Genomic DNA, 144,179 nt, shown 5'->3' with positions numbered 1-144,179 from the left:
CGACCAATACCTCAACCCTGTCACTCCTGTCAGTGGATTTGTCATTTCTGCGCAAATGAGCTTTGTCCAAACCCACAGAACTATATTTTAAATTCAAGCTGCGATCCCAAGGTTTCCACGGCTACCAAACATGGCCTACTGCATTACAGGGAAATGTGTATAAAATGATGCACAAAACATCTAGATCTGTTCTATTTGTGATGCTGCAGCCATAAAACACCGGCATGTGGGGTTGGAATATTTCACTCGTAAGTGGGATGGAGCTTCAGTGAAGCTGCAACCAGCAGATACACATTATGGATGTGACACTGTGGTACAATATGGAAAAATGTTTTTCCCTACCTTTGAATGTACTTACGGGGAAATTGTAGGGGAAAATTGCTGCAAGCTAAATTTATCAGGTGAGACAATACAAATATAAATATAAATTTGAATCTGAGATGCAGTGAAAAAAAAAAAAAAAATCAATGCCAAATTACTTCCTGCTCCTCGTTGTGTCTCTTCCATCTAATCCTCACAGGGAAACAAATTTCTCTCAGTTTTCATAAACAAAGCATGTTATTTGAATTGTAAATATCTGAACATGTTTTGTCATATGCCATACAGTTCATTCATGCTAATGATCTGTAAAGCGCTTTTATCAACAACATCATCATCTGGTTGCACAGTGTGTCTAATGTGTCAGGGACACAACTGGTCCTGGACTAAAGATACTTCAGGAACATCTGGGGCTCAGGATTTCTCCTCTGCAAACAACCGAGTTTCTTAAATACAGGCCAGATTAAAAATGGGTCATGGGATTACCTTTAGTGGGCTCCCACATGATAAGATAAAAAATGTTATTTTGTTTAGCCTGAGACTATCAGCCCTAGGAGGATAAAGTACAAAAAACCCCAGGAGGAGATGATTTAAAAACTAAAGAGACACTCTAAGCGAGATACCTTAAAGCAGCAAAACACTGCTATTTAAAATTGTCCTGGTGCTTGGTAGTTAAACAGTGACATTTGCAGAGAAAACCACATCAGATTTGAACTGAGGGTGTTTTATAGTGTGCGCCAATGCTGCCACACAGTGGTGTTAGTGGACACTCTCAGCACAGCAGGCCAGCAATGCTGCACGGCCCATTCTTTACATTTTTATATACAAAAACATTTTTGGCCATCTGGGGCTTCATATTCAATCTTCATTGCAACGATTAATGCAATAACTCCAAGTGCAATCCAATACGAGAATGGGGATGCTGCCATAGCCACACACAGCTGATGGCCATAATGAAAACGGTTTGGTCAAGTATGTCTTGTTCACCCTAAGCACCAATTTGATTTTAAAGTAACTCAGTTTGACATCATGACTACCATCTGGAGTGAAAAAAATAAAAAATAAAATAAACAGCTAAAAGTTAAACCATCTGAACGTTTGACATCAGTTCACTGATAATCAGCATCGTGCAGTTGCTGCAAAGACATCACAAACCTCAATCCAAAAACAACTGGTAAAAAGTCACGACTGAGCAAACACACAGATGAGGTTGAACTGATAGAAGCTGGAGAGTAATGAGTAGATTTAGAGACAAATGAAGCATGAGGGTCACTTGGTCTCTCCTCTGTTGCTGCACCTGCTACATTAAACGCACATGGAGTGAGATATTCACGGCCGGATCCACCATTTGAACCAGAGAGACTGAGAGTTAAACACAACTCTCACTCTCTCTGGGTCAGTGGATGGATTTGTTATTGCTGCGTGGTTCAGTTTTGTTCAAACCCACAGAACTTTATTTTAAATTCTGGTGGAGATCCCAGGGTTTCCAAAGAGACCAAACATGTCCTGCTGAATTACCGGGAAATGCGTATAAAAGACATGCAAACAAGCAAAAGACATGGCGATATTTCCTATTTGATGTAATGCTGCAACCTTCAAACAATGACATCTTGGCTTTGGGTATTAAGTGTTGCAACCAACAGATACACAATATGGATGTGACACTGTTGTACAAAATGGAAAAAAAAAAAAAAAGTTTTTCTCTTCTCTAACTTCATGTGACTTCAGGGGAAATGTAAGGCGCCAGGTTTATTAGATGCAAAGCAAAAGACGTGTGTGTCCCTGCTGCATAAATGCTGATCAAGTCTTCCGGTGAGAATGGCTTTGCAAAAGGTCACAAACTACTTACTGTCCTGTATAGGTAAATAAAAAAAAGAGAAAAATATTAAATTAAGTGAAAACAGTTAGAAAGAAAGGCGTTAAAAGTCATTTTAAGAAATTAAGAGCAAGCTACTATATTTTTGAATTTCACTTTTAAAAAGAAAAGACACTGATTTGCCTCGTCTGGGATGCCTCTTGAACATGGAGTGTTTCTGGAACTGATACAGTATTTGGCCATGTGGTACAGGCCTTAAAGATTTGCTTGAGAAAATGGCAAAATTATCATATTAATGAGAGTTTGCTAAGTCCGGGTGACTTCTCGATCCCAGATCTGGCGTGCTCATCAGCGAGTTCACAGCGATCTGCAGGTGATGGATTGATGACAGCGCCTCACCACGGCTATAAACGTCCCCATAAATTAAAATTGCTCTGTGTCTGAACCTCGAGACTCTTTGCATATCAATCGCTGGGTAAAAACATCCCTATAAACTTAACTACTGCAGTAACTCTTTATGGTGTTGAACCTGAGGAAGCGTGTTTGGATTCAAAAGCAGCGGAGATATAAAATGACGAAGGAGATTTCGCTCCACGCAGAATTGAAAAAGTGCTCAAAAATAAATTACAAATTTAAAAAAAAAAAAAAGAGAGAATTTTCACAGATCGCTTTTTTGCACCTCTCAGTTTGGCACAGAGGAAACTCTACATCATCGTTTACAGAATTGGCTCTCTCCTTTCTCTAATGGTGCACATGGGAAATCTTTCCCACTTTGTGTTATGACTTTATCCTCCACACCAGTGACCTTCTTTTTATACCTGCATTCTGACTGTCCACTTGATCTCCTATAGTCTGTAAAACCTGCGTCCCCCTGCCTCCGGGAGCTGCTAACCCACATAAAGGAGTTTCATTAGCCAGGGTGTCAAGACAGCTTTAGTGTCCCATGATGGCCTAAAGACAGTTTCAGAAGCTTTCCCGCCATGACAAGAATAAAACACTGATGGAAACACTGAATCCTTGGAATTTTTCGGGGCATAAAAATGGTTGAATTTATCAGATACTGACACAAAGTCTCAGCTATTGGCAGCCGCCATTTGGAAATATCAGTGTCTGTCTGAGCCGTCAGCTTCATGAGGTCACCACGGAGACTCTGTGGAAGCTCCTGGTGATGGCGGAGGGGCTGTGGCTGTGCGACAGACTGGCCATCAGTAATTTAGTCCCGGGTGAAGTGGCCATGATGGAAACCGTCTTCTGTATGGTCTGGCCCGGCTGCAGTAGGACCAGCCTGTCGGAGGAGAGACGGACATTTGGATTTCTAGGCACATGTAAGTGCATTCGTGCAGGCACACACACTCACGCACAGAGCTAAATAAATAAATACAGTTAAAACATGTATGCTGTACAGTTGTCCCTCGCTATAACGCGGTTCACCTTTCGCCGCCTCGCAGTTTCGCGGATTTTTTTTAGTGCAATTTTGCATGCTTTTTTTTTTTTTTTTTTTTTTTTAAACAGCGCATTGTGTTCTGCGTCCTGATTGGCTAAGGGACTGTAGACCGTTGTCAATCAGTCTCCTTCATGCCGTGTCTCCTGTACAGTACAGAATGCGTTCATTCTATAACACTGGACTTCTTTTTCTATGAGGGTTTGAACTTTGAGAGTTTAAACAAGAGAGAAAAGTGAGAAAATGTTAATGCCTGTCTGAGAAAAGTGTATAAAGTGTGTAGTGAGGGGTTTTACAGCCTTAAAACATCTAGAATAATTGTAAAAAATAAAGTTGACTACTTTGCGGATTTCGCCTATTGCGGATTATTTTTAGAACCTAACTCCCGCGATAAACGAGGGACCACTGTATATGAAATTAAAAACATTTTGCATGACTTTGTGAGTCACCATATAAAAGAATACTATGTAAAATGATATTGAAGTGAGGACCCTTTAGACTCAAGTGATAAAAAAAACATGAAATCAGCACTAAATTTGACGGTTGAGTCAACTTGGTTTTCATGATCAGACCAATGACGAGAAACTTTTAGACTCAACTAACAAAACAATGTGGAGAAAGCACAGACTTTGATGGTTGAGATGAACATGGTTCCCATCAATGGCCTGAATCACTGCTTGTTCCATATTTTTTGTCAGCTGAGACACACTGGGTTGTTCATGGCACCAGTTCCATTCATTTTAACACAACGCTTTAATTTTTTTGTGACGCTAATGGCTGCAGTTGCAAAATATTTCAGGGAAAGTGAGGACTGTGTGGACGTGAGTGGGCGTGGTGTAAATTTGCCACTGTAAGCAGGTTAACCCACATGCACACGTAACTGCTACATTACTTCATACACACAGTTTTGAAGACACAGAGTCTGCAGACATTGGCTGTTGGCCAGGCAGCATAGCTCGCATGGAGGAATTGCTACTTAGAAACATCATGAGTATAAGATAATTCACCTGGTAGACCCGCATTTTCTGCATTTTTATCTCTGCTTTTAACCGTTGAGCTGTCACACAGGCAGGGGAATGAATGAATGGTGGTTATGAGCTTGTCCTTGCGTCACATGCAGCACAATGACACATCCGGCTTGTCTGACGCTTGAAAGGTCCTTCCTTGAGTTAACCCTTAGTTGTGCATAATGTGCTTTTACAAATGTAAAATATAATTAAAACAGATTAAACAGGATATGCTATGTGTGTGCAGGAATTATTAGCATGTCCTGCCCTTTACTGGACTAAAGTGGACAAAATACCAGTTCATGAGTGAGGACACTGTCTGCACAGACCAGCGACATGTTAACAAAGAGCATCTCTACTCTTGCTGTGTCTCTGCATGAGCTGCATTCTGTCTTGGCGAAGAATGCAAGCATTGTAACGTCTGTGTGATGACAGCGCTGAAAGGGACGACAAAGAGCGGAACAGTGAGGAGGCTGGTGAAAGAAAGATGGAGAGAGACAGAAGGAAAGGCGGGCAGAAATAAAGACAGAGTTGCAAGAAGCCGTAACTGGCAACTTGAAGCTTTGCCATTGGGCCGCTTTCATCCAAGCGCTCACACATGCAGCGTAGGCAGCGCTGGTGCGAGCTGAACCCCTTGACCCTGACAGTTTTAGCACTTTGCTCTGCCCACGAACTAAAATACTAACCCACTCAGAGGAGCTGCAACACTCCAGCAACACCAGTAGTTGTAAAAACATGCCCGACGACATTCCCGAGCAAGATTCCTTAAATACTTTGAGAACAATTCGGCGCTCAAACGGACAGCGGAGCGGCGTCTGGAATGTGACCAGGGGGCCTCGCTCACTCGCTCCTCATGTCATCATACAGCATTGTGGTCTGCCAGAGCAAAACTCATCCAGGACACCCACAGGGGACACAATTTACTTTTCCATACCTGGAAGCTCTGAAATTTTACCACAGTGTGATAAAAGTAATGACTGTATTATAAAATTTACCTTTAATCTTAACGGCTATGACCCCCTTCACATGCAAATGTGTTTTTATGATGTTGCACGACAGGAAAGCATGCCTTCCTTTATTAACTGTCATTCACTGCTGCAATGCAGTGACGTCTACAGTGGTGCATATACAGCTACGCATTGTTATGACCATAAGGTAACGCATAAAGCACATTTATGCAGAAGCAGTGCAGGGGCTGTATTCTCAATAGAAGGAAATGAATATGTGTGATCAGCTGTGGAGCCGGAGAGCTGACATCTCATTCCAATAAACTGATAAGCGATTAGGTCTGGATGTGAGCAAACTCTGGGCTTGTTTAACCTTGTCAGAGGTCAATTATGTTGTTCATGATCTGTGTCAGATTAAGTCATACCCACGCGACTCTATCAGCACAGCGCCTGCATACTAAAGCAAGTTACTCTTACTGCGCCGCCCCTCTCTGGTTCATATTGCGTTGGGCCTGTTTGTATTCATCTGGCTTTGTTGTATTATGTTGTCCTTGTTGCTGACATTTAATATCTGTTGTCCACTTCAGCTCCTCATTATGTTGTTATTACAATACAATGCTATCATCTGGCAGCCTACTGCTTGCAGTGGCTGTGCAAGCGGGCGTACCTGCTCTGCTGTTTGCCCTGTAACAAGCCGGATCCCTCCACAGTGAGCACGGCTCCACTCAGGACCTTGCTGAAGGTGTTGGTGAACGACACCTGGACTGTGGACTCCTTCCTCATCTGGATGCTGTCCCCTCCCAGGACCTGCGGGACGACCGCAGTCAGTGAGAACACCAGGCTTTTGTCCCGTTTAGATGATTTGTTAATACACGCAACATACAGAAGAGATAAAATGTCAGTTTAGCCGCTAAGCAATAAGAACGGAGACACCAAAGTCATCCATGTGGGACCGGTAGATCATCTGCTCTGGTGCTCCATGCTAACTCTTTAGCATACATTACTATAAAGCCTATTTTCTAAAGGCCCATTTCAAAAAAGCCTGTTTCAAAAAGAGGAATACCTCATCTGAGCCCACAAGCCCTCAAAATCTCCTCCTTTGACAAGATCTATATGAGGAGTTACCTCCCATTGAAGTGCATTGCATTGCATTTTAATGTACAGAATGTGCTATGTAAATAAAATCTGATTGACTGATTGATAATGTCGAGAGTTTTGCCCTGCTTGCCTGGTGTATACTGGACAGGCATGGACCTGATTAGGAAGGAATGATTCAATCAGTCAATCAACCAATCAGTCAATCAATCCATCAGTCAGTCAGATTTGATTTGTATAGCACTTTCAGTGTTTCAATGTAACACAAAATGTTTAACAAATTAAAACAGAACTACAATTAAACAGAGGAAATGCAATTACACAAAATAAACACGACACCATAAAAAGCAAAAGACAGTAAACCTTAAAAAAATGGATAGAAGATAGCACTAACAGGATGAGGTATAAAAAAGCTGGAAATAGTAGATAACAAGTAAATAAAAAGCCACAGGTAAATAGAAGCTACAGGTGGCATTATCGAATAAAACACGAAAACGGTAATAGGAGGAGAGGTAAACACAAAAGTAAGAAAGCGCAGTATGTAAGAATGATGTATAAAAGAGAATAAAACTGAAATATAAGAGGAAAGATCAGGGTGTAAAGCAATGAGAATAAACAATAAATGAAATTAAAATAAACAAAATAAAATAAGTTTGAGAATGAAGTTGCCAAACCGAGTCGCCCAGGTCACAGAACTGCTGCTCAGTGCTTCCATGATGTGAAGTTTGCTCTTTGCTCTCCATTACAATGATGAAAAATTCAAAAAATTCAGTGTGGATTCACATTGGTTTTTCAGCATGTGCGTCCCATGCAGTGTACCTCTATGGTAATCTGAGGCGCGGTGATGTTGAACTCCGCAGTGGACAGGACTCTCTCCTTGGTCCTCACATCCTTCATCACCACCCCGATGTTCACGATGTCCTCGCCGGCCAGGACACACTCGTACTCCGAGGCAGAGATGGCATGGTGGAGCGTCAAAACTGCAGGAGAGACGTGGAACGGACACAGAAACAAACTCAGTCAAACAGAACAGTGGTTCTCAACTGGGGCATACCCCTAGGGGTACGCTGGAGTACTGCAGGGGGTACATGAGATTTTTTTTTAAATGTCAGTTAAACAGATATCAGTCATGCATGATTCCTAAATGTGTGGGTTTGTGGTTTAAATCTGCCGCCATTTTTGGCAAAAAAAGGACATTTGGTGTTCACTGTGACTGGGAGAGGGGTAGATGATTTGGAAAAAGTTTGGGAACAGTGAAGTAGAGTTTGCAAATAATCCCTGGCATTTGCTTGGATCTGCTTTTTAGCACCACGTTGGTGGCGTTAGGCCTGTATGACAGGACAGTTCAGATCGTATCAGAGCTGCACAGGCTCAGCAGTCAAACAAAACATTTCTCTGGAATAGATGATAGATCTTGATATATCTCACTACTTTCACTTTTGATATGCTACTTTGTTTTTATGCTACCTCGCCCACATCCTTGCATACAAGCATATGTGGGCTACCTGTTTTTCATTTCATTTTTTCATTTTATTATTTTATTATTGTATAATTTTGAGCTGTTTTATGTTCAGTGTGACCTACACAAACACACCACCAGACTGAATTGTACAGTTTAGCTGGCTGTTATACACTAACATCAGGCAATATGTAAGCTCACTAATTTCAAATATAAACATATAAATTCTGTCACAACACAGTTTATATACTCTAAAGAATATTTTATTCTTCTCATTTTGACATGAGAGAAGTGTTACTAATGACATTAATGAAGGTCCTGTTCCATTTCAGTGCAGCCTGTTTCCAGTGACCCGACATGAGCCGCAGCAGGAGCCTGGCTCTGCTGGACTGAAATGTGATCAGTAACACCTCATGTCATTCATTCATGCCAAAACGGCCACTGCGAAAATGGTCTACAGTGAGCTTTGTTGCAAATCTACAGTGTTTTCTTGGCTAAAAGTAACAGTTTTGTCAGCTGTCAGGCTAAAACTGACACTTGGTTATTTGACTTAGCAGTGATAAAACACTGCGTCACACTATTTATTTTTTGTCGCTTGTTCGTGATGCAAAATTGCACGGAGACACAGTCACACAATGCAAAGTGGAAGGTCTTCCCTCTGGAGTAGAGCGCAACAGATACCTGTGGTGTAAAAACTGGCACTCAGGCCTTGAATCCCGAAAGTGACGCTGTCCCAAAGAGGAAAGACTCTGCCTGTCTGTCTGCCACTGCTGAGCTGTAGGAATCAAATATTTAAGACTGCAGGGCATTAACTAAATCAATAATTTAAAAAAATGTAAGGAATGGTATGCAGAGGCTGTCTAGTGTGGTAGATCCTCGCTCTGTTCAGCAAGCAGGTTTTGTTTTCAGATCACTGTGTAATCTAAAACCACACTGTGAAAACCACAGACTGAAACAGCTGTAAGTGAAAAAGAAGTATATGTCTCCTAAATGCACTGGACTATTAATACAAATTTTGTAAGCCACTGCAGTGTGAAATTGCTTAAAAACATTTTTTTTTTTTTTTTTTTTTTTTTTTTTTGGTCCGACCTGCTTTTACACATCAAATACACAGTTAAAATCATCAGCGCCCTCACAATAAGCACTGGCCGCAGCCTCTGTTCCCGAGCTGAAAGGGGAGCCCCGGCTCACCTTGGCCCGCCTGGATGTGCAGCTCTTTGTGGGCGGCCCAGAACGGCTCCTGCGGGCTGCAGCAGTACTGCTTGAGCTGAGCGCTGACGTGCTCCACCAGGACCCTGTGGCGGCTCGCCCGGTTTTTGACGGTCACGCACACACAGATGCTCTCTCCCACCGACGGCACCCTCTCTATCTGTAGGGACACCTCCAAAGTGTGTGACCTTCCTGAAGAGAGGGCAGCGACAAAGAGATGAGCCACACCGGGACAGAGACAGAGAGCCACAGAGTATCGCAGAGCACGACCCAGCGACTGAAGAGGTCGTCATAAAAATTCATGGCGAGAACAGACATGAATAAATATCCTCCAGTCAGAGCTACCTAATAGATACCAGATAAAGAAAATTTATCACTTATTTTAGGTGAAGTGAGTCATGGAATTGCTATTGGTGCAAATTTTCTACATTTTTGCGACAAGATTAATGTTGAACCGCAAAACAAAGAAACAAACATCAAAACTAATGATAAACCATGAACAGGACTCCCCGTGCACAGCTAATATTTGCAATCAGATGCTGGTTGGTGGCAGGAACATCTCAGCGAAGACAAAAATAAACCACCACATCCTGAAATGACTTTACTGTCTGTCACAGTGAACTCATTTCACCGTGTGGTGGTTTATTTTTGTCTTTAATGATAAACAATCTTGTATTCCAGGAAATGTTTTTCATATATAACACGCACACATATCAAATAAAAAAACTGCTTCTTTTTTCATCTTCAGCCATGGTTACTCTGGATTGCATTACAGTGATTATTCTGATGATTTCAGTGCTCCTGTAAACCTGAGAAATGCAACCACACAACTCTCTCTGAACAACAATGCAGCCTGGAACTAATTGCCCCGGTATGTGAACCGATTAACATTTTTTGGTGTCTGATCTCTGTCATTGTTATCTGTTAAAAACCCATAATAATTAAGCATGCTCTTGTCTGTGCTCTCATCGTATCCTCCGCTCATGCCTGCAATCCTTTACACTGCTGTGTTGAGGTATGTGAGGTATGACTTGAGGTGTGGAGGCATTTCTCAAACAATCCGTTTTTCTGGGGATTAAAGCTACAGTCACATGTTAGAGTGAGATTCAGCCAAAACACAACCTCTGCTTTTATTCCTCCCGCCCCTGTCTGATAGACTCCTCAGCAGCAGGATACCTGTTATCCCCCACTAGCCTCTATAACTCAGAGACCGCCTCCTTCAAACGATGTCGTCTGTGAAGGTCTAGGCTAACGGTTGCTTATTGGGACAGTCTGCTGAGGAGTAGCCTCATGAGTTTTCACTTTCATTTGCTGCCACTGTCCCAAATGACAACTGCACAAAATGGATCGTGGCAAACACCTGATGTGTCCTCCGAATTCTGCTTATGTGGGCTGCATTTGGAGGACAGTCTTGCCAAGTGAGTGAGGTGTGTGAGGTCTGGAAATGTGACCTCTGGAGGAGGCAGTCCCTGAACTGGGACACAGCACACCTCCACTGGTTGGCACAGCACACAGATTTTGTCCTGCTCCTTGAAATCAATCCACCATTTTACAAAGTATTATTTTACCAGTTTTTTAAGCAAACAAGCTCTTAGCAATGTTGGCTATGGAAATACTTTCCAAATAACCATAAGCATCAATTAGGTATGGCAAGGTATGGCTGCTGCCATGCCTTGGGAATCAGGTTTATGCACACAACATGCACTCATTCAGGTTTATTTGTCTATGAGAACAAAATAGACCTCTGATAGGTCCTGACTGCCCATCAGTGGATCCAAGTGTTTTTTCTGACTACAGATGATGTCTGTGACTGTAGGTGTTTTTTTTCCTGGTAATTAATTCTTAAGACTGAAATCAGCCTGCGTTGCCAGCCTTAGTTCTTTGACACTACAATAAACTCGCCTGTTTTTGTGCCAAATTTGCCTTTTGTTTTGCTTTGTTTTCAACACCCCTTGGTTACCTGCCAGAAAGTAGCCTCTAATTCAATGCATTTCTTTATTTTCTGTAAAGTTTAAACCAGTGACTAATGATAATTAGGCTCTCTGTCCATGCTGCTGAAACATGCACCAGTTTGGATGAAAGCCACTTCACTGCTCCCTCTTAGTCGTGCATTGACTGCAAACATAAGGCACTGTGAATGTGAGAGAGATCTCTATGTCTGTTATAACATATTGCAATAATAGCTCCTTCTGTTCTGGCTGCTCAAAGCCTGAATCATGCAATCAAAACCTGAAAAACTTCAATTAATGGGACAGGCTTCTACAAGAGACCTGCCTTTTATTCCTTTGGTGCAAAACTCTTGCTCAGCAAAGATGGGAAATATGATCAAATTGGCCCCTGCTAAAATATTTGAAGTATTGAAGTATTTGAAAGTAATTTTCGGGACTTTGGGCATCCCTATATTCACAAATATGACAGTTAATCCTACCTGTTTCACTTCCCAACATGGTGGATGAGATGTCAGGAGGTGAGCAAGCTGCCATCGCTGTGATGGAAATGAGAGTGATTTTGTCATTAAAAATGAAATGCCACAACGCTCAAAAGTCAGCGGAGAAGCTAAATGTTTGTTTTCCACTGATAACAAAAATTCCATTAGTAACTTCTATCAGAATGTCAGCACAGTATGTTTCACCTTTCTGTCTGACCTGTTCTCTTTGTTTCTCTTTATCTCTCTACCTCCGCCTTCCTGTCTCCGCACACATTACATTGCAAAATACATTTCATTTGAAACTCGGCACACGTTTATGTCTGGAAAAGATGAAGTGTACGGCAAACACGCGCACTTACCTAGAGGCTGAGCTCTGCACTTTTGCATGACATGTGCATTGGCTGCAACTGCTGCACGGCCTTCTGAAAAAAGACAAGACAAGGAAAAGCACTTCAGGTATTTAGAAAGTACATTATAAAGTAAATAGTCAGTAAACAGTCCCACTGTCTGTATGTAACATTTTACATTTATCCACAACAATATACAATCAGAGCAGCAGTAGATTACAATGGATCTCTCTAGGATCTCTCTTGATGATGTTTTCTCAGTTTTGAATTAAGTTCTACTGGGATGATACATATATTCTATAAATTGCCAGACCAAGTGACAATACCTCAGTATTAAAATAAAAAGAGCTATATTCATACAGTATTAATGCTCATTTCCTTTTAGTTAAAAAAAAAAAATGCAGATTAAATGACACTAACTGGCAAGTGTAACAAAGTGCAGGAGCCTCCTCTTACTTTGATGGCTCTTATAAGCCCGTGTCAGGTTCTCCGGTCTGTCTGACTCGATGCTCTTGGTGTAAATGAGCTGTCCCACCCACTGGGTGTCCACGGTCCTGTCCACCACCAGCCCGTCACGCACAATCATCCGGACCACGTCTGCGTCGACGGAGGCGTATATGAACGAGGTGTCGTACGGGACGTTGAGGCAGCCTCTCTGGATGGCAACCACCGGGCAGGGGCCACAACAGTACACTCCTGCACAGACAGAGACACAGCCGTTTATTGCTCTGGACTGGTTGTTCATCATATCCCTGAAATCGCAGGTTGGGAATTTTATGGATTCCTCCGGATCTGCATGCGCTGCCACATATCTTGGCTGTGCACACAATAACTGGAATGCATCAGGTGAAACTTTCCTTAGTTGTGATGTTGCAAATGGTGCTGTTATGATGCAAGAAAAATGTCAGACTTCTGAGATTTGAGATGATCTGACAATAAAGTATGGTTGTTATCGTATTCATGCACGCACTGTACAGGCTCTACTCGAACTACTATGTTTGTGGAGACTTTTTTTTTACTGTTGCATCATCTTTCTGTTCCTTTGCACGGTATGAAATATTATGAAAGCTGGATCTGATCACAGAGGTTGCACTGTAAAACGTGGACGCAACTCCAGTGTGGCCTGTTGTGATTTGATTGTTTCCATTAAGATTACGGAAGTTGCATGAAAGAACTTGCACTCAAATAAACTTGTAAATGGTAGCATGAATTTTCTGCTCAAGTAAAGGATAGATCCTTCGTGTTTCCAGTGCAATGCAAAATTGAATGGAGTCCAAAATATTAGGCTTTAAATTATGGCCAGTGCTAATATTAACACGGGTTGCTTTTGCCTTCTAGTTCATCTCAGTGTTAACTAAGCTGGAACAGTTAGTGAACAGTTTCACAAGTCACTTGCTGACTTGGAGCGCTGTTTTCTTTTCTAACATCGTGCAACACTGTAGACTTACAACCACCCTAAATGTTATTTAAACCTATATTACTTAATAGATTTTAAAAAGGAGGACGTTAGGCTTACAAGGATCCAAACACCCAATTTGTACTTAAGTCCTACAAAGAGCCATGAGTTGACAAACAACACTTTACAGATCTATTCAGCAGTCAGGACCTGAATGTTCATGGTGAAAAACCAAACCTCTACAGGACAGCAGACTTGTGTTTTCTACAGTCTGAAGGAAGAGGCCATCACTTCAGGAGCTGTTTGGATCCGTCACATCTTGCCATACATGGGTTGTGATCAGAGTTACAGATGCATGTACAAACAAATGCCAGCCTGTGCTCTATTTCCCCCCCGGGGGTTAATACAGTATTTCTGATTCTGAGTCTGAGTCTGAGCTGACCGTAAGCTTAGAAACCCACCTGCACTCTTCTCCTGGGGAGTCGGGTCCACGACCTGCCAGCCATCAAACTCTGGCCCGAGGTCCGGCCTCCGCATCCAGCACTCCACCCACACATGGAAGTTCCTGTGAGAGGACACACAGGCAAGGACACACACACACACAGTGCAATGTGTGTGTCAGAACACATGTGCATGAACACCAGAATGCAAACACAAGAGCACACACAAACACACTTCTGTGTTAGCGCAAATATGTGCAAATACACTGACACAAAGAAAAACACTCAAAGGGCACAGATACACACTTGCAATTCAAATCCAACACACACATGGGCATACACAAAGACATGTATGCAGACATGAACACACACACACACACAGAAGTAGTTTCATGTAAAATGGAGCCAAAGTTAATATTCCAATAGACAAGAATGCATTTTATTGGAATTCTAAAATAATCAATATGGAACTTGATAATGTGAAATTCTAGTCAAATAAAAGTTGTGAAGACTGTCAAAGATCAGGCCTTATCTTTCTGGTGAGTGAGCGAGGAATGTAAAAGAGGTTAAAAAAGGACACCAACCAAATACTGTCCTTGGACAGGCCGAGTTTCTCACATTTCTGTCCCCTGGTTGAGTAGATCTCTTCAATTTTCAGGTTCCCGTTGGTGTCGTGGGCTGCGTTGAAAACTGTCACCACCCTGGAGGGGATCCCCAGCACTCTCATCACTGAAAAAGGAAAAAAAAAAGATTTTGTCTTCAGTACTAGAATAACCAGGTTTCTGAAACATGTACTACAGCCAAGGTTAGGTCTGCCTACTTCAAATTTAAAGGACACAGCTGAATTTGTTATATCCATGTCTGGAAAAGAGATGAAAAAGGGACAAAAGAGCACAAATGATAGCAAACAGAAATGAAAACCAGCCTAAAAGTTGAAGACCATGATTGTTGGCCTCCTTTTGAAGCTAATGTCGATGGACAGTGTTGCTATCTGCAGGGATGGGCCGCTGGTGACAGGAAAACAACAACAGATAATGGAATGCACTAAGAGGATCAAAAGCTATACTTTTGATCCTTTTAGTGTAAAGCAGTAAAAGGTACTGTTTTCCAGCTTGTTCACCACTCAGCAAAAAACAGCTACACCATCCTATCCTTTAGACACTACCAAGGAAATGTACAATCACACAGAACCTCCTTTTTACCTTATTAAATATGATATAAAGACTTGAGTCCATTTTTACAAAAACTGGATTATATTATAGTTATAAGTTACATCAGCTAAGATCTTAGCGCTTAACACTATTTGCTTCCAAAACATCCAAACTGCCTTATATTGACCTTGAGCCAAAGGGGCAGCATGAATGAAAGAACTTGTTTGACAAAGGAGAGGAAATGAATGGACTTCCTAATGAACTAATGAATGGACTTTCTAATGAACTAATGAATGGACTTTCTAATGAAGTACAGGCTAGTGGACAAATACCAAGCATTTTGAATATAAAAAAGGACATTTATGTGTTTTGCATTGCCACTTTGGGGGAAGGCTCAGTTTCCCCATACAGTTCAACTGGAGCTTGAATTTTGGCAGTAAGTTTCTCGAAACTAATGCAATCAGTAAAAGTGTTGTATTTACCATCAGACACCGTGGCAGACAAATCAGAAATACAGACTGGACTTCAAAAATACCAAAGGTAAGAAGCACCTTATGCTTTAGGCTCATGCCAAAATAAAACATCTCATGAATTCTGGTCAAGTGTCTCATGTTAATGCCTCAGATTTCTTCTGTTTTCTGCTGGAGCCGCTCCCAGTAGCCACCCATGATTTTGGGGTGTCACATTAACATTCTTGCTCACATGATGATCTCCTGTTTCACTCTGAATATGTTTTTCTTCAGCAAAGTCATGACTGTACCGGTGCAGAGGACGGAGGCAAAGACCCAGCACTGGCCGTAGCGCACGGGGCTGCAGTTGGACGAAGCCCAGCGGTGAAGGATGTCCGCGCTGCTGCTCCACTCTGTGGGACTGACGCCGCCTCTGTAGCTGCCATCCCACCGCCCCTCCAGCAGCCCCAGGTCATCATTACAGTTCACCTTGAACAAGAAGAACGACCCATTTATCACTCGTTAACATTCACTTTTAATGTGTTTATCCATTGTCCTTGACCTCCTGTTCTGTGCTTTTGTTTTCCAGATTTATAGCTTTGAATTACTGCCATTGTTTTTTTTCTTGGTTAACCTTTTGTTCTTATTTGCTCCTTTATTCATAAACACTTGGTGACTTCTCTGCAAAATGTCATTCAGGATGATTAGGGGTAGCTTTTTTAGTATTAGTGTCAGCATCGTTATTTGCATGAAAGAGTAAAAGGAAGAGGATCAAGATAAGGAACTAAATGCAGAATTCCGCTTCAGTGTATTCATGTATCTTGCATTTTTATTTGTGTACACTTGTGTGCATGTGTGTGTACATGCATATATACACATTTGCATGCGTGCATGTATGAGTGAGTGTGCTCTCTCACCATAGCGCAGATCACCCTGCTGAGGTAGATGGGGTCAGCTCGTCGAACGTAGTCTCTGTGTTTATCTTTGAGATGTTGCGGGCTGACCTGCAGGAGCTTCAGACACGCCTCCAAGACCCCCGGCTCATACTGCGTACACACACACACACACACACACACACACACACACACAGGAAAATGAATGTAGAGAGCACAGAGATGGTAAAAAACAGATCTGACCTTCATGTAGTAATGTTATGATTGTGCATTATCCATTCACATAGTTTCATCCGCACAGCCTAACCTACCTGACCAAATGACCAGGGCCGTTTGGAGATGTTTACATGAGTGCCCGTGTACACCAACCCAAAATCACTCTTGACGTACTCCTGTAGTTGGACTTCCAGGGGCATGTACACTGGATCATCTGAAACGTATTGGTAGGGTGATAACAGCACGATAGTAATCTAATTATCAAGCTTTGGTGATTGTAACATAAAAATTTAAAAATTAGATTCTAAAATTACATCATGTAACGTAATGCACTGTAAAAAAATGAATTTCTTGTCGGGATAACGAGAAATAAAATGACAAAATGACCCAAACGATGACAAGAAATCCATTGGTTGACATAACTGATTATTATTGTCCTCTACCAGCTTTTGTTTGGTCTATTTACTTCATTTTGAGTCAAATTTTGATTCTGCAGATCTATTCGGCGTGGACCGATACAGTATATTAGCTGGCCAATATTATCAGCCAATAATGGCTCATCACAGATAGAATCAGTGAACATCTATGCAAAGACAGTACATACAACAGTAAAAAGTACTTGAGATGATTTAAAAAGTCTTCTCTTTACATAGCTTGTTGAGCAGACTCCATTGTTTACAAGTTAATACAGTTATTGTTAAACTTTAAATAGCCATCCTCTAGTATTTGTCTTTATTACAGCAATCTGAATACCAAATTAGATTTTTCTTTGCACATATGTTTTAATGTACACAAAAGCCATCATATCGTTGGATGGTTTCCATTTCCAAATATCGAGATCAGTATCAGCCACAGAGTATCCAGTGTTAGGCTCCAGTTCTTATCATTATACATCATTATACATGCCATAATTCACACTTGTAGATCCATATACCCAATATATACAGTACATATATACGCTTCAAAATATCCCATCCCAGGTTGGAATATTACCACATGGACACACCTTTCAGCCAAGGGTTGCAGAGCAGCACAAAGCTGCCCACTGCGTAGCTCCGTGTGTCCCATGTGGTCTGTATGTGGACCAGGAGGTCGTACATAGCCACTGAGGACAGGACGGGGGAGCAGAGGTAGACGGTAGCCGACTGATGATGTATATTCCCTGAGTAGATTTGGGCTGACCAATTCAGAGGGTCAGACCTCTCCGCAAAGACTTGGACTGGGATCCTTTCTGACAGACCACCTGTAAAGTCAGAGACAGTGTTTGGGGGTTCATATAACTGTAAGGTGAGGAGAAGCATTTGTAAACACAGCAGTTCAGCAGCCTGGTCTGAGATTTCTTGCATTGATGTCCCACACAACTGAAGATCAAGAAGGGACTTTGGATCGCTCTATCTGTCGGACGTGCAATTTCCGAGCTTCTGCCTGCCTGGTATGGACAAAACCTAGGTGAATGATGGATATAGACACAGGGGTCTAGCATTTTGAATATGAACCTGACTGGTCCACCACTGCACCACTACCAGGCTAAGGACCCTAAGCTTCACGCTCAATTTCTCAACAACACTGGGTCAAATTTCACGAAGCTTTGGGGAAGATGCATTTTTTATATTGATATCTAGTAACATAAAATGAAACTGAGAGCCCACCACAGCACCAACAAAAGTCCAAAATGTCCAGAAGCTTCAAGCTGTTAAGCCCAAATTTACTTGCACCACGGGGAACATTATGGTCTCTGCTGGAATGTTTTCCCTGATAAAGCTTTCCTCTGACCGCACTGGGAATCTAAGGCTGGTGTTGCCGTGTAGGTTAGGCTGTGTCAATTAGGTGAGACCTGCCATGCCTTTTCATCATATTATTGTGTGCTTCATTCATTCGTTTAGTTTCCTTGTGTTGTATTTTGTTGAATATTCCTGCATCATTTGGTTCTGTCAGTGACTGTTGATGCCCTGTGATGAACTGGCGACCTGTCATGGGTCACCTGTTCATCACAAATAAACCTGATGTGAGCTTATCTCAGACAATATTTTCTGTTTTTTTAACTGTATCACTGTCCAATAAAAAAATGAAATCAATAAAATTCTAGTGGAGACACAGAGTCAGATTTCCAGTTATCCCGTCCTTCAGTACAAAACTCTGTGGAAGGTTAATTGTGAATTAGCATTCCAGTGTGTTCAGGTTCAGGTTCTTGAATAGTGGATTCGGTACCTAGGCAAACCTCCAGGACCAGGTTCTCTGTGTGAGGGTTCCACAAGCGGCTGCGAAACAGCAGCGTGAGCTTGAACGGTTTCCCACGTCGCACCACCAGGTGCTGGCTGCTGAGCCCCAGTGTCTCGTGGGAAACGTGGTTTTCATGGACCTCAAAGTTGACATACTTAAGTCGGCAACGGTCATTGTTCGGGCCTGGAAAAAGCACAGATGGGGTGTGACGGAAACGACTGTGAGTTTTTCTATATTCAAACACACAACCAACCGTGATCTGTCAGAAACAAGAGAGGCAAGGAGCTTAAATAAAAGAAGAGCAAAAGAGAAGAGAGGAGGAAGTTTCAGAGAGAGTCCAGAAACACTGAAGCTTTTATTTTGACCCCTGTAGCTACATGCACTGACTGAATAGCAGGATTGCCCGCTGCAGTTGTGGAATACAGAATGGATGTTCAGGATAAGAAACACAGGTGTGTGTTGGGTGGCAGACAGGTTCACTGGCTGTACTGACCGTCTTCCAGAGGAGAGGCCAAAGGTTTGTGTCCTTTAGTACGACACCACACCTGTTCTCAAAGTCCTGATCTGTTGGCAGCTCAGGCGAATAAGGAGCTTTTACACATTTCACTACAACAAGATGTGATGATAGCAGTATTGTTACCCTCGATAATGGTTATATACATAATCAAATGTACATTTTAGACAACTAAAACAGCATGCATTCATTTATTTTTTTTGTCATCTATCTTTTGATTCTGTCTTACTTCAATGAAAATTTGGGTAAAATGAGGAGAACACTAGATTAAGCAATAAATTAAAATTAAAAATTAAATTGGTGTGAAAGAAATAGAGCAGAACAGCACAGAATAGAATAGAGCAGACCACAGGCCACAGATACACTCAAAACGTGGAATGCATGTAATAATTATTATATGCATTAAAATATTCTGCATACACTATGTGGGCAGATTTAAAAAAAAATATCTAACCTTCATAAGTTATGGATTGAAAGTCTCATATCCACATTACATGTTTAACAACTCTGCTGCCTCTGGCCTCTCTGCCTCATACCTACACAGCAGCATTGTCACATTCTTTCATAACCGTAGCGACACACTTTACAAACACAGTCACAATTTACAGTCACAATTCTGCAGCCTTTCTTTGCATTGATTAGGAGATTCTCACTCATATGGCGACTCATTTTCTCAAAGGGCATGGAAGAAAAATGGCACAAATCATTACATAAAGGTAAAAACGTCCATTTGAAATTCAAAACTAAAACATAAATGGGATTTCCACTCAGCTTATCAATATGAGAAAATGTGTGAGCATGAGTAAGTCTGAAAAATCTGAAAAAAAAATTGAAAACCAGAGGACTAAGTGTAGAGCTGCTCACTAGAGAATAACTTAGTTAAGACTGTAGGTGTGCCAGGTGTGCAGAGGTGACATCACTACCAAGAAAACCTCAAGCAATCTGGGGGTCTCTGAAATCAGTCTTCCACTCGTTTGTTTGTGGAGCAGCTAAAAAAAACAACCATGTTTGAAGTCACACACCTTTGCATTTCTTGTCTGTGGAAGAAGAAAACCCTGTTCTGTGAGGCAGGAGTGAACTCACCAGCAGTGTTGTTTCTTGTGTGCTGCATGCAGTCCATGGTCTGACAGCAAGTGCTGTAAGTAGCTGAAGGAATGACAAAGAGACTCCACCTATCCACTGATAGAGATCTCACTGTCTTTCTCTCCCTCTCCTCTGGGCATCCAACACCACATTCTCATTTTTTTTTTTTATCCACTGCAACAGGAATGCAGGTTTCACAAACTAATGGGTCTTTTTTTTTTTTTTTTAATATAAAGATGATTCAATGCCTCTAAAATGTAATGAATTGGTCACAAAATGAAACAGGAAAAATTCAGTGTTACTGGGTTGAGATCTGACTGGGAAAGCAGCACTCAAAGAAAACTTTTTTTTAAACTGCTGAAACAATAGACAGACAGATAGACAGATAGATACATAGATAGAAAAAAACATTTTCATCACAAAAGAAATTCCAGTGCAGCAGCAGTAAACAAACAAACAAACCATGCAAACAAAGCATGAACATCAGAATACAGTACAAGCATTGCAGACCAATCAGCAACTAACAAGACATACAGTATAAAAATATTGTATAAATAATGTCTCCTGTATGTCTTGTTAATCCGCCCTTGTTGTGTTTTCTGTATCAGCATCCAGCTACCGTAATTACATAAACATGCACGCAAACACTCCTAAACTCATGCACACACACTGCATTCCACCCCTACATACCTCCAGGAGTACCTCATAAAATTGTTTTTGTCCTTTTTCTCTTTTCGTGCAACCTGTAACTTTGATTTTATTGAGTGTTTGAGGCATTCGCTCACAGGCAAAAAGATAAGTCATAAATCATCTACTCAAACTGAAAGTGGACACACTGTACGTCTACCACCAGAGACTCATCTAAGTAATCCAGAACATCAAATCCCACAATACAGTCTAGTCTATTCAGCCACCTACTGTAATAAATATGTCTTTCCAAGGTGTCAAAGAATTCACTTTACTGACAATCACTTGATATTAGACTCAGAGGGAAGATATGTAATAACTGATGCCTCAGTCAACAACAAACCATTTACAATTGTGAACCTATATGGCCCCAGCAACGGTGACCCTTCACTCTTTCACACATTTTTGTTGAAATAAACATCCACATCTTTAACGGTAACCATAATTGGAGGTGATTTCAACACTGCACTCAGTCCATCAGTAGACTGATCACCGCAGTCAGGCAATTCAAGAATTTCTCAGTCCTCAGCAGTAATAGAAGAATATATGGATGGCTTCGGTCTTGGCTACAGATGTAACTGCAAGAGACTATTCCTACTTGTCCCCCCATTAATCATTTTCACAATTGACTCCAGCAATTCTATCACTCCAAGTACCTGAGACACCAAAATCAGCCCAATCGTAATTAGGGATCATGCACCTGTATCACTCTGAAGACAGACTCATCCATTACATCCTGCCCTACATGGTGTTGTAATACTTCACTACTACTTCACTACAGTTTTAATGCTGCACTAACACTTTCTGAACTGCACAACGCTCTCACACAAATGTCTAATAATAAAGCGGCCGGGCCAGATGGATTCCCTGCTGAATTCTTTCAACACTTCAAGCAGACACTGAACCCTCTCTTCCTTAAGGGCACATTCATCGTCTGTAAGTACAGGGTGCAGACACTGTGTGGACGGACCGGGGACGGATAATCCGCAGTCATTTGGCCTTTCACAGTCCAGTAGTGCCAACACGTGCCCAAGGCCCAGATTTCCCACAATCTTTGCACATCATTTTCCTTTTCTGTCGGAGGTTACAGACTGGTTACAGCAGAGGTTACAACAACATGTCGTCGTCCACAGATGAGGAGGAAGAGCTGCTTTGTGTCCAGGCTATGATGAAAAGAAAAAACTCGCGGAGGTTTAATGTTCAACCACTAAATGAAGGGAGGAACAGAGAAGGGGAGTTCAGCATCTTGGTGAGGGATGGTTTTCATATCTAGTTGCCACACCATATTGTTAGTGAGCACAGACATTAAAATAATCTCCAAGGAACTTGCATCCTGGTTTGACACAATACTTCCATCCTTAATCCCATAATGGCCAAATCAGCCTCATCAAGGGACGACATTCCACTAACAGCATCAGAAGACATTTAATCAGCATTTCACAATGCAACCAAGCAAACAAATGTGTAGTTTCCTGCTCTGGTGCTGGCCCGGGGCCTGGTGCTGTTCTCCAGAAACAGAACATATAAAAACCATATAAAAACGAAAACATAATGGGGAAACCACATACCCACCAATGTAAAAGTGATTATACACTGTTAATAACTTCAGTCACTTACCAAACGATGTAGTTACTTTAAGTTTTTTTTTTAATTTTTCTCCTTTCTCTCCTCAGTTTTTGTCCGTTTTGTTTTTCTTGCTTGTCTTTATATAACCTCTTAACTATTTGTGTCCCTGTACTTGTCTTAAAAATCATAATAATTTAGAGGTGACATCTTATAATGCTCTTTTGAGCAGCAAAGTTGGATCAGTCTGAAGCTGAAGCTGCCTTTCTGGTTCACCCAGGAGCCGTGCAGGTAGGACTGACTGTCCATGAGTACCAGTGGTTTCCGAAGGATCCTTGGTTTCCTGGTTGGTTTGTTAACTCTTCAGGAGATCCCAAGGTTTCCAAAGATACCAAACATGTCCTACCGAATTACAGGGAAATATCTCGTGAATCATTTTATCCATGTAGATATTTTCTATTTGATGTGATGCTGCAGCCATAGAACAATGACATCTTGTGGTTTGAATGTTTCCCTCAGTGTAAGTGCATTGAGTGACACATGTCACATACACTATGACATACAAGCATGATGTACCTCCATTCATACTGGTTTACTTATGATCACCAGGTATAATAGTTTATTCCCCTTTTTATTCACTGCTCCATTGCTGCTGATTAGTTTAAATGGTGGCTTTTTTCCCTCCCACCATCACTTAAATTAGAGATCCAATACTCCTTACATAGATTTCTAACATGCATTTCTGCTCTGTGCTTCCTGGGGTGTGAGCTCCCCCTAGCAGCACATACAGCATAAGAGTTTATCTCTATGTGGCTGAGCAGATAACTCCCAGAAAAATAAACTGTTACCTTCTACTGATTTCTGTTTCATTAGTAGGGGTTAATTCATTACAGTCACCTTTTAATCAGATATGGGAAACTGATGCAAATGGGAAAATGGAATGTTTTTCATTTAGCTATAAATTCATTATCAGTTTGTCAATATTAATCACCTTTGCACTGGAGCAAGAAAACAAGGTATGGAACTAATGGATCAAATCAAAATAGTTACTTTTTTTATTTCTGTCAAAGGAAAAGTTGATACAAAAGGGCATACTGGGGTCCATTAATAATTCCACAAATACAAACTCTGCACATTTACCCAGTATGCAGCGACAAAAATAAAGTGTGTAATAATTTTGAAGAAAAGGAAAGCATTTTAAGGTTATGCGATTGATTGTTAAGTTGCTGGATAAGCCCTAGTTTCCCTTAAAAGCACTTTGAAGAGCATCCAAAACAGGGTTGGTGTCAATTCACTTTCCAGTTGGGATAATCACAGGACAAGCAGACAATAATTTGCTGGCATTTGTCAACAGACTGGCCTTGTAGGCGTCTTCTGTGCCAAAAGAAGGATTTTATGCCATAAGCATCTACAATGCTACTGAAAAACAGAGAGCTGGGTAAAAAAAACTGAACAGATTTTTAAACTCAAGCAATGTTTCATTATCTGTTCAGTTACAATTCAGTATGGATGAAGGTGCCAATTTTCAAACGGCGGTATCTGTTGCAGTCGTATTAACTGAAAGTGATTTGATTCCAACCATGCTGTGAATATCATTTTGGAGTCTGTCAAAAACACACATTAGAGCAACTAGGTCAACTGCTCTGAGTTAAACAAACCTTTTCAAACTGAACACCTCAAAAAGCCACACCAAACACCCTGGAACACTTCACACACACTCGCCGTGAACAAAAATCCTGATTTGAATATCAATACAAACGTTTCTCCTGCTCAATAAGGCACTGCATTTGGCCGGCAGAAAACAAAAACAGTCGTGACAATTCATGATCGTGACAAAATATTATGAACATCTCATATTCAGCGAAGCAATGTCAGTTAATTCAGCTGCCATCGAAAAAGTCAAACCAAAGGCCAAGACAGACAAGAAAAATAGAATCTGCAATGCATTATCAGGGTTATATGAGTTATAAACTAAGCCTAACATTCATGTGCCACCTAACTAGGCATGGGACGATATTAAAATTTCATGTCACAATTATCCTGGCCAAAGTTGTGATTTGTAATATTATCCCGATAATCATCGAAATATGCTTAAAACTCTTAAAATGGCACTAAAACATACATAAAACTTTTTTAGTGAACATCCTCTCTAGTGAAAAACAAACAAAGACAGTCTCAGATTCTTGCCAACACTACAGACAGCTTTTTCAAATCACTCACGTAAGGATATTCACAATTATTCCGATAATGGAAATCCAGTGATCAACTTTGTTTTTCTGTAATCATGATCTAATCCTAGAGATAAAATCCTATATCGTCCCATCCCTTCGCCTGTCACTGCTGTCAGCTGAAAGCCTTGTATCTCTTCGTGTTTTCGAAATTACATCTTTTGCTTTGAGTTTTCCCATTGACCAGTGTCTTGAGCATACAAGATTATGCAAACTTGATTTAAGTATGAAACAAAAATATGAAGCTACAAGGCTTTCACATCAGCAGCGGCAGGCTGCGGCACTGCAAGGCTTCACCACCTTACATGTGCAACCTTCCATGAGCGATGTTGCCCGTAACACGGATGAGCTTCAGCAAATCAACTGGGCAGAACTGAGATCACACACAAGACCGAGACAAAACACAATTTGAGGAAATTCAGTTTTGCAAAAAAGTGCATTAAAACCAAAAATGGAATATATTATCTCATCTTGTTGGCAAAATCACCCTTTTCAAAGGTTGCACATGTATGATGGTCAATAATAAAAGAGGGAGATACATTTTCCATAATGTACAAAAGAGCAAAGAAAAATTAAAAACTCTACAAATTACAGATGAGGGAGACAAAAGAAATACTTCTGGTTAACCTTACACCACATGACATCACACATTTATCATTGCATGATTTATTTGGACCTATGACTAGTATAGGAATGGGCCATTTTTATATATTCCCTCCCTGCCAGGATATGGCTGAAAAAATCATCGTGTACCTTTTTTTCTACACCCTTTTAAATAAATATTAAGTTCAAACAATACAACCTGTTTTTCTCACACACACACACACTCACTCACACAATAAAACCCAATACCTGGGGGATTCAAAAACAAGTTAGCTTACATTAACTTAGGACGACAAGAAGGAAAAAAATTACAATGCAGACATTTCAAACTGCTCAAAGGGGATGAGGCGGTACGTTGCAAGACCGTTTTTTTTTTTTTGTTATCTCAAGCTAAATTCATGATGAAAAAAACAAACGTTATTGCTGCTTATTTTAATTGACAACTAAATGTAGTTTACTTTAAAAAAACAAAAACAAAAAAAAAACAATAAAAACATGTGGTGACGTGACAAGCATCTCTGGTGTGACCACTGCACAGAAAATGAGAAAATGAAACAAGGAATTGATCATCCAGGGCCAAGATAAGATATTCAAGGTAAAAAAAGATTCAGCTAGTAGAAGTCATTGATTTAAGGCATGAACATTAACTTTCGGCACTGATTTCAAGTGCACACAATGAACAATAACAGGATATCCCAGCTGCGGAAACTTCAAGGGTCCGTGACCCCCGCTTGATCGTTCCTGAAGCATCACTGCTCTGTACTACACTGGTAAAAACAATGATGTGGCTGTGCGATTATTTACCAATCATGGTACAAAAGCACCAGTAAATACCTTAAGAGTGTGAGCAACGAAGGGTATCTCATATATTAGGGTGACTTATCCTTCTGAAACTATGGGTCAAGGCCCAAAAACCTGTTGAGGGATTGCCTTCATGTTCATCCATGACAAGAACAGTCTTATAGGTTTCAGGAGCCTTTGTCTGTCATACCACTCACTTGGTCCCCTGGCTGAAATGGCTGAAAAAATCACTGTCCTCAAGTGTTTTCTGAACCTGCAAAAATCTACCGTCAACCCACACGCATGACACCACAAAACGCATCTATGGCGGTTACACTCACACCTGTCAAAGTACGTCTGCATGAACAACATTGATTCAAGACTTCGCTCTGCTCCGTACACCTGAGACTATGGCTAAACGCCTAGCTAAACTAACAAACAAATTCAGTTTCTGTTTTTACACGCTGGTCTAACTCCAGCCTTCTACGGATCCCTGGTTTCCTCAACACCAATAAAAGGACACCTTGACCTTTGAAATGTGAAATGTCTCTTTCAACACCACACGCTTGCCACACGATGAAAGTTTCCAAATCTGTCCTTGCGGTTCCCTAAAATGGCTTGTGCATTGCTTACCCAAAGCAAAGAAGCCTTCTCTGAGCACCTAAAGCACAATGGCAGATTTTTTTCTTTGTGTCATATTGTGCAAGTGTATTGTAAAGAAAAAGAACCCATATTCAACATATCACGGCTTCCCACTGAATAATAGTTTAGGTGAGTAGACATCAAAGTCCAGTCATCCAAAAGCATCTTGGCTGTTACCTCGTGTTGACTTTGCCAGCAAATATTTCTGATTCCAGAGGTCATTTGTATTGATGCTGTAAAGTCAATGCAGCTCATTTTTCACCAATTATTATCAGACAGCAACAAAACGTTAAGATCTGGCATTTCATTTTTGTTACCAATTTAACTCCTCTTAATCTTGGTTGAATATACTGGATAGAGTGATGGATTTGGTGACAATGACTGAACAAAAACAACGCCCAGTCTCCTTTCTTGGGATAATAGTACTTTCAGCATTAAGACCCAAGCTTCCCTGTTTTACTTTGATATTATATACAAACCCCCATTCCAATGAAGTTGGGACGTTGTGTAAAACGTAAATGAAAACAGAATACAATGATTTGTAAATCCTTTTCAACCTATATTCAATTGAATACACTTCAAAGACAAGATATTTGATGTTTAAACTGATAAACTTTGTTTTGCAAATATTCACTCATTTTGAATTTGATGCCCGCAACTTGTTCCCAAAAGCTGGGACAGGGGCATGTTCACCGCTGTTACATCACCTTTCCTTTTAACAACACCCAATAAGCATTTGGGAACTGAGGACGCTAATGGTTGAAGCTTTGCAGGTGGAATTTCCCCATTCTTGCTTGATGTACGACTTCAGTTGCTCAACAGTCCGGGGTCTCCGTTGTCATATTTTGTGCTTCATAATGCACCACACATTTTCAATGGGAGACAGGTCTGGACTGCAGGCAGGCCAGTCTAGTACCCACACTCTTTTTCTACAAAGCCATGCTGTTGTAACACGTGCAGAATGGGACTTGGCATTGTCTTGCTGAAATAATCAGGGACGTCCCTGAAAAAGATGTCGCTTCGATGGCAGCATATGTTGCTCCAAAACCTGTATGTACCTTTCGGCATTAATGGTGCCTTGACAGATGTGCAAGTTACCCATGCCATGGGCACTAACACACCCTCATACCATCACAGATGCTGGCTTTTGAACTTTGCGCTGACAACAATCTGGATGGTCCTTTTCCACAGCACACTTTTCCACTTTGCATCAGTAGATCTCAGCGGAGCTTTAGGGATCGAAGGTCACAGGCATTCAATGTTGGTTTTCGGCCTTGCCGCTTACATGCAGAGAGTTCTCTGCGTTCTCTGAATCTTTTGATTATATTATGGACTGCAGATGATGAAATCCCTAAATTCCTTGCAATTGTACGTTGAGAAACATGGTTCTTAAACTGTTGGACTATTTGCTCATGCAGTTGTTCACAAAGTGGTGGGTGACCCTCGCCCCATCCTTGCTTGTGAACCACTGAGCCTTTTGGGGATGGTCCTTTTATACCCAATCATGACACTCACCTGTTTCTAATTCACCTGTGGAATGTTCCAAACAGGTGTTTTTTGAGCATTCCTCAACTTTCCCTGTCCTTTGTTGCCCCTGTCCCAGCTTTTTTGGAACGTGTTGCAGGCATCAAATTCAAAATGAGTGAATATTTGCCCCCCAAAAAAACCAATAAAGTTTATCAGTTTGAACATTAAATATCTTATCTTTGAAGTGTATTCAATTGAATATAGGTTGAAAAGGATTTGCAAGTCATTGTATTGCGCGATACATTAAATTTCATGGATATCAATTACAGAGAAGCTTAAGGTTACACATACATACTCTAGCACATACCTCCCTAACTTTACTGTACTCCAGGAATAAAAAAGTTCCCAAACTTTTCCCCAGGTTTTTGGACAAACAAGTACTGACGGTGGAATAATTTCAGTTTTGGTGATCCCAATCACTGATCTGGTCGTTTCTATCATTGTAGGGAGAGGGGGAAAAATAGGTTTGAAAGTGCACCATAGCTCCAAGATGCTTTTGGGAAGCCCATCCCTGAATCTCTTCAACCCTAAAGCGCTGGTTTCATACTTTTCCTCTATGGAGAAAATAGTTTAATCTGATCGATGAAACCAGCCCAAAGAGTTGACAACTAAGGCTGATCTGTGTTAAAGAAACCAGTCCTATGAATCTAAGTCCACACCCCACTCACAGACACTAACCTGCATTACCCACTTGGACAAAACAAAATCTTGCTTGGTACAAAATATCAAAAAACATTCTTATAAATAAATTAAATAGCTATACTAAAGCTGAACTCTAAAACGATTTAAATGGCCAAAGAGAAGTGCTAGTATTGTGCTGTACAATTTAAGACTGGAATTGGGGAAAATTGGGGGAAATTATTATTAGTCCTTAAAACATTTTCCCACACCCCACAATTTGAAACATAAAGTTGGGGTCCATGACCAAGTCTGGTTTTGTAAATACAAATTTCCAGCTCTACTTCAGAAGAACCAGAGGAAAGGAGAAATTTCCCCAACTTCAGCCCTCGAGGATGCAAGGCAAAAGGATTCACCAACACCATCCTTTCTTCCTCTTCACCTAACTGTCCTCCAACACCTTCGACAGGTCGCCAAAGTCACAGTCAAACAGTTCGCTGATGCCCTCGTGGTCCTCAAGTCCAAAGTGGTAGTCGTGACTGTGGGGCGGGGACAAGTTGATGAAACCATCCAACGGGAGGGGGAGGGATTCTAAGTTCAGGAAGTCAGAGGTGGAAAGGGGTGACAGGTTGAAGTCAGGAATCTCTCCGAGGCCGGAGAAAGGATCACCTCCTAAAAACGATTCTGTTACAAAGAGAGATCAAAGCATCAATGAGCACTTTCGCCATGACAGATGAAAACACAAGAAATGCTGCGTGATGGAACGCATCCGATCATTTTCCGTTATTACAAGCCCCCTGATTTGGGGATTCTCACGGTCAAAAGCTGCTGACAACTTAAATGTATTGACTTTTTATTGTAAAATATGATTTAGCTTTTTCCCAGAATTTTTTTCAGGTTAAAAAAGCCTCTACACTCATCATGGGGCCCCAAAACCCTCCAAAGAACAAAATGATTCACAATCATCCTAAAACATGTGGGCTCCACACATGAATATCTCATGGGTAGTTCACAGTACTTCAGTGCACTATTGTGATCATTTGGCTTGTACACAATAAAACTCCAATTATGGATAGCTGCTATAGTTATAACACAAGTCAGTGAGGCTGTTAAGTGTGTCACATTTACTGGAGAACTGTGGAGATAGTTTGCACAATGGCTGCAGCCTAAAAGCAGAAATTACTACAAATACTGTGAAGTGACATCAGTGCCAAATTTAACGCATTTTCACAAATTTTCCTTTTCAATTAGCTCGATCTACAATTTCTATTACTTAACACCTGCAAACTACCAAAACTAGCTGTAAGCTTCATCTAACATAGTTTTTATTTGATATAACCTCTTAAATACTACAAGTGTCATGGCCATGCCTAACATTACTGGAGAGGAAAAGTATTTAACTTTATACAGCTGAGAGACAAATGTTGAAAGGGAAGATTAACTCAACTAAAAACAATAACCAACTATAACCACTTCTACTCACCTGTGCAAGAATGTCAAAACCTTTGATCTAACACACTTAAAAAAAGACAGTAGCAACTTGTTAAAGACGCTGCCATGTAGCTGCATAAGTAACACCTTAATTACACGTGTCTTTCACCTTACCTTGATGATTCAACGGCAATGACTACATTTACATGCACACCAAATTCTGATTTGGGTCAATATTCCGGTTAAGGTAACTGCGCTGCGGCAACTGGAATATTCCATTTACATGTTACTTGGCATATTCCCGTGTTTCGGCGTATTCCACTCTCTTACGTAATGCGACACTCAGCCGCGGGGGGCAGCAGTACGCGTATAGACGTCTGGTCTGCCGGAAATACAGAAGAAGTCGTCTTCTTCTTCTTCTGTCGCTATTTCTGTGTTTTCTCCCATCGGTATACTCCATGATATTTAAGTCTTTCATCAGCTGAAGGCAGACTGCAGTCTCCTCCTCACTCCAAACATGCTGGCTCTTGCTGCTGTTCGCCATGTCGTTCTCCCCGCTTGCAATAACCATAGGAACAAAGATGCCCCAGGATTCATTGTTAATCAAGCATGCGCAGACGTAACTGAATATTCCAGTATGGGGCATTTTCCGACTAAGGTGTTTACATGGCACAATATTCTGGTTGGAACACGCATATGCCAGGGGTCTTATTCGGAATTTTCTCCAACTGTGCGCAACCGGAATATTGCGGATATTCCGAATAATACAGGAATATGGTGTGCATGTAAACGCGCTCATTGATACACATAAGGGGAAAAAAGGCCATTGCTCATTTCTCTGCTTCATTCAGGTTCTGTGGTGGAGCCTGATCAAAATGTCAGTATCAGTTTAAGCTAATGCGTTCCCATAGACAAACTCTGTGTTATCCAACAATATGTGTGTTCAAATATAAATGAGCACACTAGTATATTAGCATTTAACCCACGTTCTTATGCAGAGTGACATAAAACACCAGAAGAGGGTTTATTTCCTGATTTCAAGCTCAGCGACACGCACACACAACCACATATCTGCAAAGGTCAGAGCCACAGTGTCTGGACAATATTTCTGCGACCAAAAACACCGTCCAAGAGCAAGGTGCTGGGAAATGAAACTGTTTATGTGCTAGAGACGGGGGCATTTCTGCTGACATCCTTTTCTTTTTTGCTTGTTCATATTTTAAATAGATTCTGGCATGAACTAAAACCTGCCTTCATGCCAATAATGGTCATACTTCACATGATAAGGAGAGTAAAGTGTAGTCTGATAACCTCCTTGAGGAGTCTATGGACACTTGTGGTTTGAGATATGATCAGAAATCAGTGTCATCACTGTCTGATGACACGGCAGCTTTTAAAGGTAATGTTTTTAAAATGTTAATTGACCGCTGTGTTAAAAGGTAAGTAAGTTTTGGCACAACACCATGCAATGATGATTACATGGTGTTGTGTCAAAGCAGTAAATGCTTCACACTCAAGAGAGCAAAAAATGAATAAGAACAGGAGAATGCACCAAATGCAATTACTTAACTCATAGCATGAGGACCTTGACTGGCACTGTTAGACGAGGTCTTGTGATGTTTTTACTCTTAGCTGGGCTCCTTATGTATTTAACTGACGCAATTTATTTGTGCTTTGTATTCTGATTTTTGTCTGGTGACCCTTGGTATACGTATCTGAGCGTTCTGGGCGCCTTTTATGTGCGAATGTCATGAACCTCCAAAGTCAAATCTACTACTTGAGGACAATAAGGTTCTTCTGTGTTCTATTTCATCACTTTCTAATGAAGTTAACTGAATGTTTTAGAAACTTACTGTTACTAATGTGCACTCGCTCATCTGAAACCTGAAAGCTTACCTGTCTCGCTGCCTAGCGCCAGAGAGGCTGGGTCCTGCTGGGAGGCTGCTGTTACTGTGGACGATGTGGATGCTGGTGACGATAACCTTACTTCTGATGTGGCCGTGGAGGTTCTGGGATGTGATTGGTCGGTGGGCTGTGGGGCTGGTGGAGCAAGGGTGGGGTCAGCATTGGGTTTAGCAGGACTACTTCCTGTTACGGGGCTGCACACGCCAGAGTTATCCTCGGGGCAGAGGAAGACATCAATGGGACCCCGCGTGCTCTTCAGCGACACCTGGTAACTCTGAAACACACAGACAAACGCACACATTTGAGGAAACAACTCTTTGTGACTTTCATATTTTAACTTATATGCTACACGATGGGTTGTAAAGGAGTAAAAATAGAAGAAAATTAGAAGCCCTTTCAAAACCCAAAAACTAGAAAAGGTATAGTTGTTAAACTTTAAAATAAGGCGGGTCAGTTCATATATATTTGACATCATGGGAACTTTTCACCCTATAGCAGTGACAGACGCACATTCAGACAACCGGCAACATACACAAGAAAAACAGAGGAAATATTAAAAGACACACTATGTGAGCAATTGTACATTGATACATTAAAAGTATAGTCCAACATAGCAAAAAGACGTTTTTATTGTTTTTAACATTTTCTTGCTGTCCCATGTCCTCTTAGTATTAATTTCCACTTCCTCTATTTGCAACTGTTATTCAAATACGAGCGGGGAAGACTGGATAAGAGTGTCACTAATCCAATTCCTATATAGGAAATATATAAAGTTAAATTATGGTTACCTCTACAAGGGAGGTACAAGAAATCATCAATCTTAATCTACTGAGCCAAAAATATTGTGCAGACTGTACAAAATATTCAGGAGTACTGTAATTTCAACACTATTTTGAAGACACCTTGGATAAGAGCCTTATGAGTAAAATGCCAAAAAATGATACCAGATAAGTGAATACAGAATTTAAATTACAATTCCTAAAAAGTAAATTAAAACAGAAAGAGAAATCCTGTACCTCTGTAGGTTCAGAGACCTGCATCTGGGTCTCTGGCGGGGCTCTGATCACCATCACCAGCTGGTCTGGGGAGTCAAACGACTTCCTCAGGTCCTGGCAGCGCACATAGCCCAACGTGATGCACCAGGAATTAAGGACTAAAACAAAACTGTTTTGGCTGTCATTGTGATGCCGACAATCTGTAGCACTATACAGAAAACATCCACTTTCATGCCTACCATCCCCTGTTAGCAAAATTAAACAACAATCTGTGCTTTTTTGGCCTAAGTTGCTTGAGCCAATAGTGCAAAAATTTTGTGTTACAAGGAAGGAAATGTATGCAAATGTAATTATGTTCCTTATCCTGTAGAAGCAATATGGTGCCAGACCCCTCTGGTCTATCTGATGGTCTTCTCTGGCCTTTGCGTGTACAGCACAGCCAGCAGAGATTACAACCACTCTGAATTTTATTTCTCCTTGCAAAATACATCATTTTGACTGAGTCTCGATTTGAAAGACCTCGTCTACAAAATAAACATACACATATTACAAAACCAGTGCTGTCAAAAAGTCATGTAGTCTCACTTTACGCTTGTTTAAGCACAGACTTGGTCAGACCTAAGTCTCTCACTTCGAACAGCATTTAAAAACGCTACAAATGCTATCTTGGCTTAGAGCCCGACCAGTACATCAGCTAGCTGATGTTACTGGGCTCATCACAGATACATCTGTGTTGGCTTATATGCTCACTGATATGCAAAGCAAAACACAGTGCATAGTGCAGGAAAAAACACTTGAAATCATTTAAAAATGGTGTTTGTCAAGTATACATTTTTTTCTGTACAATATGTTACAGTGCTGCAGTGAGCTGACAGAATAATGCGTCACAGCTGAGCAGATGGTGGTGCGGATTGTGTTAAGAAGCTAAGACGTTTATTGTTCAGCTGTAAATAATCAAGTCTCCAGTACATATCTTTATGACAACTAGTTGATTTTCAAATTCAGTGATTCCTTGCTACAAATGTGTTGCTATATATATATATATATAAAAAAATGCTGGCCAATGCATGGTGAGCCCGGTGAAAAGGATATTTCTTGTTCTGGGGGTCCTCTGTGAGCAGCCTGAGTTGGAGGTTACATTTGGAAATGAGCTCGTCCAGCTGCTCCTCGGCCTCCGTCAGGTCACACACTTCCTTCTGCAATTCCTTATGTCGAGCGAGCGATGCCCCGTCGATTCGATTACCACTACAAGGTAAACGAAATATGGGCAAGACATTTTAGTCTCAGTGGCTGAAAGGCTATATACACACACACTTGTCATTTTTTTTTTTTTTTTTTTTTTAGAAAAGAGAGGAAACTCCAAGCAACTGTCCTTTAACTGCCCATAGACAGAAGCTGGCTGAGAACAACTTAACCAACCTATGCCAAAATCAACCACGATGCGGCAAGTTGCTGATCGCGCGTTTCCACTGGAACATAATATCACACTTTTCTCTCTGCTGTTGCTTTGCACGTGCACAGAATGCAGTGGTTCATTTTTTTTGTCGCATCCTTTTCATTCATACAGCTTCATACAACTGATATTAATGTCACTCCTGCACTCATTGCAAATTGCTGCAGATAGAAGTATCAGCTGAATTCAGAGCTGTAAGACATTAAAATCAATCATATTCATTGACTGATAAACATTTTCTATCCTATTTAATTGTTTGCACTCACAGCCATTGGATGTTGTTCTTGGACTTCTTGGAGATGAGCTGGATTCCTTCTAGGACGTTGGTGATGTCGTAGATCCGTCTCTTTTGGACATCAAGGACCTGCGAGGCCCAGTTTAAGTCCACGACACCATCTGGCGACTGGGACAGGAGGTGCAGGAAGCGCTTGGTGGTAAGGTTCAGGGACGTGTCGTAGCGGGACTTTTCTGTTGAGCCTCGGGGGACTGGAAGGAGGACATGGGAAGGGGGTTAGGATTTAAAGTTTCGCTGTGAGGCTGCAGGAGACAAGATTCTTTTGTCAAAGTACACCCTTTATCAGCTGTGCTCACACACTGGGGCTGCACAAGAGCAGACCTCTATGTTCTCCCTGTTTGCCCAAATGAAATTCTGGGGTATGATATAATCACTGAAAGTGACCAAATAATACTCAAAGACGAAATCCAGAAGTCTTGAATGAGAGGTCCACCCAAACACTCACCAACATTAAAATATTTTCCTCTCTGGTCCCTTTGGTTTCATTCACAGGCCTATGACATTTTATTCTAAAAACACCTAACTTTGTTTATGGCTATTAGAGTTTTAAATTAAAAAAAAAAATTAAAACATGCCTCGAACTAATATATCAAAGCTATATTATATATCCTATTTAAAATATGTCATATTACATTAGAAGATGCTGTAAAAATGTTTTATCATGACTTTAAATAAAGTCCTATTCAAACTGCAATAGTTGTAGCAGGCAGGTCATGTAATTTTTTCTTGCTTGTAGCTTAGATCAATGGCCAATGGAATTAGCTTTTAGATATAAAATAGAGGATTGAGGTTGCAGGTACAAGAAAGTATTTATTGGCCAACTCAGTTCAAGGACTGCTGATTGCTTCTGTTCTCTTTGTTGTCTTATTCTTCTTCTTGATGCACGATTTCTCTCTTCCTCTGCTTGTGAAAAATGGAAGTAGTTGCATTTTCAGTGCAAACAAACAGCATTTGCTTTGCTAACTTGGTAAGTAACAAAATGTAAAATATTGACCTTGGACAATTTATTCAGGGAACTAATGCTTTCAACAAAAATCATTATCCTGTGCAGCGGCACAATATGCAGAGGTTATATTTACTGGACCTTTAAGAATTCTGCTTTCATGCGGCAGACATGTAGGACAACGTGGTCAGACTCAGGGACATGCTGAAGCGAGTCTTCACCAACAATGCTCTGCACAAAGAAAATGTTCCCTTCCAAGTGTTTCCTCTACCACAGGCAGTCGGGGGCCGGCTAAATCTGGACACTTTGTGCAGAGTATCATAAAATTACTTTAAATTACCGGTACTGCTATAAAATGTATATCATGCAAATCTTTTTCAAACTGTTTCAAATGGTTTCAAACTGTCTCTCTAACACACACACACACACACACACAGACACACACACGTGCGCGTGCGCGCGCAGGAGCAGAATGAGGCAGGCAGATCTCATAGAAACCAGAAGCAAAGACCAAGTTTTTTTGTTGGAAATTAGGAACATGCACGTGCTTTGCCTAAAATAAAGTCAAAGATAAGACTTTGTAGATGTTTCCTTTACAAAAAGGCTCTCCCCGTCAACAGCACTTTACCACCCATGACTAAAAAAATTTCCAGGGGAAACACTGCTTCCCATCTCACTTCTGCCATTGTGGTTATTTTTGTCTTTTCTTTTTTGAAGACACCCGTCTTTCATACTTGTGTATTCACTAACTGGTTCAGCCTGAGTGAAGCGCTGCAGCAAGACGTTTGCATGGAAGTTGAACAGAGGTTTGATCTCTGCACTTTGTCCTAAGTTTTCCAACTGGCAGAGAGCAGAGCGATGAGGGAGCTGAATAGAAAAGAGACTGCAGTACAGATCACTTTAATGTCCCACTGACAGTGTTAGGGTTGAGGAGCTGAGTTGGGGTCTGGCATCAAATCTGGGAATGAGTAAGAGATTCAACTAAACTGTTCAAGTTGAGGTTTGTAAGCAACTAAAACTTTTGTGTGTGCATTTTGTCGCTGTGTATTACTACTGTATATAATAAAATAGTTAGCATGTGTGTGCATGCGTTCCTTAATGTCTTGTTCACCTCCTATGTAGTGACACAAATCCCCAGTGACTTATTTTTGAATACTAAAACTATATAAATATATATATATATTTTTTTTTTAAACAGTGGCTGTGGTTATCAATTCAGGCAGTTGTTTCAGGTGAATTTCAATATTCAAGACTTTTCTCTCAAGGTTAGAGGGCTTGGTAAAGGAATTATGCTCTGTAACTGAGGGAACCTGAGGGCAAACACAGAGGCAAAGGTGAGGACATTGAGTTTAATCATCACCGTTTGATAGTGCCTGACCCAGATACTTAGCCACTTTCATTTTCATGTTCATATTGTAGGCGTTCCTATACACATATTCCAGGACTTTCATTTCTCCTCCTATATGTTCATCCTTAACCTTAAGGCCTTTCAGTCTTGTTGCAGTCAAAATCATGTTTCGGCTCTCTTGTAAATTACTCTTATTAAGCATTTTTCATGCATAAACTGTTTTTCAAAATACTGCCAATGACAACACTAGTGCCTGTGCTCCTTGTAAAGATATTATGCTTATCATACTGTTTTGCAAGCGATATTACATACTATGGTGCTGATTAGTAGCTTATTGTGCAGTAAAAGTGGAGAATGACTTGAATGCAGAGAGGAAGTGCCTATCAGAGAGGACCAAGGGTCTTACAGACCTATCTGAGAGTGAAAGGAATAAAGTGTGTGTTTACCTCTGGGAGGGGCCGGTGTGGAGAGTGGTGCTTCGCCAAGAGAAGGAGTCCGGGTGGTGCTGACATACTGGTGGTCACTGTCCAAGTCCAACTTCCTCTTCACCTAAAACAAACACAGAGAGAGACACAAACACAGAAAGAGGCAGGGGATTAGTGGCACAGTTAAAATCATGAACATATCATTTAAGAATAGGAGGATATGCTTACCTCCCGATTCAATATAATCATGATACTTGGGTGCTGATTAGATATGTACTGTGATTCTACAAATACTGCGATTGGATATTACGATTTATTGCGATTTTTTTTTTTTTTTTTTTATTATCCTCTAGTTTGTAGTTTCATGAGGCTGTGATTATCCTAAAGGTCACTATAGGTCATTTTATACAGGTGAATTTCAATATTCAAGTGAAACCATGTGTCAAGTTTCAAAAACGGTTTCACTTCAATGAAATGGCCACAATGGGGCCAACATCATCACACATGAATCAAATGTGGCTCACGGAATCTCAGCTTTTCAATCAAAGCCAATTGATACAACTCCAAGACTGTTTAGGCCCCAGTCAAAGGCCAGAGTTCAAGTGACCCCTTTGAAAAGTTTTCCCTTGCCAAAATTTAGACTAACTATGGAGCAATATTTCGCCTGCTTGCCAGCATTTACTTACTTTAAATCGATTCAAAAACCATAAAAAAAAGAACTGTGATACTTAAGTGAATATTGTTTTCTCCACCCCAATAGCATTTGTCAAGACTGTAAAAAAAAAAAAAAAAAAAAAAAAAAAGAAAGGAAGAAAGGGCTGGCTTGTGGATGAAAAGCCAGATCAAATACCTTACAGCAACAGGTGGTCAGACATGTGTTACTCTATTTGCAGCCATAAGAACATCTATGTGCAAGTGTCAACATATTTGTGCAAAAGGCAACTTTGCAGCTGACCATTTGGCTCCATATAGCCCCCGCCGCCACCACCTTCCCCCCAACATCACCATCTGTCCCCTGCCCTCACCGGAGGTCTTCCCAGAGCCGGTCGCCTCTTGTCCTGGATCCCCACATCATCAGGCCCCTGTGGGGTTGCGAACAGCAGGATCTCCCCTGTGCTGGTGGGGGCCACGGCCGAGGGAAGCCCCACATTACTGGGACTGGAGATGATCACTATCTGGTGGTCCTCGCTCAGGTCGATGCTCCCGGCGTTCAGCAGCGTCTCAAAATCGGCCAACAGATCTTCAGACGTCTGGCCCGTAATCAGAGTCTCTGACATTGCAGTGTCAGGGCAGGGCACCCCTTGACTGGAGTTTGGGGGGCGGGGGGGGTGGGGGTTATGTAATGAGGGAGGTCACAAACTGAGATGCTGTGGTTTGACTGGGTGTCAACACCTGCTTACATGTGATGTGCCCAGTGAATATGAGGAACAATACTGAAACCCCCTGAAAGCCTGGCTGCACGTGTTCATGGCCAAGTTGAACATTCCTAAGTTGTATTTTATAAACAAGCTACAACATTAACACGTCAATAAAGAAAAGAAAGCAGGAAAGAAACAAAGATAGAAATTACTATTAGCAGGCGAGGTGCTAAAACAAAGTCAGGCTAATGTTGAGACAGCAAGAGAGGCCAAACAGGAAATTTGGTACACGATAAAAATACTACACTACCAGCACACTGCCTCCAGCCGAAGCGCTGATATATTATCAGATGGAGAGTAGCATACAGCTCGATATGCTATAATTAACGCGAAAGGTTAGCAGGCTAGCAGGGGAGCTAGCTAATCTTTTGTTTTCATCTTTTCTGTCAGTACAGTAATGCGGCTAGGCCCGGCCACACTGCCCTCAACACAGCCAGCAGCCCTGCTAACTAGCTAGCTAACATACTATCAACACACTCACTCCTGCGGACAGACACCGAGTACAACCAGAGAACTAACTATAACACAACTTATACTGGCTTTATACTGAAGTCACGGCTTAGTGGAGCGGTTATTCAAACTTTATAACAGCTGCCCAACAGTAAGCTAACGTAATAAAAGACCGTCCGCGACGCAAACAGCAGCAGCATCACAAAAACGCATCTTTGCGGGCTCGTGTTTAAAAGCGACAGGTAGCGCAGGTTGAACAGAGAGAGAGTTTAAAAAGAAAATATAGGGCACATTAGCATGCTAGCTGAGTTATTAGCCGCAGTCCCTCAGCCCCCTCGTTTTGTTGGGGCACGCAGGAAGCAGTCCGACAAACCTGTAAATATGAAGCAGATAAACCAGAGAAACTTAAACGCATCCTTTAACAGAGCACGAGCAGTTCCTTTGGTTGCTTGTGTCGGCCGAAATCCGCGAATGAACGCGCCGTCCCGACCCCGTTATCGGCTGGTATTGTTGTTATTGTCCCAGCTGATCTAAGTCTAAACAAGGCTTGGGTGGTTTTCGCGCGAAATCTTTTTTGCCGCGAAACCGACACGTGCACCGTTCCGGAGGTTCTCATTGGTCGAGCGGCAGTTTCTTCCGGACAGCGGGATTAGCTGTCTCTGATTGGCTCCCACAGCTGTCAATCATTTGTCACTGAGCGCAGTTTCTTCGATCCGATGATACATTTACGTCCCGTGGGGAAAACCCGACACAAGGACACTACAGAAAGCCGCGTCCTGCCACTGTAATTTAGGAGCTGTGATCACAAAAAACGAGTTTTATTTAAAGTGAATAAACGATTATGTACAGTTGCATCACATGACTTATTTGCCAATCAGAACTACTGTGGCCAACGCTACAGTATTTGGTTTGCTGTACGAAGCGCAAGTGTGTTATGTGTGAAAAGCTGATCATAAAAAAGCTTAATTAATTTTGTCTTAAGGCTTCAAATGGTAGCCACGAGGTCCGCAACGCGTGGGCAACTCCTTTTTATTTTTGTTTTTTGTTTTTTTCCTATGATAAATAAACGCATCACCATTGCAACACGCAGACGCTGATAATCGAGCGCCTATCCCGCAGCAGAGGAACTACAAGATGGCGCAGGCAATATTTGAAGTGCTTGAAGGTACGGATTATTTTCTGATTACCACGTAACTACAACTAGATTAAACGTAAACGTGAATTCCGAGTAAAGCGAACGTGCCACGCCTGTTTGGCTGTGCAAAAATACCAATGTAAATGCCTGTAAATGATATGTATTTGGCTTCAATTATAAACACACCCAGAGGAGGGAGGGGGTGACTCAGATTGTAAACAAACAAACAAACAGCTGTGCACAGCCTAAAAGGCAGATGCAGGGGGCTGCGCATGATGTTCTGGTCATACCAGCAGGGCATGATGTACTGTTGTTGTTCAGATGGCAGATTTAGTGTGGTGACAGGCCCCAGCAACCACAAATCACTGTCATATTCATGTGAGAAATTAGTAGTGTGTATATGGAGTTCAACAAAAGCTTTAAAATGTTTTTTTTGTATGCCAAACTATCTCTAACATTGTCATAAGGACCAGTGTGGTGTGCAATAGGTAGTTTTTAATCAGATTACCATGCTGCATGCTTTTTAAATCCCATTGGGACATCTCATTATGCTGTGAGATTTGTATGGTGTCTTTCTAATATGCATCACAGGATATATCATCTACTATGTTCAAATTGTGTAAAAGCCCTCAGCAGTAGTGCCTGGTTGTGGATCTGTGCATATTGAGCACAACAGCCCTGAGGCAGCTCTCAAGACATGATTCATGTTCAGCCTGAGTCACCACGCTGCACAGCTCCAATCTCTGAGAGTAACGCTGCTCTGCCTCTGCACCAGGCATGGACAACCAGACAGTGCTGGCTGTCCAGTCTCTGCTGGACGGCCAAGGTGGAGTTCCCGACCCAAACAACCAGACCGTCTCTGGGACGCCCACCATCCAGTCTATGGGTATGTTCACGAAATACAAAACCATAAACTGCAGCCAGGCATGGGACGATATGAACATTTCACGTCACAGGTAACCAGGCCAAAATAATTCCGATTGACAATATCATCCTGATAATCACCGAGATATGCTTGACAATACTTGACAACAAATCAACAGTGCACTGTATCTGTGTGTACCTGGTGTACACAGGGATATGTTTTTACAAATGCTCAATTTCTTATTTCTGAATTTATTGTAATATTTTGTAGGATTAATGTACATATATAGACGTAATGCACATACTTTAGATACAGCTTATACCAAAATGCACATTTTTTTCCAATTCTGTAAGGCAGCTGTTTATGTTTCTTATGTCTTTTTCTGTTTTTTATCGTTTAATTCTTGTCTTGAGAGTTTGACCTAATTTCCCCTCAGGGATCAAAAAATATTTCTGGTTCTGGTCCTGATTCTGATTAATATTCTTAAAATGGCACATACTGGAATCAGTTTACATTATGTTACGAGACAAATATTTTTATCGCATATATAACTCAGAAAGTCAACATAGGACTCTTAGCTTAACAAGTTAGACATCATCGCTTATGAGGATATTCTTAATTATTCCGATTTGTTTGTTTTGTGTTTTTCGATCGCGGTCTGTGATAAAATCCTATCCCGTCCCATCCTCACATGTTGCAGAGGGGAGTTTTTTCAAGGACAGGTCTTCCAAACACTAAGTGGAAATGAAAGAGCCTCCATGAACTAGATAATATTTTGAACCTGTTGTAGCAGTCAGTGACAGAGAGTGGAGCTTTATTTATATGGAAACAGTGTGCTTTACTACAAGGGGTGGTTTCCCAGACAGGGATTATGCCTAGATGCAGACTAAGATACCCTTTTAAACTGGAATACCTCTAATTCACTGTCTGGGTCATGGATTGAAATAGCCCTAGATTAAGATGAATCTAGATTTAAATGATCTTCTAGTGTTTGTAGTAAATGTGAGTAAATGAAGGTTTAAATTAAACTGCCAAAGAAGCAGGTTTAAAGGACAACTTTGCTGTTTTGGAATGGAGGCCCTACAGATTATCTGGCATCATCCTCAGATACAGAGACCGTCATTTCCCCAGTCGCTTCAGTAACAACATTGCTTTCTGAAGCAGCAAGATCGGTGTATACTCTTTGATCCGATCTCAGAATGTTCTCCTGAAAAAGGATTCACAAACCAGGCATTTGTTAACAAGCAGTATTTTTTGAGGACTTGTTTTCTGCCGGCTGGGCAGAGGGTAGCTACACCGCTGAAGTTTATAGTTTGAAAGGAAATGCTTGGTTTGTGAAATAGTTCTGTTTCAAAATTCTTTTTCAAATGGAGCAGTTCTGTTGATTTAATGATTGGTTTGTGAACCTTTTGTCAGAAGAGCATTGTTAAACGCCAAGCTTCCCGTTTTGGAAGAGCAAAAACTGTGGGATCGATATCAGGATCACTACTGAAGCGAAGAGATGGTCACTCGGTTTCAAAAAAGTGAACATATCCTTTCACTTCAGATTAATGTTTTGTTTGAGGACAAACAGCGTCCAAACCCTGTCTCTACTCCTAATTCCACACAATTCAGGGCTTTTCTAGATCCGTTTCCGGTTTTCTGAGCATCATCAGTCCAGACCTGTGTGCACTCACTTTCCCTAGCACACACTAACTTGAATTTTAACTAATAATCCTTATAGACAAACATCAGTTTTGTTACTCTGTGTCACCAGCTGATCATACAATAGTGATTCAATCTGAAACCAGTTCATGAAAGCTTATTCTCTGTTGTTCTCTGTGGGTGGTGACATCACACACCTAGTCTTAAGGCCTGGTCTTGTTTTAAGTTCCGCCTTGTCTGGGAATCTGCCCTTAAACCTTAGCAGCAGCACGGGCAGCCTGTTGTTTCCTCTCTCCATCACACTCTGCTCCACGTTTCAGATGACGAGGACGTCTTCCTGTGCGGCAAGTGTAAGAAACAGTTCAATTCTCTGCCGGTGTTTATGACCCACAAGAGGGAGCAGTGCCAGTCTAGCGCCCCCTCTCTGTCCACGGTGTCCTTGGCCTCCACCAACGCCTACACCCACGTCCCCTCCATCAGCTCCGGACCACAGACTGCCACCAACAGGCAGGTGAGGACAGAAGACAGATTTTTGTTCTCCTCTAACTGTGCTCTGACAACGGCTGCATAATTAAAGCTTAGTGTTATCATTTCATGATTCCAAACTGTTATTATCACTAGCTCTTTTAACCTGTGGGTATATAACACGTACACTCTGCCCTATTTCATTAACCAATAATAATGGTGATTGTGTGTGTGTGTGTGTGTATTATTCCCCACTCATACACCAGGTGTCCACCTACATCACAGTCCCCCCCTCTCCTCTGACACACACTCTGGTCCAAGGCAATGTGCTGGTCAGCGACGATGTCCTCATGTCGGCCATCTCAGCCTTCACCTCCATCGAGCAGCCCATGGCCGCCATGCAGACGCCCATACAGGTACGAGGCAACCGCCTTCGGTAGTCCAGTTGTCAGGGATCATCCCGGTCTTTGAAAACCCGGAAAGTAGCAGTCATGTTGAAATCCACACCTGAAAGAGAGAAATTCATGGAAAGTAGTGTGAGCAACGCAGTTTGAGGAGTTTAGCTTGAGCTGTATCAACTCAGGACCACCACATAGGAACAGGGAGACAGTCAAGGAGAATCTAAATTGGCTTCAACCACAGATTTTCCAAAAAAATAAAAGGTATATCTGGACCGGATTCAGATATTCTTAGTTAATACAAAGTACACAAATCCTATTGCAAGCTGTCAACACACAAGCTTACTGTTTCTGCAGCACTCACATGTTGGTCAGCGTCCTCGAACCTACCTGACGTCATAAACTGCTTATTCACAAGGGGGCAGCACTGAGTTGTTGAGTGGGGCCGGTCAACAGGGGCCAGTTTTTTAAAAACATTATCAGATTGGATAATAATGATCTAAATATCACAGGATCAGGACTTTGGGTTTTGAAAAACTCCAAACAGTATATAATCCCAGTGAAAGGTGGGATTTGATTACGAAATCAAGGTCTAAATCTTAAGGATCAGAGACTTTTTAATCAGTTTGGAAATACCCAGTTTTCAGATTTATCAGATTACTTTAATCATGGAGGATAAGTTTTTAAATACTGGCCCCAGATGTTCACAGCTTATTGGCCACGGTGCCTGTTGTTGGTGTGTTTACAGACCACTGGCTATCACTCAGCAGTATTTACCTTTAGCAGCTCCACCTTAAATACATAACACCACAACATGCGTTAGCAGTGCAGAGCAAAATTTGAACTGTCCTGGGAGAACACATAGTGGGAAGGTTTTTATGTACAGGTGGAAAAACAGACAATTCCTTTAAGTATTGTGATTCTTGCCTTTACACTTTTTACATAGTTTTTTAGATTCCTGAACTGATGTAATTCAGTTCTTCGATACTTAAAAACTTGACATGCTTTGCTTTTGGAAATATGACTCTTTTTTTCCCATGGTCTAGTGGTAAAAAAGCAAACAAAAATTGGCATTAATCGTAATATGAAATCACAATACATATTGAATCAGCCCAAGTATCATGATAGTACTGGCTAATGACATGGGCATATCGTCCCAGCCCTAACAGATACACCTGTCCTTATTTCGTTTGTCTCTCTCAGAGTAACCTGAGCATGCACACAGCTGGTGTATCTTACCTCCAGCATCACCACCACCTCCACCATCACCACCATCATCATCATCACCAACAGCAGCAGCAACAGCAGCAACAGCAGCAGCAACAGCAGCAGCAGCAGCAGCCCCCCCACTCCCTCCCCTCCGGCCAGACTGCGGCCCACCCCCTGCCGAGTGGACAGCAGCCCCAGCAGCCCCTGTCCTCCCAGGTCCCCGCCAGCCATAGCAACTCAGTGGTTCAGGTCTACAGCACGCTGCCCCACATGGCCGGAGGCGGTAGTGCAGAGATCCACACGCTGGGCCTGCAGCCTTTCCAGCCGGTACAGGTGAGCAGAGCTTACTGGCTTGTTGTAAATGTGTTATACACCGCACATTAAATTCTGACATGAGAGGACAGAAGGAAAATTATGATGTATTCAAGTATTGTATGTATTCAATTCAAGCAGATTAGGAACTTTATATCATGTAATATAATGGAATTTTGTCAACCCAATTAAAAAAATAAACAAAAAAAATAAAATTATTCAGCAAAGACAATATTATTCTCTACTGTTTCCACCTCCTGCTGTACACTGAAAATAAGACACTGAATACATGGTATCTATTTTGTCCAAACAGAATAAGACAGATTGTAAACTTGAATTGGAAGTGTGGTTAAAATTTTGGTTAACCCTTTATAGGGCAAGTGACTATTTTTGGTAATTTCAGAAATTTTACATATCAGGCCCATCCCCTGTCTCAGTCAGTTCAATAATCATTTGGTCTTCACCCAGCCAATCAGCAAAGATCGCTCTACATCCCAGGTCACATGATTGTGGCATTTGACCAATCTCAATGGCTTTGATTTTCTATTACAAAATGAAAATTTTCGAAAAATTTTATAGAAGTAATAAAGTCCTGTCATGTTCTCTAATAACAGTCTAGGGTTGTTTTTTTTATTTCAAAGTATTTCAATGAGTGCCCTATAAAGGGTTAAGATAGAATTGTCATGACAAGTTTAAATAGGTTATGGAAATTCAACATTTTAATAATGAAAAGTCATGGAAGAGTCTGGGAATTTTACATTTGACCTGGAGTTGGAGCCCGGTGCTTACATGGCTGTTTTCTGTTCATATCGTCCTGTGGAACATATCATCAGAGGTGCATACCAGCATTTTAATAATTGCGAAATTTCATTGGGAATACACACAGTGTACTCTGTCCAAGGTGGTTCCATGAGGCCTTGTGTTCTGACTGGGCTGTACTCATTAAACTCTGCTTATGAACTGCCAAGAGACTTTCAAGATACAGAATAACACACTCTCCACTGACTGAGTTTGTCTTCCTCAGGTGCCCAGTCAATGTGTGGAGAGCCAGTCGTTCACCACTCCACCTGTCTACAGCCCTGGCAAGCAGGGCACCAAAACCAAGACCTGCAGCATCACGGCCAACCTGTCGGAGCTGGGCGACTTTGAGAAGGTCATCATCCCCAAACGACTGAGGAACAGCAAGAAAGGCCCTGACGGAGTTCCAGGTCTGTGAGCCTTATGATTGAAGGGGTCATGAGTTTTTGTAACTGGGTCTTGTGGGATCCTACCAAAATTTTGAAACAATGGAAAAAGATACTTCATATTTTGTACTTATGTGTCAAATTAAGTTTGACCATTTCATGTCCAAACTCTACAAGTAGTAAGTGTTTCCTCCAGAATTTTATTCTTGGCAAGGCGCAAAAACCCTTGATACAGTACCATATTTAGACTATCATGGGACATTCAAACTCTCCACTGAAGCTGAGACAGCCCACGTCGTATTGATCATTTCTACAACAAATCTGTATGACAGTATGATGACAACTGCTCATGTCTCGTTAGAATTAACATCTATGTTGGATTTCATTCCACAGCAGAGCAGCTGAAAGGAAAAGGTCCAAAGCTGAAGTGCAATTTCTGTGACAAAATCTTCTCCAAAAACTTTGATCTTCAGCAGCACATCAGGAGGTGAGCTGCAGTGCAACATCTCATTTATAGCTTCATTGACTGCAGCCATCTAAAAATATACTTTCATCCTATTCTTTCAATTCCCCTCCAATTTATTTATTTATGGGTTTTTTTGCAGCCACACAGGAGAGAAACCATTCCAGTGCATCGTCTGTGGCCGGGCTTTTGCTCAGAAGTCCAACGTCAAGAAGCACATGCAGACCCACAAGGTGCTGGACAGATTCAGATAATCAATCTATGTTTTAATGATAAAATTCTGGGATAGGCAGCAGTTCATAGAAAATACCAGTTCTCAGATAGTAGACTCTGGCATCATGTAGTTCCAGCTGTTATATCCATGTAAGATGAACACATCATAACAAACACAGCACAATAAAACAGCTCTCCTTCCCTCGAAGGTGTGGCCTCTGGGTGTGGCCAGCACGGTGTCGAGGCTACCAATCACGGTGAAGGTCGTGCCGGTGTTGTCCAATGAGGAAGAGGGGGGCGGGGAGCAGCAGCAGCCAGGTGAACAGGAAGAGGAGGGGCCACAGCAGCAACGCAGCAGCCAATCACAAACAGAAGAAGAGGCTGCGCAAAGAGGTAACGGCAGCACACGCCGAAACATTTACTTGTGACATTAGGGAAGTTACCATGTGACTATTTTGTCAGGTGGAATTGGATTTTGAAAATTATATTGACAGAACAGGTGTTAAAGATTTTAACATAAGATATTGTCACCGTTCATAAGCTGTGCTGCGTAATGACCCAGCAGCCATTTGATGGAGGGGAACATGCAGGATATTTATGTGTCAACTGAAAGAACCACAAAATTTTCACAATGTGCTATCATGGCAGCATAAAAATTCATATTGAAACAGGGTCTAAATACATCATAAAATGCATTTAGACCCTTATTTCACAAAAGGATGCAGGCAGCACCTTTTGTGGCAAGTCATAGCTTGTGAGCATAAGTTGATGTAAGGACAGATCATACAAATAAAATTGAGTAGAATCGACATGGGCCTTTGGTTCTTCTGCAGTTCCATGTATTTCCGGGTGATTCCCTTTAGCAAGGCACCAGTTGTACACATTTATTGATGTCACCATCTCAGTAGAGGAGTTTGGGGGTCATTGTGAAGGCCTGACGCACGGCTAATGGAAGACATGGTCTGCTGTCACAGGACTAGCAAAAATTCAGTGAAGGAACTGATAATATAACTTTGTTGCTCAGGAAACAGGAGCTGGTTTTGATTTTGGAAGTAGATTTATCTGGTAGGTTGGATGATGGCAGCATGTTATTTAACAGATTTGTCAACAATAACGCACCGTATTAGGATTGGCTGACATCATAACTATACTAAATGTGCCGGTTTTCTGTGCTGGCTAATTACTTCCTTACATTGGTAATCCGAGCAACAGCGACATCTTGTGGTCAGTATCAAATAGTTGGTGTCTTAGTTCAAATTACCAGTGCAGATAGAGTATGCTCAAGAAACACCACAAGTTATTTGGTCGGTTCCCCAGATGGCTGCCAGTTGGCCCATTAGCGATTGGAGAATCCCCCATACGATGCCAATTCTGCTCAGTTCCGTTTCTAAAGGACATGCATTAACAGTGATTAAGTCTCTGTATTTCTTATCATAACATGTTTGCCCTGTATTTATCTTTTTATGAAGGCCTTGTGGTTTCAAAGAGACAGTTTCACTCCACAGCACTTAATGAAATTGCCACAATACTTCAGAGGACAGACTCTGGCAGAACTACTAAACTGACCTCTGTCCCCTGCAGTGACAAAAAACTGTAGAGAACTGTGCCTGTTTTATGCTCAGAGTAACTAAGGTCTAATTCAGGTGAAACTGTTTTCATGAACCTCTTCATGATGTGATTAAACTCAAAAACGGAATATGAGGATCCACTGGTCACTGGGTTTCTTAACTAAACTAACTAAGGGTGTTGCGATTCTCCAAATACTAAATCTAAATGTAATGCTCATTTTAATCACTTTTCAATTTGGTATTGAAATCGCAAGCCCCCTACCAGCATCATATTAAGCCCTTATTATACCTACATTGCTTGACTGCAGAAGCTCCAAGGGAGTCGGAGGAGAGGACCACCGAAGGCCGAGGCGATCCGGAGGGCAGCCAGGGGGAAGACATGCAGAACGGACACAACCAGTCCCAGGTCCAGTCCAGCCAGAAGCAGCAGAGCCAAGCACAGACCAAACAGATCGTGGTCATAGACAGTTCCTACCAGTGTCAGTTCTGCGCCAGCAAGTTCAGCACCTACTTTCAGCTCAAGTCCCACCTGACCCAACACAAGGGGGAGCAGGTGAGTCTAATGTGAACTTGAGGGGTGTGTTTATGGGAGGCAGAGGGGCCGACGTTCAAACCCCCAATTCATGAAGCATCCTCCTTGCTGTCCTCTAGCTTGAGTTTCTATCAGCTCCAGGGCTGCTGCTGAATAGCTGACCCTGTATTATGTGTGATACTGTATTATTCCAATTTTTATTTTTTTAACTAAAGCCCATCCCCTGTCACTGTGAATATTATGGACCCAGTCGGAAAACATTAAACCATTGATTTAAGTGTTCAAGATTTTCATTTGGATGGGTCCAATGATATTAAGAGATCATCACAGAATTTGTTATACAATTTATTATCAGTTACTACAACATCCAGATCTTTTGGGACATATATAGCTTTACCACTGTTCCTGGTCTAAATATGTTTTAATTATATTATCTAAACTCAGTGGCTCACCAGGTCTTAAATGTAACATTTTAACCCTCGGAACCTTCAGTTCAGTCATACAGGTCTTAAAAATGTGGTGGTTTTTCTGTGCAATTGGCTTTGTGGTGAGCAAACAGCCCAGTCACATAAACCGGTTCTGTCAGAGGTGTGTTATTTACATTTTAAGCTGAATTGCAAATTTTGTCTTTCGTTTCAGCAAATGTGCGTGCATGTGTGAGTGTGTGCATGTATGTCTGCATGCATGAGTGTGTGTATTTGACAGAGGCATAGAGAGAGTGATAAAAAATATATATATATACCAAAAGCTACTGATAAGCAGTGCTGGGAGGATTTTGTATTTTCTTACATGAGAACATTAATAAGCATGTCTGGCTCTCTGCAGGTGTATAAATGTGTGTTGAAGTCTTGCTCCCAGACCTTCCAGAAGCTGGACCAGTTCCTGGAGCACATCAGGACGCACCAGGAGCAGCTGACCTACCGCTGCCACCTCTGCAGCAAAGTGTTCCCCTCGCTGTTTGAACTGGGAGTCCACCAGTACTCCCACTGCTTCTGCCCACAGCAGAACACACGCAAGGAAACCACCGTCTACAGGTCAGGGCATCCACATGTCTTATCTGCCCATGAAACTGAGACAATTTGAGCAAAAATTACATAGTTCAGGTTATAAAAGAATGTAACAGAGGAGACACTGATGCCTCGTTGTGATCGTGTATTGGGGAGTGAATGGAGAGTTGAAATGAGGTCAACTGGACTTGTTTGTAGAAGTTTCACTTCTCATCCAAGGGGCCTTTTCCCTTCTGATAGACTGGTGGGGAGTCGCAGGTCTTTAATCAGTGTGGGGATGTTATCCAGGTCATTGATACTACTGGCTCATCAGTGCTCCTCCCCGTTGTGACGACCGCCATTTGTGTCGGTGGAGTCACCTGACTCCAGGAGTGAACAATGATCGTCAGGGTGGTTAGTCCAGTGGATAACCTGGAGGACTGGGAGCTTCCACAGACAATGGAGTAGAGAGTTGCAGATTTCAACAGAACATGTTATTATTACCTCCGTGTTCCAGAGATAGAGTGCAGTCACACTTAACCCCAGGCTACCAGATGTCAACATCTGTCTATTGATACCCATAAACCCTTGTGCTGTGAGGTTGAATCTTGTAGTTGGTTTGGATTCCTTCCTCACTCCTCATTAACAATATCCTCATTAGAGGACTGAGACATGTGTCTTGGTGTGGTTATTTGATGCCACTTGATTTCAATTGGCATTATTCTCACTTGGCCAAACAATCCCAACTAAAGAAGTAAACGCTTTTATTGAGTTTGTATAAATCGCGCCAAGCATTCTCGGTTTGAATGTACCTCTGGTTTCCACGTGATTTATAGCTTATATGTTGCTTCGGTCTTCAGGTGTGTGAAATGCCAAAGCAAATATTCTACCCAGGAGGCCCTGGAGCAACACTTGCTGACCGCGTCACACAACTTCCCCTGCCCACACTGTCAGAAGGTACACACACACACACACACACACCTTGGAACTGTCGGATGTCTTGAAATGTTGTGTTTTATGTCTAGCGAAGATAAACATACAAGTTACAGGTGGCTCAAGGGACATAGTAGCACACAGTAATGCATATTGTGAATCCCCCTTCCAAACTGACTGACCCCCACATCTTTGACACAGATTTGATCCCAAGTTGGGGTGTTAGGGGTTTGTCCCACGGCTTCTTCTTAAATTTTACGTCACATTTTAAGAGCTTGTTGCAGTCTCTCCTGATCTATCATCTCCCTGGTCCGTCAGGTTTTCCCATGTGAGAGGTATTTCAGGCGCCACCTCCCCACCCACGGCGTCGGGGGGAGGTTCAAGTGTCAGATCTGCAAGAAGGCCTTCAAGACGGAGCACTACCTCAAACTGCACACTCGCATTCACTCAGGTCTGAAACGCTGCCACGATGCTCTTACCTTGTTAAAGTCACAGAACAGGATAACATTTCTGCTATTGAAGAAAAATTCCACCTGACTTTGCATCATCTAAGCACATTTCATTTTATCTCTAGATTACAATGAAATGCAAAAGTGGAAAGATTGATCATTTTACTTTTTTATTTTTAGTTTTGAAACTGAAGTCCTTGTTTTCAGACACTTATTATTTTAAAATGCTGCAATAAACAGAATGAGCTATACTGCTTCCTCAGCTCCACCCTGCTCAACTGTAAAATATATTATCACACATAAAGATGATGAATTTCAAAAATGCTTCTAAAGGATCTAGGAATAGGTCTTCCCAGACGATCTCGGAACAGCATGCACCCCGTGTCTGCTGACCAGCACAACACAGCCACTCCAGTTAGCCTGCAAGTTCAGTTAACATTGGAAGGTAATAGTTAGATCATTTGGCTGGCTCAGTTTGTGTCAGGGTTAGCTCCGGTTTCTCCTCCGGGAACCAGAGTAACATCTTCAAAGTTGTTGGACATCAAACTGACTCGTTACCTTGTTCGCCATCTCCATCAATCAGAACCGTCCACAGTTTGTGTGTATCTCTGCCCAAAAGTTGAAAACGTCTCAAAGCTCCAGAATGGTATGAAACCATAAGAATTAGTGTCGGAACAGTTCCGTAAAGTCAAAGCCAAGGTGTGAGTTTGATGCCGAAGCCGTGCTGTGTTTTCCAGGTGAAAAGCCGTATAAATGTTCCCTCTGTGAGGCGACGTTCAACAGGAAAGACAAAGTGAAGCGACACATGCTCATCCATGAACCCTTCAAGAAGTACAAGTGTCCCTTCAGGTGAGACTCTCTAAAAACAGCCACTGAATATTTAATTAGAGAGGTGATGATGGCAAACTATGGAGGGATAGTTAGATTTACCATTTACCTATGTACATTTCCCCTTTTTCCACCTTTGTTCCTTCCTTTCGTGATCCACTCGTCCCTTTTTCTTTTTCCTCATGTTCCCTCCTTCCTTCCCTGTCAAATTATATCCTTCCTTTTCTTTCATGTATCTGTTTTCTTCCACGGTGCCTACTTTCAACATAGTTTCCGTGTGTTTTGTCTTCAGGACGCATGTAGGCTGCACTAAAGAATTCAACAGACCGGACAAACTGAAGGCGCACATACTGTCCCATTCTGGTGAGTGAAAAACAGCAATTAATAATTATGCTAATAGTGTTATCAAAGAATTGAATGTCATTTGGACTGGCAAGGTGCTTTTCAAAACAAAGTTACATCAATGCTATGGAGAAAATGTACTTATATTTATAGACTGTGTGGAGCCTTTAGCAGGACCTTCTCACAGGTAGGGGGGAAAATGAAACCAAATCTACTCCTGATAACATCGTTGTCACAGCCATTCATATTTCACATCAGGTATATGTGCAAAAGAGGTTTCCTTTCTTGACACATTTAGTAGACACCCATCACCAAGGGAGAGGAAGGCGCCAGGGAACAGCTGATTAGATTTTGGCAGTGAACCGGATCTGGGATTTCTGCCATTAGATGACTGGTTTTGTTTTTAACCTAATAGAGATAACAACTTGTTTCCAGATCCTATGGGGATGCATTCATGGTCAGGAAATCAGTCTGACTTAAATTTGAAGTGAAAGCAGTGATGTGTTTTGGGTGGAACAGCGAGTTGGAGAAGAGTTCAGTATTTGCTCTCTGCAGGGTTTCTAGCTGTGATTGCAAAGAAAAGCAAACCCAGCAGATGATTTCAACAAAATGGCATTCACGCAGTTACTAATAAGACGTAGTCAGTATGTCGAACAGCGGCCTTTCCTCCAGTTTTTGCTAAATTGCACATGCAGTCCTGTTGTGTCTTCAAGTTCTTACATCTGTTCAGAAATAAGATTATAAGCCTGAACTGAAATGAGAATGGATCCGAATCCTGCTATAATTAGTCAGTCAGTCTTGCTGTCTGCATTTACGTTATCAGCTGTGTTTAGTAGTGATGCCCTTAGACTTTTTTCACAGCAGCCATTTTGACATGAAATAGCAGGGTGAGCGCAGGCATCACTAAGGATATCGATTTCAAATTGCGCTCCATGTCAGTGCACCACATTCTTCCCAGTGAGCCAGCATGAGCAACAGCAGGACCCCGGCTCTGGTTGACCGAAATGGAATGAAACCTTAATTACCGTCATCAGCAACGCCTGTGTTTACCCTGCTATTTCATGTCAAAATGGCTGCTGTCCATGAAGATCCTGACAAGACATTCAGTATCTCAGGAGAAATCAACAGACAGACCTCTGTATGTGCAGAAAAGGTTTCATGATCATTAGCTACACCAAATGATGACTATAATCATTATAATGAAAAATGATATATTTTAGTTTACCGTCGCTTTAAGGTACAAATTAAGTGGGCGACACCGGCCCATTTGTAACAAAAGTGATAAAAGTCATTAGTCTCACAAAGACCTCTCTCCCCTGCAGGGATCAAACCCTACAAGTGTCTGTTTTGCCAGAAGGCGTTCAGCCGCAGGGCCCACATGCTGGAGCACCAGCAGTCCCACACGGACAACTACCGCTTCAGATGCTCCGCCTGCAACAAGGGCTTCACCAGGCAGAGCTACTACCGAGACCACAAGTGCCCCGCGGCTGGGACCGCAGCCGGGAGTGGGACGGGCGCCGCGGGGGCCGAGACAGAGGGAGAGGAGATGGGAGGAGCGGCGATGGCGGAGGAGAAGGACGGAGAAGGCGAGAGGAGGCGGAGCAGGTTGGCGAGGAAGGCGCACAGGCTCAGGAGCGCGGGACACGGCGGCGGGGAAGACGACGGTTCAAAAGGCAGCGACGATCAAGAGGTGGAGGCGGACAGGGACGAGGAAGAGGAAGAGGAGGAGGAGGAGGAGGAGGAGGAGGAAGATGGAGAGGGCAGGAGGACCGGTGAAGACCCTCAGGCTTCCATGTCCATCCCCGCCATGGAGGGGCAGCCTGAGGGCAGAGGGGAAGAGGGGGATGAAGGGGTGGAGGGCGCCGCCGAGACACTGCAGCAGATGCAGAGTGACAGTCAAAACTGCTTGCGGCAGCCATGTTTGTAGTCCAGGCAGTTTTTGCGTCATCGCCTTTGTGAGCAGATTCCTGGACGTGCACCAACTAACAGACTGAGTCACACACTGCCAAGTCAGCACCTGGGAATGAGTTATTTTGATTTGTTTTAAATTAAAACGCTATTTAAACTGTACACGTATTTTTTTACGGTCTCTGTAAATGAATTGCTTTTGGGGACATTTTTCATCAATGTTCTCTATTGCCAGAAAAAAAAAAAACAGCGGGCCTGATGTATAAGGTACTTGTTCTTTTCTATGGTTTTCTGTTAAATGAATGGAAGCTAAAAGTTTAAGTATGTTTTTCTTCTCTGAGGCGCACTCCCATCTTGTTTTAAAGGGATAGTTTACCCATTTTGAAAAATGTGATATTATTTCAGTTCCTGTCAGCCTCCTGCTGTTGAGTTGGACTTCCTGCACTGACTAACATTCTTAAAAATAACCGCCTTAATCCACGCACAGGAGGTTCAGCATCACTTTGCACATACTGCTTTCTGACACTAAAATGCCAGTATGATTACTGAGTGCACACAGTTGATAGTTTTAATCAAATAACTGTTAAAAAAATGTATTTTTCCTGTTAACTTTAATAATCTGAGCGGATTGAGGCTGCTATTTTTGTGAATTTTAGCCAGGAGGACGTCCACCCCAATGGAAGGAAGCAGCCAGCATCCAGAGTCCTGCTGGATCTCTGCATAAGCACATCATATGAACTGTGCTGCTGGGAATAATCACAATATTTAATGCTGTTACAGATTTCGTTGCACCCTCTGCTGCAGAGTGGCACATGGGAACCGGTTCATCCACAGAAATATATTCACACCGAGAGCAAAACCCTCCTCTGATCCTCTTATTTTGTTATACATGGCTAACCTGTGATGTTCAGTTTCCACGAGTTATTCTGTGATGAGCTGTTATAATCAGCTTGACTTTGATCGGAGCACGTCTGAAGCCGTTTCAGGTGGTGTCTCCGCCTCTTCTTCAGTGGATTTGTCTCAGCAGAACATGGCAGGCCTACAAAGAAGCCCTTGCTCTTTGATTCCGAGGAAGTCACTGTTCGCGTTTTAGATCACCGCAGCGTTTTCTGCTGTCAAAGTCCACTTTAGCTGCCGGAAATATCTGGAGATGACATCACATAGTAGACCTTTGGCCCGAAACAAGAAACACACACCACCAAATCAAACAGGGGGATACATGGCTCTCCTACTATAGTGTTACAGTATTAGGGTGGCTTTTTTCCTTTAAAAAACGAATAAAAAAAAAAGTGTTGTGGCCAAAATAAGCTCCGAAATATGAACACAATGCACAGTACCCCTTTGACACCTGCATCACAAGAAGTCGCCAGTCCATGTCCAGACACAACCGGATGATAGAAATCACATTGAAATGACCTCTGTATGTGACTCTGAGCCAATGGGAAAATTGTGCTGCTGCTAAAATGTACACATTTTTTTTAAGTACACTTGTGCAATTTCACTGGGACTACAAAGGAGAGCAACGTCAGCCAGCTGTGTTTCAGTTACGCTCCGTGGTTTGTTAAATAAATGGACTGTCTCCGTCTCTTATTCTTGACATGAAGCAGGCAGCATCCATGGTTTTCATATTGATCTGTGCATTCAGGGCTTTGCAATGCTTTGTTACATCCTAGGGGTTAATTATTTGGCATAAATTATTAAAATTACAACATCTTATTTGTGCTGTAAATTGGGGGTCTTGTAATGTTAAATGACACTGGTTGTGTTGTTTGGTTGCATACAAACTTTACTCACAACCCAGAGGTGGAATTTGCATTTTGAACATATTTTGACATTATCTAACATAATAAACTAAAGCCTCCTTCATACTCAGAGGAAATAGTTGAATGTAAATAATGTGCAAGGCTCGCTCGGATTCAATTGACACCGAGGTGAACTTCCATTTCATCAGCATTGCATTTGGTGGGGAAAAGCAAACACTGCATTCACATTCATAAAACACTGAAAATGTGTGCAGGCTGGTAAACGGCGTTATTAATCAAAGGCACACGCTCAAACCTGTTGATTTAATTTATTAAGGTGAACAATTTCTATTTTACACATCCTTCATGTACATCATAAATCAAACAGGGAAAAGAAAATAGAGTGTTACCATAAACCTCTTATTAATAAAACCTTGCTTTTTCTTTCTTTTTTCTTTTTTTACAAAAGGAAATGAATTTGTTATTGACACCATTTACAAGTTATTATCATATACAGGAGAGTGAGAGCGGTTTAGTTGTAAAAGGATGCTAGAACAAAAAAAAAAAATTAAAAAGGACCAGAGGTTTTATTTTGCAATGCGACATAAATTATGATATTTACACATTTGCTTCTCTACTACATCCCTGGGATTTTAATTCATGATCGACCCCAGAATATGATTTAAAACAACGCTTCCTCTTAAGGGCCTGCTGCATGGGCGACAGTTTGAGGCTGTTTTTCCATTTCTCCTTCTTTATCATGATACGTTCTGTATAATCCACTTTATTACTGCACATTGAGTGGTTATTCTCAGTGGTTATTCCCAATCCCTGCCTTGATATCCTCAAAAATGAGACCCTTGCATTATCACCTTAAGTCTCCTCGCTGGTGCTGAGATGATTCCCCAAAAGAGACAGAGAGGGACTTAGCGGGGCCAGGTCAACATAGCACAGGGTCACAAGTATTCATTCATTTGAGCATTAAGCCCAAAGAAAAAAAAAAAGGAAAAAAAAAATAGTTCCTGGAGGGAGTGAAGAGACGGATACTGAGTAAGGCCTGGCGAGCTCTGGTCATCTTGAGTGGAAATCAGGCTACCTGAAGCCAAAGGACAAAGACAATCTCAAAGACGCATGAGGAAAACCAGATCTCAGATTTGCTAGCACTGTTAAAAAAAAAAAAAAAAAAAAAAAAAAAAATCCCAGAGCTGCGGTTTCTCAAACCCACAACATCTGAATCTGGTGCTCCACTCTCACAAGCCTTCTGTCTTCAGTGCAGTGCAGTGATTCGTTCAATGCTTACTCTATGCAAGTTTCAGAAATTTGCAGTAAGCCAATCGCTCGTGCGAGAACAGACCCGGTCTCGAACCCACTAAACACTTCCTGATCTCCAGCGAAAGAGACGGCTGTGTAACCAATCCAAGTATTTCACAAGGCCACGCCAAAACAGGCAACCAAACCGCCACGTTTTCCCACAAGGGGTTAACCATCTTCTTAAGCTCTGTTATATTAATGCTGGTCAGATATAAAGCCAACCTGCTGCTGCTGATGATGAGTTTATCTGTGGGCACAGCGAGTGCGGTTTCACACTGGTAGAGCTTTTGCTTTTTTTTTTTTTTTTTTGTGCAAACACACCAGCATTTGATAAAACTGGCTGCCCCATAATCAACACTGTATTGAGAATCCTCCCTAAAATCATACCTCAAACACAAAAAAGGAAAATTAGACTCGTATAATTTTGCGTTGGGTCCAAGATGTTTCTTTTAAAGTGTCATCTTTGCAATTATCAATACTGAAATCAGAGGAAAAAAAAGATCCTGAATGGTGGCCGTGACACCAAATCCTAAAAGATGCTACTGCTGGAGGTCGACTGCTGCTGATTTTCTACCAAAGTGAAACATTTATCAAATGTGTGAAGTGAACAATCAAAACACTAGGAGAGACTTCACCACATTTTTGGCATGGATTTATAAATGAATCTTTCCCATCGATACTGTGTTTCATCTAGGGCAAGAACGCACGCAAGGAAGATGAGATTTTCCGTGATTATAAAATATTCGACAGTAGAAACATGGTAAGCGCTCTCTCAGACTCACCTTAAAAATGCTACATATACGGAGCTACATGTAGTTTCTTTTAGACCTCTGCAAAATATGGATCCAAAATTTTATCTCAACTGAAAAAAAAAACAACAACTGTGATTTGATTTGGTTTGACTTGCATTTGGTGATTCTTCCGCTCGCGTTTTTGTTGACACGTTCAATCGAGTACACGTCAAGCACTTAAACCATGAGACACTGTTTCAAAATACTTATTCACCCCTGATGGGTTTCTTCAGGCATCATTTTAACACCGACACCTCCTAAAGGACGAGAGGGAGGCTGTTAAGCGTCTTTAAAGTTGCTCTTGTGAATACAAACATTTTTCACTCTCCCAGAATATTCTGACCTTAGACATCCCATCCTGTACCAATAAGAGTGGCCCTATAAAACTAGGGTCTATTCAAGTTCCATTCATGTCCTCAGACTTTTCCACCGCTATAAATAATGGGGTTTACAAGCAACCCCTCACAATCATTACAAGATTCACAGATCAAATACTATGGAACCAAAAGCACAAGGCTCTCTCTCTCTCTCTCTCTGCATATATATTAGGCATGTCTCCTTGATATCAACTGAAGCACCAAGATTGTCTGCTGTCACGTGAGCATTATGTCCAACTAATTAGGAGCACTCCTCTTCACGATCCACATTAACCAGCTGAAAGCTACCGTCCCTTTGTGTTTATTCCTTTGTTTTAAACAATTGTCTGAAAAGGGGCTGAACCAGAAAAAAATCTCAAAGCAACAAAGTCTGAAAACAAGGGCACTCTTTCAATCTTGCTGTAAAATGTCAAGTTCCAACAGTTTTAGGGACTGAAGCTGTGAGCTCCTCTGACTATGAGATGGTTTAACCACAAGGCCACACTGCCGCCCACCATCATATGATCAGATGTGTGGCTTGGGATTAAAAAAAATAAAAGAAGCTTTTCCACAAAAGGAAAGCTCTGGGGCACAGAGACTGAGCAAATGATGTTGGGAAGGGGGATATAATCTTGCTGTTGTGTCCGATAGATGCAACAAAGGGTGGGTTTCCAGATTTCCATGCATGATGTGGAGCACACTGACAGTTGGAAGTAGCTTCCAGTGGTCTGGTTTTGGTTAAAAAAAATATCATATACCCATCAGGCTTTGACGCCTTCCGCGTCCAATCAGCGTTAAGGTACACAGGGGAGATGCAAGTTCCCAAATCCCAGCTCCTTTTCAACAACATGCAGACAGCAGTTATGCACACACACCCATACATGAACAACACACGCCTTTTGAAAAGACTCCCTGATTTGAACACTGGATATTAAACTCTTTTAGACTCCATCCATCGCTGTGTTTTCTCTTGGGCTTCTCCTCGCTTCTCTCACTCCTGCCCGAAGCCTTCTGTCTCCTCGATGGCGAACATCAGCTTCTCCTTCAGCTGCTCGTAACTTTTGTAGGGGGGTAAGTCCAGTCTGTTGAAGCTGAGAAAAGAAAACAGAGACTTTGCTGCATTTTTGTATTTGGATCTTTTGGGTAGACTTACATTCAGTCTGATGGGTGCAGCCCACACTTGCAGGATTACCCAAAATTCATAGCACAAGGATGTGACAGTATAAAGACGACAACAATCCATAAGAGAGGTCGTCCTATCAAAGTAACTGACAATGGCATTTATTTATTTTTGTTTATTTTTTTTTGTGTGTATTTTTTTTTAATGCTTTTCACTTTACATTTGTTAAAGTATTGATGTGTTGAGGTTTGATATTACACCCATACACAAAATGCCTGATCATTTCTTGTGTTGTGATCTACACTGAGGGAAAAAATATGAGGTCTTAAGTCCTGTCTGATGAACAGTTTTTGTCCCCTTGCAGATCAGCTCCCTTGCAGTCTTAGCGTAATGATGCAAAACGCTGCAGTTAACATCACAGGAAATGAGGCTAAAGTCCATAAAAGGCCGAGTCTTCGAGTGTTGACATTTGGATCCAGTCTGACTTCTCTGATGTTCACGCCAGTTAAGAGCCAGTTAAGAGCTTTGCTTGCCTTTCCAAACATAAAAAGTGCTGCCAATCAGATGGCAACATCTGCCTCCTGATACCCATAAACCCTTACACTTTGGAGTTGTGGATTTCTTGTATTTGGTAGAGATTACATTCTCATCGAGCTCGAGCTCATTTCTCTAGGAAGAGGGATGAGAAACATTTTCAGGTGGTGATCTGACCACACTTGAGTTTGAAAGCTCCCCTGGCCAAACAAACCAAACTAAAGGAGGAAACACTCCACTACTGGCTTGAATGTGCGCTTGTATGTGAACATTTAATATTTTCATTGCCCAAGGTGTGGAGATATATTTTGGTCCTTGGTGAGTTGACCAATGTACTGTCACAGTTGAGGGTTTGATTCCCGCTGCAGCCATGGTAATGTACATGAGATAAAAGCTTATTCCTCACAAGAACAAGAAGTAGTCTCTAAACACACTCACCATGTGTGACTCCTGGGAAGCCAGTTCTCTTTTCCCACCTTCTCAATACAGAACTTCTGGGGCCCGTTGCTCCCTACAAACACAAACACCGGTCAGTAGGAGCAAGAATGCTCTGAGTTTAAAGACCCCATGAAATAGTTTCTTATTTTCTTGATTTTATGCATTTCCTTTTGAAACAGGATGTTTGGGCAGGACATGGTGCAGGGAAGGCTCACTGACAAGTGCAAACCAACAGGATATCAATTTGAGAGCGAAAAACACTTAAAGCTTAAAGTATTTAAAGCAAAATGTGGATGAGAGAGGATGTTTAAAGATTTGTGAAGGTTTTATTGGTTGAAATTTTAATTTACACCCATTAGTGCAGGATGATGTCACTATTTAAGATGCTCTGTTTTCCAGGAAGAAGAAGTCATGAGAGGTCATTTCATGGGGCCTTTAACTAATACACCCTTATAAATGTAACAATGGTAGAAACTGGATTGGACAGGGACTGGCACTACAATCTCTGCACACAGTAACAAACCTTCAACAAGTTTAAATACTCCCATATGGAAAGTGATTTAAACCAGCTACAGAAGTAGCCTGAAGATATTTCTGAGTGTGTATAAAATTAAATATATTATTATTTATCAACTGATAATCTGTATTAAAAAAAGGATGGTCAAATACAACGGAAGGAAATACATTAATTATATATGCAAGAGCATGAATGTGGTTAGGTGTGTTATCTAGACACCATACTGGGAGCACTGATTGTCTGCATGGGGACTGTGATGCCAGGTTCAAATGGGTTTGGTATATTGCTGTTGTTTTACCCATGAGGTCGGCGAAGCCTCCAACAGGCAGCCTGCAGGTACCGGTGACAAACTGCAGCAGCCTCATCCTCTTCTCGTTGTCCATCTCCTTAATCAGCTGCAAGTCAGAGCAACGTGCCATTTTAAACACTCAGAAAGAAAACCTGCCTTACCAGGGATTCAAAAAACCTAGATACATTAACAGAGCAATTATGAGTAACAAACAGAAGTAGACATGAATCCTAAATGAAAACCTGTGAGAAGTGAAAGATGTGTTGGTGAACTCTAGTTAATTCTGAGACAGAGAGCAACTTATCTCAAATATAATGATAATGAAAGTCAAGAACCAAAAGTCTAGTGTCCGAAAAGCCGTACTACTAATACCATGTAATGAGGACTGACTGTCTTAATGTGTTCATGGAAAAATGTGGAAAATATTGTTCATCATTGCTGGCAAATCATGCAGTTTCCAGAGTGCCTACAAATTGCTGAATGAGTTCTGCCGCCCCCCTTAAGGGTGGTGACATGGTAAGTCATTTTTGGTAAGTGACAATGGACAATGCTCCCAGGAACGACTGAGTTTACCACAGGCCAGGGTCAAAAATGTATTCAAATGTTTCCTGGCAACAAGAGCAATAATAGCAACAACGCTGACGCAACTCCATGGGCACTGTTATCCCTGACAGCTGGGGAAAGAAGTGGCTGTGTGGCCCTTACTTTATTTTATATTTTTAAAGAAAAGTTTTGAATCTGCTTTCCCTCACACCAGCATGAACATAACACCTTCTAACAACAGAAACGGGGTCAATAAATAGATAAATGGATGAATAAAAATGCATGAATGTTTGTAAATAAATAAATACATAAATAACAATGACTTAGATGTGAAACGGATCAATAACAACAAAAACAGACAAAACATGTTAAAGAGATGATATTACAAGATTCATGACCCAATAACTATTGTTTCATTAATTTCCTAGTTGAGCAATTAATTTAATTTGGCTAATTTCTCATTTTCCCCAGTCAAAATAATTAAATTATCTGTTTTTCCGCCTCCCCCAGTGTTGCACTATATTACAGTAAAAATCACCATGGGTGCACTGACCTGCCAGAACCAGATGATCTGTTTGCTGCTGCGGGCGTAGTGCCGGTAAATGGTGTTTCTCTGCCAGTCTGCCAGGTCGATCTCTTGCATACCACACAGCATCACCTACATGACACATGGCTCATTTTAATGTATCTGATATCGCTTCACTGTCAGTGGAGTTATTTTGTGTAGCAGAGGAAAAAACAGTTTCAATGAAATCAGCAAAGAAACAGAGATAAATGTATTCCAGTCCGCACTGCAGTCACAACATAACAACTTGAAGGAATTAAATGGAAATGCCACCAGTTCACTGTTCCTCCATACCTCCAGCTCTTTAGCATCAAAATACTGCAGGTACTGCTGAGGGAGGACCTCGTTGAAGCCTTCGAAGAACGCCTGCGTCTGCTCCTCCACTCCTCTGGACAGCCTCCACTCGGCTACTAGCCTGTAGTGGGACACACACACACAAATACACACACAAACACAACTAATAAGACAAAAAAAATCACCGAAAGGCCATGTCTGTGTTACCTTGAGGTAGCTGAAAGACATTTAATGAAAACACCTGTAATAGTGACACAACCCACATAACGTAATGAACCTAGAAATTTGTCCATCCAAATTTTACGTGACTCATGCTGTATCCAAAACCAAAAGACCGAATCGAACGGGGAAATGTGATGAAAATATCCTAAATATTGCTAAAAACTTTTTATAGTTGCTTGCAGCAGAGAAGTTTGTTGTTGATAAAGTCTGAAATAAAATGTGACGGAGAAACATTTGCTGAAACAGTAACGAGACAGCATTTTCAAAACGTCTTTCCACCAAAACCTCCCGGAGATGTCATAGGAGCAATTCTTTTTGTCCCCAGACAGCAAAAAATATATGACCAAAATTACCTGACAACACAAAACAATATCAGCTTGCACAATACTACTCAGTTCTTGAAATATTATTGATCTCTGCTGATGGATGTTTTTTTTTTTTTTTTTCTCAAACACGGCTGTACAAAATTAACATTTTTCCAAAGTTCATGAAATATGAAATGATGAGGTCGCAGTTGGAATGGGACACACGGGAGTGAAACCCACCTGATGTACTCCTCCTTGTTCTCCTCGGTGACCTGGATGTCTCCTCCTCCAGGTTTCAGCTCATGGGTTGTGATTTCCCCCAGGATCTCCTTGTCAACTGAGAAGAACATCTCCAGACCGCATTCCTCGATGTTGTTATCCCTGCAGAGCAACACCGACAATTACAGCTGCATTATTACAACAGCAAGTCCAAATCTAACCGCCTCACAGCTCCTATTAAATGACATCCATTCATAATAGAGCATTCACAAAATGTAAATGTCAGCCTGGTTGTCTAAGTTTGGCAAATGCAGGAGAAAGGCCGGCAGGCATACAGGGTGTTATGTAACAGCAACCAAACATTGCAAAACATGATATTTTTGTTTTGTCGGTGGCTTACATTTCATTTCTACAATTCATTAGGCTACAATCAGGCATGTGTACAGTTAAATCCACAATCTCTCGAGGCTGGTGGCAATTTCCATTCAACTGCACTCATATTACAGAGCCTTTTGTTGTTTACACCAGTTTGCTAGAGGATGTTATTCTTTCCATTTATAAAGTAACCAGGGTGTCCTCAGGTTTCATCATTCTAAGACTTATTAAGATCTTTTTAATGCCAGATTGAAACACAAGACAAATTTGGATGTGTGTAAAACTGAAATAAACATGACAGTAAAAACAACTGCAGATCTATTAGAATATAGGACTGCAGGACAGGGCCGATTTTTCACCGGACAAATTTGACCTGAAGTGTATTACCTTATTACCGTTTTCATTTTCAGGTGCTGCAGACATCCTGCATATGATATTACGTTATATTAAATGTATATGAAGTGGACAGTTTCTTGATTTAACAAGGGGGGTTGTTAGGCAGTTAAGCTTCTTTTCTAATTTTCCCTTAAATTGTCCCTAGAGTAGCTTCAAAATTAGAAAAAAAACATTACACTTATATCGAGTAAAATATCCAAAATCCAAGAAGCTATTGTTTTATGGCTGCAGCATTACATCAAATACAAAGATCAGCATGTCTTGTGCATCATTGTGTACACATTTCCCTGGAATTCAGCAGGACATGTTTGGTATCTTTGGAAACCTTGATCTCCACTAGAATTTGAAATAAAGTTCTGTAGATTTGAACAAAGTTCAGCTGTGCAGAAAGCATTTGTAATGATGAACCCACTGATGGGACTAGCAGAGCCAAAGAGGTTAAATGTACACTTCACAACAGTGCTAGATTTATTTGAACTGTGCTTTAGTGTGGGATGCTACTCCCCTGAAACTGACTCGACTCGTGGCTGTTGCATACTAACTTGATCCAGATGAGAGAGTTGTAGAACTCTGGGTCTATCGACTCCAGGTCTTTGAGGGCCCACGGCTTGTTTAGGATGCGCTTGTAGAACGGCAGGGAGAAACCTGTGTCGATGAACTTGCCGTGGAACAGGGCCTAAGGGACAGAAACACACAATTAGAAATATTCTGGTGCTTCTGGTGTACAGGAGCTGCGGCTCAGAATACTGAGCAAGCGCTAGAAGGAAGTGAATAGATAATGAGACAAGAGATTACACAACTGTACATTACACACACGTAATTATATTACAGTTTAAGTACATGGTACATGAAGGCATGAAGAAACCTCATTCCAGTTCTTACACTAACAATGAACAAAAAAAAATCTCTGTGCAGTAAAAAAAAAAAAAAAAAAAATCTTGGATACATTGCTGCATTGCTCTTTATAGCCATACTAAAGTAACTTCAACTAAAATTACTGACCATGGCGATGAAGCGTCCTATGAACTTGAAGTACTTGAGGTGGTCGGGGTTGATGTAGGATGCAGGGTTGATCTGCAGACAGTAGTTATCTTTCCCAGCGTATTCAAACAGGCAGTACATGGGGTTCAGAACCTCATGGGACAGCAGGAAGAACCACTCCCTGCAGGATGGGACAGAGCAACCATTAGCAAAGGAAAAGCAAAAATTTCCACTGGAACTGAATGGGGACAGCACTTTATTTAACATTAAACTGAACTTTAGTAGAGTGTTGGATTGTACAGTTGCCTTGGCATTATCAGTCCACATGATGGTGAAATATCTTATTTAATCACGACTGTATATAATGTATTTCTATCTCAATACTGTATTTGTATCTCTCCATTCAATTACAATCACCTATGTAGTGCAGCAAAACTTGTCCCAAAATAACACTTTTAGAGCATAAACAAGCATGAACAACGAGATTACACCGATAGAAAAAGTAATATTGATAAATAAATAAGTAAAGATAAGTAAATGTCAATACTGAGATATTGTATTGAGGTACATATATTGTGTTATTTGATTTTGTCCACATTGCCAAGCCCAAGTTAGAATTTGATTAAATGGAGTGGTAAGTGAAATGAGGCAGATGTTCTTAAGTATCTTTTGCTGAGAATTACAGTAATATTGACAAAATTTTAACAGAGTCTCTGGTGAGACATTCTCTTTATGAGAATGAGGTGAAGTGGACGAGTAGTCATAAAGGGGAGAACTTAACAAAATTTAGGTATGATGAAAACAATGCTTTTGAATCCTGGAACAAACAAGGAAAATCTGCCCAATGGCTCGTCTGACTGCCCAATCAGAGCAACTGCGTTCATTCAAATGGTAATTTGCACATTTTTAAGCCTTTTCTGCAAATTCAGACTTAGGATACGGGTGTTTTAATATTTTCCAAGTGTAAACTCCACCTTGCTCAAGTGTTTGGCTATTATAATACCTTCATAACACAAAGACTTCTAGAGCAACTCTGCAGAACAGCTCTCTGCTAGACAGACTAGGCCTTGGTAATTGATACCATGCAGACATCCTCAAACAGACAGTACAAACAGTGGCTCCAGGGACAATAGCAGAAACTACTCTCTGAATAACAGACCCACAGAGAGAAATAATGTTCTAACATAATAAAATTGAAACTAACTGCAGGCAAAGTCACAGTCGCACAAATACTGAAAGGAAATTTCTGCTGCAGAGGAGATGGCAAACACAAGCAACACCAGTGAGGAACACAGGGACGTAGAAGCAACATAAAAATTCATGTACTCAGTAGAGGCTTCCATGACGGGAGATACTTGAGGCTTGGGAGACAGACACACAGACACACTCAAAAAAAATTACGGTTAAGTCACTTAGTCCTTGCCTGGCAACGCCTCCATAGTCAAGTCCTTCTTCTCCCGGGAAAATGATCCATAGTCTTCTGCGCAGATCCTGGGCATTGAAGCTCATGATCTAAAAACAGAGAAATTGTTTAGCTTGGTGGTTAGTGTTACACAAGCATACCTGGTGCATCATTTAAACTCCTCACAAACTGGCAACATTAAAGTATCCACCAAGCCATGGGTGCACTGACTTTCACATGCAGCGAACAGACACCTGTCTTTATTACACGGTGAAATATAAGACCTCAGTGACGATGCCCGTCTTCCCACCAGAGACAGTGACCTCCATGTGACGCTGTTGCTGCTGGAGGTCAACTCACCTGCTGGAAGGAATCCTCAAACAGGGTTTTTCTGGTGACGGTGATCTTGATGTGTTGAGGCATTGACAGTTGCTGGAGAAAAGATAAAATGTCAGAAGTGGTTTAGCAGTGATATGTGCTTTCAGCCGTGACATGAAAACAACCTGGCGTGCCAAAATGAATTCACTTGTACAGGAATCAAACCAAGAGTTTGTTACGGTTTGTTAATAAGATACATAGGAGAGCAAGACAAGACGTCACTGATATGAAACACCATGTGCTTTTTGGGTCAGATTTATATGATTGTTAGCGTGAGATAATTTAAAGTACAGTTAAGAGTTCATGATGATCTTTCTGGATATAAAAGACTACATCACTTGTGAAAATTTGGCTTTTATGTCTGAAATTCATAGTCAAGGTTAAATTTTCCCAACAGATTGATGGGTAGATTGAGTACTTTATTGATCCCCAGAAAGGGAAATCACACTGATGAATAATGCAACTACAATGATAATGTATTAACAATAATACAATGAATAATTACTTTTTCTCATCAAATAGAGCTCAATAAAGAACAGCTGTAGAAAATGATTTTCTCAAGCAGTACACAATATGAAATGTTTCTGAATTCACCTATAAACAACCAATGAGAGGACTGACCATCCAGTCAATTCCTACACTGATATGATACCTACCTGGCACCAGAATCTGAAGTACTGCACTTTGGCTTTGAAGTCTCGAACGTATGTGATCTGCGGTCCGTTTTCACTGTGAGAGAGGGAGGAAGTGAAAGGACAAACATATGGACAGGAAGAGACACAAATTAATATCTCTGTATACTCAGGCAGCACTACCATCAACCTCATCGTTTAAAGCGGACAAGCTTCTCTCAGGGAAAAAAAAAAAAAACACAATGTTGAGATTAGAAACTTGGACAGATGGAAACAGGCGGATTTAGGGAGAGCAACATGTTTTGCTACATTAAAACAGCTACCAACGTGTATCAGACCAAACATGCATATCAACGGCTCAACAATGTTTCGCTACAACCCTAAAACATGTCTGCGTTGCAAACGAGTTTTATGCTTGTTGCTGTTTTCCATGCCCTCATAGCTCCTGCCATAGTAGTCCAGTAATTTTAGGCCAAAATTGGGGTCAACCTAGGACAAATTGCAAGAGAAGCAAACTCAACTGACTTTGTATCCTCAGTTTGTCCTGAGTGAGGGGGAAAAAGTCCCAAGGAATCCCATTGGTGGAAAGTTTTGAAAATCACCTATATGTGACCATATTATGCCAAGAAACACCCTTTTTAACACACAGGGGAAAGGGGTTCAAAATTTTACTTTCAGATATCACTATAAAAATTCACAAGTTGATTACACACACAAAGACAAGAAAAAAAAGTCAATTACAAGTTCTCTGAATTATTCTGTTTACACATGCATATCACACATTATCTTATTTGATATGCACTAATAAGGAATATAAGGAATTAATGCCAGAAGAGACATTTAAACAGTGAATTAAAGGTTACTATACATATAGTAACCTTGAATTAAAAGGTTACTATATAACAGTAACCTTTTAATTCACTGTGTTAAAAACAGTGTTTTTTGGTAATATGTAGTCATAAATAGGTGATTTTCAAAACTTTCCACCAATGGGATATCTTGGGACGTTTTCCCCCTCACTCAGGACAAACTGAGGATACAAAATCAGTTGAGTTTTTTTCTCTTGCAATTTGTCCTAGGTTTTTTCATAAAATGACTGGACTATAGTGGCCAAGGAAAATTTAGATGAGGAAACAACAAAGCTTGATTTTATCCTATTGGTTAAGTTTTCACTTGGTGGTGGCACAACCAAAAAAAAAAAAAAGTTGCACTCCTTTCTATTATGTGCCATCTCTCTCTTCCTCCCAGGTCTCCTTTCATGTGTATAAACGCCTTAAGGTTAGTAGGCCAGTGAGACTGTTACGCAGCTGTCACAGTGCATTTTGTCACATTCCTATCTCTGCTCACCAAACTGGTTTTTCTACCACTGGGAGCACGGCAAAAGCAGTTCAAAACTATTCTCGAGACACGCATGAGTCAACATAGGTGTTGTATCAGTGAAAAAGACAAGGGGAAGAGACTGGAAAACCCATTAATCACAACTAGATGTTCTGGGTTACAAAAACGTCAGCAACATTCATGACTAGCACTAAAAATCTGCTTTCCATTAAATCTGCTGCTTGATAAACAGTTTTCAGTCACTACTCAGTTTTGGACAAAAGCACATTGTAAAGAATTTACAATGATACCGTTTCTACTGGTATCAGCTGGCTTACTTGCCTCCTTTGTGAAACTGTGACTTTGTTTGTGTCCCTCACAGGCAGCTGGATCTGTAACGGATTTGTGTGCGTATGTGCAAAACAGTTGTTGATGTTGTAATTCTATTAGTGAGTGTGGATAAAGGTCATCGATTACTTAAGGTCAAATTATATTTCTGCATCACAGAGACTCAATAGCTACCCCATTGGTGTCTGTGGTTCCTGAGTGCGTAGCCACAGGGGCTGCTGCTTTAGCTCACACCTCTTCAAAAACATGCATGTTGGGTGATGCATGACCATAAAAACTGTTTGATCCCCTTGGCAACTTTGTGCTTTCTTCACTGTGCTTTGGTTGATTTCTACTCATAATAAAGCCAACAAGGAGCTGGCTGAAGAGAGACAAGCTGAGGTGGTTTGCATACGTTCATTTGTAAGATACCTCATCCACAAATTATAAAGACTGGTAGATTTTAATAAATTGGGTCTGGCAAACATGGGTCTGGACACAACTTCTAAGTCTGACATTCTCTGATTCAGATGCATGTTGGTTCAACACTGATGTATAGATCAGCCTTGAATGTCTCTTTAACAAATAAGCAAAGAGGAGTGACAATCCAATGATCTCAAAGTGCTGCGGTGGAGAACGTACAGTGATGACTTCCCAGTGCGGGGGTCAATGTAGGTGGTGGTTCTCCTGTTGTGGTCAACAAAGTAGGGAATACCGTCAACCGTGAACCTCATCTCCCAGCCCTCTGGCAGAGGCTTCTCATTCAACAACCTGACCAGAGAAGAGAGATAAAAGTGACATAAAACTTAAATTGCTGGATCGATGGCAGCAGCTAACCGGATGCAACCAACAAAGACAAAATGGGTTGATAATTCCAATAGCAATAGCAATAGCAGCAGGGCAGCTTTTTATGAAGTGCTGTTACACTACAACATGAACGATCGTATTAACAGTAACAGCACAAACACTGCCAAGACTGGAGGTTCATTAGCAACATAATCTCCAAACTACTAGAAACTTATTGACATGACATGCTTCTTAACAACTCGTCCATTATCCACTGCTTCCTATGATTCAGAAACACAGACTAATAAACACACACACCCCTGTGTTCGCGGGTCCTCCCATTGTGTTGTCCGCGTAGGATGATGCACAAAGTAAACCCGGCCGTTCGTGTCTGTTCTCTTCTCTGAAAACACAGAGCAAACCATCGGTCGAGCCATCAGCATGTCACACATTTATCACACACGTTTATCATCACAACTTCACAAGATTAAATGCTGCTCTGGAAGCTTTTTCATCCACCAGGAAAAATAAATGTGTAGAGGAAACACTATTCTACCGATTTAATTTGACTGATGTCAGAGTTCTTACCCCATCCATGTGGCAGAGGGCCCAGAGGATCAAACTCCTTATTCTGGGTGGCTGGGACCTGGTCTTGCAACTACAAAGCACACATTGAGAACCACTTCAATCACCAAGTACATTAGCAGAGAACAGTTTGTCTTTGTCACTATGATATAGAAACACACAGAGTTTAGTTTTATTTTCATAGGACACTTTGAAGTGAAGGTGATTTGGGGAGTAAGAACCAAGTCTTTGTTCAAACTTACATCCATCTCAGATAATCTGATCAAAGGTGGACAGCCAAGACAGTGTTCACACCAGCTGTTATCATTTGTCTCAAATGAAACTTTATTCAATAACTTTAACCATACATTAACAGGAGTACAGCAGTTACAAAGAGGAAGACTCACCCCAAATATGAACCTCTGGTTGAACTGCTGCATGGCGCCCTGCAGCTGGCTACGCTGGTGCTGCCACTGCTCGTAGTTCCGCACTGTCTCCATGGTGGGGCGCTGCCACGTGGTGGTCCGCGTGATGTGGTCAACAAAGTAGACCCGGCCCATTGGGTCGACACGACGCTCCCAGCTACATGAAAAAGACGATGAGGACAGAGAATGGGAGAGAGGAATGAGAGACTAATTGGTTAATATACATTAATATAACCTTTTCAAATGTATTGATTTATGATCTCACTACAGTTTGAATGTTGAAACTGCTGTTTGCTGGTTTTTGAAACTCTTTCCTTTCCACATTGTTTCAGCAATACTGTTTCTGATCCACCCATGTTAAAGTCAGTGAAGTGAAATGAGACAAAGAAACAAAAAATGACAACACAAGCAAGTTAATAATAAGAGAAAGAGTCAGGAATGTGTTGCCATGGCCGACACAGTCCACCGGGTCCACGTGACACTATCGGCTCAAATACAGAGTGGGACAGGGACACAACTTGGATAAATACAACACTCACATCTCAAAACTATTGTGAGCTGGTGATGTCGTTAAACAGAGGAAGCACAGATCTAATTGCATTCTGCTCCCGGTTAATTATAGAAGACACACCAGCCAATAAACAAAGAAAGACAAACAAACAGAGGCATTAGTGATGTGACTCATGAGCCAGGCATGTCCGATGTCATGAAGCCAGTTCGTCATAGTCAGAGTATCTGTGCGACAGCTGGTGATCCCGGCTAACCGGCCTCACAAAGGTGCTTACCAACAGGCTCAACCAGGGAAACTTCCACATGAAAGTGGCGGTACTTGGAATAAACAAATATGGCCAAATATATGCAGCTTGGGCATATACACAGCAGTGGATTTCAGATTTAAGAACTATTGACCCTCACATGGGAGTTACAACGTTGCAGCAACCAAAGTAATTTGATTCAGCAAGGAAAATTAAATGGACTATAATCACACAATCAGAATATTAACAGACAAAAAAATAGTAGAGCAAAATAAAACAGAATTTTTTGGTTATGTAAGTATATGCTGCTGCCAATGTCATCCGATTTAGTAGACTGTAAAATAATATAGGGGAGACATGAGTTACAAAGATGTGAAGTTTTTCTCTCAAGAATGAATACATGAACAATACAAAAACAACCTAACAGCTATAAATATCACAACCCTATTAAGGGCGGTGATACAGTGAGCCCTACTCACAAAGTCAGCCTCATCTTCCCCACGGCTGTGGTGATGGAATATGATTGTACTTTCAGCACAATTAATACGCAATAGTGAGGTAGTAGTAAGTACTTCTAACTTTAGATAAATACTGTGAACTCCTGCTATTTCATGGAGGCTTTCTTCAACTGTCAGAGTGGGGAAATGACCTGGAAATGCTACAAACATTTATTATATCTGTAACATAATATATCATCATGGCAAATAAAGAGGTTCTGATCATCTGTAAACACTGTTGAGTAGGGATGCAATGATTTATCAGCCAGAAAGATTACACGAGTCAAATTACATAATCTATGCACCAATAACAAATCTGCAATTGTGTGATGGACGTGACAAAACGTTAGCCATGGAGGAAGAAGTAGGGCAGCCAGATATTTGCTATATATGCAGAAACTTCAAACTGTAAAAAAAAATAAGTTAACCTAACGTGGAGGCTAGGTCTACATGACAAGTTACGTCATCAAGGCCAAAATCTATCTTTGTAGCGCATTATTGTGGTCTCAGGCGTGTCAATGTGCCAGCCCAAATAAGGGATTTTCTGTTGCTGCTGAGTCAAACATAAAAATGAATATGTGAAACAACTGTATTTGACTATACTGTGGACTGTTTTTGCTTTCAACAGTTCCTCTTTTATGCATGTCCATATTTCTAAAAGCTAACTATGTTTATCTAACATTCCAGGATTTTGTGATTCTGTGATGTGAGGATAGCATCTGCACCATAGTTAGCAAATTTTAAAATATTTAGTACCATATTATTAACTTTGTCTTATGACAAAGAACGATTGACAAACACAATCCAAAAATCCCTTAATTTTTGCCATTGAGATATAATCCCACAGCCCCAAACTGCACTTCAGATGATTACAGGGTTTATACCTCACTCCTTTGTAGAGTTTGGAGGCAGTGGCCTTCACTTTGAATTCAGTGACAATATGTCCATCTTCACATCAAGATGCAAACACCACATCTAGTTTATAACAACCCAGATAAGCCTTTGTCCCAGCTGTGAACAACCTGGATAAAGTCCTGGGATAATTAAAGTGGTAAGAAGTGATTTATTTAAGGGAGATCGAAAAATGCAAGACACTGGGTTTCTCAAACTACTAAGCAAATGAGGTTGAGATTCAGAAGTGATCATGTGCAGGCTAGCTTACTTAGCCAGCTACATCACTGGCACAAGGGCACAGGCAGAAAACATGGATACATGGATACTAGAGAGCTGCTAATTAATCTGAAACTGTGACAGCCACAGTGCATGTAAAGAGACTATCATGACTTTTATCAGGATTTAGGTCAACATCCAGACTACTGTGCACAAAGTGCCATGATGTAAAACACTTTTACCTGACCTGATAACCAAGCACACAAGAAGCAGGAGCATCAATGAAGAAAGACAAAAGAAGACCAGGGGAGCAGGAGGAGCTATTTACCCAGGAGGCAGTGGTTCGGGTCGTTCCCACGTCGTTCTTTTCTCCACATGGTCAACAAAATACAACCTGCCATTCTGGTCCACCCTCTGTTCCCACCTACATGCAACAGCAGCAAATTAAAAGAAGGAAAAGAGAAAAAAAAATTAGGCTGTTAAGTTATTTTTAGGACACAAAATAGACCTGAGTCTTTTGACTACAGAGGCAGAAAATATTTAGCTAAGGTCAGCTTGTTTTCATGTTGATGAGACTATGATGGTTCAGAGGGGGTATTTATAGTATTACAGTCTAACAGAAAGAAACCAAGGAGCGACAACAAGAGGGAGAGAGAGGCACAGTGATGATAACAGTGCCTGTTAGAACGCTGGTCACGACTGCAGGACGCATGTGAGATTCCCTGAGGGGCAAAATCACACATGTAACCACTGTTGGGGTACATTTGGAGGACAGAGCTGATTTCTTTCTAGTCAAATGCAACCTCTGGTGAAACACGTGGCATGTTAGCATTTATTATAAAATCTGAAATCAAGAAATTCTCTACTCTTACACTGTTGTCATTTCAGGCTGAACATGCTGCTCCACGATCACCTTGGACTAAATGACTTTTCATCTTCATAAGGTGACACAGTGACAGATGCTCCACTGAATCATCTTCTTATATATTATGTCTGTGTCTATTGTTCATACCTTCCCATGGAATTCAATGTAGCTTTGAGGCTATCAGCCAGTACATGCTTCTAAAATATTCTGGTTGTATAGTTTTTTATTGTCCACAGATTTTGTAGTTAGTGTAGTTGGGATGGTATGGAAATTATCCTTCTTAGCCAGAATTTGCGGAAGTATGTCAGACAGACTGCAGCCAAATAGCCCAAACAAGATTGCTCCTGTAATAAATGGCAGATTACTGAGGCAATTTTTTGCACTTTGGATAAGCCACATTTACAACAAGAAGGCGCTCAGTGGAATGCAGATCTCCAACAAGGCTGCATCTGGTAGTTACAACCACGCCCACTGCCATGCCCCATTGAAGGCGACTGTCCTGAGAAATAAATCAGTTCTTTGCTGACGCATGGTGGCATTTCCGATGCCCCTTTCAGCCAATCACTGTGGAAAGTTGATCAGTATCGCTGTGACCCCATGAACGACCTCTCTGACAGGTTTTGTGATGTTATGTGGATGTGATTGGAAACTGCGACCCCATGTGTGCTAAGCCACACCCACACTGTAAGGTAAATACAAGGTCAGAGGGCAGGCTAAGGTCTTGTGATGTGACTACCAGGACTGGAAATTTACAGGACAATATTCACTGGACCCGACTGCCAGAAGGGCATTTTGTAGTTTACTGAGTAAGAGAGAAACAGACCTAAATGAACCGCAAAGCAGAGAGTTTGCCAAAACGCCCAAATCGCTGACAACAGGCAAAGAGCAGTAATGTGTGCTGAGGCATATGACTTGCATAATCATCTAATAGCTCAGTCAGAATAAAAAAAACAACTTCTTGCCTTAACATGTACAATAGTAGCTGCTAATTTACTAGGTTGAGATGAAAATTTAGGCATGAGGGAAGAAGGAAGAACAAAACCTGCTGTAAGGCCTGTTGTGTAAGAGTCAGACGAATGAATAACCATCGTCTATGAGCTGCTTTTTGACCAATATGGCAACATTATTGTACAAAAAAGGATTATCAGAACAAAAACATAGATACCACCTAAGCCTAAATAAATAAAAATGCAAGAGATTATTACCTTAGGAGTCATTCAACATTTTTTTAAACACAGATTCACTGCACTTACCCAGGGGGCAGTGGTCCAGTGTTGACTGAGGGGACCCTGGGGTTGATGGCAGGGGTCACGCTGCTGGTTGGGTGTCTGGCCACTGCAGCTCCGGACCCGGGGGCTGATGTGGAGCTCTGGTCTGGGCCTGTTGAGGGGCTGGAGTCCGTGGCTGCTGAGGCTCCGGAGGCCGCAGTTCGCACTGGTGTGTCGGAGCCTGAGTGACCATCGCTACTGTCGGCTGGTACAGAGCCATTGCTAGAAGATGCTGGGTAACGGTGTTGGAGTGAGATGTCAGACGGTTACTTCTAATGCTGAGCCCAGGGAAGAGTAATTATACATATGGAAGCATTTGAAAGACTCAGTTTCATTATTTTATTGTACAGAATGAATCAAATGGTAAAGCTCTTGTAACCCTGTGGGTAAGCCACCAAACCTAGCAATGAATTAACTGTGGCAAGAGTATAACCCATAAAATTGATACTGGTTAATCTTTAATGAAGATTCACCAGATAAGATAATGACTGATGGACTTTGCAGCTGTAGGTGGCAGTGGAAATACTTAAATGCCCTGCTCTTACGCCATTCATGCATCCTTTCTTTTTACATGTCTGTGTCTCGTCATCACTGACCTTTTTGCACTTTCATTACCAAGGGAATGTTTGGGTTAGTGTTAGGATCAATCAGGGTTTTTTTCCAAAATGCCAGCCACCAGTTTGGAAATCTATCATTTCCCCAAGTTTCACCCAAAACTGGTTATAAAGGGTCCAGGAATAGCATGTGATGGATGGGCGAAGGTACTAGTCCAAAGGTCCCCTACATATTTTCAATCATGGGGGAAACTATTAGTAGTTTCTTACTTAAAAACTTTGTTTGCAGTCTTTCGCATATGACGCAAATGCAACTCAAAGTTTTGTAGGCTATCAACCAATGACCTTTAGGTAAAACTAGGGCAAGGAGGAATGGAAAAAAACAAACAAACAAGATGAAGTCACCTCAATTCTTTTTTTTCTTTTCAGCCATGATTTCCAGCCTAATTTTTGTGGCTTTTTTCATAGTAAAACTGAATCTACATGAAAAGAAGAATGGTGAGAATACAAAAACAGATTTAAAAAGAAACCAAAAGAAAAGCAAAGTGAAGAACTGAGGTGAATGAGTCTTTTTTTTTTTAACAGTGCTGCTCCCTTCCCTAGTTTTCCCTTAGGCTAGTTGTTATCCATAAAGAGATCTTTAATAAACACTGACCTGGTGAGGAGGTTGGTCTGCGTGGGGTCGGGGGAGGAGGTCTGGAGGGCCTGGGTGGTCTGAGGGGCCGTACGCTCCCTGAAGACACCGAGGGGGACCCTGTACCGTTCACTGCCCTACGACCACCTGGGGAAGACCGGTGCTCCACACCATCCACCGCTGGAGAGCTGTCTCTACTCCGCCTGAGAGAGGTGGAAGAAGAGAGCAAGGGAGCAGGAAAAAAAGCAGAAACTTAAAAAGTTTCCTATCTTTATTCAGTGTCTCTTTTCAGTGTTGTTGTTAAGGCAACTACGCACTGATAGAGACAACGGCAAAATGTTGGCCAATTCCACTGTCGGCAGAAATGTTTGCATCAACAAAGCAAAAGGATTCTGTACCTTATAGCATGATCCCCATTAGGTTGCGATTCCCCATTTGATGTACCTGAAGCACAAAACCACAAAAACAAAAATAAGACACGAATATGAATTCCCAATTACAAATAATCAAACTAGCCAAACAATAAAAGAGAATGAGGAGAATCTGAACTGACATAACATAGCACAGGGTGGATATATTTAGAGGATTAGCAAGATAACTAAAAAGGCATGACCACCATAATACCACTAGACCTAAATTAATGACTTGAACTTTTACTACCCATCACTGAAAACACCCATGGAAATTTAGCTTTGTTGGTTGGTTCAAGGCTCATTCAAAATTCACAAAACATCTCTGTAACTTTCCAGTAAAACTGATCACTCTCAAGATTAGACTCCACTGTGGCAAACCACTATGGATGAAAAATCTGATATTTAACTTTGTATGAAGAGGATACCTAACAAATACAGAGACAGAGTCAATGGTGTTAAGGAAACTGCTGTTGGACAAAGTAGCACAAAAAAAAACAAAAAACAATCGAATCTGCATGTTAAAGTTAATTTTTTTCCTGTGTAAATCCAGTCAAGACAGGCACAAGACATAACTTTATCCAGCTCACTACAAAATAATATTCTATTTTTTGGCTTTATCTTTGTCAACAATTCATGGATATGACCCACATCCTGTTAGGGGAATTTTTTTTTTCTTTTTTTTTAAAGTTAACATATCTATCTGGGCCTACATGGTCTTGACGTAAACTCTGTTCAACCTCAGACCTCTCAGTGACCCCTGACTCACTGTGATGATTGGCCTCGGCTGTAGCGAACATCTCGGGGTCGACAGTCATGCCGTCCAGGCAGACAGACAGGTCTCCCACCACGTCTGACTGGTCTCTGTCTGCGCTCAGCTGTAAGGTCTGCACCACTTCTGAGACTGGAAGGACAACGCACAAACACAAGACAATAACAGGTGAAACATGTGGGCATATCCAACCAAATGCCCGACTTCTCTACTTTTCCATTAATCTATTACAGGAGTTTGGGGGAGAGCATACAGGCAGTAACGGGTGCTGTTTCCTTTAAGGCTGGATGTCTTTCTTGCTGGAATTATTCCTCTGCATCAAAGAAAAGGGGGACTAATTCAAATCTTTAAAGGGATTTCAATCATAACACTGTAGGTTTCAGTAAATTCCTTCCCCTTATCTGTCTCACAACAGAGGCCAGCCTCTTGACATGTGATATTTACCCTGAATTTCCCATCATTAGCACTGCTGGACAGTGTCCACGCATAACAAATGGCCAGCCTGGGGACTGAATGGAGCCTTTATTTGCAACAGACCAGGGTCAAATAGCACATCAAAACTAGCAGGGCAAAAGGGAATGACAAAAAGGAGCAACCTCCCTAAGCAATGACAGGGAGTGGTGTACCCAAAAGAATGTTTTTAATGTTTTAAGAGAGACATTCTTCAGGATTTGAAAGGATGGAAGCCTCTGAAAGCTCACGTCAAGCTCTAGGAGTACCTGTGACACATCAGAGGCTGTTGTGCTGAAACAAAAGTACACTGGAAACTATTAAAGTAATTATCTGGGACAGTTCCATAACACAAAATCTGTTTGGTTGCTCCTCATAGAATAGAATAGAATAGAATAGAAGATACTTTATTCATCCCACAGGGAAATTCAGGAAATGCATCATCAGAGGAATCATTTAACCCACAGCCAGTTCAACAAGGCTTTTACATTTGCTGGTCTAAACTCTGCTACTCAGTTAGTGATGCATTATGTGTTTGGAATAAACATGTACAGTGATAGCCAACATGGCTGAACAGATAAAGAAAAGAGCGCAACCTAAAAAAACTCAAATTTCATCAACAGATAATCCAAGAAAAATGACATCACAGTTCTGGCCACACTGTTGGATTGACAGGTGATCTCGAGGAAGTGCAGTGCAAAAACACCACAGCAATAAGCACTTAGCACCAAAGACGGAGGCAAAATAAACCAAGTGAAAACTACTATAGCGCTATTTCAAGCTCGCCACCTGTTCTGTGAGAATGACAGCCTAAGTATCAAACCTAAGTATGTAAACAATATCAGTCTAACCTAGTATGTTGTTTTTCTGCCACTTCAACCACAAGTGCAATGGGAAAATTGGGCTCTGACTGGTCGACTGGCAGCCAACTGCTCTGTTGGATATCTTTCCCTGTGAAAAGGACGACTCTACATCAATCCCAACATAGAAGTATACTACTATAAGTGGTTGACTTCATAACACCACAGCAAGGAGCACGGAGCACTAAAGCTAGAGACAATATCTCACAGTCTGCTACTAAATAATGTGGAGCGTTCAGACAAAACATAAAATATAGGATACTTTGGATTTTCTGTTTCATGGTGAGAAAAATAAAATCGCTTGAATGGCCGCTCAGAGTTGGTCTTGCCTATTGATAAAGCCTTTTTCCTGATGACAATTTCCGATTTGTCGTCTGGTTGGAGGACATTTGCCACCCCACAGGATCTGATGCAACTATAAACTGTGCTGTTAAACTTGGATGGGTGCCTACGCAGCAACCAGGTTTGCTTATTATAAGACAGGAGGTTGTGTTATGTCATCAGTGTTATCAACTGGGCACCTCCCATCACAGATGTTTGACTGAATTTGGCCCACGGTACCAACAGAAGGAAGGATAAACAGTAAATTTCTGGCGCACACACACACTACCACCCTCCACCCCCCTCGTGCCAGAGTTACATAACCAATAGCGTTAGAGGAACCGAGGGAGAGTGACAGGGAAGGTTTTCAAATAAGCAGAGGTATGCATAATGTGACGCATCACCAGAACACGCACAAATACGTGCAAGTGTGTGAGTGTAAGCATGAGAACACACACACCACAGGTGGGGACTCCGAGAGGGAGAGAAGTCGCATAGAGACATACCCGCCAACGCAGTGACAAGACAGAGCAGAGCACACACCTGCATACTCTAACAAAGATGGACAGGCGGAGATTCACACACATACAAATGCATGGACGGTCATAAAGTACAGAAATACTTCTCACATGTACTTCAGGACATGTTTACAGACGTGTGTCCAAACACAGAACAATTAGCCAAACCTGTATTTGTACACACACATCGGACATTGATTTTATATATATCCTGGTCATTAAAAATAAAATTTGATTTCAGGCCAATCTTTGTATACTTGGGCAATATGACAGTGGTATCAGTCCAATATTACTTTTACTATTAAAACTTGGTTAATTGTGACCCTTTTGTTAGAGGTCTTACATATTACAAATTAAAAAATAGAAACAGAGTAAGTCTATGTTTTTTTGTTTGTTTGTTTTTTTTTTTTACTTTTTTTTAAAAACTTTTTTCAAACTGTTTTCTACTTGCGTTTGGACTACAGGATGTAGTAAAAAATATTTTGTGTAACAAAAATGCATACTGGAGTCTAGGTATACACCTCAAAAAAGTATATTGGTCCATCTTTTACGTAATATCTGTAAATATACTGTAACTTAACGTATATATATGAAATGTGCTGTGTGTTTTGTAGTAAAGGTGCACACACAGTAGGTATTTTCCTGAGGTGGGTCCCACTCCTATGTTTGTGTTGTTTCACAGTAGAGTACAGTGTATGGTAATGAGTGGGACAGGCAGGAAACAGAATCTAAGGTACAACCATGACTGTGTGTCTCTCTGTACTGTACACTCACTTTTCATGTCGTTGGACTTGAGCGTGTCGCTGACATCCAGTGTGGCCAAGCCTAGCAACACGTCTGACTTCAGGGTTTGGTGGCTCCACACGCGAAACACCAGTTTGCTGAACGGAGTCACAATCCTGTTGCATGTGGGTGGGTGGAAGAAGGGGGGCAGAAACAGTGGAAACAATTCAGTTGCTGCTTGAAATGCATTTGTTCTTCTAGTTGAAAGAAAAGAGCAGCGCCTTGCATTTCTTCAGTGAGGATTTGAATTTATCAACCCCTACAGTGGTTTACAATCAGGCCCTTACAAACATTTCTTCAATCACAATTTCAAACTCAGCAGCTTTTCGATGAGCGCTGCTTGCTCTTTTTAAGGCGCACTAGGGTTAGCTGCTGTTCCCTGAACGTCAAGAGGATGTGCTTCGCAAAATGTCAACAAAGACTGCATGAAGTCAGAGCTCACACCTCCTCTGCCATCCACGAATGAAAGTAACCAGAATAGGAAATTAACTTCAACTACCAGCCCAGTGGTGATAAAATCGGGCCATAGCTGGCAAGTTTTTCTAATGAAGCAAAACTACTGTTTAGAGGTTCCTGACAGAAATCCATTTAGCTGGTAAAAAAAAAAAAGTGTAAGCAGTTGTAACACTTTGCAACCCATCAGCCACTGTAGCCACTCAGCGCCGAAACTCTTTGTCCCGTGCTAAAAGAAACCCATTGACAATGAAGTTCATACGCTATTTTGGGACATGCGAGTGTCTATAACCATCGCTAGGACAGTTGCTCAGCTATCACCCTCAAGGCCTCAGGAAAAGACATTTGTGGACACATGGGCTCAGGTCCGATTACATCCCATAGTAAACACTTGTTATATAATGAGTTTGTACCCCTGGGACAGAGTGAAACTCTAGAATAACTCTATATTAAGAAGGTCAGTGTGCACAGCAGGAGACCATCTAAAATTAAGAGGACATCTGATGTGTGAATATGTTGAGACTAGAGAAACACAAGTGGTGTTAGTGGACTATTCAAACAGGTTTAGATATGTAGGATTCCTGAGTGGACCAAACACTCGGAGCCAACGCTGTTTGGCATTCTACTTGTAAGTGAAACCAATTCTGACCATCTAAAGATAGCTGGCCGTCTATTTAAACTGCTGGCTTACAATTCACACCACTGTCCTGGAACTCTTAATTGCCCTGTAGAAAAGTTTTTTTTGTTTCCCGAAACCGGATGAGTCACAGGAGACAAATACTCCCTCAAGCAAGACATCTTGAGAAAAATCAAATGCAGGTTGCAACATTAATTTCCTAAATTTCTGCAAAAGGCTAATTTTGTATGGTTTCGACAAACTTCCTCTTTGGTCTCAAGCAATTGTCTTACAAAACTGAATGTGCGCTATTGCCAAAAACCAAGGCCAACTATAATTTTTCATGATATGCTGCCTCCTAAGAGTCAAAGCACAAACATCTAGATTGATTTCATTCACTGCTTGATCCCTATAACCCAGACACAATGGCTCTGTTCCCACCTGAGGACAACACAAGTGGACAGTTAGAGAGAGAGAGAGACTGGAGGAAAAAATCCTGCATATTGTCAATACATATTTTGGAGACCCCCCAAAATTTGTCGCATCAGGACTTTTTTAGGGGAGTTTTCATTCATTAACCAGCTGCTTTATAGCCAACCTGCACTTCAGTTTGCATTTAACCAATCAGCTGACAGTGCAGCTGCTGGACAGAGTCAGGTGAGATGTTTTTGACGGTGACGGTCTGGCCGGTGTCGAGGTGTTGGGCTGGACAAAATGAGGACGTCAGGTTAGTAGGCGGTCCTTCAATGTGTCCTGGGACACATGTCTGTTTACATCTCTAATGCAATGTGGACACAAGCGTCCCTGACCACCTGAGACCCGATCACTCAGGACGCATTGAGGGCACATTGCTGCTGTTTGCACCTGTACTTAGGTGTCAGCTTAAATTCGGATTTCTCAGGACAGATGTTAATACCAGGTGGGAACAAAGCCAATGGAGCTGCACCTAACCCATCCTCTATGTGCAGCTTCCCAGCAGCACAGGCAGTAAACACCCTGCACTACATACCTGTGTAGGCTCTTAGTGAGCAGTTTATCAATCACATCGTGGTGATTTGTTCTGTATAATGTGGGGCCTGTGGTGTTACGGTGATAAATGAATTGTCAACTTGAAGAAATTCATTTGCCACTGCAGGGAACAAGTTCTCAGCAAATTTAAACCACTACAATTTTCTTTCTCAACAGTGAAACTGCCACCACTACTGCTAATTCTCCATTTCCTTAAAATGTTGTCCTTTCAGTATATGATGGCACTGATGAATAACTGACAAACCACAATAACTTCCTGAAAACACACACGATTGAAAAAAAAAAGGGTGGTGATGAATCTCTTCTTAATTTCAATAAATGCTATACCAGCAAAAAACTACAAAGCTTGCATTCAGATCTTCTTACCTACTTGTACTCAAACGTGGTACATCTATATCTTTAATGTACAGAAAAGTTTTTTTTTTTTTTTTACAAAATGAGCTGAAACAGCTGGATTATATGACGGCTGGAGTACCAGACATTTGAGGTTTACCACATCAAGACAATTAAGACAGTTCAGGAAGCATGATTAGTTGTCACTTCCAGTTAACTGTACTTAAGATGGACTAAAAACACACACACACATAAACACAAAATACCATTTGATTCAGTAACCACAGAATAATGGGACTTTGATAATCATTACTGTCAAAGTAGGTACTCAGTGTTTCATGAATGTAAGTTTCTGACTTTGGTCAACTTTAAAGGTAAAATGATTTGTAGAGAGACCTCATATGTTGCTGCCATGGCCTCACACAGTGGTTCTGACATTGTGAAGACGCCTCTGCCAAAGCTAGACTTTTGCTTTAACATGAAAATTAAACAGACCTCATGACCCTATCTTGGTGTGTATTTCCTATTCTAACTCCAACTGGCTCCGATGTGTCTGTGACTCACACAGTGAGCGGCTGCTTCCATTTGGGGCTGTGGGTGTTGTTGCATTTCTCTGTTTTCTTGGATTGGCCGTCGACCGTCACTTCCACGTAGGGACTAGGACCAAACCAGTTCTTCTTGTTCTCCTTCAGTTTTGCTGATAGCACTGGAAGAGGCAGACGAACACAGACAGTCATGATGATGACAGAGACACAGGGAAGTAGCACACACACAGAAAGAGAAGAGAATTATGATACGGGAACAGAAAAATAAACATTGAACAAAGGAGGGAAGGATGCATATTTAGCAGTGGGAGGTGACAGTCAGTGATTCAGAGAGATACACAGCAGTTCATCGGCGAGGCTAAGAAGGAAGGGTTTTAGAGTTGACGTAGCTCCTTGCAGTTTTTAATGGCCAACATGGAGGCAACATGGTTGGTTTTGAGGATGGAATAGTCATTCACAACATCGCTTGAATATCCACAAAGATAAAAAGGAAAATGTGTTCCAGTGTTCACTCAAATCCTTATCAAAGTTTTTCTTGCATTTTATTGTAATGCTTGCATCTGCAGTATATTTTTCTATTTCATTCACTTATTTTAAATTCTTATCCACCCTTATTTTATTTATTTGCTTGTACTTCCACTTTGTCTTTCTAATATTTGTTTTTAAAGTGCTGTGCAAATAACTTCTATGAATATTATCGTTAAGCCAAAATGCACACAACGCCATTTTGCATTACAGTTTCTCCCCTTTTTTATCTTTCAAGTTGTTTGCTGAACAAAAACACACTAAACTTGAATGTGAAAAGGCAAGATATACATATAAAAAATACCTGAAACACAGAATTTCCTTTTTTGTGCTTAGACTTGGTATAGATTGTGTTCTAAGTGAGAGATTCAAGACTTACCAATGATTTGTAGTTGTGCCTTCATAGGGTAACCATTGGAAGGGCCCGGCTTGGTGACGCCACTGGCCATGACATAGGGCTGGGATAAAGGCCTGCAGCACAGACAACACATCATTTAGGACAGCTACAAACAGACTTCCACGCTGTTGCTAATTCATAGCACTTGAAGGCTTGTTTAGTCCAACACAAAACAACAAAAGGCTTGCAAAAATAACACTATTTAAAACAAGAATACATAGTACACACCTATCTCAACCACATTATCTACCCTCACCCTCCCACCAAGCTTTTGTGAAAGGGTTAGAACAGAGGATGACATTTTTCTGAACACGGTTAAGCTTTAACTTTATATCTCCCAATAAAGAACAGTTTCACAGCATGATAAAAACATGAGATTAAAACATAGCCCCGTAGTGACAGGCAGAACAAATTACAGTCAACAATGAGCAATGTCAATGCAGAGCCTCAGTTTAACAGACGCAACCATTATTATTACAACCATAACCACAGATCTAGCTGACATCATGAATGACAAGCTTCCACAGCCTTCCTCCTCCTTCAGTCAATATTTAGGATGCCTAAGGCTCAGTTCATACTTCTTGTGCAGCAAGATGCGTAGGAGCTGCAGAAAAGCCTAATTTCTACCTCAAAAACTTAATTGCACATTGGAAAAAAAAAAAAAAAAAAAATCAAAACCAAACATATTCACACAAGGCAAACCATGATTATTCTACAGTTTATTTCACAGCTGCAATATTCAGCAAAATAAACGCAAGATGATTATATGTCAACATTTGGGCTTTTTGTGCACCTTGATGTTCATGCGTCTTGTGTTTTTCCAAACGACCATGCGCCTGAAAACTCTGGTGCTTTTAAGGCACTGCAGGACAATTCAGTTCTTCAAATCCCCGAGAAGCCAGTTGTTCAGGTTTCTCTTTGTCCAGCCAAATCTTGACTGAGGCACTTTGGTGCTGACCACAAGCATGGCCTGGCGCACGATTCCAGCATGTCCTGTAATTCTGGCAGCGATCGCGACAATTTAACTGCATGCACTCTATCACAGCTGTTTCCGTGTGAAACATGAACCAGCTCTGAAGTCAGTGCAGAGACAACAGTCTAAAACAGTCTACTTTATGTACCTGTTTTTCTTGGCATTAATCACCAACACTGAGACAGTAACAACCAACCCCAACCAAGTAAAACACAACCCAGTGAGCCCAGACAATAAACCACTTAGCCTTGAGACAACAAGACTTCAATACATGCTGCAGCAACTAAGTGTTTGCCTTTTCTCTTCTATCTGAAACACTTAACAGACTTAACATTAAAGCATTAAAGACCCAAACAAAAGAGCAGTCTGAGACTTTAATCAAACCTAAAACAGCAAAAGGAACATTAATTATTATTTTACAGCTGGGCCTTATTTTCCTGCCATCATAATGATTGATTATGTGCAAAACTACATCACTTACTTTACTGTGCAAAACTGTGCAGATTGTATTTGCTAGTAGCACTGCTCACCAATAAACACAAACAAACAGGACCAACACTTGGACCCTAAAACCGAATAAAGGACTGTACTAGTGATGTCGAATTTACTACAATTTATCATCATTCCACATTGCAACAGACCATTTTGCGAATCATATAGAGACTAAGATTTCAATATATATAATTGCAGTTCTTTCATTTTTACAAATATGTTTTGTTTTTTGTTTTTTTTGTTAAAACACACATCTTAAAAAGTTCTGCTTCTGTGGCCAACAAATTCGTCACCATTCATAAGCCACAGAACTGACAACTGTTTGTGTGAAGCAAATGTTTCCCCAGGAACTATTTTCCCTGGAACTGTTTCATTCCACTCAATTTCAAGTCATCAAAACACAACTGTGCTGCTGCTTTTTGGAAAACTAATGTGGACGACTTTATTACTGTGATGTAATACCGATGTGAAAAAAGTTTCGAGTCTCTGAAAGTTCATTTTCATGTCGTAGTGGAATGAATGGAAACCAAAGGCTGGAGAAAAGGAAGGAAAAATTTTACTGAAGTTCTAAAATACAACTGCTTGCATCAGGAAAAAGATTAGCAGAAATGTGAAGTTTATACATTTTAGATTTTAGATCTTTTAAATACAATAACATTCATACAGCAATGGGACCAAATTACAGCAATTTTGATTCTCCATTGCCTGAAACTTACATAAGTATATGTTCTTAAGTAGAGTAAGTGTTTCTTTTTTCCAATTACACTGCACCAATACCCAGATGGTGTGTTCAAGTCATATCAGATGTTCAGTAAATGCAAACTGCCAACTGGGAAAACCTGTTCACATCAACCTACTAGTGAGTGGTAGCTAATTATAACTAGGAATTGGGGGATATTTAGCAGGACCCGTTATCTCCCACATGGTGCCACAAACTGTAGAAATCTGTCGACACAAGCAGTGAAAACATCAATACTGGCAGTGTAGGGAATTACAAATCAAAAGCATTAGTTATAATCACAGTTACAATCAAAATATAAATAAAGAACTTAAGACATACATATAGCAGTTTGTTTATGATTGAACTGAGTTGTGATTAAATTAAATTAATTGTGATTCGGAAATACGAAATGATTTTGGATGTGGGTGTTCAAGAAGTAATGCATTCAACAAGTAAAAACACATGCGGAATGTGTTCATCCTGAGGCAGTGAACGCCTATTCCTGATTTGTGCAATATCACCTCAACACAGCCGAAAACCAGCAGCAAGGAATGTAAACAAATGTGAAAGCAACGCTAAAAAGGCATCAAATAGGTTACTGATTATTGTACCCGATATGTTATTGTAATTATTCACGCTTAGCCGTTTCCAGACATGTTTAACTGCGATAGGAGTGCTATCATGTTGCAAAGACGTGTTTTAACAGCCTCTGGGTTCAAAAATTGGCCCTCACTTTGGCCCTCAAGTGTGTAGAGCGACACTGTCGGCGAACTGCAGCTGCACAAAGCTCTATACAGTGAGACAGGTGTTGAAGTTTTCAACACAGTCAATTGTCATGATGGCAAAAACTAGGAAAGCGAGGTCCAGTGTGGAAATAACTGTAATTATCCTTTACTCAAGCTTGCCACTCTTGTTACACACTGACCTGTCGGGTAATCACATTCAGGCACACACACACCGGCGGCTTCGTACTGGGAGGCAGTAAAATGATACTGTTATTACTCTGGACAAAGGTCTGGCCCTCAGTCTGCTGCTTGAATAAAACACTCCGAGCAGTGGTTTTATCACTGTTCTGGATGAAGGTGGAGGTACATAAGGTGGTTCAGGCATGACTAGCAAGAAAGTTGCAAAAGGGTAGAGCATTATTTCACATCCAAGGATTGCACTGTACTGGGAAATAGTGGTAATATAACTTTTTCAAAATTGGTGAACTATTCCTTTAACCAGGCCTGTCGATGAGCAGGGCCCAGAGAACCATTGCCCACTACCTTGCCAACTTCAATGAAATTAAAGGGAAACGGATTACACTGTTATGCATCGCCATTCTGTGATGTTCAATGCTTTGCAGGAATTACTATGTAGCTACACATTCTTTTGTTCTGTTAGTGATTTCATACATTTCCCAGAATGCCTCTGAATAACTTCAGCTTGAGCTTCCTGTTTTCAATCCAAAGCTGTGTGTATGGGCATGTACATTTAGTAGCTACCCAACTGCCTTGTAAACACTGGGGCGTGTCTGTCTATGACTGCGGCTGTGCCCGTTACCGAAAACACAACATGTTTTGTGGTTGCAATGCATTCTGGTCTATTGAGGCCACTGCCCATGAAGAAACTGGCATCTCTGCCCCCTCTATGATGAACGTGGCTGCAAAATGGCGGCTCCACAGAGAAACCCTTGATTTTTGATTGTGAGCGACTCACACCAAAACCTGTCATTTCCTGTTGCTGTTTTGCTGAAACCTCTGCCATCAGCCTCCACTGTGGAAACCTGGACATGACATCATGTCACCAGAACACAACATCACATCACCTAGCTGGTTAATCAAAGGAATAAAACAATATATACCAACAAACAACAAAACAGGCCCAGAAATGCAAGCTGCATAGAAAAATCTTCTTTTTTCACAGTGCTGACGTGGTATACAGTGGAATTCTACTTTAACTGAATGAAGTGAACACCGGTCCATCACGTTGCCAGGCAGTAACAGACGGGTCTATCAATGATATGAACCCTCTGACTATACAACAAGGCACCACCAGTGACAAATTCAACTATGACAAGGAAAGCAAAACACCAGCGACATGTCAGGAGCCATGTCCTGTGATCTTTCCTGGAATCTGGTTTGTTACCTCGATGTGTCAGTGAATAATGCATGTTCCTCCTCCTCCTTCGTCCAGTATGCACATGGCAGAGGAGGAAAGAGTGAGGCGCTCTGGGTAAACTTTCACTTTGGCTTCTGCTTTGGTCTCTGTCAATAATTCATTGCAACTGCTGACTCCGCAGCCTCGCAAGTAGGCTGACTGCGTTTTGTAGACGAGGGCATTCACTGAATATTAAACTCTGAGATGACCTACCTTCACTCAGAATAATTTTAACAAGTTAAATAAAGTGGTCATACAGGACCCTGAGATATTGTTTTAGTCCCTCTGTGAGGCATTAAATTACATTTGTGAGCTGAGACCTTGCCCTTCCCTGTCTTGGAAGCTCTGTGTAGGCTTTGATAGACTACCTGTGCAGCAAAGGGCTGTTTAACAGAGTGTTTGGTGCCTGATTTTTGGGGAAAGCCTCAGGGACATTAACACCTAAACTAAAATTTCATTTCCTAAAATTTCAGTGAAATCCCTGAAGATAACTGTCTAATCCTGGCTGTCTCGTTTTGTTGACTGTCTGATGCATTTCTTAAGTCCAATTCCTGTTCAGCATCAGTCTTGGGCCCAGTTAACCCACACGGATAAAGTGTTCGCGAAATGAAAACAGTGCAAATTGGTAACAGAGATCCAAAAAGCATATATCACCTGCTGTGATAGTTGACAGGAAACATATCTCAGGACCGCTGTATCCATTTGATATAATGGTATCAAATTCACAAATAGCTCCTCAGAGAGTTTGGGCCTCTAATTCAGATGATTTATTAGTGTAAAAATCTTAGGAATGTGAAAACTCACCATCCCAGGTCACAACAGAAAGAAAGAATCTGCACACTGGACACCAACTCATGTGACAATCCAATCACACCTACGTCTGTTAAACATCAAAGATAAACGTTGACAACGCCTATTCCCACAAGCCTAAACCTAAAGGCTGAAGCCAAGAGTAAACTGACATTTCTTTTGAGGAATTCAAGCATGCTGTGAATTACAGCATACATCTGATCGGATCAAAAGTCCAGTAGCCCTACAAAGGAAATCAAACATGATCCATATCAATCAGGTCAGCAAATCCATATGACACTGCTTACAAGCAACAACAGTGACAGACAGGTCAGGACAGAAACTACCACAACCAACCTTGCCAACAAATATCCAGTGACCATTTGTGACGACAAAATCTTTGCTTATTGCCCACACTGGTTGTCTGTTCCTATCACTGAAACCTTGTCAAAGAACATACAACTATGCACAGTCATAACAGCTGCTGTCAAGGAATAATGTGTGAATAATATCAGTGATGACGTTTTGCTGCTGATCATCAGATATCCAAATGATCTGTCATCCTGTTGCCCAATTTTATTAGGATCTTTGTGTGATAGACGCCTTTCCAGAGTCCACACTCCATTCATAATATCTGTCATTTTACTGCAGCCCTGCTTGTCAGCAGGTGTGCCCGCCAGCTGGAGCATGATTCATGGCCTCTTACTTATCGACATATTCTTCTGATACATCCGGCAAATATATATGTAATGTATCAAGCAGCCATTACTGTCAATGAAATATAAACTTTTAGCAATGATCCAAAAGGCTCGCTGCCACTCAACATGGTGTATACTCAATATTAAGGACATTAGGCTCTGCTGCAGTGCGTGCTATTTGGAAGCACAACATGTGTGCCGAGTTGAAGGCTGGCTGCTTATATTCTCTACCAAGTGTGTGTAGTTTCACCGAAAATCATGACACCAAAATAACACCAAACTGCCAGATTTTGTGAGCAGAGTTTGGGGTGACCTTCCCTCCATTCGAGAGAAAGGCATGTATCAGGGCTGGCCACTCTGATTCCAACTGTGCTAGGCAAGCATGTACATGAATTATTACTACATGCATTCATTAACCAGATGATCTACCCTTCCCTACAGACATGCTAAGCTAACCAATGTTCGCTAACATTACATAAACAATACACGAATTCAACCAGGAATAGCAGCGAGCTAACTCATACAACGTTAGCCGTCCGGGAAATCTAATACGTCCTCGTTAGCTAATAAACTGTAACTGTAGAGAGACTAAATTGTAGGTATGTGTATCCTTTAAGCAGCGGTGTTTTACCGGGAGTTGCTGAGTACGTGTTGAACATCAGCTGGCCATTAGCACTGACAGCCAGCCTTGCTAACTCTTAGCCTGTTGGCTCGTGTCATCATCATGGCTGGCTAGACAGCACAAAGTGCAGCGGCTGGAGGAGGACAAACATCACTCCCGACAAACATCGTATTCCGCTTCTATCGCTTACCTTATTCGACGGGAGATTGTGGGTCTCAACACGTCCACGTACAGCAAACTCCCCCTCTTTTCCGCGGCTTGTTTGTGTTTGTATCGGGCTTTCACTTCGAGGAAGAAACTTCCACCATCTTCGTAATCTCATGTCACGTGATCGAAACAAGGTGGGGCGCATGCTGCTCCTCCTCGGCGCCGTGATTGGAGCAGAGCCGAGGCCGGATGGACCAATGGCTGGCCAGGGGGAAAAAAGTCTGAACAAAGTGATGCTTTCAGAACCTCCTCGTAAAATTCGTAGTTTCTAAACCGAGCATCGAAAATCGCTTTCAGGTATTTGCAACAAAGGGATTTTTTTCGATGGCTATTACTTTATTTTAGTAATAAATGGGAAACATTGGACTTTAAACATGTAATTGGTGCTTTAACTGATTAATTTCGAATTATTAAGTCGTTGCAAAATAAAGCGCCCCTTTTTTTCCTGTGTCTGATTTTTTTTCAACAGGTCAGTGAAATCAGCTGCTGTGGTCTTTGATTGGGATGCAAACTGTCAGTGTCTTGACTTGCGCCAAACTTAAACTTGCGCAAACCCCCATGTTGTAATCCATAACACTTTGCACCAGATGTTGACACTAACTGAAATGTCTTCCACCCTGAAAAGTTACATCTCAGCAACCCAGTTACCATATAAAAGCGCTTCTAACATGTACCGAAACGAACAATTGATTAGGTGATTTTGCCACTTTTAAGTAATGCTGTGTTTTTATTTTTTACTGTCTGGTGCCTGTAGCACCCCGCTGTGAATGCAGGCTGTGGTGCCTAACGAAACACATGGGTCCTGTTAGATATTCTGTTATCATGTGGTCGTTTAGTTTTCAGATGTGAGTTAGTAGATTCTTGCAGCCTCAGAAAAACAGACTATTTCAGTTTTCCCATTCGGATGTACCACTATGCCTGTTCTTCTTTAACACATTTTCGGTAGTACTTGACGGCAGCAAAATCGTCACATTATTTCCCTTTGCAGGAACACAAAATTATAATTATTAATAATAATTAATTTGAATAATTAATAATATTAATACTACTACTACTACTGCTACTACTACTACTGATAATAATAATAATAACAACAACAACAACAAAACAATAACAACAACAACAACAACAACAACAATTATTATTATTATTATTATTATTAGTAGTAGTAGTATTGTTATTGTTATTATTATAACAACAACCAGGGAAAAAAGACAACAAACACAGCACTGAAACAGCAGATGGCAATGTTGCACTTTCCTCAAAGATCACGGTAACAAGTGCCTGTAGCCAGCATATTATGGGCAGTCAATCAGTCATTACTTAATCATGGATTATGGTTAATGGTCCGTTAACCGAGGACTACAGAATCGATTTAAACTTTTAATCCTAATAATATTCCACAGGAGAAACACTTTGAAACTCAGCATGAAAAAAAAAAAAAAACAGCAGCAGCAGTAGAACAGTGTTATTTTCTCTGTCTGGCACTTTTTTCTTTCTAGTTACTGCTATAATACTTTGTAGCCTACTCTTACATTATTTCTCTGGGATACTTAGTGTGTAGTTGCGGCGTGATATTTTATAAGCGGGTAGAGGTTGTAGGTAGGCTACTTCCGAATGGCCAGACCAACTAATAGTACAATATTAAACCACATCATCATCATTATTATTATTATTATTATTATTATTAGCAGTAGTCGTAGTAGTAGTAGTAGTAGTAGTAGTAGTAGTACTTCAGTAGCGCTTGTCAAGTGGCCGGAGACAATCCGGTTAATTCCGGACATCAGGCGCCTGTTGCCTTCAAAATAAATCACCATATTTGGGAAGGAAATGAGTGAACGTTTTGGGGGAACAGAAGAATGTATTGTCCATTATTTTTTAAAAAAAAACAAACAAAAAAATAATAATAATAAAAAAAATAAATAAATAAATAAATAATAATAATAATAATAATAATAATATGTACTATTGCTCATTATTCATTTTAAAACTAGTGCCATTACTTAATTCATCACTTGGAGCTGTAATTAACTGATTACTTCTCCATCCCACCTCCAACATTGGTGCTTACATTCTCCCCTCCTAGTAAAATCCCAAACATCTGTTTTGTCCTCTGTGAATCATCCAGACATGAAACAGAGTCAGAGCTCAATGTTTCTCTCATCCTAACTGTAAAAACCCAGTTTAAATGTAGAACAAGCAGTGGTAATACTTCCACCTGCTGACTGAATGGAGAAAAAAAAGGGTAATTGATGAAGGACCTAATTTCTGGATAATTAAGCTTGAATGTGATATTTAAAGGAGGTGGTAACAAAACAAAGACATTTTTATTGATATTAGCTACTGAATAGCAACTTGTTGCACTGCTTATAAGATGACTGGAACAGGCTGTGGCATGAAACCAGAAGAGTGAAATCATATTTAAAAAAACAAAAAAAAAAAAAAAAAAAAAACTGATGGGAATAGTTACTGTCAATTAAAATAAAGACACAAAAGGCTGCAGTGTATTGTGCTCATGTTCATTACAATCCCTGGTGAAAGAGTGGCTATCTTACACAGATTGGGAGAATGTCTCCTCTTTTTACCAAATCTTAATTTAATAGATTGGAAAAAAATGCCTCATATATGATAGATAGTTCTCTAAGGATCCAGGGATCATTTACCCTCCTTTATAAGATCATGTAAATCTTAGTGGTTTTACCTCTGTGTGTGTGTTGTTGTTTTTGTTTTTTTTTTCTCAATATCAGGACAAATTCACTTTAAATGGGGATCCATGGCTTAACAAAAGTCAACTTTGGGGTCCACAACATGAAAAGGTTTTCCTCTGCTGCTATAAACAGCCACTGGAAGGCAAAACCTACAGCAGACTGTAGACTAGTGGACTAGTGGAAAACCACATCTCATGTAAGTCTCTACAAGATGCCTCCTATATTCCTTAGTAAGTGTTTATTTATTTATTTATTTATTTATAGGTTGGGCCTTTTCCACCGTTGATTTTATTGGTTTTATCTTTATTGAAAATACATTAAAATAAGCCAACATGTTAGACATGTGCTTAACATAATGTTTTACAAAGAAACAGGAGCATGAATTTTAAAAAATCCTAATAAAAAAAAAAAAAAAGTGTACGTGTATTATATTGAAAGGAATGACCGGAAGTGTTGTAGTGGTTGCTCCATGTGACTTGACGCCGCTGCGGCGGGGCGGCGGAGGCGGGGGTGCGCTCCCAGCACAGCGGCATGAGACGACCGTCCGCTCGGACCATGCGAGCAGCCACGGCAGGTTTGGAGGAAACAACGGTCTGACAGCTGATCCCGACAAGAAGGTAGGCGACCTGCTCCCCTCTTGCTCCTGTCCTGACTGCATGACAACCGGAAAACAGATTCACTAACGACTGGCCTCTCGTCAATTTGCATTGATTGATTAATCTGCCATAAAGAGAAAGTAGTCCTGTAAAACCAGCTCACACTGACACACCGCCGAGGAGGCACTTGTGTTCAGATGAGAGAAACAACTGCTTTTTAGAAGGATGCTATACATTCTGTAATATTATAGTGATTGTAACTAAACTGAGAAAAAGACATTCAAGTTATTATAAATTCACCACTGAGCACCACACACACACACACACACACACACACACACACACACACACACTGTGAGTCCCACAGGAGTGTTATAGGAATATTGCAGGTTTGGTGAGGTGTGGATGGTACCAGTGAGGCTGAGTGATCTCCCTGAGCAGGTTGAGAGAAGGTCACGCCCTCAGCTGACCTGTGCCTGCTTTCACACTGCTTATTCTGAGCAACATGAGAATAGACAGGAAAACGGCAGCTGTGGAAAAAGTGGAATACAATAGAACTGAAAAAAAAAAAAAATAGAATTGAATACAATTTAGAATAGGACTTGATTTCCAACTTAAGCCTCATTATTTCGTAGAGCATGCACTGCAGAAGATGAATCTGTGACCCTTTGTGCAAAGTTTTTGGAGGTTGCTGTTTCTTGTTACATGAGTTGTCTGCAGTAGGTTGAGGCACAACAGATGCTGCATGAATCCTCTGTCAGCATTATGAACAACAGGGAATATATATGTCAAAATGATTTATAGGAGATCCAGGACTGCAATGATGCACGACAAGATGGACGGGCAATATTGCAGGGTAAGACAGAGATAAAGTAGATCTTAATTAAGCTACAGAAAAGACAGATTGTACAGTATTGTGGAAACATCGTGTGGTTGACAACTACAATGCTCTGATTTGTGTGAAGTGCGTCTTGGTGACCGTCACAACCAGGTGACATTTACCGTTAGGTGGTGTTTACTGGCTGGCTTCCTTCTATTTAGTGGAGCTCTTAGTCATGCGCACTCTTTTCTCAAGCACACTGTGCGGGAATCGCTGCCGATCACACGTCATCCAAAACTCAGATTTGCATGGGAATGCTTCTTTTAAAGTAACTTACTGTAAACAGGCCTTTAAAAACTTTGGCCACACCTCTTCTGGGTAAGTGTGGTGCACTATCTCACGGCCAGTCATCAAACACCAAAATATGAATTTTCAAGGCCCTTTGTTTCCACTGGAACCAGTTCAAACGAGGAGAAATAAATAGTAAATGCATGCATATGAAATTTTGCCCCCTTGCTTCATTTGCAAGTCTTCTTTTAGTTTTTTATTTGCAGTGTTTCAGACATCAGTTTGAGTACAGTGAAATCCACCCATAAATTCTATGAGAAAACTGCACGTTGCACGGTGGCTGAAGGTGTCATGCTTTGTTCTTCTCGAGAACAATTTGCATTTCTCCCAGCTGATTTTCATTCAACTTTGCATGTCCAGTACAGACCAGTGAACTCTGCAGGGCGGAAGGCCTTCTACGCTGTGCTTTATCCACAACAGGAAAGCAGGCCTGTGGACTGTGAACATTTTGTGTAATTTGGTGTTTTTCTTCTCTTTCTGTATTTAGTAATCTTCCCCAGTCTTTGCCTTTTCTTTGCATCCCTGTTATCTTTACCGTGAGTGACAGCTAATCCGCCCGGTGTTCACACAGAAAAAAATGAAGGCAACAAAACCTGAAAATGAACATCATCTTCAGCCGTGTACCTGCCCTGCATTTGCAAAATGTGTTTAATCAGCAGCAGGGGGAATTTCCATGTTTGCTTTGTGTGTTTCTATCTATAATTTGCCCCCGTTTGAATGGTGTCTTCCAGGAATACCCCCCCTCCCAATTCATGCCAGCCAAGTTGTAATCCTGAAACTCAAGACGCTGACCTCAGACCAGCTCCTTAATCGTTTTATGAATACCTCAAATAAGTCTCAGAGTGTATCTTCTGACCGTGGATCTGACTGTGGGAAACTTTGACCCTGTCCAGCCAGTGTCCTAGTGTGTCTTTGGCTGGGAACAGGCTGGTCTTGCCAAGCAGCTGTTAATGTATTAATAGGTGTTTTGCCTTCTACTTCAGTCCCAACCCGCCATTTCGTAACACTGCCAAGCCCCTCCCCAGCCGCGCTCCATCCCCGAAAGAGCTCGGGGCTTATTTTAGGCTGAGAGGACGATGGCCAAAGTGCTACGGTTACTTACACAGATTATTTAGGAGTTGGGATAACGGGAGACCGAGGAAACAAAAAGCCTGGTTGGGGGGTTGGGGGATGGAGCGGTGTCCAGGAACGAGAGGAGGTCGGCCCCGTTATTCTGAGGCCAATCACAAATATTGAGAGGCTGATTTAAAGGGGTATCAAGTCATCTCTGACCTTTAGCGACCTTTATCAGTGACCAGTAGGAAATTAGATCCTGGTTATAGTGTCGAAAAGTGATGGTTGACTCTATTAATCATCAATATTATGCTCATTTTGTCCTATGAGACAGTAAAAGTATTACTTAATATCAGTCTGTATGAGATTCATAAATAAGTGGAGGTTGTTAACTAGGTTTGCGCAATATCCAGAATTAAAAATGTGATTTTGCACTGTGGAAATATTGCAACGTTTGATATTAACCTGGTATTATAGAAAATATTGCATATAGCCACAAATATCATAATATGCATTAACGTTTATGCTCTAACTATCAACGCTATAGCTTATTGAACAAGCTTATTGCTGGAAATATCACAATATGTAGTATTAATACAACATTGCAGAAAATATTGCATACTGCTGCAAATATTACAATATTTGATATTAACATGATATTGTAGAAAATAAAGCATATGGCCACAAATATTGCAGTATTAATAAAATATTGTAGAAAAGATTGCATAAGGCTAGGGCTGGGCGACATGGACAGAATCAAACATCATGATATTTTTTTCAATATTGATATTGTAGTAAGATTAAAGGGATAACAGTTGGTGCTTCTGAGAAATATTTACACATTGAGATTTTTGTTGAGTGGATTTGATGACGAAGCAGGTAGAGGTAAATAACAGAACACCTAGACAAATCTAATGCATATCTTTTTACTGTAATGCAGTCTAAAACCAGAAAAAGGCAACACTTATGCCAGATCACGATATTATGATATCTAAATTCTAAGATGATATCTAGTTTTATATCACAATATTGTTATAATTTAGAAATAATGACCAAGACGTTGAGGCCACAAGTATAGTGATATTAACACGATATTGTAGGGAACAAAGCATATGGCCACAAATATCATGATATTTGATATTAACACAATATTGTACAATATTGGTTGCCACCTGGATTTAACTAAGCAAGTAGGTAAGAGCCTCCTATTGGATAATTACTGCATGGGCGATTATCTTTCAGCTGGCAACAAGTTATTTAACCCCAACTGATGCAATGAGTGCAACAACCATGTCGAAAGACACATGGTCGTGGAAAAGATGTTGGTCTGTTTGAGAAGGGTCAAATCATTGGCATGCATCAAGTAGAGAAAACATCGATAGAGATTGCAGAAACTACTAAAATTGGGTTAAGAACTGGAAGGATAGTGGGGAACCATTGTCCTCGAGGAAGAAATGTGGTCGGAAAAAAATCCTGTTTGATCGTGATCGGCGATCACTTAAATGTTTGATGAAATCTAATCATAGAAAAACGACAGTAGAACTCAGGGCCATGTTTATTAGTGAAAGTAAGAGCATTTCCACACGTACAATGCGAAGGGTACTCAAGGGATTGGGACTGAACAGCTGTGTAGCCTTAAGAAAACCACTAATCAGTGAGGCTAATCGGGAAAAAAAGGCTTCAATTTGCTAGGGAGCATAAAGATCATTTTCACACATGGATTGGCCACCACAGAGTCCAGACCTTAACCCCATTGAGAATCTTTGGGATGTGCTTTAGAAGGCTTTGTGCAGTGGTCCGACTCTCCCATCATCCATACAAGATCTTGGTGAAAAATGAATGCAACACTGGACGGAAAGAAATCTTGTGACATTGCAGAAGCTCATCGAAACAATGCCACAGCGAATGTGTGCTGTAAACAAAGCTAAAGGTGGTCCAACAAAATATTAGTGTGTGACCTTTTTTTTTTTGGTGGCGACTTTTTTTTGGCCAGGCAGTGTATTACGTATGATGTTATCAGATATAGGCCAAAGTCTGTTGATCCCACAAATAATATAATGCATCCTGTTTGTTAATGTGGATTTTAAGACGGCTAAAAAAGACAGAGAAAATGAGGCACAACTTCATCCACCTTAGCAACTTTTCTACTTTGTCTGCATCAGTTTGGCAGATTACTGAACAAAATCACTGTTTTGGTGATAAATGCGGAGTCGAGCTGACCGTCTCCAAGCTGTCAGGGTGTCCTGCTCCCACACCAGCGGAATGGTGGGAGACACTGTTGTCTCTCTCTCTCTCTCTCTCTCTCTCTCTCTCACCACGGGCTGCAGGCAGCAGCAATCAGTTATCCAGTGGGAGAGTGTGTGTTTGTCAGAGGGGGGCAATGTCTTAAACTGATCTTCTCTCCTCTGTACTGCCTCTGCTGCTTCCACAGACCCAAGAGGCAAAAGAAAAAAAACAAAAAACATTGTGGCATAGCTCCAAGTTGGAGAACCTATATTTAGATCCAGCTATGGGAAAATAACTAAGTCCATAATCACTCATACACGGACAGCGAGGCCCTGGCTAAATCCCGGAGACAAAAAGTGCTGGTCAAATGTGATTTGCTGTGGCAGTGGAGGTCAAGGGCCCACTTTTCCATGGTGGGCTGAAACTGCTGGAGCCTCGGTCCGAGAACGCCGGGCCCAGGCAGTGGGGGCGAAAGGCATCTGTTCATTAGCAGTGGAAAACGTAATGGCTTAATGCAATAGTGCAGGTTGGGAGAAGATATCAAGCCTTGTTCCTAGACATGTTCTGGGCAAAAATTGGTGCTAAGATGGAGGAGTCCTTTCCGCCTCGCCGTAGGTTGCATGAATCACTCGAGTTGAATCAGCCTCAAGCAGCACACTATCCAGGTGCTTGCAGATGCCCAACATGCTGCTTTGCTTTGTGTTCGATCATAGAGTTAAATTATTAAGCTGTGATTTTCCCTTCAATTTCTACTTCAGTAGCTTCAAAATTACAAAACACATTTTTCCAGATTGTATGATGATATCACATCCATATTGTGTAGCTGCTGGTTGCATCACTTCACTGAAGCTACGTGACACTTATTTTGAGTGAATTATTCAAACCTAAGATGCCATTGTTTTATCGCTGCAGAATTACATCCAGTATAGAATATCAGCATGTCTTGTGCCTCTTTTTATACACATCTCCCTGTAATTCAGTAGCACATGTTTGGTATCTTTGGAAACCTCGGGACCTCCACTGTCATAAAGTTCTGATGGTTTGAACAAAGCACCGTGCATTTCTAATGACAAACCCACCGATGAAAGGTTGAAGAGGTTAAAGGTGATTGCTTTTTATTATGTGCGTAGTGTTGCTTTTATTAGTGGTGATTCCTACTGTATGGTATACAACATTATTCTTAGGTACTAAACACTGCATAGATGTTGATATGATGATCTGCACCAACTGTACTCATCCTTAGAAGCTAAACATATTTATATTAACAGTTCAAAACCCTTTCCCTGAGTTTTTTTTTTTAATTAAAATTTTCAATGAGCCATAATATCATGTTGTTAAAATTCTTGTTTATTGGGGTTAATGTCAAATTTGGCCATCTTTTGCCCACTGATCTCTGTCAAACATTTGCTGGGTGTTCTTTTTTTCCTCATCAGTTTCAATGAGCACATTATTTTGCCTCTGTGCAGCCGGGCTGCAGCACCATCTTCTTTTTCGCCGTTCAGGCCGAGGTAAAATAAGATTTGTGTTTCATTGCCTGCAAATAAAGGAAGGCCTCATCTCTCATTCTCTAATAAAGGTCATGTTTTCATATTGAGAGGCTGAAGTGACGTCAGCAGAGTCCCCTCTTCTCTCTGTGAAAGTCCCTCCCAAGTCCCTTTGTGTAGGTGTAACAATGGCTTATTTTTAACCTTTGGGGCGGTGTGTGTTTGTGTGTGTTTGTGTGCGCGCGTGCGTAGAATGGTATAGAAGTGGAGAGCAAAGTTAAGGGAGGAAGTGGTTGCAGGGTAACGGCGAAAGAAAATAGCCACCTCCTCACCCGTCATCCTTCCTCCCCCCCATCTCACATGCATATGCCTACACACACACGGGCATGATCACACACACACACACAAGTTTCTCTGGTCCCTGGTAGGTGACTGGGAGAGGGATATCTGACAGTTTGGTGTACAACAGCAGTCTATAGATAAAACTGTGAGAGAAAATGGAGGAACTGTGAATTCAAATTTGAATTGAAACTGAGCCAAAACTGATGAACTGACTTTGTGTTTGTCCTGTTGTATTTTGATTCAGGTTGAAGCCTGTTAAGCACTCAGATAGCCATTTGAAGGGAATATGCATGCACATGTGTTAGGATATGTATGTTATTAAGGTACTTATGATAAGCGAGCTAAAGTTAGTGCATTTGCAATCTGAATTTTCATGAAAATGAGCTCAAAATCAGGCTGGGTCTGGTTTTAATTACATGTGGACCTTTCCTGGTATTGACTTTCGCCAATTAAAATAATGACACAATCAACTGTAGCTCATTTTCCCAGTATGTGATCTTTTAAATAGAGCCAGTGATGCAGTGATGAACCTGCCAACATTTGGTTTTCCACCTTTTTTTTATCTGCAGATTAGAGCTTAGCCCTTTTCAGAAGGCTAATGGGAATATTTATGAGCTGAACGCATAGAGAAACACATGGATGTAAATTGTATCACATGCATGTATGTTATACAAATACAGGATTTATTTAGGGTTGAAAGCATCAATTCATGCTTTTCTGAAGATATGTTTGATTTGTGAATATACTGATTATAATTCTGAAACAATTAGCAGTGGTTTTTAGTCATTTGTCAAGGAAAAATCTCAAACATTTGCTGATTCCGCTTGACTAAGATCATTAAGGTGGTAAGATTGCCTAACTTTGCTCTGTTCATATCATTATAAAATTGATACTTTGGGTTTTTGGTGGCTGGTCAGACTCACACTCCAAAGAGCATTTCTCATTATTTGTGACACTTTATAGACAAAATGGCTAGTTGATTTATTGTAAAAATAATGGAAAGACTAACTGACAGTCCTTCTTGTTTGCTTTATGATCCTTATGACTGGAGGTTTTTTATTTCCCTCTAAACCTCAGCAGTTTGAAGGCATGTGAACACTCAGCTCTTTAGCAGTTATCTGTGTGTGTGTGTTGCTCCCTCTGGTTCTGCCAGCTTTCTTATGTTTTATCTTCCTTCTGTCAAACAATCCCATCTGCAGCAAACGCTCTGGATCTATTCTCCAATGCTGAAATATTCCAGTCCATTATTTTCTCTAATGACTGATTTTTATCCTCAGATGGCCTTTTTTCTTTCTGCTCTGGCTCTTTTGTTCTCCTTTGAGCTTTCTATATTGTATCCTTGACTCTGTGGCAGAGTGCATCTGGAGTTTCTCATGCTACGCACAATACTTGCCAAGAGTAATTACATCCAATTATTGCATTTGATAAGAAAATAACAAGTGTATCATGCCCTGGTCACTGCAGAAAACAGAGGGCGGGTGGCTCTATGATATAGTTTATGTTAGTTTATGTCACAATGCAAAGGCTTTCCTTTAAATCACTGCTGCTCTTGTCAGCACGGCCTCAGGCACTGATGACTGCTGGGACCAGGATGAAAACCGCTCCTGCGTCACAGCAGCATCTGCAGCCTATTTGTCCGAGTGCAAGGCCCAACAAACCCATATCTAAAGCAACAAACAACAATATTTGGATTTCCCAGCATCTGATGACCCCTGACCCCGTGAGAGTAGTGTGACCCTTGGGTTTTAGGGACAGTAAGTGTTGATCCTTCTCTCGAGGAAAAAACCTAGTTGAAAGTAGAATAGGGTTTTGTAAAGGATCCAAAGATACAAATGTACTTTCTAATAGGATGTTCAAACCTAATTTTTCCCTCAAAAATTCTGCACATTTGTGATGCATAACTTCACGCTATTCATATCATCCAGCAAACTGGCTTTGTGTGTAATCGCTCACATTGCATTTGGTCTGAAGACACAATAAGGCTCACCAACGGTCCTCAACGCTTTGAAACCTGAGATGAGATTCATTTGATTTCTTTTAAGAACACAGGAGAAAAGATAATGAGCAACTTAATTGAATTTACAAAAGAAAAAAGGCAGGAAAAAGTTATAAGGAAATGACTGGAAAAAGAAAAGTAAAGTAAAACAAACAAAACAAAAAAGAACAAAAAAGAAAAGTGCCTGAAAATTTGCAAGAAATTAGTCAAACAAGAAAATTACCTGGAAATTAGCCAGAAAGAAAGAAAGAAAATGATCTAAAAGTTTGCCAAAAAGTTAAAAATACTACTGAAATACTGTAACATAATTTGAAAAATATGATTATATTTTTCCTCCTAGTTTTTTTTTTTTTTTTTTTTTTTTGAGAATTTTCTAATAATACATATGACCCACAGCAGAACACTTTCACCCTTTTTCTGTGAGGGCTGTGGAAAGGCATTATGGGGAAAACAGGAAATCAGTAAGTGAGGTAGAAGTGGATGATGCCGATTACGGTAAAGTGTGAACACCAAAACCAACACACTTCATCACCGCTTCTCCGAAAATATTACAAATCCTTTTGTTTTAGTATGGAAAATAGTGATTAAGCCATGCCAAGCCTAACAGGAGAAATCAAGGATGTGAAAGTGCTGGATTTCATTGTTAGTTCATAGGTTGTGCAGTGATCTTCAGGCTTCACATGAGCCGCTGGTTCAGGGAATGTGCATTTAATTTCCTTGGTGGACTTTCCTCTCCCATGGAATGTTTCTAAATATAAAAAATCAGACCCCGGGGCTCGAACACAAGCCTGGTAATGCTTTGTTTCTGCCTTTGTTAGTGAGACGTCCCCTCTGCAACAAGCCAAAGCAGGAAAAAACGTATTGATACGCTAAGAGAGTTTGATCTCCTATAGGTTTTGCTTCCTGCTTTGCCTTTAAGCCTCAAGACAGTGAGTTCTTGCGAAAGGGAGTTCAGGGGTTGTGAATGCCCTTAAAAATGAATTGGACCACTCCATTGCTGTGATTTATTGTGTGTTTATTGCAAGCTGTGTGAGTCATACATGAGAGGACACATTCACTGGAAACATCACTTACCTTCAGTGGGGCTGGTTGCCAGGAGAAACCGTCGCCAGCTCTTCCAGTCATGGTCACGCCATGAAAGACACCACATGTTTTCAACACATCAGTCAACGCATAGGCATGTTAACACGCATACAAGCTTGTGTGCTTGTGTATGACTGTTGGTACACACATACACACAGTGCTGGTTTTAATAAATCAATCCAGAAAAAAAAAAAAAAAATCAATGCTTCTACTGAAAACCCCTCAACTTTGATATTGTAGTCTTGCCTGAAGCACAACAACTGGAAGAATCAAACCTCAAGGATAATGCTGTTAGTTTCTGGACCTGGATGAACTTAAACCGGCACCAGTGTTTTTCATCTAATAATTCATACAAATATCAAATATCTTTAAATTTGGACATCACGAAAATTTCCCCTGGAATTTTTTCTTGTCAGGATGGAAAACTGAAACAGCATTTAGATCATAATGGGACACTAAAACTCTTTCATGCCTACGATATTGATATGACTAATGATAATACTGAATAGACCGGCATGGATATCAATAATTTTTTGATAAAGATATCGCCTAACTTCTAGTCAATGAAATGACAGTGTAGTTAATTTTTGTATTTTTTTTTTTTTTTTTTTTCATTTTTCTGTGGACCCCCTGAAACCCCTCCAAAGACCCCGGACCCCAGGTTGAGAACCCCTGTCAGTATACTCCCAATCAGTTCTATCATACATGATGTAACATGTCCATCAGATCACAGGTAACCCATATTGAATGGTAAATGTTTAATTTTTAGTAAGAGGCCAATATTGACCACCTGAACTGACATCTGAAAGCATTGCCACAACTTCATTCACTGTACAACAGCAACAGTGGAGCAGTTCCATAATGCTCAGTCATCTTATCGAAGAGTACGTCTTTGTTTTTTGTGCAAAATGAGGATGATTTTCACTCTTCAACAAGTTCTGTTGTGTCTGCAAACTGCACATTCCAATTTCACAATGAGTGCTGTCAGGCCAAAGAACCATCTTGGAAAAAAAAAAAACTCCTGTATAGGAATAAACAGTCAAACGCAGAGTTACACTGAGCCTGTCCTGCAGGTCGTCTTAGCAGTTAACACCAGAATCATCCGTTTGTCCCCAGTAGATCAAGCTAACACTTCAGCATACCAGGCCCCTCACATCCCATAAGTCAGAAGATGAGAGCCTGTCCCAGCTCTGTGCAAGTCTGGCTCTTTTGTGATGGAGATGGTTAAACATTCACAGAAAATACGATAGAAAATTGAAAATGAAAATAGAAAATATCCTTGTTTGTACATCATAAGCTGTTTTCCCCACGGATAAAGGGAGACTGTCGAGAAAAATGCGCAGCGTATGAGATGTGGGATTTCTCTGCAACAATGGACTGCATCAGTATTGAATTTATGATTTCTTAAGTATTAGCTCTGTCACTCAGCAGAGTGTAGCTGTGAAGACTTAGCATGCAGCACAGGAGCCAAACATGCACCGGGGGGCACATGGATGATTTTGGTGTTTATGTCTTACGTGAGCAGCATTACTTATTGGCTAAAGTGGCCAACTAAAATGGTTTTCCAAAAACTTGGTGCATTCCTTTAAAGAAAGCCAGAGGAGCTGAGGAGGACTTTTAACTGACTCAAACTGAACAAGAGACACAGAGTGAATGAGATGGATGTTGACAGATGACAGTGTGACGAGGAACAGACAAACCACAGGAGACAGCGACACAGGTTCAGAGGAAGAGATTGGCAAAGAATGACGGTAAAATGAGACAGATGCCAAAGGAGGAAAAAGGGGGCTGAAGTGTGTGTGTGTGTGTGTGTGTGTGTGTGTGTGTGTGTGTGTGTGTGTGTGTGTGTGTGTGTACTTGACCTGAGTTTAAACTTTTCCCTCTGTGTCCCCCTGCAGGACAGTGTCCAACAGAAAAAGGCATACAAACAAAAACACACATACACACTAACACTAATGCATATGCACATACAATCCATGCACATATATCAACATGATATATTCTCAATGTCTGCATGGAATGATCCTTTAAACTTGAAATACCGTATTTCACCAATTAATCGCCCGGCCGCAAATAGCCGCCGGGTTCTTATAAACGCCTGGGGTCTGCACCCCCGTATTAAACTCCCACCCGAATAACCACCGGGGCGATTATTTGCATCATAATGAGGTAACCCAAAATAAGGCTATTCACCTTATTTTTGCAGCAGTAAACAGTTAACCGCACAATAACTGTGCGGCACTTCCGTTTTCTGTCAAAATAAGAGCGCTAGCTAACGTTAGAAAAAAAAGGGTGTACTGTAATCTTAAATTGCCCAACTGTAAATATGTTGGACAGTAACTGTCATCACAATAATGGCCTGGTGCAGGTCTGTGTAAAAATAAATAAAGGCCTGCAGCGAATAGCCGCCTGGTTCTTTTAAACGCCCGGGGTCAAAGTTCATTTTGCATATTAAACGCCCAGGCGATTAATTGGTGAAATACGGTAATACTACAATAACCACTTTTGGCAAGAGCTGACTGATGGTACAGTGATTTTGTGTGTGTGTGTGTGTGTGTGTGTGTGTGTGTGTGTGTGTGTGTGTGTGTGTGTGTGTATGTGTGGTGGTGGTGGGGGTTGTGCATGCATGTGTGTGCAAGTGTGTGTGCAATTTCACGCTGACTGTGTGTGCACCTTTGTCACAGAATAGTAATATGCCAAGTCTGGCTTCTTTAATTGTGGTAATCATTCTTTTTTGCTCAGGAGTCTGTTGCTGTACATTATCTTTAATTGCCTCTATTAATAATCCTGATGTAAAACAGCGTTGGAGCTGAAAGAAAGAAAGAAAGAAAGAAAGAAAGAAAGAAATGGAAACATCATAGTCATTGGTTAATGTTGTTGCCAGAAAAACAAATGTCACATGTGGAGATAAGTAGGACCCAAATGCAGGAGCAAGCAGGCAAGTAAGAAACTCTAGGAGCACTGGAAACCACAAGCATGACACACAGCAAAGGCAATGTTCAGACCATGAACTGAACTGAAGACAGGACTGAAATACACAAAGAACCAATCAGATAACAAGAAACACCTGGGGAAGGGGCTGGAGCACAAGACAGGGGAACACAGAGGAGAGGAGACACACAGGGAAAAGGAAACTTCACCAAAACACGAGAAAAACACTGACAAACAAAAGTAGAGTCCAAATCAAAAGTCCAGAAACTCAGAATCATTACAGTATAACATCACATTGTCGCTAACTTGCATTAGTGTGTGAACACAGATATTCTCCCAACAAGCAGAAAGGTTACTCACAAGTTGCTTTGGAGGAACTGGCAAAACTCAAAACTCAGGCCACTGATACAAAGTCCCATTATCCAAGAAGAACATCTCCAAAAACTCATTCATACCTACAGCCATAAATATATTAAATAAAGAATGAACAATGGACAAAGTAACTCTTACGCACTAGGTCACTTTACACATATCCAGATCTTTTACCTTGTCTATTTTTTTTTTAATATAGTTTTAATTTTTATACTTGCTTTTAACAATTTCTACACACTGTGTTTGCTTTCAGAAATCTGTGTTGCGTGACTGTTTCTAGTCAGTGTGTTGTCTACTGTTTTTATATGTTGAGCAACGTCAACAAAATTTTTCTGTTACGACAGACAATAAAGCTTTCTGAATCAGAATCGGAATAAAGTCACCAAGGAGGTCTGAAAACTCGCTAACTCTATCATCAAAACAGATTGACGATAGGAATAGATCAGCTTTCTTTTACCTATTTTTTGGGGCCCCTGTCAGGCAAGGGCCCTTGGAATTGTCCTAACTTTTCCCCCATATACGGCGCCTCTGGTGATAACTGTCAAAGCAGGTGGCGTTTATCTGTTTCTGGATTTTTAATCGCCTAATAATGAGCATTATTTTGTGTGTCTATATTAGATGAAAACCCTTTTGTTTTTTGGCTTGTATTACATGGGTATAGTATAAAGCTGTCTGTGTGCAAATGTGTGTGTGTGTGTGTGTGTGTGTGTGTGTGTGTGTGTGTGTGCATTTCTCTGCGTATGATTGACTGGGTGCTTAGAATTTGTTTTCCCTCTTGTCTGTGCAGTTGTAAAAAGCTCCTCAAGTCAGAGTTAGTACCTTTAAACTGCTTTCAGCTATGAAAAGTGTACCTACTAGTCAGTGTTCCTTTAATTAATTGACATACGACATAAACTGACCACTATATACAGCCCAAGGAGTATATTGTGTTTAAAGCATTCATCAGCACTGCAGACTTTTAAACTATATTTCAAATGATCCTCATGGAAATTTGCATGAGAAAAGGAAATGCACTGACAATTTATGCGGTCTCGAGTTCACTGAAAGGGTTTGCAGATCATTGAATATTGATGAAAATGATCCCCCATCATGTCTTGGTGATGGAACATAACAAATAAATATTGTGCCTTCTCATATAAATGTAACAGCCGGTGGGCTCTCTCATTCACTCAGCTTTTTATTCAGTGATGTCAAGGCAGGCAGTTTCACAGTCAAAACAATAATTCACATCACTTCACTCTAACTTCATCAACAGAAGAGATTTGAGGAAAATGGCTGTTTCAGTAATCCCCCTAATTTTTTCCTAACCAAGGTCAATTCTGTAAGTACATAATTGTATTGTATTCTGCGCTCTGTTACACACTATAATTCTATCACACACTAATATTATACACTAACAGTCTCCTTTAATCAGTCTACTCCATTTCCATGCATACAATGCTTGTGTGACAGATTGGTAGACCAGAAGTGGCACTTGTTATGCGTGCGACATCACTAACATCACTGCAAAAACTCAGTAAATACAGGCCTGAATGTCTTACTCAGTTTTTCCACTGGGTGTAAACGTCCACTATTTTCTGTGGTGACAGTTTTGTGAGCTGCAGTATCGTAGCATGGGAACAGCTGTTGTTGGAGAAACAGAGACAGTTAGAGTCACTTGCTTTGTGAGTGCATTACATTGCATGGTAAACTCTGTTCAAAATGGAAGCCTGCCTTCACTCTTGGCTGAGGATGCTAGGCTGCACAGTGAGCCTTGCCTGTGGTTAAGACCCATAATGTAAACCGTCAGTAAAACAAGTTGAACGGCTGTGTTGAGTTTAATGTAGGAAGTATGTGGCTTTTCCATGTGCCAGGCTACAGACCACAAACATACATGTGTCATGTCAAATCAACTCAGTTAAGGTTCTAAGACAATAAATACACAGGACTTTCAATTCCTGGGAACACTTTTACAGCTCAAGTAAATTCCAAGAGATAAAAAAGTCTTAATCCTGTTACCTTCCCTTTACGACTAAAGTGATTTTTTTTTTTCTGATAATGGGATTAACTGGATTCATCTGCTGGATGTGCTAAAAATGCCTAGCAATTTTATTTGCCAGGCCACCATTGTAAATAAGAATTTGTTATTAATGATTTGTCTGGGCAGATGAAGGCTAAATAAATAATAATAAAAGTATGTGTATCTATGTGGATGAGTCTGTGTTGCCAGCGTCTACAGCTGCACTGGCTTTGACTGGAGGAAATCATTTCTACATCAGACTGAAGGCATTATCATGTTGCATGTGATAACAAGGGGAGAGTGTGTGGATCTGTTTATGATCTAGTGTGGCTTTGTTCTCCCATTAACTTAAAATGACAGACAATATGACCACCGCTCAGCGCTGGGGGGGGGACTAAATTGGGGACTAAAGCAATGTCTCCATTTGGAAAAAGCTGATTTTCAGGTCAGTGGTTAAGGTTAGGGGTTTTGGCTACGTTTGGGTAAGTTTCCAGGAAATGAAGTTTATGTAATGTCCCCCAAAGTGAACTAACAAACAGCAAAGTCACATTTTTGACCATACACAGCCACCAACTTGATCAGAGCAGAAGCCATGTTTAATACTGGGATAATAACAATTAATCTTTTTCATTTCCTTTTTTTTGGCCTGAGAACAAGGCTATTTATTGCCTTTGACTCCTTAACCTAATCCTAATCTCATCATCTGGCCAGTAATTGCTGAGTCATTGGTGTTGACCACCAACCCTGACATATACATCATGATTGTTTTGTCCAACGGAGAAATAAAACAGTCATTTCTTGATTTCCTTTTTCTGTTTGTTCATTCACAGGGGCTAGACATGAGTGTTTGTGGATTTTTATTCATAATTTAATCCAGCATTTTTAGAGCTGTCATTTCTGTAGGTGAAGAGGGAAAGTTATGAGCTGATATTATCAGTGTGTATTATCCCATTGTGGTAAGGTTTAAGTGTTAAACTTATGTTGAAGGATGTAATCTCTTTTTCTGTTTGGGCAGGATGAGGAAGCAGAGAATAGAAAGAATACAGTAAGAATACAAGAATTCCCTTTCATGCTTTCCTAGAGATTTGGGCAAAGCATTGTTTGCTAAAACCTCTGAAGTGCCGTGTTCCCTGCATTTCTCTCTCCTTTATTCCTCCGCCGCTCTGTCCCTGAGACGCGTGCTTCACTGTCAAAATGTTTTCATTACTGAAGCCTCCAAAGAAGAGTCTCTTTCTGCAGGAATGTAAACTACAACTGCTTTCTTTCAACCTCACAGCTGGCTGCCAGTCTGCACTTAGAGAATGATGGATTGTGAGCCTGCAGAGATGCAACCTCTGAAGATGTCACAGTTTTTCTCTGTCATGTGTAATATTGTGGCTTTGTGCTCTAGACCTCAGCGGTGGACCAGTCAGCACGTAATGTGGAACTAGAGTCAATATTAAATAAATTATAGATGAACAGATATATGTAAGGATGACATTTGATACGCAACTTGGCATTTTAGCACAAGCATTTCCCAGAGGCAGAGATCATCTGACTACATTCACATGGCCACAAGAAACCAGATTATTGTGAGTAACCAGGTTCGTCACAGGAAATCAGATAACCATGTCCATTTCTTTGAGCGATCTGTCATCTTTGTTCAAGGATGACAAAAAAATATCAAGAGAGGAGAGAATCAGTACAGCTCCAGACATCATGTTCAGGATCTAAGACTGTGACAAAATTTTTCTTTTTTTCATATACAAACAAATTTTCAAATGCTATAACTTATGTTGAACGAATTAGGAAAAACTGATTCATTTCTCCCATAGAGGGCTGATTTTTTTAACTGGGTGTCTCAAATATTTTTTTCTTCCGATGCATTTTACAGTGTGTGATTACTGTTCTCTTTTCCTGTGCATGCTAACATGTAAAAGACCAAATCTGGTTAACACGATTTTAAGAGTTTACATGGCCCAGTAATTGGGTTTCCACACTAGAAATCTATCTGTGTTAATGGGGTTTCTCTTAATCCCAACCTGATTATGGAAACCAGGTTTTTGGCTGACAGGGCATTTCAGAAATCAGATACCTGCTGTATGCAAGGAGTAATCTGATTACTAGGATGCATGTAAACACACTGATTATTTATTACAACACAGTTTTTTAGAGTGTATTTTAGCCAACTGGAAAACTTTGATGGCAAAACAATAGAGCTGAAAAAAAATGTGGGGGGAAAAAGCTGAAAAAAATGGAAAGAAATAGTATGAAAATTGGAAAATGGAGTAAAATTTCAGTTAATGACTTTTATCAATTAATTTGTTTATTTTAAAATCATTTACAACCTTGACTCTCATGATCTCATATCACGAACCAAAACTCCAGTCTGCGTTTATTACAGGATTTCCCAAATTCCACTGAGCTTTCGGTTTGTCCAGAATGTCAACATTCAGTCCAACATTCAGCAAACATCCTGGTGGTGCCGTTGCAAATTCTTGTCGGCAAATGTCATGGAGACTTTAGAACTGTCCATTTCTGAGAGGTTTGGCTCCAGAGGCTCTATGGTGCTGCCTTGATTGAGAGCCAGGGAGAAAATGTGACACCGGACTCTAAACAAACTCTTCTGCAAATAAAAAAGATTAATATGGTGCGTTTACCCTTTACAAACCACCTTATTATACAGTAAATAATTTACTCTAAAATAATGAGATTTGGCAGAGGTTGGGGATAAGAATGCAGGTTTTTTTATGAGAGGAGCAGGAAAAATAAAAAGAAAAGGACTGATCAAAAATCTGTGATGGTTTTATGTATTTGGGATATGTATGGAGGCCTAATGGTGCAGCATGAGGTACCACTGAAGATCAGTTTTACAGCTAGAAACAACCCACTGCATGTCATCATCACCTGAAAAAGAGCATCTCACATTATGAGAGTATGATACGTTTTTTTCATAATAACAGCACAGGTGAGCCAGTGAGAGCTTGCCCTACATTATGAAAAGGCTCTTCAGGGATGCTTGAGCTGTACTTAGTTCTCCCTCTCAGGGATCAATTAAGCGCATTAACTCCTCGGGCCGAACACCCCCTTCTCCCAACATTGAGAGTTTTGTTTTTGGAGATTGCCTTTTCTCCCCTACGTCTGCGCTTACAGTCCAGTGGCCTTCCTGTCTGATTAAGGAGAAAACAACATGGGTAATGGATTGCCCTATCTCAATAATAATAAACACACATGTTTTTCTGACCCTGACTGCTCGGTGGGGAATTACGACTGCAGTGCTACTATCCTCTGTTCGGGCATGAACTTCCTGTCCTGATAGCTGAGAAACTACACATACACAAACACACACAGGCATGCACGCTGCAAACATAGTCACTTATTTCATGTGTCATGGACCTCCAAAACACACATATTAGGCCACAAAACCCAACCAGATCACATTGTTTCTCAGGGATCCACATGGAAAGATTACTGCCAGGGATTTATTACTGAATTTTGTAACTGTTCACCTTGTTTGGCAATAATTGTTAACAGTCATTGTGCCATCATGGAGGTCCTCTGGAGAATTTGGTACCCCCAGATGTTTTGCTCAATAAAACAAGACCAGAAACAGAACCAGCCACTCGCCTGAAAATACTGTTGTGATGTGACTATGTAGATCCAGTAAGGTTCTAAGTAAAGCTGAATATAGAGTATATTTTTTGCAAATGTATATTATTGGACACCCCTTATGAAACAAAAAATATATGGCAGTATATTGGAAAAAATTTACAATTATACACTATCAAATTATACATATATGTATGGCTATATTGATACATATGCAAAAATATATTGCAATAAAGATAGAAATTGCACTACATTTTTACATACACTGGATGACAGTGTGAATACCTGACAGAAAATGACACTGAATCCACATTTTTGCCAAGATTTGGGCTTTTAAAGGACGTGCTTAGTAAAGTGTATAAAGTGTACTTTCTACAGACTTTCAAGACAGTTCAACTTGCCAATAGACTTTTTCAGAACAGCCTTTTTGACCTGGACAGCAATAACACAGCTATTGTTCACTCACTTGAAAAATTCGTGTGGATGACACAAAATTTGTGTGTCATTCGCGACACTGAAATTTGCATCATTTGCACTGCCCACCACGAATTCACAGCAATTGCCATTGACTTTGTTTGCAATTGTGGCGTATTAAAAACTTGCTTCTCGTTTGGTCTAAACACACCTTACTTATGATTAGAAAGGTAAAGCTTTTACGTTGTGTACTTTGATGATGATTGATTATTTTTATGGTTTAAGATATAGTGAAGTTACTGGGCTGTCCTCAACTTTAACCTCATCAAGTGTATCCCAGACCCCACTCTGAGCAGCGCTGGGACACATTAGGGCTGAACTCACTCGTGTAGTCACATGTGGTCTAATCCTTTACATGATGCCTCCAGAACTTCTCGTATAACATTTAATATTTATTTAACCCTCCTGTTATGTTCAAATTTTACTAACACCCCTTATGTTTGGGGTCAATTTGACCCCAGCAGTTTAAACCTCAACAAAATTATTATAATTAAAATTTTTACCAAAGTTTTTGTGTCAGGTACTTTATGTTTCTTTGTTGACTACCTAAATAGTCCTTTAAATAAAACATAACTCCCCCCCACCCCCACTTAAACATCCAGTATTCCTATTATGCGACTATGGAAAAATATGCAAATCACCATAAAATCTCACTGATTGACCTAAAATTGGAAAGAAATATATTTTTGGTGTTTTAATGGCTTAATAATATTTCTAAGAACAGATTTCTGTTATTTGTAACATTTGGAAAGAAAATCAATTTCTATTATCAAGGATAGTAACATGCCTTATGTTCGGGGTCAATTTGACCCCAGGAAAAAGAAACACCACTTCTGAGTGAGTAACCCAATGTAGGCCTGCAAATGGGTCACATCCAAGTCTTTCCAACTGTCCCCATACACAAACCTCCCCTCTAAGTTTGCCATCACAAGTATTTCCTTTCCAACTTATGGTGTTACAAAGAGCTCAAATGCTGATTTTATGTCTTGGACATGGCTGACAGCATATCTGCTGGGCCCTGGAACCATTTTGATGACATTAGCAGCACTGAGTCTACCCTGTTGTTCATGTGGGGAGAGGGACCATGATACCTCTCCATTTTTGGAAGGTAACGTGTCTGCTGGTGGTTGAGAGACAACAGGAGGGTCAGAACTGAGGGTTTCATTCTCATCAGAGGATGCCTCATAACCAGGGTCCTCCTCAACATGATGCTCTGTCTCAGACACATTCTCCTCTGTGTCACTTTCACTGTCAAAGAGCTTTGACAAAACCTCACTGGCAGAAAACCTTTGCTTCGCGTTCATATTCAACAGAGAGAGAGCATAAAGTGAGAGTACACAGAGCAACAAGAGAAATGATTTAGAAGGCTGCTGTGCAAGCTTCTATATGTTTGCTCCTCCCCCATGTGGTGGGAACTATCAATGTCCTTGTGGGAACCATATTTCCCCACCCTCACAGCACGGGAAATATCGAAGTTCTTGTAGGAATTATGTTTCCCCTCCCCAATATCTCCCCCCATATCCCCCATATGAGTGGTTCCCATACTACTTCAGGTATGGTTATGTTAGGTTAGGGCCCTAAAGCAGAGGGAATTTTATGAAGAATATCAAATTGCATGTTATAGTGACCTCAGTATCATCAAAAAAAACAAAACAAATGTGTGTAAAATGGTGTTTTTACACCTAAAACAGCCTGGGGTCAAATTGACCCCAAACACCACCGATGCGTACAAAATGCGTACAGGACACTGAAAACATATCATCATGTGAATTTCATGATTACAAGATAGTATCCATTAAATTAGGAAAAGTCATAAAATATGAAGCAAAAAAAATGATGTTAAGCATTTATTTAGAGACGTTAAACATTGATTGGGGTCAAATTGACCCCAAACATAATAGGAGGGTTAATATGTATTACAGTAATTCATTCTTTCTTTGTTTCCCCTTAGAAACATGTGGAGGACCCAACTACTGTCACTTCTGGTTGTACTGGCACTGGGCACTGAGGTGAGTGTGTGTGTGTGTGCATTTTAATGTAATATCACATTTTTCAAAATGGGTGAACAGTCCCTTTAAGGCCTGTTCAAATGTATGTATAACTATAAAGGGATTTAAATCATCAGGTAAATAAAATGTCAACAAGAAGTACAACAGTAATTTTGATTTGATATCAGAGGGATTTTTTGGGATTCAGCATCGACATTGAAACATTTTCTACCAAACAAGTTAAAGGTGTAAGAAGGAAGTGGGATGGAGATCTTTGGTTCATTTGCCAAGGAGGTAATCATAGATATCACTACAGGGTGAATGACTGAGCAACAATGTATCATTATAGTTAGAGTCGAATCCAGTCAAATGTGATCAAATATTTCAAGATGTCCATGCATGTAAATGTTTTTCTGGATGACATAACCCAGGTGTCCAGGTGTGAGGACGTGGGCTCTGTGGTGTCTGTAGTGGAGGCAGCGGAGAGGCAGGAGCAGGAGGCGGCCAGCGACACCATGTCCACCATACCGACACAATCTCGACTCCAGATCCTGGCTGCCCAGTTTGAGTGCTACCTGAAGATAATCCATGATCCACCACGTACAGAAGACGGTGAGGACACACACTGCTGTCAAGTATTTCAGTACCAAGAGTCCTTTCAGTTCAAAGCAGGTTAAAAACATCAGGCCAGGGAAGTGCAAGCCCTGCTGCTACTTTGAGACTGTCCTCAAGCAAAAAAAAAGACCCCACAGGTCATTTGGACAAGCAGCTTATTACAACCTAGAATTACGTTTTAAAGTCAAACAACCTCTAGTGGTCTCATAAATAACAACAATCTGGTGTAGTATAAAGACCAACAGAGTCTCTGTGATGGTGTGTTCAGACCAAACATGAAGTGAATTTGCACGTTAAAAAATTCAAGCCAATGCATAAATTCGCATCATTTGCGTTTACTGCCGAAAATTTGCATCTATTCGCATCTTGACTTTGTATGTAATTGTGGAAAAACTGAACACACAGTTAGATGAGGGAGACCTGAGTTCAAGTCCTATGTCAAGAGCAGTTTGTTTTTAGGTAGCCAACGTTTGCTAATGTTTTCTAACCTTAAAGTCGAGATTAAATGCCCAAAAATGCCCATCAAGGAAACCTTCCACTGAAGCCCTCCATATTTTGATTAAGACAGAAGCCATCGTCATCTACTTGAATCAAACTCTCTGTAACTGCAGAAGTATTTTGTTTTTTGCTGTGTGATTTCTTCTTCTTTTTCCTCCTGATGTGAAAAATGCTGGAAGTACTGTAATCCGTTGAAAAATGTTTTGGTTGCATTTTCTGTGCACACTTTCAATTTTGCTTTGCAAATGCAGGGAATAATGAACTGCACAATGTTGATCTGGTGCATATGGAGCACCAGTGCTTTCACAGTCTCATTTTCCCATGTGAATGTGTTTTCAAAAACAGAGAGATTGGGGGATAGTTCGTTAATTAGATGATTAATGATACTTGTCCAGTGTAAGCAGGACTTAAATTAGTCTTTGTCTGCATTTAAATGCTCTTCTGGCAGGAGTAATTTTACCGGAGGAGGTCCTTTAATTGGAATTATTACCATACAAATCTGCCTTGTTTGTAGTGTTAATGAGTGTGGAGGGTGAACAATTCAGCTTGAATCACACTCTTAAATATGTGTCATTTTCAACACTCCCAATTAATTAGAGATGACATTGTGTGACTTTTTCATCACCTATGTAATGTACAATTACATACAGCAAAGAGCAACAGAATATAAATAATAATTTATTATATATTATATAAACACAACGCAATTGACAATTACAGCAGTAGCACATGATAAGGAATCTGAGTGTTTGCAAAAAACAGTAATCCAACCCAAAAAATGAAATATAACACTGTGTAATTAGTGACGACTATAAACTCAAGTTCTGTTGAAAAGACAGATGTGTGCACTCCTGTTTTACACAACTTCTTCCTAATGGAATTCCGCATTTCATTTCCTGTTGCTGACAGAGAAGTGGAATTACAGTGGCATTTTACATCTGATTTACAGGCTGTAATTTGAATGAAATCACAGAGTGAAAGCCTGTTCATTTTTCATCTATTAATGTAAAATTCATGTTACATTGCAGATGGGACAGCAGCTAAATGGGACAGCTAAAGCTCGCTCTCTCGCAACTCAACTTGTCCGGCTACTCCTTTACACTGGTTTCCTCTTTTCATTTCTCATGTTTGCAGCAGGAGCCAGTTGAATCTACTTCACTTCGAGGCTTCATTCTAAATGTAAATACAGCAGAATAACTACCAATGTGAAATAAGTTAAGATAATAAGAAAAGCAACTACTATTAACAAACCCTATCTTTATATCATCATATAACTTACATCAGTTTGATGCTACTTACTCTGATTTATATAGCCAGTTTACAAAATGTATGCCATGCATGCCTTAAAAATAACATAACATATATAACATAACCCTAGCATAACATAGTGTAACTTGATATAACAAACGTAAACGTAAACGCAAACGTAACAAAGCATAGCATAATCATAGCATAATATAGCATAGAACAGCATAACACAACGTAACATGACATAGCAGTGTGTAGCATAGCATAACATAACATTACATAGCATCGCCTAACATAGAAATATGTAACATAACAGGATAATATATCAAAACATAGTGTAACCTAACATACCATTGCACAACATAACATTACATAAAATTGTGTAGCTTTGCTGAAACACAGCATAACATAGGATAATATAGCATTACATAAAATGACATTCCATAAAATCACATAGCATTGCATAAAATAGCACAACATAGCATTGCATAACATAAAAACATTCCATATCATAACATAGCATAGCATTGCATAACATGACATAGAACAAGTTTGATAACATACAGTATATGAAAATCAATCAGTGTCTGAATTACAGTATTATGAGTGTGTGCGGCATCACTGCATACTGAGAACATACTGAGAACAATAAAAAAAGATTGTTAAAATACACCAAAATAATATATACTATATTAATATAAAATATTTACATGTGTTTTATCTACATTAACAGGTCTACAATAAGCCATATTAAGTCATGTAAATGTGCGTTATAAAAAAAGCAACACCTTATCAAATATATTTAATTTGCATATGCACAGAATATGTAGATCTAGATATGTGCATTAGCAGCTGTTGACCCCATCAAAAAGCTCCACTATACATATTTATCTATCTATATATATATATATATATATATACACTGAGTGAGAGCAGAGAGGAAGTGAGTCCTTCTCTGGCCTGAAAGAAGGGAAGCTGGCTCTTTGTCTCTGTCCCGGTGCCTGTTTCTCCTGCACAGTAAATAACCGCCTTTGAACAGTTATTTTGTGCTCCATTTCCCAACATGCCATGGTGCAACTTGCCACCGCCAGGTTTCCGTCTATTGTTGACAGGCTTTGTGGTTGAGCTGGAGCAGCACAGGTGTGGTGACACAGTGTGTACACAGAGGTTACTCCACATTTTTGTTCCTTTCACTGGATAATGTATTTGATTTGTCCCTGTGGGAGTCTCTTAAAAATGCAAAATACAATTAGCATTTTTTTTCCCACCCAGAATACAAAAAGGACCTCGATCTGTCAAAAAAATGACATGCGGGAAACTCAAAAGCAGCATCTCTCTCCAGAAACAAGGACACAGATGCCTGATGTAATCCACAGAAAACATCTGTTCCTTTTATGTGTCTGTGTTGCTACTGTTCCTGTCCATTTCACTCAGCTCCTTACCTAGGATTATACTATTTCCATCGCATGTCTGTTATTATTCACAGCAAGACGGAGGGGGTTTTATTAGGTTGGTCTGTATTTAAATATCCATTGCTCTCCACTGTGCTATATACTGCATAATTAGTTACAAGAGGACTGTAGCAGCATGTTATGTGGCAAATACTGCCCCCTGCAGTATTTCAGAAGATAATTCAGTTTTTAAAGAGGGTGCTGGAGTTGGTGGCTGAGTAGTCACCCAATTCTATGATATTACTGGGTCATTTTTGTTCATACACAGCAGTGTCTTGCTCATTTCAGCCTTGCTGTGAGCATATTTTCCCTTCTTATCTTAGAGTCCATTTTAAAGTGTTAATCTGTAACATTTTCACAACAATAAATATCCATTTTGCTGCACTCTATCTCATTATCATAATACATTAGTGATTGAACCCATTCATGAAGCCTTTTGCATTAGGTGGTACATGGTGGGTCGCTCTTAGGAAAAATCCTCTGCTGTGCAGGAAGTGATTCATTTGGCTTTTCAGGTTCACTTAGACTGAACAGAAGAAGACAAACTGGTTAGTTGGCATGAGCAGTGCCATCTACTCCATCAGACTCCATCTACAGGAAATCTAAGGAGAAATACGTCACAGTCCTGCCCACACTGTTTAATTGACATGTGATCTCTGGGAAGTGCAGTGCAGAAACACCACAGCAAGGATGTCTTAGCAACAGTTACCATTTGATGGGGGAGTTATGCATGCAACTAACACAGTCACTTATTAGCTCCCCTCAAGCATTAGAGCAGGGATACTCAAATACCTGAACCTGGGGGCCACTTTAGGAAAATAGCAAGGGGCCAGGGGCCAGTTGATGAAATGACAACATTAATGATACTTGATTACTTCTCTCTTTCATTTGTTTTATTTTCACAAAATGTATGAAAAGGTAAGTGCAATGATGGTCTTTTATGGCTTGGCTTTTCATTTCTATTATGTCCACGACACAGTTTGTAATCAAATGAATTTGCCACATTTTTCCCTCAATATTGAATAATTCTGTAAGTGCACTTTGCACATTCAACACAAACAACTTTTTACATGAACAGCAAATGTACATGAATAGCTTTCTGTCCGTCTGTCTGCTGTCAAGTGGGTTAACACTGAAGATACCTGATCTCTTTCAACTGCTTCACAAAGAGTCAGTCATGACTTGGCCCACATTCAACACAGATCTTTTCTGAGTGAGGGCAGTCTTGCCTGATGAGATGAGTTATTAATTATATATTAGTAATGTAATTAATGATAGCACTCATTCACGGAATCCGCAGACTTTTTTCTGGTTTTCTGTGGTGATTCAGGAGGAGAATCTGGGGGATTCTGCGGAGTGATTTTAAGGTTTTAGACAGTTATCCAGTACTATAATCAATGTTTTTGGAGCAAAAATAACCATTTTTAACATGCAAATCTATATTAAAATTGGAGAATGGGTGCTGGACGGACAGACAACCGCCCAAAACCAAAAACTCCACCAGGTGATTTCACTGATCAGTCCCTTCTCTCTGCTTGGAGGTGGGGTGATCAGTGATATCACCTGGTGGAGTTTTCAGTTGGAATGAAAACCTGCAGCCTCTCGGCCCTCCAGTTTGACACCCCTGGTCCAGTCCCATGCCAGATTTCCTCAGCTGCAAACACAAGCCAATAGTCCTGATAGTGGCGCTACAGCAAGCCTCTAAATATCAATATTTTGAAAATTCATAACAAATCAACCATATGTGCTACAGCTTTGCAACTTTCACCAAAATGTAGCCCCAACACTGAAGAAACCTTTGTACACTTTACACTTAAACATCAGTTTTTCACTTATGGAGCAAATCAATCATTGTTAAAAACAAATTACCAACATCTCCATGCTGTCTAGATGCAATATGTGTATTTTCAGTGATTTGAAATCTGCCTTTCCATGCATAGGTGGCTGCTGTCATGTGACTGGCTTAGTCAATTTGTGAAGCCTCAGATGACTTGACACTTGTCAATTAGCTCAGTGAGATAGAGCCTTGTCCTTCATGCCAAAATTTGTGAGTTCAAGGCTCAACTGATGCAAAATGCACATTAGAATGCCATCTTCCTATTCTCCACTTGTTGCTTAGAATTGCCTAAAATTGCCCAGCCCTAACCATTGCTGCACAGCAGCTATAATTAGGTTTAGGTTGGGGGTAGAAGATTTGTATGCAGACTCTGCTCTATTTCAGCTATTTATTTTGAAACCAGCACCCTTTTGGGATTACAAGTAGATTACCTTTATATCTGAGGGCCACCCCGGTAATGAGCAGCATCACATCAAAGTATCATTAGATAAAATTAAGCTGTGTGGACTGTTTAGTCCAGAAAGGACCAAAGCTTAATTACATCTTAAATGTGTTCTGCCTTGAGATACACTGTAATTTTCTTTCTCTGACTGCTATCACCACCTCGACAGCCCCAGGTACCCAACATCCACAAGCCTAATGTCTGTTCACTGCTGCCCCCTGCAGGTACTTTCTGTAACCGCACATGGGACGGCTGGTTGTGTTGGGGAGACTCTGCTCCAGGGACAGTCATGCAGATGTGTCCTGCGTATTTTATAGACTTTGATCCTAATGGTGAGGCCCTAAACACACACACACACACACACACACACATATAGACACGCACACACAAATTTAATCAGTCCATGGAATGGCTACCATGTAGTTCTGTTTTTGAATGCACCATTGTGATGAATAAATGAATATTTCTGCATATTTCTAGCATTTGTATTATGCTACTGAAGCCCTTTTCACACTATACTTAGACCTGGGCTAACTGTCTTTTCACACTTGCAACCTATAATTTGGGGTATGTCCACTCTGCCCTGGGCCAACTAAATGCCAATCCAGTTGTTCCTGATTTTCTGAGGATATCCTCAAAAAGTCAGGGATGATGTCTACAGTGTGAATCAAGGTTAGAATCAAGGTTACAACGACACCAACAGAATGCATTTGAACAGCAACAGAATGTTTGATGTCCAATCAAAAGTGTGCTGCAAGTGTTCTGAGGACTTTAACCCTGTGAGCGTGAATCCTCAACCCAGGGTTAGCTGTAAACCCTGGGTTAATAGGTGGTACTGTGAACTGCCCAGGGCTTAGTTAGCCCAGGGTGAAGGAACCCAAGTGTGAAAAGGGCTCAAGAATGGGTGGGATTTACCACATCAAGACAATCATGACATTGTTCTATGCAGCAGGCTCCACCCATCTAACGCCTACAGTAGATAGTCTAAATCAAAGCATGCAATGCATTTGTAAATTGTACCTTCATCTCCTCACAGAGAAAGTTACCAAAGTGTGTAATCCTGATGGCCAGTGGTTCCACCACCCAGAGAGCAACCGAGTCTGGACCAACTACACCCAGTGTGAGGCTTACACCAAAGACAAGCTCAAGGTAAAACAATTAACATTAAAGCTAATATGTATGGGTTGTGTTGTAAGGATGCATTCACACCAAGCATGCTCCACGTGCCTAATAAAAGCCTAATAAAACGATGTCTTGACCAGTTCTCTGTTTTCAGTTCTCTGTAGACAGTAGTCCACAGTAACTGAAGATTAAGCAACACTTAACGATAAAGTAATAACCAACAGAGAGAAAGGGTCATTTCTAGGAATTATCTATGATAACAGGAGAAGCGACATCACAGGCAGATCAGTGAAATGTAGAACAGAAATCTGTCAATGGAGATGACTCACTTCCTCAAAGTGACAATGAACTCCTCTCTCTCTCTCTCTCTCTCTCTCTCTCCCTCTCTCTCTCTGCAGTTCACCCTCAGTCAGTACTACCTGGCCATGGTGGGTCATGGTCTGTCAATCGTCTCCCTCATCATCTCTCTGGTCATCTTCTCCTACTTCAAGTGCGTCCAGAGTTTTCCTATATGTTCCTCAAATACTTGATTTTAAAAATTGTACAGATACAGTATGTGTATCACAACTTAGGAATAGAATACGCTGTCCTGCATGATAAGCTGTCCTGCATGTTGCCTGATATATGGAATGAGATGGGCTTTTGGTTTTATGATCACATTTAAGTCAGTCAGTGTAGTCTTCCCCTGATATGATGGATATTATACAGTTGGTTTGATTGTGTAGTTATTGTAGGATTTATAATGGGATGTTGATGGGAACATTTTAACCTTTGAATGTGTGTCTTATTTAGAAATAATTAGTGTCCCAATGATAGTCTACGTCTACGTCAGAGACTTTTCTGCCCAATCAAGAATGACATTTTGAGGGAAACACTGAATATTTGTATCCACATTGGTTGAGCCCTAATTAATACACCATCACTTCTGTGTGTGTGTGTGTGTGTGTGTGTGTGTGTGTGTGTGTGTGTGTGTCAGGAGTCTTAGCTGCCAGAGAATCTCCCTCCACAAGAACATGTTTCTCTCCTTCATCTTCAACTCCATCATCACTGTTGTTTGGCTCTTGGCTGTGACCCACAACGAGGCCACGATGGCCAACAACCCTGTGAGACCCTGAGTTATGTTTTTACCTGAACGTACAATTAACTAGCCAGGCCTTACCATGTTAATTTAATAGACAGATAGATAGATATACTTTATTGATCCCAAACTGGGAAATTCTTAATTTAATTTAACCTGAGAGAGTGAGCTTTTTTCTGTTTTGTCTCGCTGTTTGTTTGTCCTTTGCTGATCTAAACCTGTTTCATTGAAGTTTATGTTTTGCAGGTACTGTATAGTTGAATTTCACTTGACTTATCCATTCCCCCATGCAAAATATTTCAGTAATCCTTTAATCCTTTAAAATGATGCTCCGTACGCATAATAAGGCATAATCAGAGGAAGTGAATAATTAGAGCATGGTGTAATGAAGTGGTTCTCCACTGGTCTTGCCTCAGGATCAGGTCATTAAGTCACTGTCCAAACATGGGCCAACTAAAGCCATTCAGTTTTTATCTTTATGTAATTTAAAAAAAAATGAGAATCTGTGCTGGGATCCAGTAGTTTCCGACTCTAAGAGTAGTCTATGCTTCTTACAAATTGAATAATCTGATAGTAATACTTCAAAACACACTTAACCCTCCTGTTATGACCAAATTTACTAACATCTTTTATGTTTGGGGTCAGTTTGACCCCAAACATAAAATCACAAAATTATTATAACTAAAATTGTTACCAAAGTTCATGTGTCAGGTACTTTGTTTCTTTGTTGACGACCTAAATAGCCCTTTAAATAAAACATAACTCCCCTCCACCCCCACTTATACATCCAGTATTCCTATTATGCGACTATGGAAAAATATGCAAATTACCATTAAATCTCACTGATTGGCCTAAAATTGGAAAGAAATATTAATTTTTAGTGTTTTAATGGCTTTATATTATTTCTAAGTACAGATTTTTGTTATTTATAACCGATGCGTACAAAGTGTGTACAGGACATTGAAAACATATCATCCTGTGAATTTCATGTTTACCGGGTAGTACCCATTAAATTAGGAAAAGTCATTAAATATGAGGCAAAAAAAATGATGTTCTTCATTTATTTAGAGACATTAAACACTGAATGGGGTCAAATTAACCCCAGACATAATAGGAGGGTTAAGCTAACAGTCTTCCCCTCTCCATTCTCTCCCTCAGGTCAGCTGTAAGGTGCTCTCTGTGCTCAACCAGTACACGTTTGCTTCCAGCTACTTCTGGATGCTGTGCGAGGGAATTTACCTGCACACACTTATCATAGTGGCCGTGTTTGTCGGGGAACAGCAGCTCTTCTGGTACTACGTCCTGGGATGGGGTGAGTCAGGAGTAAAATAGAGGAATTTAACTACTGCCTTCACTACTAACTCATTCTAACCTCAAACAACATACAGGCCAACATGCAGGAGATATACAAGAGTTTAATATGAGCATGGATAGCAGACCATGCACATAATAATAGTATATAGTAATAAGAAGAATGTTATTCTGCTAATGCTTTCAGGTTTGCACACCTACTCTTATTTATTTATGGAATTATTTGTGTTTTCATGCAATTTTATATGAATCTGCATGGGTGTATGTTTTTAATGTTGTCTGTGAGGCCCTAACCTATTTTCACAATTTTGTATCCTCATGTGATAGACAGTAAAGTTTTTTTTAACCTTGAATTTTGAGATTACAAGCCGATTAGAAGAACAGATGACCTTTTCTTACCATAAATTCATCTGAAACATATCAGTGAATTGCATTCACTATAATACTGTCATAAAATATACAGCTGCTCCATAAAAGCTCCTATATTCTTTTGCCTTTTTACAGTGTACTTACAGTGCACTTGTGATAGCTTGTAATACCTTACGAGCGTCACTTTAGGTAAATTGTCACTATACTATACTGTCCTCTGCAAACACTGTTTCTACACATGGCCTTGTTCTGTACCTAAAACCTATTTTTAATGCTACATAGAGTTGGATTTGGTGTAGGATTTTTGATATTTCATGTTTGTTGTGAATGCTTTTGATTCATTGAGAACGGCAGCTTTCAAACGTGACTCGACATGAAGATTTAACCTTGAAGCCTGGATGTGAGTGGGCTTTTCATCACACTCTGGCAGCCAGGCTTTCAGTAAGTCTGCGTGTCGAGCCGCATCCACCGAGCCCTCATGTATTAGTAATGGGCTCCTCTGTCTCTCTACGGCTCACGTCTTTTTATATCCGTACAGTAGGGCCTTCCTGCAGTAAGCATGGCAAATGTCCTGCGTGTCCTTTCACTATTATTCCAGCATTTTCTTAACTTTGCTGCTGGCAGCTGAAACCTTAACTTATAAAATCAAGGGTTGCTTACTTGAACTGAATGTTTATAGAGCCTTTTGCTGACTTCATTAGTTGGGGCTCTGAAACCTGTTAAACTCCACTGAATAAATACCAAAATAAGTGGGCTTGAGTGACAAAACTAGTGTTATTCTCTTGATTTGTGGAAAAAAAAATTGGAAATACATATTTAACAGCCCAGTAATGTACTGTGCTGTGTGCTGTGACACGACATATGAGTGCATCATTCATTTATTAACCTTTCCGAAACCCTTGTTAGGCATTCATAAAATGCATGATGAAGTTGGGTACCATAATTTAGCTTGTTATTCATTCCTGTCACACTGTGAGGGTGTCGGCCTGCATATGAACTATCAACCCTCCACATCTTTGCTTAAACAAGAGAAAGACATGCTGTATGGTATATAATCTTGTAAAAAGCTCGCCAGTGTATCTAAATACATAGGATTCAATCAGTTAATTCCTCATATGTTATATATTATACACAAACTATTTTATACACAAAATTAGAATCAGCACAAATAATTTACCTATCAGCACATAAGTCCTGATAGGTAAATTATTTAGGAATATGTAGAGGGTTCATAATAGTCTCATTTCGAGATTTAGAAGGCATGAAAGCCTGTTCCTTCTGCTGTCATGTCCCTGCCTCATTTCCCCTCACTTTTCCATCAAATTGTTATGAAAATCAGGTAATATTGGATCATTTGACCCAACAAGGAAGCAGAACAGACAGCCGTCCTTTTCCAACCCTCTCAGTGACCCTGTGCTTATTAAAGAACTGAAATGGAAGCCACTGGTTTGCATCATTTCATATGGAGTAGATTAACATCTCTGCCACTTGGTATGTAGTCCTAAATGCCTATGGATAATATGAATGGGCTTATATAAAAATGTCTAAGATAAAGGCTGTCTTGAGCCATGTATTTTGTTCCAGATGTTAAATTACATCCAGTACCATCAGCTTTGTGAGCTGTTACACATTTAGACTTTACTTTCATGCAGGCATCCTGCATGATGGCATCACATGTACTTGCTGGGAGATTTTTTTTTTTACCCATTTGAGCCTCTGTAAGACTCACACTGTATGCACCTCTGATGAATGTACTCTGGCTAAACCTATTTCACCCCCACTCTGTCTTTCTCTCTCTCTCTCTGTCTCTCCCTGTCTCTAGGCTTTCCCATAATTCCTGCCATCACATATGCTGTAGGACGTGGGCTCTTCTTTAATGACAAGTAAGAAGCAGCGACCAGACTAATTGCTCTCTATATATAGATATAGCCTTTGTAAACATTTTACATGTTTACATCATTAATACAGCATTCAATCATTGTGATATGTGAAGTAGTGTGTGATTTCATTACAATCTAACTTGTGTCAAATATCATGATAACACACTGAAATGAAAACTTATGGCTCTGTTAATGTTAATTAGTAAATACATATGTCAAATGTGTGCAAAAAAATGTATGAGTAACTTATTTGACACCCAGCAGAAGGCAAGATCAAAGGCAACGTTGTTTTTAATCAGACAAGACTGTAGGAGGCGGGACTAGATGCTTGTGCGACTGACAGTGGAAGCGAGCACTACGACCCTGTCAGCCAGCGTGTAACCTTCTTTCTCCCTCTTTGTCCTTGATTTGCTCACTCCCAGGCTGTCTGATTTGAATACCATCAGGCTTAATGGAAATTAAAGATATTGATTTGCCTGATCAAGGGGAATTAGTGCAAACCCTTAGAGTGCTGAGTTGAATGCACCAACTATGAATTATTCAGGCTTCCTCTAATCCCTCAGGCTTTAATGTCACTGTTTCGGAGAAAGTTTAGAGCTTAGCTGTTCTTTTTGTTTGTGTGTGTGTGTGTGTGTGTGTGTGTGTGTGTATGTTTCAGGTGTTGGATCAGCTCGAGCACAAGTCTGCTTTACATCGTCCATGGACCTATTCATGTAGCCTTGCTTGTGAGTTATTAAGTGAAAATAATGTGTCACTCTGTTGCTCTGTGTAAGGTGTCCCCTACCACCAAAAAACAGTAATCATGTAATAGGCAATAGTCACTTTTTTAAATAAGCCAAACCATCACGTAAGATTACTAGGAAATTATTTTCTAGCGATACGTTTTTTCAGTCTAAAACTTTGGGTCCAGTATAAAAAAATGTTTATTTTCTGAACAGTTGCTACAGTTTATACATCAAAACAGCATTGAGATGATAACCGTACAAGATGATGGTGTCAGCCTACCTTTATGTACAATAAAGCATACAAGTGAAAGTCATCCTTCAACAGTCATGCAGGCACCTCTTCAGGGATGAAATGCGTGTCCTCCAAGACTCACAAAAATCAGACTTGAGGTGTTGCAGTTTTGGCCCAAGTTGGAAATTTTAAAGTGATAGTTCAGATTCTTACCCCTGTAGTGGTATTTGTGACTCCATATGATTGTAATAGATTGTAATAGAACAAAGTGGATCGAGCCCAGCAAACAACACGATTTCAAGTGGTGACCCAAAGCTGAAAAAATGTTTTGAAGGATGCACAGCAACATACATTTATTTGGGACTCTTTCCCAGCATTCTTGCTTAGTAACTGCGCTAACTGGTGGATCTACTTTGTTTCAGTATCACTACGCAACATCAACGCTATATGTTTGTTTACACACCTACTTGGTGAAGCCATTCCATAGTGATATAGAAACAAAGTAGTGGGTAAGAACCTAAGTATCACTTAAAGGTTCAACTATAGCACCACTTTAGGCCAATTACCTCTGACCAAATTACAGTAATTGACCCAACAATTCAGAATACTATTGTTTTTAGATGCCAGAATACAGTGCCAGCATGAATCATGAGATACTTTTAGACATTTAATTATCACACCCCCAATAGGTCAATCACTATGATTGACCTTTTGGCCATTGACCATTCTGTGGCTTTCGACCTTTATCAATTTCTACACCCTCTGGTCCAGGTGAATCTCTTCTTCCTGCTGAACATTGTGCGGGTGCTGATCACCAAGCTGAAGGTGACCCATAGTGCTGAGTCCACTGCCTACATGAAGGCAGTGAGAGCCACCCTCATCCTTATTCCCCTGCTGGGTGCCCAATTCATCCTGGTGCCTCTCAGGCCTGAGGGACGCGTGGCCCAAGCCATCTACGAGTTTGTCATGAACCTCTTCACCCACTTCCAGGTACTGCTATAAGAAATCCGGCGATCGAGTGTTCGAAATACACAAGACGACATTTTCCCACTTACCCCTGGTGCAGTCCAGGGTAACATCAGGGTAACATCCAGGGTAACATCAACTATCCAGATAGTTGATGTATAATTTGGCAAAGATCCCAGTTGGTCATGATCTTCCCTGTGTCCCTTCACTCCAGTACAATCGGACAGGCATTCTTTTGTGAAGCTCAACCCATCAAACCCAACATAATCCACGAGTTTCACTGGGAAATGGTATACGTCCACCCCTTACTCTTAGACCTATTCCTAGCAGCACACAACCAGTAATTTCAGTGAAGATGTCCAAACTTACAACGAGCAACAGCAAGTCAGGCAAATGGTCCCCCTTTGGGTTAAAGAACTGATCGTCATGTCTCTATCTGAGCAAATTGTCTCTATCAAAAGCACTGTTATTGTCTGGAAACTGTTTTGAACTTGTGTGTTGTTTATGGTGGAGAGGTTTGGGATGGACGAAGAGAGACTGACCTTGGAAGGACAAGAAAAGGCGCTCACTCATTTTTCTTCAGGAAAAAAAGATGGGAAAAGTGCGCAAAATAAGGAAACTCCTCTCTCTGCAAGATAACTAATTACTGTTTTGGTGATGCCTGAAATTGTCAGATCCTATAAGGACGCTTCCCAAGATGCTGTCATCAGGATATCGCTCATTTGTTTCCAGTGTAGGTTAGGTGTCACTCTTTGGGGATGGACAGATGGTTTCCCAGTGTTCTTTGGCAGATTTGCCAGTGCTGCTCGGCCTTTTGGTTGTCAATTATTAGTCCAAGTTTATAGTGTATTTACAATTATGCTGGTTAGTGCAAGTGACCAAAGCAACTTGTCATCACCACGAAATCCAATTCATTCATTCATTAAGTACTGATGCAAACGGCACTCCAAGGCACTCCTAAAGCAAAAACCTTTACAGCCTCTCCTTCATGGCTAGTCCAAAACCACACAGGGTTTATAGCTGCAGGTGTTTTCAATGTGCTCTTTTGAACTAGCCATGAAATAAAGGCTGTTCAGAGTCTTGCTTTAGAGTGCATTGGAACAGCTTCCTTTTTCACTGGGCAACGGCCCCAAACCAGAGAGCGCTCTCAGCAAATGTTTACACACATCAAAACCCAACAGAAGGAGGAGAAGTATTGTCACTTGAGAAGAAGGACAAGGTTTTATATGCATAGCCACTGGAAATTATAGCAGATTTAAGATGCCTCCTACTTCCCCACACGAGCCACCATTCCTCCCTGAGATAAAACTGACTAATGATACAGATTAATTTCATTTATGATCTCACTGACATCTGTTGTCTGACAATATTAATTATAGAGCTTTTTTCTTTGCAGGGACTTCTGGTGGCAATTATCTTCTGTTTCTGCAATGCCGAGGTATGAAAGTTATCTTATTTCAAAGATGCCTTGCATTAGTAAAACCTGTCATTTGTTTATACATCTGCTTCAGATATACAGTAATTCTCAGTAACTTTATTTCTTCACCCATGTTCACAGATATCATGTGATTTCTTCTGCCATTTGAGTGTTGGGCACAGCCATGCACTGATTATGTTTCCATTTTTCACGTCATCAAAAAGAGTCTGGGTACCATTGGCTTCAAACAATTAAAAAAAGGAGAGGAAGCAACTGGTGATTTCAAAAATACAAAGCAGGCAATGGGATTACCCATCTGTCTGTAATTAGCTAAGAAGTCCATTTAGACAAATGAACTACATATGAGAGCGTCAGAGCTAAACAAACAGCAGCACCTGTGATGGGGAAAGTGAGCAAGCATATTGCTAAGTATATTGCTGTCTTTTTAGCATGCTGGTACATGATTCTTATAAGAAAAGCCCACAAGCAGCTTATTATTGTTGTCATCACCGAAGCCAGGGGTTTTCAAACTTTTTCATGTTCTGGACCCCCAAGCTGACTTTCAGTAAACCATGGACCCCCATTTGAGGTGATTTTGCTTTATAGGACCCCCTATGGAGGGTGGACAGGTGGTTTCAACAGTCAAAGGAAAATGAACTTGCGATATCAAGTGGCTGTGCCCAGTTAAATGCCAACCTGATGTGTCAGCAAATCCATACGTTTTGCTAACTCTAGTCTATGTAATGTCAATGTGCAGGCCCAAACAGCGCTGCGGAGGAAGTGGGCTCAGTGGAAGGTGGCATGGGGTAAAACTGGCTGGGGAGAAAAGCCCATCACCAACAACTCCCACTGCAACTACCACACCAACTCCTCCATTACTGAAACCAGCCGCGCCACCGTCAGCCTGGAGTTGCCCGCTGCTCCCGAGTACCACGACAACAACCACTTCGTGCTCAAGAAGGACCAGCAAGCCAACGGGCAGCAGAGCAACAAGAAGAAATTCAGTAACGGAGAGGCAGACGTGCCCAAGTTCATGGAGACCAGCAACATCTGAGCGGAGAGAGCACACAGCTGTGCAGCTGTGAGGAAATATGCAGGAGTGAAAATGGAGGGGTTGTGGTTACATTTTCACAGGACAGCTAGTAAAAAGAGCGCCCCCGGGCTCTCCCCCCGACCTATATCAAGAGCATTTGCCATAAAGGGTTGATTCAGTGGGAAAGGTCACCCAAGTTGAGTCTATCACACAAATCTATCTGCGAAGCACAAGCAAACATGGGATGTGCACAGACATGCACACACAGATTAATTAGCAGGGACACACACACACAGGAAAATGGAAACCTATCCAGTCGTGTGTGTTAATTTCATTGAAAAAGAACAAAATATCTTTAGCCTCATTCTGTTATACTGGTGTTATGTTTTTGTGCTCACTGTACATGTTCTACTGCCACAAGTGAGTTTACTTACTGTACAGTATGTTTTTCATTTAATGAGTGTTTTCATAGTCACAGTGTATTTCCTATCATTAACTGTAATACTGAGGAAGGTGCATAACCAAACCGGTCAGCCAGACATCACGAATGCAGAGCTGTGTATTTCAGTGTAGCTTCTGAAAGACACTGCTTTACCTGCTCACCACTGAATGTCACACACACATACACACACAAAAAGATTCATTTATCATCCTTTTCCTGAAGAAAGCCTGCATCCCCATTCGGTCAACTTTTCAGGGACTGATGATGAAAACCTTTTGATTTTCCCTCTGACAGCTGTGCTCTCAGCTCTCAAAAGGCTTTTTGGTTCCAGGTCATGAAACACTTTTGACAAGGGACGATCCAAGTGGTGACTCGGGCCATACAAAGGTTTCTGCACAACGCTGCTGGAATGTAACAATTGGTGACAGAATGTAAAAAAAAAAACAAGACTGTTTAGAAGTTTGTTTGGGGAAAAAAAGCAACTATCTGACATATTACTAGCCCTGGTGAGAACAGGAGAGAGCATGGCACAAGTTAACAGCTTAACAGGTTAACTTTTCATGCCATGAACCCCTAGATAGACACCCATTAAAGCCACGGCCCCCCCATTTGGTAAAATATCTTATACATTCACTCACTGGGCTAATTTCAGGTGAATTGTGCAGTGAAATTAAAGTATTCCTCATTATTATTTATTTATTACTACCTGGGTAAGTGGCTGGCAGACCTGAGTGCAAACAGAATCAAAATCTAATGTGAGTTAACATTTAACATAGAGATAATCCAAACATCAACTCCACATGTATGTAAAAGTTGTGACATTTTGAGCCTCTGCTGATTCACTTTCTACTTCCCGGAAAAAAATGATGTGGCTCAACTCTCATTCCTACATGCTTATTAAACTGGGAATCGAGCTTTGGGAAGTACAGAGGCGATTAGCTGTGGAGTGCAATTTCACTCAGAGGGAGTCTCCACTGCAGTAACATCACTGATAGAAGGGGGATTTGGCAAAACAACATTGCATGCATGAGAACATACAGAGTGTGTAAGTGTGTGCCCGTGCTCATCCCCTCCTTATCTTTCAAAAATGAGTTGTTTTCTCAGCTGATTGCATGAATGTAATTACCTGAAAAACATAAAAGTGGGTCCATTCACTGTGGACACGTCTCCTTTTCTAATTTCACTTCAATTTCTCCTGCGACACCAAAGTTCATTCTAATTTTGAGAAGGCACCTTCATCCGATAAGTAACGTTTAATTGGCTGAAAATGGAGGATGGGAATAACGCTCAATTTGAAAAGTGTGACTTTGATTATAAAATGTGAATATGTGGAGAAAGAACAAGAAGGCTTTGTAGATGTAGCGTATGCAATATCAGGAAGACATGCTCTCTTGGTGAAATCATAATGATTTCCCCTGTTAAATCTACGTGGCTTGCAACATTAATTGAGCTCAGTATTATGACGGTTTTCCTTATGTTTTATAATGTGCCGTTATTTTTGTCACCGTTGCTGTTGAAATTGCCCATTTTGCTATTTATAAGGCTTTGTATTATTGTTGTAGTATGCTTTTTCTAATATAATTTAGTGTAATTTAATGGAGAAATGTAGAACACTGAGTATGAGAAGGCTCCACCAGAAGGCTAGTGGCTCTCCATCGATTTACAATGGAGATCCAAATCTTTCCTTTGCCGTGAAGTCTCCAGCGCAGCGTTCCCGTGTCCAAGTCGATGTTTGTCTGTCCAGCTCACTTTAGGGCCTTGAGCCACCACTTGTCATACAGAGGAAATATCTCGCCAGTGGTTTATGAGAAACATTCCAGTAAAATGTCAAAAGAAATGTTGAGTTGAAGCATATTAGCTTACTTTATATATCTATTTTTAATGATGACTGATTGCCAGTTATGAGTGGAAATAAAGATAACTGAATTCAACTGCTTTGTGCTTTGGAGTGTTTCAGTGGGTACATAAATATTTCTGGATCACACATCAGCTTTCAAAGTAAGGTCTGCGGACCCTCAGGGGTCCTTGATGGGCTTCCAGGGGGTCTGCAGCAATATTAGGACTAGTTTATATTTCTATTTCACTGTCAGTGTTCAAACAGGGCCTCCAAACAATTTCAGTGCCTGGGAAAGTTGAGGTGAACAAAAAAATTTAAACTGATCCACTGATCTGACCTGATATCATTTTAATAATTGCTGAAACAGTTTTCTTTTGATTAAAAAAAAAAAAAAAAAAAAAAAAAAAAAAACTGCTACAAATGAGGCTCCACGGCTTAAAGGCAACCTGGAGGCCTGCGCCTTCCTGCCCCGGTGAGGAGCGGGACAGTGACACACATGATATGCTACAACACAGCACCAGTTTGCATGTGCTACATGGAGCAAATCAGGCCAGATGATGGAGAGAGAAGGGGACCTGCTGACTGGGATGACTGGTTTCCAAGTCAACCGGGCTCTGTGACGCTGCCGCCTTGGCAACCATTATGACCGCTCAGTGGAACGCGTGTCCAGAGAGACAAACCTCAAAGACATTGGTACCACTTCGACTTTGCCTGCAGCATGTGTGCACACACTTTGACGGCAAAATGAGGATTTCACATTGCTTTGCTCCGCCATGGCTGAGAAAACGGGCCCGGGCCTGGAGGCTGAGGGTCGCTGCCCGCCTGAGGAACATCAGACAGCGTCTGGTGTCCTCACGGCTCGCAAAAATGATCAGGACCTGCAGAAACAACACAGCTGCCCGGCTGACAAAGATGAGGCGGCGTCTTGTCGCTGGACTGCGTCGTTTGTCCTGCAGAAAAGCAAGAAAACACCGAGAAACAGGTGGCAAACACACCAAGACAGCGACTGACCACAAGGATGGTGAGAAAGTCAACAAGTCCAGTCATGACACAGTGAACTAGTGCAGCAAGTCATGCAAGAAGCTAAAACAACGCACTGCAAAATGCATTAAATACTCCAGTGACTATTATCACTAATAATTAGCAACAGAGGAATAGGAAATATGCAGTTTTTAACAAGAAAGAAACACGGTGAAAAAAGAAACATCATGCAATAATATCAGTTCAAATTTAACGGTCTTGCTTTTCTAAACATGAGAGGAAAGGTAACCAAACATCATGGAAACTCTTTCACGATTTTATCTTTATAAATTTATTCTCATTACCTTATTTTATTTATTTAGTTAGTCAGTTAGTGAGTGGCACTGAGGCTGCATGTGTCCCTGTAACACTGTGATCTTTATATTAAATGATATTTTCATCATGACCAATCACTGTAGCCTATGGTATGCACAAAAGCCAGCCAAGCTGCAACCATCCCTGTTCCAATGATGCAATAGTGTAACATGTGTGGAGGTCAAATGCTGCAGTGATGTCATTCAGACAACAAGTGGTTTGAATTGCACGGCTTTCAGTGACGGTCAGTCTGAGCATGCTGACTGAAAAGAGGAGGTCAACAAACTGTGCTGTCCTGCACGCACACTGGAGTGAGCAAACTTTAAAGGTGGAGGACGTGTCCCATTGGGACGTCACTTAATGCAGATGTTAATGCAGCATGTTGATGTGAACTGTTGCTGTCTTTCCTACAGGGCGAACTGACCTCAGGTCTGACAGAAAACAAGTGTCTGTCCTTCAGCTCAGCTTGTTTGATGTCCATCCACAGCGCCCGCAGGTAGATAGAGCCACAGTATCAAGCCTGTCCTTCTTTGACTTGACAAATACAGCTCAGGAAACTGAGGCTGAACATGTGTCCTTCCCACTGATCATTCTGGATTCATTCCCTGTTCATGATGTTGCAGATTCACACGGCAAATGGGGCTCAGATGCTCCCAGCCTACAGAACTTTTTGGCAAAAGACTCTCCCTGTGAGTATTTTGTGTTATACACACACACACACACACATATATATATGTGTGTGTATATATATATATATATATATATATGTGTGAGTTATTTTGTGTGTGTATATATATATATATATATATATATATATATATACACACACACACATATATATGTATATATATATATGTACATATATATGTGTGTGTGTATATATATATATATATATATATATATATATATATATATATATATATATATATATATATATATATATCCACACACATATATATACATATATTACAAAATTGTTGCTTTAGCTTATGAAATTGGCCCTGAAAAAAAATGATATAATGTTTGATTGCGTATGATCTTTTGACAAGGCTGCGACAGCTAACCAAATGTAGCATCAATCAAAAGAGCTATTTTTGAATATTCTATGAAAGAAATCCAGGGAATATCATTTGGTTTGGCCAGAGTGAACAGTGTGTTGAAGCGTTATGGATTTGCTCTGGTCACATGGAAGTCTTATCTCTTGTTGCCACAGGCTCAGAGGAGAGTTTCCCAGCTGAGGTATTGCCTCACATTGGCTGACCAGGACTTCTTTTACAAGGTATGACTCGACAGAATTCCTGCACACTCATGTTCATTGAACCTTCTTCTTGTGACAGCTTTGTTTTGGCAGCTGTGGGAATGTGTCCTCAATATATTCCCTGTTTCTTCCTCAGAGCTTCTTCTCACTGGCTCTTAGACTTTTTCCCAGTGGCGACCACATTCGCCAGGTATTGTTTCACTTCAACCCAAATGCTGACATCACTTGATGAGAAAGAAATTTGATGTATTCATCAAATATGTTGCAAACAGGTGGTTTGTCCAGCCAGTGTGAATACACAGTCTTTCTTTGGTGCTGAAAGCCTTTGTTCCCATTTCCAGAGCTTCCTCCCACCTGCAGCTGAATCCTGCAGGAGAAGATGGAGTGGATCCTCCGTCCCTGAAGCTGCCCCCTTCACCCCAGAAGGCGAGGGCGCTCAGTTCACTGGAGCAGACCTGTCTCTTGCTTGCACTGCGAGAGCGTCTTATTACAGACATGGACAAATACAGGTACGATGCATGTTTTTGAAAAACAAGTCTGGTACTTTATGCATGTACATGTGGAAAAGAATAATGACTGACAAAGGCAGAGCTGGTGATGAAAGAGCTGAAACAGAAAAAAAAGCAAAGTGGTATAAAAAGAGACACAGCAGGAGTGAGATTTACCTGAAGACTGTCTTTGAGCAGAGTTTTGGAGACATCCGGGACCTCAGAGGACAGTTCACTGTCCCTCTTGAAGGCAACTGGAGGATGTTTGACTTCCAGCTCGTTAGCCGACGACACCTTCCACAGCAGGTATTTGTGTCTGTTGTTATTTCTTTGACTTGAGAAATCCAACCAGTGCCTTTTCCACAGCTTATCCTTCACACTCTCATCATTTTCCACTCATTCTCTGGTTGTGATGTTGCAGACTCATGGACAGCTGCTTCCAGCCTCCACAGCCTCTGGGCCACAGCCTCTCCCTGTGAGTTATTTTGTATTTAATAGCTGTGATTCTCAACTGGTACGTTGCATTATTATTGAATGGACCAAAATTTAAAAGAAATTTTCACAATATAAAATAAAGAAAAGGGAGAAAGAAACATGTAGTTATAAAATCTTAAATATGAGCAAAATGTAAAAGAAAAATGTAAATAAAAATGTGATAGATACAAAAAATATAATTTTTAAATGTCAAAAATTGCTTATTTAGCCTATGAAATTATGGGGCGTTTGATTGCGTATGATCTTTTGACAAGGCTGCGACGGCTAACCAAATTTTGCATGGACGTCATTCAAAAGAGCTATTTTTGATTTTTTTTTTAAACAAATCCGGGGTATATAATTTGGTTTGGCCAGAGTGAACAGTGTGTTGAAGCGTTGTGGATTTGCTCTGGTCACATGGAAATCTTATCTGTTGTTGCCACAGGCTCAGAGGAGAGTTTCCCAGCTGAAGTATCGCCTCACATTGGCTGACCAGGACTTCTTTTACAAGGTATGACTCGACAGAATTCCTGCACACTCATGTTCATTGAACCTTCTTGTGACAGCTTTGTTTTGGCAGCTGTGGGAATGAGTCCTCAATATATTCCCTGTTTCTTCCTCAGAGCTTCTTCTCACTGGCTCTTAGACTTTTTCCCAGTGGCGACCACATTCGCCAGGTATTGTTTCACTTCAACCCAAATGCTGACATCACTCAATGAGAAAGAAATGTGATGTATTTGTCAAATAAAAGCATTGTCATGTTTCAAGCAGGTGGTTTGTCCAGCCAGTGTGAACACACAGTCTTTCTTTGGTGCTGAAAGCCTTTGTTCCCATTTCCAGAGCTTCCTCCCACCTGCAGCTGAATCCTGCAGGAGAAGATGGAGTGGATCCTCCGTCCCTGAAGCTGCCCCCTTCACCCCAGAAGGCGAGGGCGCTCAGTTCACTGGAGCGGACCTTTCTCTTGCTTGCACTGCAGGACAAATACAGGTACGATGCATGTTTTTGAAAAACAAGTCTGGTACTTTATGCATGTACATGTGGAAAAGAATAATGACTGACAAAGGCAGAGCTGGTGATGAAAGAGCTGAAACAGAAAAAAGAGCAAAGTGGTATAAAAAGAGACACAGCAGGAGTGAGATTTACCTGAAGACTGTCTTTGAGCAGAGTTTTGGAGACATCCGGGACCTCAGAGGACAGTTCACTGTCCCTCTTGAAGGCAACTGGAGGATGTTTGACTTCCAGCTCATTAGCCGACGACACCTTCCACAGCAGGTATTTGTGTCTGTTGTTATTTCTTTGACTTGAGAAATCCAACGAGTGCCTTTTCCACAGCTTATCCTTCACACTCTCATCATTTTCCACTCATTCTCTGGTTGTGATGTTGCAGACTCATGGACAGCTGCTTCCAGCCTCCACAGCCTCTGGGCCACAGCCTCTCCCTGTGAGTTATTTTGTATTTAATAGCTGTGATTCTCAACTGGAAGACTGCATTATTATTGAATGGACCAAATTTTAAAAAGAAATTTTCACAATATAAAAGAAAGAAAGGGGAGAAAGAAACCTGTAGTTATAAAATCTTAAATATGAGCAAAATGTGAAAGAAAAATGTAAATAAAAAATGTGATAGATACAAAAAATAGAATTTTTAAATGTCAAAAATTGCTTATTTAGCCTATGAAATTATGGGGCGTTTGATTGCGTACGATCTTTTGACAAGGCTGCGACAGCTAACCAGATTTTGCACTGACATCGTTCAAAAGAGCTATTTTTGATTATTTTTTGAAAGAAATCCAGGGAATATCATTTGGTTTGGCCAGAGTGAACAGTGTGTTGAAGCGTTGTGGATTTGCTCTGGTTACATGGAAGTCTTATCTCTTGTTGCCACAGGCTCAGAGGAGAGTTTCCCAGCTGAGGTATCGCCTCACATTGGCTGACCAGGACTTCTTTTACAAGGTATGACTCGACAGAATTCCTGCACACTCATGTTCATTGAACCTTCTTGTGACAGCTTTGTTTTGGCAGCTGTGGGAATGTGTCCTCAATATATTCCCTGTTTCTTCCTCAGAGCTTCTTCTCACTGGCTCTTAGACTTTTTCCCAGTGGCGACCACATTCGCCAGGTATTGTTTCACTTCAACCCAAATGCTGACATCACTTGATGAGAAAGAAATGTGACATATTCATCAAATAAAAGCATTGTCATGTTGCAAGCAGGTGGTTTGTCCAGCCAGTGTGAACACACAGTCTTTCTTTGGTGCTGAAAGCCTTTGTTCCCATTTCCAGAGCTTCCTCCCACCTGCAGCTGAATCCTGCAGGAGAAGATGGAGTGGATCCTCCGTCCCTGAAGCTGCCCCCTTCACCCCAGAAGGCGAGGGCGCTCAGTTCACTGGAGCGGACCTGTCTCTTGCTTGCACTGCGAGAGCGTCTTATTACAGACATGGACAAATACAGGTACGATGCATGTTTTTGAAAAACAAGTCTGGTACTTTATGCATGTACATGTGGAAAAGAATAATGACTGACAAAGGCAGAGCTGGTGATGAAAGAGCTGAAACAGAAAAAAAAAGCAAAGTGGTATAAAAAGAGACACAGCAGGAGTGAGATTTACCTGAAGACTGTCTTTGAGCAGAGTTTTGGAGACATCCGGGACCTCAGAGGACAGTTCACTGTCCCTCTTGAAGGCAACTGGAGGATGTTTGACTTCCAGCTCATTAGCCGACGACACCTTCCACAGCAGGTATTTGTGTCTGTTGTTATTTCTTTGACTTGAGAAATCCAAGCAGTGCCTTTTCCACAGCTTATCCTTCACACTCTCATCATTTTCCACTCATTCTCTGGTTGTGATGTTGCAGACTCATGGACAGCTGCTTCCAGCCGCCACAGCCTCTGGGCCACAGCCTCTCCCTGTGAGTTATTTTGTATTTCATAGCTGTGATTCTCAACTGGAAGATTGCATTATTATTGAATAGACCAAAATTTGAGTATTTTGATGAATGTAGTGCACAAGACACACAAGAGGGAAGGCAGCTGTTAACATGCAAGGTGTTTTGTTCCCACAGGCTCAGAGCATTTCTCAGCTGAGACATGGCTTCTCTTTGCTTGGCCAGGAGCAGCGCCTCTTTTCATTGACTGCTCAGGTTATGATTTTCTCCACTGACAACCACATTCATCAGGTATTTCACATCAGCTGAAGCACAGAGATGTTATTTCTAAGCTCAGTTCGATATTCAGTGTTTCTCCAGTAGTTAATGACCTTTTCCCTTTTCCAGAGCTTCCTCCCAGCGGATGAAGCTGAACCCTGCAGGACAGGGAGCGGACGTGCCTTATGTGTCTGGGAGCCTGTCCCCTTCACTGCTGAAGGCGAGGGCAGCCATGACACCACTGGGGCGCTCTCTGTGACAGCGGCAGGCTGTTGTTTCAAGCTGTGTTACAAACTCATTCGAGGAAATGAGGTATTGAAATGCATATTGAAATGCACATTTCATTTTAGCCACACTTACAGCAATCTTTAATAGTATTTCAATCTATCATATAACTATGATAAAAAAATGTATGGAGATGAGGGATGCAGAAGAGAGGAAGAACAAATGGGAAAGGCAGAAAGACAGCTCTGATTGGAAACTTTTCTTTTTCAACAGACTCTTGACGACGTCCAGCACACGGTCATCACCCTGACACCCACAGAGACTGAGATCTGGTGCAGCCGCATCATGACCACCAAAGTTGTGGACCGCTGGGTGAGTGAACGTGAGCCATCGTCTCCATGTACTGACAGAGGTGGACAGAGTGTGTGTCCACGCTTTTGACTGTGTCTCTGTCTCTTTGCTCTCTGAAGGGCTTGGGCCTTGTCCAGGTGGCTTTCAGGACTCAGGAAGTCACTGGGATTCAGGTCAGTTCAGCCTTGGTGCATCAGCGTGCTGTTTCTAGGTCACATCGAGGTTTGTGCATTTTTTAGTTTGAACATTAGTGTGGATCATTTGGTTAAAGCGGCTTTTTGTTTCCACGTCCTGTCCAGCTGGTGAATGGCAACGTAACCAAGATGGTGACCTTTGTGTGTCAGAAGAAGTCAGAGTACACGTACTTCTTTGCTACTTATGTAAGAAAATGTCTTTTCTTTAACCTTCACAGTGAGAATACAGAATATTTCTCCAGTATAGGTTTATAGATATCTAGATTACCCTACAGTAGATATCACTAGGACTTGGCTGATATGTGTGTGTGTTTTCCTCCAGCACGTGGACATTAGCACCATTTATAAGGAGTATAAGCAGGCTGGCAACAGGGGCTGCTCCACCTCGTGGACGGACACACACACCCTCTTCTGCTGCGAAGAGGAGGAACCTAAAAGCCCCTTCATCCGTCCCACTCCTCCTTCAGCCAGTGCACCACCTCCTCCTGACAGCGGCTGCTACGCTCCTCCTCCTCCTCCTCCTCCTCCTCCTCCTTCTGAGCAACATTACAGCCAGCCGCATTTTTATGGCCATCAAAACAGCTTTTATGACTTTTCACGCTTTGGATGGTCCCCGGCTGCTGGTCCAGATCCTCAGGTACCACAATGTTTTTTTTTGTTTTGTTTTTTTTTATTCACTAAATAGATGCTACTTTCACTGCATCAGTGTTTTTGACCTTTTGACCCTGATGAAGTTAACCTCCTGAAACCTCAATCAACAATTCTAATTAAAATACAAGAAAACTACCTTAAAATTACCCAAAAAGGGGGTCATTTTAAGGGGAAAATGAAACCAAATCCTGTTCTGTTAGTGCAGCGTCAGGAGACACAGTTGACATGAGCGTTGTTCTTGTTTGTGGCAGATGTCTGAGGAGCAGCACACTTACGTGGTGGATGAGGAGGTCCCGCTGCTGCAGTAAGTTACAGTTCATATGTTGTACAACACTGCAGCACATCAGCAGCCATGCATGACATGTGACGCTCTGCAAGATGCAGCAGAACAGCCGTTTGTACAGAGACTGTCTTTTCAAGCTGTGCTGCCTTCATGGACATGATTGATAAATGTTGGACACCTGACCTGATCCATTCTTTTGAATTGCCAGGGCCCACTTTGAGCACATGGGAACCACTGACTTCCCTACCAAGCTGGCAGCTGTTCGCTCTGCCTTCCAGGTAAACAGACATTTGATTTTTGTGCACTGACTGGGTTCCATGAGCAGCAGTGTGACAGTGCAGCATCATGCAGAGACTGAGGACTTTTTTCTGTTTTCTTCCCATTGCAGGAGTTGACCTCTAGCGTCCAGCTTGTGACCTACTTTTCCCACGCTGGGAAGACTATGCTCAGCTTCATCGTCCAGCTGCACCAGAAGGTAACGCATCACCTCAAACTGAATACAACTGAACAAGTAGACGGGGAGGGAGGAGGGTTCAGCCGAACCCAGCCATCATGGATCTGGTCAAAGCTTGTAGCATGAGAGTTAAGGAGTGCTGTGTTTTTTTGTCATGTTGAGGATGTTGAGCAGTTCCAGGCCTCCTTTGATCGTCTGCTGAACTACGCCAGTGAGCCCGACAACAGACAGGCGCTGCAGGAGGAGCTGCTGCAGGCAGGAGTAGGTTCAGAAACAAGTTAGAAGCAAAGGTCCTAACACAATGTGGAGCTGAAAGCAAGCAGGTCAAGCTCTAAAGTGCACGTGCAGGAGTCTCCATACACTGTTGATCCTCAGGCCAGACAGGGAACGGCCTGAAAGCACAGCAGTTCTGCCGTGCTGTAACTAAACCCTGAGCTAACTGCACACCAGGGCTTAGGTTAGCATTGACTCACA

General features: G+C 41.0%; 5 protein-coding genes across 5 annotated transcripts; 2 read left to right on the top strand and 3 right to left on the bottom strand.

Annotated features, from left to right (window-relative positions):
- Window positions 1-2,809: 2,809 nt before the first annotated feature.
- Window positions 2,810-17,782, bottom strand: LOC115362176 (protein-glutamine gamma-glutamyltransferase 5-like). The gene is made up of 13 exons (XM_030056007.1): window positions 17,619-17,782; window positions 16,708-16,826; window positions 16,421-16,549; window positions 15,815-15,992; window positions 14,488-14,632; window positions 13,925-14,028; window positions 12,524-12,763; window positions 12,080-12,142; window positions 11,721-11,777; window positions 9,275-9,484; window positions 7,444-7,604; window positions 6,197-6,336; window positions 2,810-3,419 (listed from the first exon to the last, which is right to left on the bottom strand). The coding sequence occupies exons 1-13, from the start codon at window positions 17,710-17,712 to the stop codon at window positions 3,263-3,265; spliced, it is 1,797 nt and encodes a 598-aa protein (XP_029911867.1). The 5' UTR covers window positions 17,713-17,782; the 3' UTR covers window positions 2,810-3,262.
- A 5,929-nt stretch (window positions 17,783-23,711) lies between these two features.
- On the bottom strand, window positions 23,712-40,227 carry e2f1 (E2F transcription factor 1). The gene is made up of 7 exons (XM_030056494.1): window positions 38,898-40,227; window positions 37,894-37,996; window positions 35,128-35,347; window positions 34,501-34,653; window positions 33,430-33,544; window positions 32,405-32,687; window positions 23,712-29,761 (listed from the first exon to the last, which is right to left on the bottom strand). Exons 1-7 carry the CDS (start codon window positions 39,147-39,149, stop codon window positions 29,520-29,522), a joined length of 1,368 nt encoding a protein of 455 aa, XP_029912354.1. The 5' UTR covers window positions 39,150-40,227; the 3' UTR covers window positions 23,712-29,519.
- A 620-nt stretch (window positions 40,228-40,847) lies between these two features.
- On the top strand, window positions 40,848-56,777 carry znf341 (zinc finger protein 341). The gene is made up of 16 exons (XM_030055174.1): window positions 40,848-40,905; window positions 41,651-41,761; window positions 43,705-43,895; window positions 44,116-44,265; window positions 45,451-45,789; window positions 46,793-46,976; window positions 47,346-47,439; window positions 47,558-47,648; window positions 47,838-48,021; window positions 49,505-49,749; window positions 50,554-50,762; window positions 51,575-51,671; window positions 51,966-52,098; window positions 52,834-52,945; window positions 53,217-53,287; window positions 54,589-56,777. The coding sequence occupies exons 1-16, from the start codon at window positions 40,875-40,877 to the stop codon at window positions 55,191-55,193; spliced, it is 2,847 nt and encodes a 948-aa protein (XP_029911034.1). The 5' UTR covers window positions 40,848-40,874; the 3' UTR covers window positions 55,194-56,777.
- Window positions 56,778-57,465: 688 nt separating this feature from the next.
- Window positions 57,466-92,449, bottom strand: itchb (itchy E3 ubiquitin protein ligase b). The gene is made up of 24 exons (XM_030055175.1): window positions 92,326-92,449; window positions 85,681-85,772; window positions 84,796-84,937; window positions 81,792-81,916; window positions 78,866-79,000; window positions 78,085-78,130; window positions 77,708-77,889; window positions 76,484-76,730; window positions 74,694-74,789; window positions 71,986-72,160; window positions 71,603-71,672; window positions 71,333-71,417; window positions 70,871-70,999; window positions 68,609-68,681; window positions 67,935-68,006; window positions 67,596-67,684; window positions 66,194-66,353; window positions 65,734-65,867; window positions 64,442-64,582; window positions 63,675-63,795; window positions 63,369-63,473; window positions 62,282-62,378; window positions 61,467-61,539; window positions 57,466-60,465 (listed from the first exon to the last, which is right to left on the bottom strand). The coding sequence occupies exons 2-24, from the start codon at window positions 85,748-85,750 to the stop codon at window positions 60,366-60,368; spliced, it is 2,667 nt and encodes an 888-aa protein (XP_029911035.1). The 5' UTR covers window positions 85,751-85,772; window positions 92,326-92,449; the 3' UTR covers window positions 57,466-60,365.
- Window positions 92,450-95,585: 3,136 nt separating this feature from the next.
- calcrl2 (calcitonin receptor-like 2) lies at window positions 95,586-134,947 on the top strand. Its single transcript, XM_030056582.1, has 13 exons — window positions 95,586-95,667; window positions 116,314-116,371; window positions 116,782-116,962; window positions 122,666-122,773; window positions 123,478-123,590; window positions 123,962-124,053; window positions 124,540-124,666; window positions 125,800-125,953; window positions 128,144-128,204; window positions 128,860-128,926; window positions 129,930-130,148; window positions 131,521-131,562; window positions 132,299-134,947. Exons 2-13 carry the CDS (start codon window positions 116,318-116,320, stop codon window positions 132,593-132,595), a joined length of 1,515 nt encoding a protein of 504 aa, XP_029912442.1. The 5' UTR covers window positions 95,586-95,667; window positions 116,314-116,317; the 3' UTR covers window positions 132,596-134,947.
- Window positions 134,948-144,179: the final 9,232 nt, after the last annotated feature.

Source organism: Myripristis murdjan, chromosome 7, assembly GCF_902150065.1.
Source record: "Myripristis murdjan chromosome 7, fMyrMur1.1, whole genome shotgun sequence".
In the NCBI taxonomy this organism is placed as follows: Eukaryota; Metazoa; Chordata; class Actinopteri; order Holocentriformes; family Holocentridae; genus Myripristis; species Myripristis murdjan.
The sequence above is the reverse complement of the archived record's forward strand: the minus strand, read 5'-3'. Positions and strand labels throughout refer to the sequence as shown.

Bases quoted from the DNA above. Each gene is read 5' to 3' on its own strand.
- calcrl2 (XM_030056582.1), top strand. From the start codon at position 116,318: ATGTGGAGGACCCAACTACTGTCACTTCTGGTTGTACTGGCACTGGGC. The intron at 125,954-128,143 runs GTGAGTCAGGAG...CCCTGTCTCTAG, and splicing joins GTACTACGTCCTGGGATGGG to GCTTTCCCATAATTCCTGCC. The intron at 128,927-129,929 runs GTGAGTTATTAA...CCTCTGGTCCAG, and splicing joins CTATTCATGTAGCCTTGCTT to GTGAATCTCTTCTTCCTGCT.
- znf341 (XM_030055174.1), top strand. From the start codon at position 40,875: ATGGCGCAGGCAATATTTGAAGTGCTTGAAG. The intron at 46,977-47,345 runs GTCTGTGAGCCT...TTCATTCCACAG, and splicing joins AGGCCCTGACGGAGTTCCAG to CAGAGCAGCTGAAAGGAAAA. The intron at 53,288-54,588 runs GTGAGTGAAAAA...TCTCCCCTGCAG, and splicing joins GCACATACTGTCCCATTCTG to GGATCAAACCCTACAAGTGT.
- e2f1 (XM_030056494.1), bottom strand. From the start codon at position 39,149: ATGTCAGAGACTCTGATTACGGGCCAGACGTCTGAAGATCTGTTGGCC. The intron at 32,688-33,429 runs GTACAGGATTTC...TGTGTGTTTCAG, and splicing joins AGGTCTCTGAACCTACAGAG to AGTTACCAGGTGTCGCTGAA. The intron at 29,762-32,404 runs GTAAGCTTTCAG...TCTTTGTAACAG, and splicing joins GGCGCTAGGCAGCGAGACAG to AATCGTTTTTAGGAGGTGAT.
- LOC115362176 (XM_030056007.1), bottom strand. From the start codon at position 17,712: ATGTACGACCTCCTGGTCCACATACAGACCACATGGGACACACGGAGC. The intron at 14,633-15,814 runs GTACAGTCATGA...TTCCTTTTTCAG, and splicing joins TGCCTCCGTCCTCTGCACCG to TGATGAGAGTGCTGGGGATC. The intron at 12,764-13,924 runs GTGGGTTTCTAA...CTGTCTGTGCAG, and splicing joins TCCCCAGGAGAAGAGTGCAG to GAGTGTACTGTTGTGGCCCC.
- itchb (XM_030055175.1), bottom strand. From the start codon at position 85,750: ATGGCCAGTGGCGTCACCAAGCCGGGCCCTTCCAATGGTTACCCTATG. The intron at 74,790-76,483 runs GTAAGTGCAGTG...TGTTGCATGTAG, and splicing joins ACTGGACCACTGCCCCCTGG to GTGGGAACAGAGGGTGGACC. The intron at 68,007-68,608 runs GTAGGTATCATA...TCTTTTCTCCAG, and splicing joins ACTTCAGATTCTGGTGCCAG to CAACTGTCAATGCCTCAACA.